We start from the raw sequence: 144179 nt of genomic DNA, 5'->3' as shown, positions 1-144179 counted from the left end.
CCTAGTATGTAAGGACAGACATGGAGAATTGTTGGGGTTTGCTGATAAGCAGCAGCTCTGGGTGAAGGAAGAGAGCCTGTCTTTTTTTCTTTTTCAAGTGGAGAACGTTTATTTAATAGCCATGCATGACATGGAAGCACACAAACTCATTTCCTTCATGTGATAATGGGGATATAACAAAAACCCTACAGCACATAACTAATGATAAAACCCAGGAGCATCAAGGACCGTTGTGGAAGGAGACCTTATAGTGCTGTCTTCCAAACACAAAGTGGCCTTGATATACATGAATTCACAGAGGATCACAAGACCTCCACAACAATGACGTCAATATAGAAGACAGTTTAATTGGAAAGAAGGGGTTCAGTGGAAGGGGGATGTGGATGTCATGGGAGGGAATTACAATACAGTCATGGAATGCTGTCAACACTTATAGACATTTTCCATAAAAAAGTAAAAATACAAAACCCAGGAGCATTCCCTTCAAAGGTCACACTGCTGGCCTAAGATGTGTGTGCAGGGCTGGTTCACTGTCAACTGTCCCAGCTCACAAGTCAGCTCACACAAGCACACAAAGGGCAGGCGCCTGATCTGTCTAGTTAACCTTTCTGAACAATGCCTAATGGCAGAGCGGGCACCTGATAAATATTGCATTTTGCTGGGTTTTTGTTTGTTTTTAGGTTTAGTTTTCACTCTTTTCTTTTTTTATTATTAATTAGTTTTGTACTCAGTGAATACAGTGAAGTTGGTACCATTGTTAGCTTCCTCGCTGTCCTCCTCCCTCCCCTTGATCCCTCCTTGTTGAGGTATATGGGTCATGCATTGTGGATTTAGCCCTCAGTTATGGGTAGGAAGAAATGTCTCTGTGTATCATGACCCAATGTGTGGTTCTGACATTCTTTCCACCCCCTCTTCTGCAAAATTTCCCCGAGCCATGTTGGGTTCATTTTAGGTCTGCTTCAGTGATGAGGTCTTGGGAGCCTCTGTATCTCTGGATATCTGATTTGGTAAGAGTTGATTGTTCTCTGTGTCTATCTCCTTCACTCTTGTGCTGGTACCAGGTTCAACAAGAAAATAGCGCCCTTGCTTGTTTCACCAAGTATTCTTAGTTTCAGCTGGGGCCCTTTTGAGGTATGATGGAGTGGTTCTCTCCTTAGGATCTATATATATTTGAAAAAGACAAGCAGATTCTCCAACAGAGAGTAAAGTTAGCACCAGATAAATGGGATAACCCTTATTTATTTTATAGAGAATTTAATAGGTGTAGGCCCATTTGTAGCCCACAATTTGTGGGAGCTTGATAATGGAGAGTGGACTCATGTTTGGATATGGTTCTGACTTGTTTCCCAGTTCCAGCTATGGGTCCCATTCCACTGAGGGGATCAGTTAGACAAATCAAGAGCAGTTGGTTCCCCACCATGGCTGTGTGCCACTATTGCACTTGTGTGAGCATCATGACAGGTTACTTGCTGCTAAGTAGGTTAGACCATGAGTTGCTTGACAGATAATTGGTCATTTTCCCCCAGTTGCCCATGTAGTACCTTCTGGCACTAGACACACTGACTGTCTGGGGACTGACTCTCTTCCAGCTTCCAGACATGTCATTCCATGTTACGAGTCAACTACATATGGTGTCTTCAGCAGTAGGGTCTTACCACTAACTTTTGGTGGGTCATCAAGTACTCTGACAGAAATCTGTTGTTCTTTTAGTAAACCTGTAGGTCTCTCTGATCAAAAGCTCATTGTAGATGATAGCCACCTGCTGGTACTGGGAGTTACTGGTTAATGCCCATGAAGAGAAGGAAGAAAAAGATAAGTAATATAAAAGAGTTAGTGAGGAGTGATGGGCGGGGGGGGGGGGTGGGATTGAAGCTGTAGAAGATTAAGGTCAGTTTTCATCATACCCTCTCCAGTGCTTTGTGACTCAGGTGTTCCCTCTAAGGGCCTGGTGAAGGTTTAACCATTTGGTCTGCCTTTTATGATGTAGAATTTTATGGTAACATTGCCATTTGGGTCCAGATTTGTGTTCTCCATCCCCTCCCGTGCCCCCCTCCCTCCCCTCCCACCTATTGTCTAGTCCTTGAGATGCTTGCTGGGTATGTGGGCATCTTAGGTAGATTCAGGTTGAGTGAGACTATGTGGCAATTATCTTTCTGTGATTGGGTAAGTTCACTGAGAATGATCTGTTCCAGGTTCAACCTGCTGTTTTGTTTTTAAGACAGAGACTCACTACTAACCAAGGCAGGCCTGGAGCTTATGATCCTCCTGTCTCTGCTTCCTGCATGCTGGGATTACAAGTATGCATCTTGCCCCATCTAGTAAATAGTTTTGGAATGAATCCAAGTGCCTCACTTCTTTTAACACATGACAATTCCTTAAATCACTGACTGACTCATGAAGAGAGCTGGGATCTCCTGGGCAAAATTAAGATACTTTCAGGGGCATCACAAGCTCAAACTATATGCTTTATTATGTGAGGACATTTGTCATCATGTATTGGATGTGTTATTGAATATAGACACAGATATAAGAATCCATGGGAGGCTGGATAGTTGGCTTAGTGAATAAGGCACTTGCCAGCGAAGCCTAAGGACCCAGGTTCAATTCTCCAGACTCCACATAAGCCAGATGCACATGGTGGCACATGGACCTGGAGTGCATTTGCAGTGGCTGGAGGCCCTGGCGTGCCCATTCCCTCTCTTTCCTTCTCTCTCTAATATATAAACAAAAATATTTTTTAAAAGAAAGAAAAGAATCCATGGGGTCTGGAGAAATGGACCAATGAATAAAGACATTTGCATGCAAAGTGTGCCAGGCCCATTTCCATTCCCAAGCCACCCATGTAAAGCTAGACACAAAAATTGCGGCACCAAGCTGAGCATGGTGGTGCATGCCTTTAATCCCAGCACTCGGGAGGCAGAGGTAGGAGGATCGCCATGAATTTGAGGCCACCCTGAGACTGCATAGTGAATTCCAGGTCAGCCTGGATTAGGGTGAGACTCTACCTGGAAAAAACAAAAATAATAAAAATAATAAATGTTGCACAAGAGAGCCTGTCTTAAGGAAAGAACTATGTGGATGAGTGGTAAGAGAAGGGCACCTGATGTTCTCTACTGCAGGAACCCATGTGCATGGTGTGTGTGCATCTGCTTATGTCTGCATATACCACATACCGCATACATACTCTCCATACACATACACATGCAAAAGAACAAAGAAGATATCTCTGAAAATCATCATGCATTGTTCAGCCTACAACATAAGAGGATTTCGTGGATGTGACACTGACTAAAACTTCCATTTCCATAGACTTGCTTGTGCAATCATCTGTTAGTATCATAGTTACTGTTTGCATCACTGTGGCCAAAATACCTGAAAGTTGCAACATAAAGTAAAGGCTTCCTCTTGTTCATGATCTGAGATTTTAGTCCATTCTGGTGGAGAAAGAATGTCTGAGTTCATGGAGACAGGAAAATGTGGTGGACGTTCTCAGATCATGGCAGAGCAGAAAACAGCTGAAACTGTGAGCCATGCTATTAGCCTTCAAAGGCCTACCTACCCCTGAAGACCTTCTTTTATCAACGAGGCCTCAAATTTTAAAGGCTCTATAGTCTCCAAAATAGTATCACAAACAGGGCACCATGTATCTGAAACATGAACCTCTGTGGTATTCATGCTCTCACAGTGGCTGATACTACAAGACCTACATAATAGGAAGGGGGAAATTATGACATGAAAATAGAAGAAAGACTATTTGGAAAGAAAGGATTCAATAGAGGGAGGATTTGGGAGGTGGAAGATGAGGGTTGTGGGAGGGTATTATGATCATGGTATATTCTCTATAGGTACAGAGGTTGTCAGTAAGAAGTTATTAGGAAAAGAAGAAAAAATTACTTGAGAGTGATATTCCATATTCAAACCATAACAGCCAAAATAAAATTGATGCTGAATCATATCTCATTTTAAATCAGTACATCTCCACCTGCCTCATTTTCATTTCAGTCATAATTTTGCTGGCTAAATTATTATTTATCAACACATACAATATAATCATGCTGTTTTAGATATTAAAAATAATGTCATAAATTCAGATAAGATTACTTGAAATATTTTTAAGTATATTTGTATATACATTTTTTGTGGAAAAGTATGAGAAAGTCATAAAAAACTTTGAAAGTGCATATTTTCTGATGAAAATTGAATGTTTATGTAAGTTAAGAAGAAAGTAGATGTTAAATATGGTGTTATGTGGTTTTAATCCCAGCATTTGGAAGAGGATTTGGAGCAGGAATATTGTGAGTTCCAAGCCAGGATGGGCTACACAGAGAGACCTTGGTCATGACCAGAAGAACATGTTCATAGGCCCAACTTACTTGGGGGTGGACATAGATTACTTGAGTCCAATATTTCATTAGTAGACAAGGTAACAGAGTATGATCTTATCTCAATAAATGGATGAATGAATAGTTGTTTGAATAAATACACAGGTAAGGTTGCCAGGCATAATGACACATGCCTTTAATGCCAGCATTTGGGAAGCAGAGGTGGGAGGATTACCATGAGTTTGAGACCACCCTGAGACTACAGAGTGAATTCCAGGTCAGCCTAGGCTACAGTGAGACCATACCTTGAAAATAAATAAATAGAGGGAGGGAATTACCATGGGATATATTTTATAATCATGGAAAATGTTAATAAAAATTAAAAAAAAGGCCAGAATAAACAAAAAAAAAGAAAGAAAATAAATAAATAATAAGTACACAGGTAAGACCAGGCAGAAATGAATGAATAAATAGACAAATGAATGAATAAACAAATGATTGTCTAAATAAATACTCATGTGATACCAAATCTAGCATCAGGAAGGGGCATCATACACAGAAGTACATATGCCCTGGTTTCCTCCTTTTATTTCTAACTGCCAGTATTTAAAATATATCAGCTGTAGGGCATGGTGGTACACGCCTTTAATTCCAGCACTCAGGAGGCAGAGGAAGAAGGATCATTGTGAGTTCAAGGCCAGCCTGAGACTACATAGTGAATTACAGGTTAGCCTGGGCTAGAGCAAGACCCTACCTTGAAAAATAAAAAAGCATATATATACTATTAAGGATGTGTTTTATGGGCTGGAGAGATGGCTTAGCGGTTAAGCGCTTGCCTATGAAGCCTAAGGACCCCAGTTTGAGGTTCAATTCCCCAGGACCCACGTTAGCCAGATGCACAAGGGGGTGCACACGTCTGGAGTTCACTTGCAGTGGCTGGAGGCCCTGGCAAGCCCATTCTCTCTTTCTCCATCTGTCTGCCTCTTTCTCTCTCTATCTGTTGCTCTCAAATAAATAAATAAACAACAAAATTTTTTTTAAATTTTTTTAAAAATATGTGTTTTATTATAGCATAAAATAAATGTTCACATATTGAACAATTTTAGATAGGAGTATGAATTATTGGAGGACATTCATGTTTTGAGATTATTGTAAAATGTCTGAAATTAAATATGTAACACCTATCAAAAGTTGACTTTTCTGTGGTTCAGTTTTCTAGGTGCACTCATACTCCCCTCTAGTGGCTAAAATGCTTAGCAACACCTAAAATACGAAGTTGAACATGCTGTGTTTGGAAAAGATATTTTCTTTCCTTTTGTTCTTTGAAATAAATGGAAATTTTTTTATAAACTGTGGCCTTACTGAAGATATTTGGGTGATTAGTATTTGAAGACTGGGTTTACCATGAAGACAGCTTCTCTGCCCTCCCTGCTGTAAATCATCAATATTACTCTCTACTGGGTCATTTCATCAGAAAAACATATCCTTAAGTTATTTCCTTCCTTGGCTAATCTTCTCTATGCCTCCCATCCAAAAAAAAAAAAAAAATCCTCCTTGAAATATATAGGGTCTGGATAAGTTGTTTGAGCTTGCTTTGAACTGACAATTCTTCCATCCCAGCCTCCCAAGCAGCTGGGATTATGGGTACATGCCAGATACCAGCCTCCATATACTCTAAATGACTAATTTCTCTGATCTCCTTCAAGATTAAACTACCTTAAAAAGGCACATTAATCACACTTTTATATCCCCACTGCACACATAGCTTTCAATCAGAGCCATTTGAATTCCCTCTAGTGTGTTGAGAGTTTTCTTGTTGTGGTTAACCTTTAGTGCTTCAGTCTAAATCCATGGAGTCCCTCTGTTCTGATCCTTACTTCCTCTCAGGACCTTTCTACAGGTGGCCATAAAGTGAGAAACAACACAGTATGTAAAAATAGTCTCTTACAAATGACTGGGTGGCAAAAACCACCAAGGAGAAAAGGATTTGTTAAAAAAAAAAAAATCTAATATCCTCTCACAAAACCCAAGGTTTCAGAAAGGAACAGGAGGTTGAATAGAGTAAATTATTGTTTTATATTTCATAATGAGGAGCTACTAGATATTATATAAATTTTCAAAGTTAACAAATTTAAGATTAAGTGTAACAAACAAATTTATAAGAGCACCTAACAGAATTAAAGACAGACCTTTAAACTTATCAAAAATAGAAATTTATTTTAGAGGACTAAATATACTTGTTACACTAATAAACATCTGATCAGGTATCATTTCTTTACTTGGAAGGATTATAAAACACAATTCTTTGTTGTACAGAAAAGTTACATACTACGTAAACCTAGGAGGAAGATACACTCTAAATTATGTATCTTTAATATCACATGTTATTTCTTTAAAAAGATGGTATTGTAATAATAGTGACAAAAATAGGTTTGCATGAGAATGGTGTACTAGGTATAATAAAAATATACTTTTTCTGAATTTGGACTGTATGAGTACATACCACAATGCAACTATTGATGATAGTATAATTCGGTTTTCAAATACAAATTTTTAGGGAAAAAATAGAAATATTTATTTTAATAAATTTCTCCTTTTGTTTTGAGCCAGAACCTGGTACTTTTTCTTCTCCACCAAGATATCAGTGTTAAAGTTTGTGCTTTGCCTTATAATGTACAATATATGGGCTTGGGAAATGACTCAATATGTAAAGTCCTTGCATATAATCATGAGGACCTGAGTTCATGTAAAATACTGTGCTTGGGACTATGAGCCTGCCTAGCCCCAGCACACAGTGGCAGGAGCAGAAACAAGATGAGGGACTCACATCAGCCTCCTCACAAAGGCAAGAAGCCTGAAAGGGAAGGTAGCAGCAACCAGCTAAGCTGCTGCTGGAGGAGAATACAAACAGGACCAAATGAGCAGCTCCGGTAGAACTCCAGGCACCCTGAAAAGTCCCCCATTCCTCAACCATCATGGCTGTGAATATATGGAGAACTCATTCATCCCTGGCTGTCGGCCCTGAGAGGGGTTGAGGTGGACACTCAGCATTCGTGAGATTGGAAGCCATCCCAAAAGGTAACAGGGCCTACTTTTACAAAGCAGAAATATAGGCTTGCACTGGAGGTGCTAACCTCTTTCCATGTCAGGAAAGGTTATGTATTGCATTTGAATGATATATTCTTGGTTGGCTTTACCTTTCTCAAATAAGCTGCATTTTGGTGTTGACTATTTTTGTCTTTGATGTTTCCTTATTTTCAGGGCCTTTATCTTTTTCTCATGTCACTATGGAGGTAGAAACTGACTGGCTCCTACACTGAAGATATATAAAGTCGTATTTACATGGCTAAGAACACTGCAGATAATTAGAAAACCGAAGCATAAAATTAACTCAAAAGATACAAAAAACTTTACATTATAATACAAGAAACACAAAAAGTCAAGACAATACAATCCCACCAAAAGTTATAAATCTATCAGAAATGATCTCCTGTGAGATTGTTTTAGGTGAAATGCCAGACAAAGATTTTAAAAAAATATGTATGTGTTCAAAGAAGTCAAACGAATTAAAGAAGAAAACCCAAGAAGGAATCCCAAGAAAACACAAGGAATCAACTTAATGAAATAAGTAGATCAATACAAAACATGAGTAAGGAAATAGAAATAATGAAAAAATACCAATCAGAAATACTACAAATAGTGATAAGACCCTGCTGCTGAAGATACCTTATGAGGTTGACACATAAAATGGTATGGCATGGCTGGAAGCTGGAAGAGAGTCAGTCCCCAGACAGTCAGCGTGTCTAGTGCCAGAAGGTGCTACATGGGCTACTGGGGGAAAATGACCAAGATCTGTCCAAGCAACGCATGGTCTAACCTACTTAGCAGCAAATAACCTGTCATGATGCCCACACAAGTGCAATAGTGGCACACAGCCATGGTGGGGAACCAACTGCTCTTGATTTGTCTAACTGATCCCCTCAGTGGAATGGGACCCATAGCTGGAACTGGGAAACAAGTCAGAACCATATCCAAACATAAGCACTCTTTCCATTATCAAACTCCCACCAATTGTGGGCTACAAGAGGGCCTACACCTATTAAATTCTCTATAAAAAAGTAAGGGTTATCTCATTTGTCTGGTGCTAACTTACTCTCTGTTGAAGAATCTGGTTCACTTTTTCAGGTACATGTAGATCCTAAGGAGAGAGCCACCCCATCATACCTCAAAAAGTCCCTGCCTGAAACTAAGAAAAATTGGTGAAACAAGCAAGGGTGCTGTTTTCTTAGTGAACCTGGTACCAGCACAAGGGTGAAGGAGATCAATACAGAGAAAAATCAACTCCTACCAAATCAGATATCCAGAGACCCATAGGTCCCCAACACCTCATCACGGAAGCAGATCAAAATTGAACCCAACATGGCTCAGGAAAATTTTCCAGAAGAGGGGGTGGAAAGAATGTCAGAGCCACATGTTGGGTCATGATATGCAGAGACATTTATCCTACCCATAACTGTGGGCTAACTCCACAATGCATGACCCATATACCTCAACAAGGAAGGGCCAAGGGGAGGGGGTAAGACACGGATGAGCCTAACAATGGTACCAAATTGACTGTATTCGCTGAGTACAAAACTAGCTAATAAAAAAAAGAGAAAAGAAAGAAAAAAAGAAATACTAGAAATGAGAAACAGAGTAAGTCAAATAGAAAACTCTATATAATAAAGTCCCACAAGTAGAATGGATCAAGGAGAGAACAGAATATCTAAACTAGAAGACCAGGTGGCAGATCTAGTACACGCCACAAAAGAAAAAGACAAATGAACAAGAAGGCATGAATGGGAATTTCAAGACATTTGAGACACTATAAAGAGATCAAACATAAGAGTTTAGGGCATAAGAGTTTAGAAGGAGAAAAAATTCACTCCAAGGGTATAACAGGTATTTTCAACAAAATCACAGAAGAAAACTTCCCCCAAGTAGGGAAAGTGATATGGGAAGCCTATAGAATGCCAAACAGACAAAATCAGGAAAGATCTCTCACAGTTATATTATAATTAAACTACAAAACATACACCAAAGAAAATATATTAAAAGCAGTTAGAGAAAAAAATCAAGTCACATACAAAGGCAAGCTCATCAGGATAACAGTAGATTACTCAACATATATTTTAAAAGCCAGAAGGGCTTGGAATGATGTATTCTAAGTTCTGAAAGATAACTGTCAAGCAAGATTCTAACTTCAAATCGCACTCACAATCCAACCACTTTTCAGCAGTTTCTAGGCTGTCACCATAGTTTGAACCACTCTTACATTTTGCATAAACTACTGAGAAATATAATTCACTTGATTGTTAGCATCAACCCTTGACTGGCTATGGTCTATCCTCAACAAAACCACATGTGTGAACTCCTAAAATTCAGATTATGGTCAAAATTCTCCAGTTTACCAGTTTAGATCAGAGTTCCTAAAATGGCCTAGATGTTTACAGTCTGGCTCTCCCATGACCCCAGCAAGTTTATCAGTTACAAATTCACCCTGCTTGCGAAAACCTAACAGAGCCCCTTTCTTTTGATTATGCCAGGAGTGCCCCCACCTCAGAGTCTGTGCATCAGCTTTTTCTCAGTCTTGAATTCCTCAGAGAGCAGCATGAGTCTATTACCTCCCCACAAGTGTCTGCTCTGATATCACTTTCCCAGTGAAGCCCACCTGTGCTTCCCTGGTGAAAATTATGTATAAGCATTCCACATCACATTGTCATGCTCAATTTTTCCCAGAGCCCATTACACTTTTAAATATATTACAAGCCATCCTTAGATTTATGGTTATTATCTATGCTCTAGGAGGGAGAAAGAATGTTTTATTCACTGATATATTTCTTGGTTTTGCTTTCACTGATATAGACCTAGTGCTGAGAAAAGTGACGGGCACATGGTAGGTAATTTAATAAATATTTATTGAAAGACTTATTGGCCAAATAATTGGCTGACTAATTAAATGAATGAATGAACATGAAAAAGTAGTCATCAGTTTAAAGTAATAACAAGTGCTAAAGCTGTATACTGATGACCAGGATCATTTTTCACTGTGGATTCTATCAAACATTTCCACCCCATTACCCTCAGTTGTCTTTTCATTGTCTGTATGTGGTAGGAACCCACTAGTATTATATAGCACCATGGATACCACATATGCATTGCCATGATCCCACAGCCCTATAGTCAGATGTGAAAGATTCAAGAGTATGCTAATAAGACCATTCTAATTGTAAATTCATTAAAAATAGAAGGTCTGTAACTGAACCTGCACTCTCAAGATTAATTATTAGGCATTTATTCAGGACAAGAGAGTTGATTCAAGTCTTAATAAATGGTGGTTAGAGTAGCAGAATATTAAGGATGTGACACTCTAGTGTTTGGCACAATTTTAATTTTCAAAAAATAGTTTTATGTACCAAATGAAATATTTTATTAAATGTCTTCTTGATAATCACCAAAAATCCTAGTCTAAAAATAATTTCTGTTTCTTACAAATAATTATTTTTAATTACCTTGAAAATTACACTTATGTTATCTGACATTGACTCTAAACCTTTATAGTGAGTCTGTGAATTCTAATATCAGATTCACCCAATACATAAAGCCATGAAGCCTGATGTATACACTGGTCTTTAAAAGTTTATTTTGGGGTTGGGGATTTAGCTCAGTGGATGAGCGCTTGCCTAGCAAGCGCAAGGCCCTGGGTTCGGTCCTCAGCACCGAAAAAAAAAAAAAAAAAAGTTTATTTTATTGTATTTCATTTATTTAAGAGAAAGAGAGAGGGGTAGGGGAGAGAATGGGCATGCTAGGGCCTTTAGGTCACTGTAAACACATTCCAGATGGGCATGTGATTCCTCATGCATCTGGCTTATATGGGTACTGGGGAATCAAACCAGGGTCCTTAGGCTTCATAGGCAAGCACCTTAATTGCTAAGCCAGCTCTTGAGCCCCACAGTGGTCTTTAGAGTCAGAAGGACTGAGCTTATTATACTCAATAAAATAATAAGCCAAGTTCTGAAAGATAAATAGCATAAATTTCTCTTCATACATTTAAAATTCTATATGTACATGTATGCTTGTATACATATGTATGTGTGTTTATACATAATCAAACTAGAAAGGGTATCATGAGAGAGGAGGAAGAGATATTAAAGAATATTAGAAAAAGAAGTAATGAATTACATGCAATGGACAAGCAGAAAGAGGGTCACTAACTGGGGGAAGAAGGGGTTAAGATAGGGAAGGTGAGAATAACTGGGAAGAAAGTTTCATGGCCTATATGTAATAATGATTTAGGAACTTCCAGTTAAGATGGCAGAATAGGAATCACACCAAAGCAGCCTAGGAGAGAGAAAAAGAAAACAGAAAAATACGCTCTTCTACTAACAGGTGAAGGTGTGTAAGAAATTAGCAGAGAAGTAGGAGAGAACCAGGGTGTCTAGAGACCACAGCAGCAGGCAGAAGCAACTCCAGCAGCTATAGCACCAGTTCTCTGTGCCCACAGCCACCAGGCTAAGCCTGAGCCACAGGAAAAACCAGGTGAGAGGATTTTCCACTCACACCATCCTCCTCACAAACGCAAGACACATGAAATGGAGGACCACAGGGACCAGGGAAGTGGTTCATGAGGAAGATGATCATGAAGACCAGCAGGAAAGCTTCAGCCACCATACACAGCCTCTCCTCCCGCCACCTCCAGCACAAGTGCCAGCATCCACCAGACTGGGGAAGGGAACTCACATCGACAGCACCCAGCACAGGCTATCAGAGCAGCAACATACCAACCCAGCCAGCCTACCTGAGCCCACAGCATAGAAAAGAGGGACCCAAACAGACACACAGCATACGTGAGACCAAAGCCATCCCAAAGGTAATTAGGTTTACACCAGGTCAGTACCCACCAAATAAGCCTGGTATATAGAGGCTTGCATTGAAAGTGCTATTTGCACCTTTCATGTCAAGATAAATTATGTGTTAAATCTGTGAGATGGTCATATTTGCCATTCTTAAATAAGATATATTTTGGTCTTGCCATTTGTTGCTTCCTGATTTATAGGACCTTTGTCTCCTCTTCTGTCATTCTTTGGGGCAGGGTCTTGGTCACAATCCCTCTATAGACCAGAAATCTCAGCCTCCCAGTTGATAGGATTAAGGGTGCAATATATATCCTTAGGGACTTTGAGTCTGTTAGAGGATCTGTTTATCATAACTACTTTTGTCTAAATAATCAGTGCTGGTTTTCATTGAATGTGTTAAACTTTAGAACTTGCCTGGATTTTGTTCCAGCCAGCCTACTAGAATACTATCATAGCAGGAAAACCCAACACCTAGGGTCACTTTTGTGGTTACTCTGAGAGTCTTAAGTGCCACAACTAGCACCTTAAGCTCCTACCCTGAAGATACGTAATATAAGATAGTCTAATACATCTAATGATACTGCAGATAATTAGAAAACCCAAGCATTAAATTAACCCAAGATGCAAAAATCTCTACATTTTAATACAAGAAACACAAAAAAGTCAAGACAATATAAATCCACCAAAAAGTATTAATCCATCAGAAATGACCTCCAGTGAGACTGATTTAGAGAAAATGCCTGAGAAACATTTCAAAGGAGTGGTTATAAATATGCTCAAAGAAATCAAACAGGACATCAAAGGAATCAAACAAGACACAGGGAACCAATTTAATGAAATAAGGAGGTCAATACAAGACATGAATAAAGAAATATAAATAATAAAGAAAAACCATCAGAAATACTGGCAATAAAAAATGCAGCACCTCAAATTAAAAAAAAAAAAAAAAACAACAACTGTAAATCTCACCAGTAGAATGGATGAATGAGAGAACAGAACTTCTAAACTAGAAGGCCAGGTGGCAGATATAATACAATCCAACAAAGAGAAAGGCAAACTGATAAGAAGGTAAGAATAGGAATTTCAAGATACTCAGGCCACCAAGAAAAGATGAAACATAAGACTTCAGGGCATAGTAGAAGGAAAATTTCACTCCAAAGGCAAAGTAGGCATTTTCAACAAAATCATATAAGAAGCCAGGCACGGTGGCACATGGCTTAAATCCCAGCACTTAGGAGGCAGAGGTTGGAGATCACTGTGACTTCAAGGCCATCCTGAGACTACAGAGTGAATGCCATGTCAGTCTGGGATAGACTGAGAACATACCTTGAAAAAACAAAATCCAAACAAAAATCATAGAAGAAAACTTCCCCTAAATTGTAAAAATAGATGCCAATGCAGATACAGGAAGTCTTTAGAACGCCAAATGACAAAATCTGGATAAAACCTCTCCTCACCATATTATAATTAAACTATCAAACACACAAATGAAAGGAAATATATTGAAAGAAGTTAGAGAGAAAAATCAATCACATGCAAAGGTAAGCCTATCAGGATAACAGTAGATTACTCAAGACAAACTTTAAAAGCCAGAAGGTCATGGAATGATGTATTTCAAGTTCTAAAAAATACCAATTGTCAACCAAGGTTACTTTTTCCTCCAAAGCTATCCATCCAAATAGACAGAGAAATAAGAACATTCCACAACAAAAGCAGGTTAAAGGAATATTTGAAGATGAAATCACCTCTACATAAAATATTTGAAAGGATTCTCCATGCTGAAGAGAGGGATAAGCACACATATAAGGAGCCTGGAAAAACAAAACATCCATATTCAAATAGTAGTTAATACAAGAGAGCAAAGTTAAAACCAGAAGAGCTAGAAAATAAGAAAAATGGCAAAAATAAATACACACCTTTTAACTGTTACTGTTAAAAATCCCAAGAGGGGGCTGGAGAGATGGCTTAGCAGTTAAGTGCTTGCCTATGAAGCCTAAGGACCCCAGTTCGAGGCTCGGTTCCCCAGGTCCCACATTAGCCAGATGCACAAGGGGGCACACGCGTCTGGAGTTCGTTTGCAGTGGCTGGAAGCCCTGGCGCGCCCATCCTCTCTCTCTCCCTCTATCTGTCTTTCTCCCTGTGTCTGTCACTCTCAAATAAATAAATAAATAATGAACCAAAAAAAAAAGAAAAAGAAATAAAAAATTAAAAAAAAATCCCAAGAGGGAAAGTTATAGCTTTAAGGGCCTATATTAAGAAATTAGGCTGAGCATGGTGGCGCACGCCTTTAATCCCAGCACTTGGGAGGCAGAGGTAGGAGGATTACTGTGAGTTCGAGGCCACCCTGAGACTCCATAGTGAATTTAAGGTCAGCCTGGGCTAGAGTAAGACCCTACCTTGAAAAACCAAAAAAAAAAAAAAAAAAGAAAAGAAAGAAAGAAAAAAGAAATTAGAAAGGTCCAAATGTTTACAAAGTGAAGAATATTTCAAACCATTAAAAAAAAAAAGAAATTAGAAAGGTCACAAGTGAACAAGTTAATGCTTCACCTTAAGGTCTTGGAAAAAGAAGAACAAGGCAAACCAAAAATCAGTATATGGGAAGAAATAATAAAGATAAGGGCAGAAATCAATGAAATAGAAACTCTTTTTGTTTTTTATCCCAATCCAAAGAATCAATGAAACAAATAGTTGGTTCTTTGACAGAATAAAAAGATAGATAAACTCTTAGCAAAACTGACCAAAAGAAAGAGAGAAAAGACACAAACTAATAAAATTTCAGATGAAAAAGGCACCATCACAACAGATAGATACCAGAGAAATTCAAAAAATCATAGGGATATACAATAAGAACATGTACTCCACTAATTTGAAAATCTGAAAGAAATGGATGATTTCTTTGATTTATAAGACCTTCCAAAATTAAATCAAGAGATTAACCACTTAAATAGACCTATAACATGTATGGAGATCCAAGCAGTTATTAAAAATCTCCCACTTAAAAATAGTGCACACCCAAACAGTGGACACTGCAAGCCTTAAGTGTGGCCAGCCAGGGCAAATGAGCCAACAGGTGTAATAGTGGCATGTCTGTTTGGTGAGAAACCAACTTCTCTCTAATTGGACTGGAGATCTGCTCTATGGGAGGTGTGGTGATTTGAATAGATGGCCCCCAATATATTCAGTTGTTTATTTGTTGGTAGTTTGCATCTTTAGCCACCTGGCTGGAGGCAATGTCACTGGGTGGATCTTTAGGTATAGTGGTGGGTTTCAGATTTCAATCTAAAGATGTGCAAAGTGTGCCTAGCTGGAGTTCCTGAAATGTGCTGTGACTTTTGACCTTTACGCTTGTGCTTTTCTCTCTGTTTGGGCCTGTGAAGGCAGGCCAGCTTCTTCTGCCATTATGGAACTTCCGCTGGATCTCTAAGCTGCAACAAATCCCTTCCTCCATAACTGTGCCTGGTCTGAAAGTTCATCTCAGTGGACCTGAATCTGTCTGCTACAGAAGGGAATACATGCTCACCAAACTGCCCTGCAAGCACTTTACTTAATGTTCATACCCATGTATTAATGCTACTTTCAATTCTGGTTACAGAAGCTTCTCTTTTCAGATGGTGGTTACCATTAGGATGACCCAAAAGGCACCACAGTGCTGAGAAGACATGACTGAGGAATGTTCAGTACTGAAACATCCCTATCACACCTTCCAAGGCTCAGGGTCCATTGTGGAAGAAGTAGTGGAAAGAATATAAACTGAAGGGTAGGACAGCTTACAATGCAATCAACTAGGCAGAAATTTGCTTTGATATTCATGCTCTCACAGTGCCTGAAACGATCTTCACAAGCCCCTCCTAATAGAAGAAAAGGGTGATGACATCAAAATAAAAGAGAGACTAATGGAAAAAGGGAGGGGATAAAATGGAGTTTAAATTTGTGAAGGATAAAGTGGGGGAGGGGAGGGAATTATCATGGCTTATTGTCTGTAATATGGAAACTGTTAATCAAAATGCAAAAAAAAAAAAAAAAAGTGCAGGACCAGATGGATTCACTGATGAATTTTACCAGATCTTTATGGAAGAACTAACTAATGCTAATGCTTCTCAAACTTTTCCATAAAATAGAAAAGGAAGGAATCCTACCAAATTCCTTCTATGAAGCCAGCATCACTCAGATACCAAAACAAAGATAGGACAAAAAAAAAAGAAAATCACAGACCCATCTCCCTCATGAACTTAGATGCAAAAATTGTCACCAAAATGTTGGCAAACAGAATACAAGAATACATCAGAAAGAGCACTCAACCAAGTTGGCTTTATCCCAGAGTTACAGAGATGGTTCAACATACACAAATCGATAAATGTAATACATTCCATAAATGGACTAAAGGACAAAAATCACATGATCATCTCATTAGATGCCAAAAACCAATTTGACAAAATCCAACATCCCTGCATGATAAAAGTCCTACAGAAACTGGGAATAGAAGGAACTATCTCAAAATAAAGGCAATTTATGTCAAACCTACAACCAGCATAATACTAAATAAAGAAAAACTTGAAGCTCTTCCCACTAAAATCAGGATCAAGACAAGGGTGTCCACTGTCCCCACTTTTATTTAATATAGTACTGGAAGCCTTAGCCATAGCAATAAGGCAAGAGACACACATAAAAGCGATACAAATTGGAAAGGAACAGATTAAGTTATTATTATTTGCAGATGATATGATTCTACACAGATGGAATGCTAACGACTCTACTAGCAAACTGTTAGAGCTGATAAACACTTATAGCAATGTTACAGGATACAAAATAAGCACAAAGAAATCCTATATGCTAACAACAAACAGGCTGAAGATGAAATCACAGAATCACTCCCATCACAATTGCATCAACATAAATAAATTAAAGTACCTTGGAATAAGCCTAACCAAGGAAGTGAAGGATCTCTACAATGAAAACTATAAAACACTCAAGCAAGGAATTTTAAGACCACTAGGCAATGGAAAGACATCTGTTGTTCTTGAATTGGAAGAATCATTATAAAAATGTCAATCTTACCAAAAACAATCTACACATTTAATGCAATCTCCACCAAAATTCCAATGTCACTCTTTTATTCATATTTATTTTTTCTTCATTAGTTATGTACTTACTTGCTGTGTAAATAGCCATGTTGGTACCATCCTCCCTGCCCTTGCCTTCTCTGATGGAATCCTCATCATTGCAGTTTGTGGGTCATGCATTGTGGAGGTAGTCATCAATTATGGGGAAGAGGCAATGTCTCCATGCATGTTCCAACTTGTGGCTCTAATAATCTTTCTGCTCCCTCTTCCACAAATTTCCCTGAGCCATGTTGGGTTTTGTTTAGGTCTACTTCAGTGATGAGGTCCTGTGAGCCTCTATGTCTCTTGATATCTGGTTTGGTAGGAGTTGAGTGTTATTTGTGTCTATCTCCTTCACCCTTATTCTGGTGGCAGGTTCACCAAGAAAGCAGCACTCTTGCTCATTTCCCCACTTACTCTATGGTTTCAGATGGGACCTGGTGAAGTGCGATAGGGTGATTCTCTCTCCAGGTTTTGCACCCATCTGAAAAAGAGAAGCAGATTCTTCAACGGAGAGTGAAATCAGCTCTGGATAAATGGGATAACCATTATTATTTTAGAGGGAACTTAATAGGTGAGGGCCCTCTTGTAGCCCAAGTTTTGTGGAAGCTTGATATTGGAGAGGACACTCATTTTTTGGATATGATTCTGACTTGTTTCCCAGTTCCAGCTATGGGTTCTGTTCCACTAAGCAGATGCATTAGCTAATTCAAGAACAGTTGGTTACCCACCATGGTTGTTTCCCACTTCAGTGAGCATCACATCACGTTGTTGGCTGCTGAGTAGCTTAGACCACTAGTAGCTTGCACAGATGTTGGTCATTTTTCCCCAGTTGCTTCTGGCCACAGACAAGCTAACTGTGTGGGGACTAACTCTCTTCCAGATTCCAGCCATGTCTCTCCATGTTCCATGTTCCATGTTCCATACCAACAGCATATGGTGTCTTTGGCAGTAGGGTCTTGCCATTAACCTTTGGTGGGCAATCAAGTGCTCTGAGAGAAACCTCTCTTCTTTTGGGAAACCATGTAGGCCTCTCTGATCAACAGATCATTGTGGATGTTAATTACATCCTGGTACAGGGATTTAGAGGCCAGCAAAGGGAAAAGAAGGAAGAAAAAAGATAGGTAATATAAAGAAGAAAGAGAGATAGAGAGGGGAGGCGGAGGAAAAAAAAAAACAGGAGATGATTAAGGTTAGTCTACATTACACCCTCTCCACGGCACTTTGATTAAGGTGTTCTAAAGATCTGATGAAGGCTCAAGCTTTTAGTCTGTCTTTCAGGATATAAGATTTTATGGTACCATTTCCATTTGGGTCCACTTTTGTGCCCCCCCCCTTTGCCCTCCCCTCCCAAGTCACCCTCTCTATTCTGGTCCTTGAGATGCCTATTAGGTATGTCAGCATCTCAGGCAGATTCAGGTTAGGAGCCACAGATGAGTGAGGTAATGTGACAATCGTCTTTCTGTGATTGGGTGAGTTTGTTGAGAACAACCTGTTCCAAGTTCAACCATTTTTCTTCAAATTTCATTTGTCATTTTTCCTTACTGCTGTATAGAATTCTGTCCTGTAGATAGACCACATCATGATTATCCATTTGTCTAATGATGGACATCTGGGTTGATTCCAGCATTTAGCTATTATGAATTGAGCAGCTATAAACATGGTTGAGCAAATCTCTCTGAACTGAGGCATGGAGGTTTTAAGGTAAATGCCCAGTAACAGAATAACTGGGTCTGTGGGTAACTCTATACTCAACCTTTTTACTTTATTTTAAAAGATTTATTATTTTATATTGGTTTTGCACTCAGTGAATACAGTCAAGTTGGTACCAGTGATAGCCTTCTCCCTGACCACCCTCATCTGTAGGGACCCTCCTTGTTGTGGAATATGGGTCATGCATGTGGGGTTAGCCATCAGTTATGAGTAGGAGGCAATGCGTCTGTCTATCATGACCCAGTGTGTGGCTTTGACATTCTTTCTGCCACATCTTCTGCAAATTTCCCTGAGCCATGCTGGGTTCATTTAGGATTCCTTCAGTGATGAGGTCTTGGGAGCCTCTGTGACTCTGGATATCTGGTTTGGTAGGAATTGATTGTTCTCTGTTTCTATCTCTTTAACTGTTGTGCTGGTATCAGGTTCACCAAGTTCTTGCTTGATTCCCCAATTATTCTTAGTTTCAGCTGGGGCCCTATTGAGGTATGTGGAGTGGTTCTCTCCTTAGGAGCATCTATGTGAAAAAGAGAAGCAAATTCTCCAATGGAGAGTAAAGTTAGCACCAGATAAATGGTATAGCCACCCCCTCTCCTTTTAAGAGAGAATATAATAGGCGTAGGCCCTCTTGTAGCCCACAGTTGGAGGGAGCTTGATAATGGAGAGCAGGCTCATTTTTGGATATGATTCTGACTTGTTTCTCAGCTCCAGCTATCACTTGGCAGATCAGTTAGCCAAATCAAGACAGTTGGTTTCCCACCACCATGGCTGTGCGCAACTATTGCGCGTGTGTGGGCATCATGTCAGGTTGTTTGCTGCAGAGTAGCTTAGACCATGTGTTCCCTGTACAGATACTGGTCATGCTCATGTAGCACCTTCTGGCACTCGCCATGCTAACTGTCTGGGGACTGACTCTCTTCCATCTTCAAGCCATGTCACTCTGTGTTATGTGCCAGTAGCATATGTTGTCTTCAGCAGTACGGTCTTACCACTAACCTTTGGTGGGTCATCAAGTGCTCTTAAAGAATTCTGTCTTCTTTTGGAAAACCTTGTAGGTCCCTCTGATCAGAGCTTATTGTTGATGATAGCCACATGCTAGTACTGGGAGTTACAGGTCAGCACCCAAGGAGTGAAAGAAGAAAAAGACAAATAACATAAAAGAGACAGTGAGAAGACAGAGGGAGAGGGAGACAAAGAAACTGAAACAGGAGATTAAGGTCAGTCTTATCATACCTCTCCACGGACTTGTGATTCAGGTGTTTCCCTCTAAGGGCCTGGTGAAGGTTCAACCATTTAGTCTGTCATCTAGGATGCAGAATTTTATGGTAACATTGCCATTTGGATCAAGTTTTGTGTACCCTTTTCCCTCCATTACACTCCCCCACCACCACCCACCCGACTGTCTGGTTCTCAAGATGCTTGCTAGGTATGTCAACATCTCGAGTAGATTCAGGTTAGGAGCTGTAGATGAGTGAGACTATGTGGTGATTATCTATCAGTGATTGGGTGAGTTCACTGAGAATGATCTGTTCCAGGTTTGACCGCTTTTCTTCAAATTTTATTGTATTTTTCCTTCCTTACTACTGTGTAGAATTCCACCATGTAGAGATATACCACATCTTAGTTATCCATTTGTCTAATGATGGACATCTGGGTTGATTCCAGCTCCTAGCTACTATGAATTGAGCAGCTATAAACATGGTTGAGCAAATATCTCTGAACTGAGGTGTGGATCTTTTAGGGTACATGCTCAGTAAGGGAATAACTGGGTCTGTTGCTAACTCTATAGTCAACTTTTTTAGGAGTTATCCATGCTTTCCACAGTGGTTGTACCATCTTACATTCCCACAGTGGATGAGGGTTCCTATTTCTTCACATCCTTACCAGCATTTATTTTCATCTAACTTTTTAATGTTTGCTATCCTTACTGGGGTAAGGTGGAATTTCATAGTTGTTTTAATTTGCATTTCCCTGATTAGGGATGATGAACATTTTCTTAAGTGTGTGTTTGCCACTTGTATTTCTTCCTTTGAGAACTCCCTGCTCAGGTCTCTGCTCCAATTTGTGAGTTGTTTGACTTTCTATTGTTTAGGTTTTTGAATTCTTTGAGATTCTAGAAATTAGGCCTCTTGTCAGTTGTATAGCCAGTAAAAATTTTCTCCCATTATATGGGTAATATATTGACTCTGCTTATTGTATGTTTGTCTGTGATAAAACTTTTCAATTGCATGAGAACCCAATGATTAAGTGATTATTTAATTTACTGAGCTACTAGGGTTTTGTTCAGGAAATTTTTTCCCATTCCTATATTGTGGAAAGTTCCTCCTATTTTTATTTCCAGTAGTAGCAGAGTTTCCAGTCTAATATTGAGGTCTTTGATCCATTTGGACTTGATTTTTGTGCATGGTGAGATGTATGGAACTTGTTTCATTTTCCTGCATATGGTTATCCAGTTTGTCCAGCACCATGTTGAATATACTGTCTTTTTCCCCAGTCTACATCACTAGGGACTTTGTCGAATATCAAGTAGCTGTAGTTACTTGACCCAAAGTCCAGGTCCTCGATTCTGTTTCATTGGTCTTTAATCCTCTTTTTATGCCTTTACCTTGTTATTTTTATCACTATGTTTTTGTAATATAACTTTACATCAGGTATGGTGATGTTTCCAGTGTTGTTTCTTTTGCTGAGAATGTTACATATTCAAGACTTTCTGCCATTCCATATGAATTTTGAGATCATTTTTTTCTATCTCTGTGAAGAACAATGTTGGGATTTTTTTTAGGGGGTGGAGGGGATTGCATTAAATCTGTATATTGCTTTTGGTAAGACTGCCATTTTCACAATGTTAATTCTGCTTATCCAGGGGCATGGGAGGTCTTTCCATTTTCTCAAGTTCTCCTCAATTTCTTTCTTATTTTTGTTTTCATTGTATAGGTCTTGCACATCCTTAGTTAATGTTATTCCAAGGTTTTTTTTTTTGTGATGCAATGTCACTAATTTCTTTCTCTGTATCTTTGTCTTTTGCATATAGAAATACTACTTATTTTTTGTGCATTGATATTGTATCCTGCTACTTTGCTGAAGGAGTTATCACCTTTAAGAGTTTTGAGATGGAGGTTCTCAGATCACTTATGTATAGAATCATGTCATCTGCAAATAGGGCTAACTAAACTTCTTCCTTTCCAATTTGTATCCTTTTTATTTCTTTCTCCTGTCTCATTGCTTGAGCTAGGAGTTCCAGTATTATATTGAAGAGCAGAGGTGAGAGTGGACACCCCTGTCCTGTTCCTGATTTCAATGGGAATTCCTTCAGTCTCTCCCCATTAATTATTTGGGCTTTAAGAGCTTTGTATGTAGCCTTTACTATGTTGAGATATAAACCATCCAAGCCTATTCTCTGCAATGTTTTGGTCATGAAGTGATGTATTTTGTCAAAGGATTTTCTGCATCTACTGAAATGATCATGTGCTTTTAGTGTTTAAGCTTATTTATATGGTATACTACATTGACATATTTCTGTATGTTGAACCAACCCTGTGTTCCTGAGATGAAGCCTACTTGACCAAGGTGGATAATGCTTTTGTTGTGTTGTTAAATTCTGTTTGTGAGGATTTTGTTCAGGATCTTTGCATTTAAGTTCATCAGGGAAATAGGCCTGTAGTTTTCTTTTCTTGTGGCATGTCTGCCTGGTTTTGGTATTAGGGTGATACTAGCTTCATAAAAAGAGAGGTGAGGGGAGAGGGGAAGGAAGGGAGGGAGAGAGAATGAGAATGAATATGGACATGCCAGGACCTCCGGCCACTGCTAATGAACTCCAGATACATGCTCCCCTTTGTGCATCTGGTTAATGTGGGTCCTGGGGAATTGAACCAGGCTTTGCAGGCAAATGCCTTAACCACTAAGCCATCTCTCCAGCCCAAAAAGGCCACCTTTACTCATCAAGGGAATAATCCAACAAGAGGACATCACAATCAAAAATCTATATGCACTTAACAGAGGTGTGCCACATTTTATAAGGCAAAACCTACAACAAAAAAGAAAGAAATCTGAAAACCATCATAGTAGGGTACTTCAATACCCCACTATCATCATTAGATCCATCCAGGCAGAATATCAACAGAGATATCTTAACAGCACCATAGATCAATTCGATCTAACAGACATCTATAGGATATTCAACCCCAATTCTACAGAATACACATTCTTCTCATTAGCCCATGGAACCTTGTCCAAAACAGATCATATGTTAGGACAGAAAGCATACCTCCACAAATGCAGGAAAACTGACCTAACTTCCTGCATCATATCAAGCCATAGTGCTTTAAAACTAGAAACTAACAAAAGAAACAACAGAAATTTCACCAGTTCCTGGAAACTGAACAACACACTATTAAGTAATATATGGGTTCTGGAAGTAATTAAGAAGGAAACTGCAAAATTTCTTGAAATGAATAACAAAAACACAACATACCAAAACTTATGGGACACAATGAAGGCAGACTTAAGGGAAAAATTTATAGCATGAAATACCTGCATAAAAAAGACATAAAACCTAACAATAATCAACCTAAAGGTATTGACAACAAGAACAATCTAACTGTAAGATTTCTATATGAAAATAAATAATTAAGGTTAGAGTAGGAATCAATGAATTGGAAACTAAGAAAACTACTGAAATGAAGGGCTGGTTCTTTGAAAAAATAAGCAAGATTGATAAACCCCTGGCTAATTTGATCAAACAAACAAAAAAAGAGAAGTTTCAAATATCCAAAATTAGAAATGAAAAGGAAGAGGTCACAATAGACATCAAAGAAATTGGAATGGCAGAAGCCAGGCCCACCTGGAGTGAGGTCCTTGAAGGAAGTGCTGAGTAGGTGGGGGAAGAATGAGATGCCAGGTTGCTGTTTCAGGTAATTCAGGCATCTCTGCCTTCCTCAAAACATTGTGTTTTATTTATACTACTGCAGAACAAAAGCAAACTTATTTTCCAGGAAATATCAAAACACTCAATTCTCAGCATACTAAAAGGCCATTCTTTTTTCTTATACATTCCTTATAGCCAACCTTAGCAAAGTACTTATTAACCTGTTTGATTAGCAAATTCTATTGTTTTCTAGATAACAAACACCAAGCAGGGCCTGATCAAGCCAGCCTTTCCAAGAAGAGCAATATACTATTAACTATTTTCCATTCTTATTTACTACATGACTTAAGTTTTCATCCCAAATTCCTGTACAGGGTAAAGGTGGGTCAGTAGAATAAGGAAACCTAAATGCATTTTGCCTTAGCTCCTTGAAGTAGACTTCAGAATTTCTGGTGGTGTAATGGGAGGATCAAGTAATTCTTTATTCAGTAACTTTGCAAAGAACTCCTTATTAATCATATTCTTATAGTAATCTAGTGTGCATAAGTCTGTACAAATGGTTTTAGTTTCATTTATTTTCAGCCCTCTTATTTCTCTACAGCAAGGAACATTTTGAGTTTCCTTTCCTTTTCTTTTTTCCTTTTTTTTTTTTTTTTTTTTTTTTTGGTTTTTCGAGGTAGAGTTTCACTCTAGTCTAGGCTGACCTGGAATTCACTATGTAGTCTCAGGGTGGCCTCGAACTCTAGTTGATCTTCCTACCTCTGCCTCCTGAGTGCTGGAATTAAAGGCATGTACCGCCACAACCAAGTTTCCTTTTCTTGAAAGCCTAAAAAAGACAGGAGTGCTGTTGGTAATAAGAAAACCAAATACAGGGAACCAAATGGTTTCAGCTCCATCATGAAATTCCAGTATGCAGAAACCACCTTCTAGCTGGAACCATGTCAAATGGCAGGAGTGATTTTGCCTCCACCATTGGAAGAATCATCAGAACATATTTCCAAAACCTCTATTCCACAAAATTGGATAATATGGAAGAAATGGATGAATTCATAGACACATACCACTGACCAAAACTAAATTCAGAGCAGGTATATCTCATAAGCAAACCTGTTATATCCATCGAGATTAAGAATGTAATCAAAACCTCCCCAAAGGAAGTCCAGGACCTAATGACTTCTCAGCTGAATTCTATGAAACCTTCATCAGAGAACTGAAACCACATTCTTAAGCCTTTTTATGTAATTGGATAACAGGGAATGGTTCTCACTCCAATTTGAAGCTAGCATTGCCCTGATACCAAAACAAGACAGAGAGATAACAAGAAAACAATAGACCTATATCTATATTTCTGACGAACTTAGGTGCAAAAGTCCTGAACAAAATTCTCACAAATCGAATTTAACAACATATCAAAAGTATCACCCACCTTGATCAATCAAGCTTCATCCCAGAGATGCAGGGATAGTTCAACATATGGAAACTGATTAATGTAATTTACCACATAAATAAACTTAACTCAAGAACCACATGATCATACCAATTGATGCAGAGAAGGCATTTGACAAAATACAACATCACTTCATGATCAAAACACTGAAGAAACTAGGGATGGAAGGTTTATATATCAACACAATAAAGGCTATTTACAAAGCACCTAAAGCCCCAAACATAATAAACATAATGAGGAAAGACTCAAAGAGTTCCCACTAAAATTGGGAACAAGGCAGAGGTGCCCACTCTCACCACTGCTCTTCAATATAGTACTAAAAATCCTAGCACAAACACTATGGCAGGAGAAAGATATAAAAGGGGCACCAATTGGAAAGGAAGAAGTCAAACTAGCCCTATTTGCAGATGACATGATCTTATATATAAAGTAATCCAAAAGCGAATACTGTAAAACTTCTGAAGGTGATAAATTCCTTTAGCAAGTGGGCAGCATACAAAATCAAAAAACAAAAATCAGTAGCCTTCCTATATTCAAAAGACCAATATACAGAGAAAGAAATCAGTGAGACTGTCCTATTTGCAATAGCAACAAGAAAAAAAAAATCAAATACCTTGAATAACACTAACCAAGGAGGTGAAAGATCTATAAACAACAACCTAACACTCAAGAAAGAAATTGATGAGGATATGAGAAGATGGAAAGACCTTCCATGTTACTGGGTACGTAGAATTAATTCTGTGAAAATGGCAATCCTACCAAAAGCAATATGCAGACTTAATGCAATACCAATGTAAGTCCCAGCATCATTCTTCACAGAGATAGAAAAAAATAATCTCAGAATTTATATGGAATGGCAGAAGGCTGTGGATATCCAAAAAATTCCCTCAGCAAAAGAAACACCTCTGGTGTTATCACCATACTCAATCTAAGGCTGTATTACGAAGTCATAGTAACAAAAACAGCATCATAAAAACAGACACATAAACAGAGGAGAGACCAGCCCTTAATTCAAGCAACCACAGCTACTTGATCTATGGAAAAAGAGCCAACAACATTCATTAAGAGAAAGAATAACATCTTCAGCAAATGGTGCAGGTCAAATTGGATAACCACATATAGAAAATTGAAACTAGACCCACTCCTCTAACCATGCACAAAAATCAACTCCAGGGGTAGTGGGTGTGTGGCTGACAGAGATCTAGCATCTCAAATCTAAAAAAAAAAAAAAAAAAAAAAAAACCTGGACAACAAAGCAAACCCACTTTAAAAAATGAGCAGAGAACTGAATAGGGAATTCTCAATTGAAGAAATCTATATTGCTAACCCCCACTTAATAAAATGTTCAACATCTTTATCCATCAGGGAAATGCAAATTAAAACAGCTATATGAGATTCCATCCATCTTACTCCAGTCAGGATGGCAATGATTAAAAAATTAACCAACAATAAATGCTATAGAGGATATGGGGAAAGAAGAACCCTCATTCACTGCTGATGGGAGGGTAAAGTTGTACAACCACTACGAAAATACAGAGCCTCCTAAAAAATGATGAAAACAGATCTCCCAACTGACCCAGCTCTTCTATCACACATCTGCTCTGAAGGCTCCACTTTCCACTGGAGAGCTATTTGCTCAACCATGCTTACAGCTGCTTAGTTCACAATGGCTAAGAACTGGAGTCAATTCAGATACTCATTTGTTGATAAATGGATAATGAAGATGTGATACATATACACAATGGAATTCTACTCAGCAGTAAGAAAACATGATACAATGAAATTTGTAGAAAAAAATGGATGGACTTGGAACACATCATCTACACAAATGCAAACACAGAAATATAAATGCTACATGTTCTCCCTTATCTGTGGTTCCTGGGATACCTTGAATTGCAGGCATACGTGACACACAATGCAGTTTACCAGGAAGGGGAATGGGAGGGTGGGGTGAGCTATACACAAAATAAATCCAAGATGAATTTGTCCCATAGATACCTTTCTACTGAATAGCAGACTAAATGATACAACCTTCAACAGGAGTACACAAGGATTGTCTGGTTAAGAAAGGCCCTGAAGAGGGAAGAATGAAGCCTAACCCTAAAACATTTGGCTCTGGCTTCTAACTCCCAGTACCAGAAACTGGTTATCTACATTAAACTATTGGTCAGTATGACCTATGAGGTCCCCAAAACAAGACAGGCAGAATTCTGTCATAGCACTTGATTACCCACCTGAGTTAAAAGGTAAGACCCTATTCCCAAAGACACCACATGATGGCAATACAGAACAGAGAGATTCATCTGGTATCTGGAAGAAAGTCAGTTCACAGATGGTCTCCCTGTATAGTGCTGGAAAGCACTAATGAACTGCTGGGAGAAAATGGCCAACAACCTTGTGTGCGTTTACAGGGAATAATGTTATACAAAAACCAACCAGCCTGACAAGATGTACACACCTGTGTAATTGTGGCACCCAGCCTAGTTGGGTAACCAATGGCTTCTATTAGGCTGAGTGGCTCAGTGGAAAGGAAACCTTAGCTGGAACTGGGAACTGAGTCAGAATCCTATGGAGACCAAAATCATGGACTCCAGTGAAAAGCTTCCAATAGTCTTTAGTCAAATAGGCAATACCCATCAAAATATCTCTTAATTATGAGATTACCCTATTGAACCTATGCTAACCTCATTTCTGTTTTTTTCCTTTTCAGAAAGCAGCTAGAACTGATGAGATAAATCATCCCTTGCACATCAGCCAGCACACAGGTGAAAACAACAGAACTGGTGAGATGAGCAAAAATGCTTCTTCAATAATGTGCCTGTCAACCAGCACTAAGGTCATGGAGACAGACAGTGAGGATACTCAAACTGCACCAAAGCAGAAACCCATAAACTGCTGAGAGCATAACACTAAAGTAAACTTAAAAACACACCCACCACAGCTCAGGGAATTTTGCAGAATACGGGGCACAAAAAATTTAATATGATGGAGAATGGAATTTCAAAGGGGAAAGTGCGGGGGGTTGGGAGGATATGACCATGGGATATTTTTTTATAATCATGGAAAATGTTAATAAAAAGTGTGAAAAGATAAAAAATAAAATAAAAATTTTTTAAAAAGAAATTTAAGAGCCAGAGTGGAAGGGAATATTCAGAGGCACTGCCTCCTCTCCTTACAATGACTGACTACTAGTCTCACATCTTATAACCTACAAGCCCAGGGGGAATACTAGCAAAGCAATCCCACTGAGGAGGGCCCTCAGGTGTATGCAGGCAGGGAGGAGGGAGTTGATGGTACTAACACAAGATGTGTACATACAAGTTTCTAGTTAATAAAAAACATCAAAGCCTGAAGAGATGCCTTAGCAGTTCAGCTACCTGCCTGCAAAGCCTAAGGACTGATCTGAGGTAAAAGGTAAGACCCTACTGCTAAAGACACCACATGTTGCCCACACAGAACATCCAGGTATCTGGCTGAATCTGGAAGGAAGCCAGCTCCCAGATGGCTAGCCTATATAGAGCTCAAAAGTGCTACATGAACTGCTGAGGGAAAATGGCCAACAATGTTGTGAGCAAGCAGGGGACAATGCTATATGAAAACAACCAGCCAGATAAGATGTGCAATGGTAGCACCCAGCCTAGGTGGGTGGTAAACAATGGCTTTTCATTGGCTAAAATCTGCTCAGTGGAAAGGAACCCACAGCTGGAACTGGGAGCCTAGTCAGACTGCTATGGACTCCATTGAGAAACCAGCATTAGTTTTTGCCCAAAAGTGAGGCTACACCCATCTCTAAATTAACAATGCTGATCCCCTCTAACCTATTCGGATTTCACACTCCATTGGATAATCTGTTTTTCTTCTTCAGAAAGCAGCAAGAACCAAGGACCACCAAAACCTATCAGGAAGACAAGACTAGAGAGAGCTGACTTCCTGCCAGGAGATAAACCAGCCTTTGCACAGCAGCTTGAGCCCAGGAATTGGTAAGATGAGCAAGAGTGCTGCTTCCAGGATGACCCTGACAACCTGCTCTAGGTTGATGGAGACAAACTGAGGACACTCAAAACGCATCGAAGCAGAAGTCTCAAATCTGCTGAGAGCTCAACACTAATGTAGACTTAACACACACCCACCAAGGCTCAGGGAATTTTGCAGGAGAGTGGAAAGAATGTAAGAGCCACAGAGTGGGAGGAATATTCAGAGGCATTGCTCCCTTCTCCCACCAACAATGACTGGCTGCTGCTCTCAAAACTCATAACCCAAATTCTATGGTGAATATCAACAATCCTACTAAGAAGGGCCCTGAGTACAGTGGGGATAGGGAGAAGGGAAATTATGGTACCAATATATGATGCATTCAGACAAAGTTTCTTCTTAATAAAAATAAAAAAAGTCAGTATCAAGCTGGGTGGGTAGATAGCTCAGTGGATAAAGTTCAATCTGCAGGATGCTTGTTTAATCCCAAGACCCCAGGTAAAATGCCATAAGCTCTGACAAGGGAAACAGAAGAATTCCCCAGAAGCTCATAAGAAGCCTAGCAAAAAGCAAGAGCAGAATGAGAATCCAGAGCAAGAAACTCCAGCTTAAATGAGATGGAAAGACAAGTCCCATGACCACCAGATATGTTCAATATCACATGTGCCTGAAGTCTCTCTCTCACACACACACACATAAATAAAAAAAGTAAGTAGTCTTCTATATACCAATAATGAATAAATTGAGAAATATTCACAATAGTCTCAATAACATTAAGTAGCTAAAATAAATCTAATCAAAAAGGCAAAAGTTTATTCAATGGACATATTAAAGCTGAAGATGTCAGGTGTGGTGGCGCATGCCTTTAATCCCAGCACTCCAGAGGCAGATGGAAGAGGATCACCATGATTTTAAGGTCAAATTGAGACTACACAGTGAATTGCAGGTCAGCCTAGGCTAGAGTGAAACACTACTTCAAAAAACAAAACAACAAAAACCCTGAAGAACAAAACTGATGAAGATATCAGAAGATGGAAAGATATTCTTTGTTCATAGATCAGCAGAATTAATGATGTGGAAAGTTACATTACCAAAAATTATCTACAATTTTTACTTGGGGAAGAATCTTATTCTAGCATTGCAAATACTCCAACCAGTGCCTCCAGAGTTCCAGGATTAAAGTCATTAACCATTATTAACCATAATACTCAGTTATCTACAAATTTAATGCAATCTCCATTAAAATCCAATGTCAGATTTCACAAAAATGGAAAAAATTCCTAAATTTCATATTTAATTCATACTAATGAAAGTACAAAAGATTCTGTATAGACAAAGCAATTCTGAATAATAACTAGTATTCATATTCAAATACCCAATTTCAAATAATACCAGAGACATGGTATCAAAAACCACCTCATGCATGAACATACACACACTTGTAGAGGAACAGAATAGGGGATACAGCAACAAGCTCATATATTTATAGCCATTTTATTTTTACCAAAGGTGTCAAAAATAGACATTAGAATAAAGACAGCCTCGTTAACAAATGGTGCTGATAAAACTGTACATTCCCATGTAGAAGAAAAAAACTAGACCCTTATCTATTGCCTACTATGAAAACAAATCCTAAACAAATTAAAGATTTAAATGTAAAACCTAGAACTTTGAAATGATTGGAAGAAAATAGTAAAACAATTCAAGATACATGTGCAGACAAGGACTTTCTAAATAGGACATCAATGGCTCAGGAAATAGTGACAAAAGTTGACAAATGAGATTGTACCAAATTAAAAAGTTTCCAATCACCCAAGGAAATAATAACCAGTATGAAGAGAGAGCCTACAGATGGGAAAAAACAAATCTTTGCCAGCTATTCATCTAACAAGGAACTATATAGAAAATATACAAAAGAACTCAAACAACTAAATGCCATCAAATAATGATCCAGTAAGCAAATGAACACATGAATTAAGCATACAATTCTCCAAAGATGTTCACATATATAATAAATACATGGAAAAATATTCAATATCCTTAGCTATAAAAATAAATAAAGGAGGTTTGAGCAGCACTTGGCGGCTGAAGGAGTGTCTGACTGCAAGCCGTGACCCACACAACTGAGACAGTGCCTACTTGTTTCAAGGTGTAGCAGGTGGATGAGGAAATGCCTGGCTGTGGGCACATGCCCAGAGCCACACTAGGAGGGTGAGGGAATACCTGACTGCAGCCATGTTTTGGGGAGAGCTCAAGGAGGACCCAAGTACTCTTCCAAGCTTGGACCCAAACCACCAAACCTGTGACTGCATGACTAGTGTTCACAGTCTTAGTGCCCACATGAGTCTTGGGGCTAATTACACAGCAAGGACCAGCTGTGTGACAAGGCAGAGAAGTCATCCTCAGGTCTTGTGGCAGCTGTTAACAGACAGTATCCATAGACAGACTAGGGCCCTCAGGATCCCAGTGAGGATCACACTCCCCATAATCCTTAGGCAGTAAATAAAATAGGGAGAGCAGGACATGGTGGCACACACCTTTTTTTTTTTTTTTTTTTTTTGGTTTTTCAAGGTAGGGTCTCACTCTGGTCCAGGCTGACCTGGAATTAACTCTGTAGTCTCAGGGTGGCCTTGAACTCACGGCGATCCTCCTACCTCTGCCTCCCGAGTGCAGGGATTAAAGGCGTGCGCCACCACGCCCGGCTCGGCACACACCTTTAATCCCAGCACTCGGGAGGCAGAGGTAGAAGGACTCTACTTAGACCCCAGGTCACCCAGCCCAAGCAAGGGGGCAGACAACCTCCCTAGACCCTGCAATAACCAAAGCTGACCTGCTGATACAACTTAGGGGCCACAAAAGGGACAAGTACTACACTTTCAACACAAGAGGTCATACTAGAGATGGGCAAATCCCAACACAAAACAAGCAATGCAAAACATCAAGTCAACAAATCTCTGCTAAGAATGGGTAGCCCTTTCTTTAATGGAAGCCTTCAGTGGAAACACTGAGGACATCCCAAGAATACCATGAGGTCGTATTAAACATAATAAAACAAAATTAATAAAACCATGAACAAACAGATGGTAAAATTGGAAGAAAATAATCAAAAAATCCCCGACAACTACATTAATGAACTGCAAGAGACTCATCACTAACAGCACATAGCTCTCGTTTCTCATTTCAACAGAAGAAAACCAAAAAACAGATACACATTTTGAAGGTAAGTTGCAAACAAATAACCTTAACAACCAGTGGATTAAGATAATGAATGAGGAAATGACTAAATGCAGTCATGAATCCCAAGAAACAACAAAAAAGTCAAACCAGGACCTAAAAATGGAACTCAATAAAGGGATGGAAATGATGCAGAATAATACAGCAGAGAACAAAAACCAAGTAGCCCTTTTAAAAGCCTCCCTAGAAAAAGCCTCAGAGTAAATCATGTTGAGTTCAGAACTCCAGAACTTGAAGACAAATACAGAGGAAATGGATCAGGAGTCCAAAAACTATGGTAAATTTAAAAAATCATGCAAACAGTATGAGGGAATTGTGAGATACACTAAGAAGACCAAATATCTTGGTCACGGGCATACAAGGAGAACTGGTACAGGCCAAAGGCACAGAGAACAACTTCAACAAATTATTGAGGAAGGGTTGCGTAGATAGCTTAGTGGTTTAGGCCACTTGCCTACACCACCAAAGGGCCCAGGTTTGATTCCCTAAGGACCCACGTAAAAGTCACATGCACAAGGGGGCACACGCATCTGCAGTTGGTTTGCAGTAGCTGGAGGCTCTGATGTGCCCATTCTCTCTATTTCTCTCTCCAATAAATAAATAAAAATTACAAAACAAATTACTGAAGAATAATTTCCCACCATTACAAAAGACAGACCCACTGAAATACAAGCCCACAAAACACCAAGTAGCCAGAATGAAAGAAGGAACTTTCCATGTCACATTATAGTTAAAACATTGAATAAAAAGAGAGTGCTGCCGGGCGTGGTGGCGCACGCCTTTAATCCCAGCACTCGGGAGGCAGAGGTAGAAGGATCGCCGTGAGTTCGAGGCCACCCTGAGACTACATAGTGAATTCCAGGTCAGCCTGGACCAGAGTGAGACCCTACCTCGAAAAACCAAAAAAAAAAAAAAAAAAAAAAAAAAAAAAAAAGAGTGCTGAAAGCACCAAAGGAAAAACAGTTAATTACATACAAAGGTAACCCCAGCAGAATTAATTTGCCTTTTCAATGGAAACTCTAAAAGCCAGGTGGGCTTGGGATGGAGTACTCTAAACATTAAAATTATGGCTGCCAACCCAAACTACTTTACCCAGCAAAGGTATCCCTAATAATAGAAGGTGAAAGGAAAACTTGTCATGATAAGAGCCAGCTTTATGAATGTATGAACACAAAGCCAACCCTACAGAGAATGCTTCAGGGAATACTCCACATAAAAGAGTCAACCAACCAATCTCAAGATCCTACTAGAGGAAAAAACAGTAACCAAAACTGAAACAGACAAGAAAATGCCTGCAAAGGCTTCAGTATGACAGGGATTAAAGTAAACTTCACAGAAATGACTCTGAACATCAATGGTCTCAATTCCCCAATCAAAAGACAAAGGTTAACTGGCTAGTTCAGATAAATGGATGCATTTATTGGCTGTCAACAGGAAACCCACCTCATTGTTAAGGATAGACAGACAGTTCCTTGGGGTAAAACAATGGAAAACAAGCTTCCAAGCAAATGGAAATGAGAAACATGCAGGTGTGGCTATACTAGTACCTGACAAAATAGACTTGAAACCAAAAGTAATCAAAAGAGACTAAGAAGGCCAGTTTTTTGTTGTTTTTGTTTTGTTTTTGAAGGTTGGGTCTTGCTCTTGTTCAGGCTGACCTGGAATTCACTATGTAGTCTCAGACTGGCCACAAACTCACAGCCATCCTATTACCTATGCCTCCTAAGTGCTGTGATTGATTAAAGGTGTGCACCACCACACCTGGCCCAGAAGGCCAGTTTTCAACTAATCAGTTGAATAATACAACAAGAAACTATCACAATCATAAACTTACATGCACCTAACACAGATGAACCACATTTTGTAAAGCAAAATCTACTTAATAACAAATCAAAACTAAGCTCCAATACCAACATAGTAGGAGACTTGAATACCCCACTGTCATCAACAGAAAATCTTAAGCAGAAAATTAAGAGGGAAGTAACAGAGCTTAACAATACCACAGACCAATTAATAAATCTACTGGTTGTAAAAATCAGTAAAATTCGTAAACATCAGTTTATATGTTAAGACATTTAAAAGTTAAGAAAGGGATGGAGAGTGACTTAGCAGTTACGGTACTTGCTGGCAAAGGATCCAGGCTCAACTTACCAGTACCCATCTAAAGCCAGATGCAAAAGGTAGTGCAGGCATCTGGAATTTGTTTGCAGTGGCTAGAAGCCCTGGTGTGTCCATTCTCTATCTGCCCCCCACCCAGTAAATAAAACATTTTTTAAAAACTTAAGGAAATACGGGCCTGGTACATTTCCAAGTAATCTCATCACTTAAAGAGACAGAGACAGAGGACTGCATATCTGAAGTTACCCTGGGCTGACTAAATACATAAAATTTACCTAATATATTCAAATATTATACAACTTAGAAGCAACCGAAACATTCCTTAGAAAATAAATTATAAAAATTGAGTGAAAAAAACCTAGAAAAGTTTAAAACCAAGTCCCAATGTCATCACTAATAACTGTTGTCAGTCACTAACAACTGATATAGGAATTCAAAATAAATAGGAAAAAAAGCATTCTCTATACATTTTTATAAGGTAATTATTATCGTGATACTTAGATGAGAAACAAACAGAATATTAACAACTAATGTCATGAGCACATATACAACTGATGAATGGATACAGAACAAAGAGCAGAGGGAAGGCAAGGTAGTTCTTATGAACAACGGAATGATAATATTCCCCTCACAGTATTGTTACCATAAAAAAGAAGTATGTTTGAATAGATGATTATTCTTAAATGTGACACAGTATTTACATGTATGAAAACATCACATGGCACCACATAAATATGTACAATTTTGTAAAAAGACAAAAGAAAAAAACCAGGAAAATGTTTGGAACTTTAAGGCAGATTTTTTAGATGACATTACAGATATATTTAGAATAGAAAATAAAATAATTAGGGGCTGGAGAGATGGCTTGGCAGTTGATTGCCCATAAAGTACAACAACCCCAGTACCCACATAAAGCCAGATGAACTAAGTGGTGCATGCATCTGCAGTTTGTTTGCAGCCACCAGGGACCCTGGTCACCAGTATATTCTCTCTCTCTCTCTCTCTCCCTCCCTCCTTCCCTGGTAGGCATGGTGGAACATACCTTTAATCCCAGCACTTGGGAGGCAGAGGTAGGAGGACTGCTGGAAGTTGGAGGCCAGCCTGAGATTAAATTGTGAATTCCAGGTCAGCCTGGACTGAAGCAAAACCCTACTTTGAATAATGAAAGGAAAGGGGGAAGTGATGGGGAAAGGAAGGGAAGGAAAAGGGGAAAAAAAAAGGAAATATAACTTAAAGCATTAATTTATAAAAAATATTTTTGTATATTTACTTGACAGAGGGATAGGATGTAACATAGCCACATGCTGCTGCAACCAAGCTCAAGATCATGTACCACTTTATATATTTGTTTTTAGTGCATACTGGGAAATCAAACCTGGATAGGCTGGCTTTGCAAGCAAGTACCCTTAACTGAGCCATCTCCCCAGCTGTAAAACATTTATTATTTGATCCAAGACATGGAAATAGTTTAGATGTCCACCAACAGAGGAATGGACAAAGTTGGTAGGTACATACAATGAAATCTCATTCAGCCGTAAATAATAAAAATATGACATTGACAAAAAATGCATGGGCCAGGCACAGTGGTGCATTATCAATAATCACTGCATTTAGGAGGTTGAGGCAGAAGGGATCAGGTGTTCAAGGCTATGATCTGCTGTTTGGCCAATTTAAAGGCAAACTGGGATGAGAAAGTTTAAAGCACCTTTAATCCCAACACTGGAGGCAGAGGTAGGATTGCCGCGAGTTCAAAGCCAGACTGAGACTATATTATATACTGAATCCCAGACCAGCCTGGGCTAACGTGAGCCCTCAAAACAAAACAAAATGAAACAAAAAACAAAAATACCTGGACCTGTAGACCACTGTGGTAAGTGAAATAAACCATAATTAGACAAATATTACATGCTATCTCACATGCATAATTTCTCTCTCTCTCTATATATATATATATTAATAATAATTAGACATGAAGTAGAACAGGGACTGTGAAAAGAGGAGGAGAAAAACGGGGCAGCGGAATGTATGTATGTATGTATATGTATATAATGAAAGGTAATGGGGAAGGGCAGTGGGAGATGATAACAAGAGTTGTGATATATATGCATGGAAAGGTCATAATGAAACCCACATTTTTTTGCTAACAAAAAAGAAAATTAGTATAAAAGGTATTGGGAAGTATTATGTATAACACATATATCAGATAAAGGACCTGAACTAAGCAAATGATAAAAAACGCTTATAATTGAATAATAAGTCAGATACAAAAAGGGCAAATGATTTGAAAGCTATTTCATAAGATATACTTTTAGCAAAAAACAAGTAAATTGATAAATATTACTAATCATTAATAAAATGGATACAAAACCATGTGATTCCGTCACACAAATAATAGTTAAATATAGCAATACTGCTGTCAAAACTGAAAATTTAATGTAGCTTTCACACATAGTAGAATGGTAAAGCCAATCTGAAAAAGTTGGGCTGTTTCTTAAACAAACAAAAAAAATCAGTATGTACTTGTCTTTTTTTTTAGGCAGCTTCAGTTAATAACTGAGGCCCAAGAGATTCTACCCCATGCCACCTTGCCCTGGCACAAGTACAGAAATGAAACTCTAGGGCTGGAAAAATGGCTTAGCGGTTAAGCACTTGCCTGTGAAGCCTAAGGACTCTGGTTCGAGGCTCGATTCCCCAGGACCCACGTTAGCCAGATGCACAAGGGGATGCACATGTCTAGAGCTTGTTTGCAGTGGCTGGAGGCCCTGGCATGTCCATTCTCTCTCTGTCTGCCTCTTTCTCTATGTCACTTTCAAATAAATAAGTAAAAATAAACAAAAAAACCCTCTAAATTATTATGATTTTACATATATCAACTCTGAAATTTAAAATAATTTATTTTCTATGTAATTGGACTATTTAAAATTCTAGGAACCTCAATCTACCAAAATTTATTCATATCCAGATGAAGTTGGTAGTCTTTAAAAACAATCTCAACCATAAGTTTTTCCCAACCCCTATCGTCTCTTTAAAGCCATTAGATTTTACTACTTGATATTTATGATCCAAAGACAATTTTCTAGTCAATGTTAATATGATGCAGGTAAAATTCATTCCATTTTCTTAAGAATTTCCATACAGCCTGAGCTACATAGAAGAACTTATCAAAAATAAAACCATTTATAGTATATATTTCTGACAAATCTCATGAAAAGTAACAAAATGTAAATTAGCTGGCATTATAATCTACTCAGCTCCTTTCTCATATAACTTCAAAAACAGATCATAAGAAATGAACATATGCATAACTGACTACAATATACAAAACTGTAATAGTTCTCACCTGAAGTTACTCTGGAAGGAAATTTTTCAAATTCAGTTTCCATAGATTTCCAGTCAAGACTAACCCTTAACATGACCTACATGAAGAAGTTTGTTTGTAAGCAGACAAGCCATTGCTTTAATAAGAATCATTTATTGTTCATTATTAAAATGGAGTGTTATCTGGTACAATGCTATGGATAATCTCTCATCCTTAAAAATTAAACAAGTGGATAAAAAGAGAATGAGCATATAAAGACAAAAATAAGCATATTTTACAATGTTTCCTATAACCTCTATGTATTGATAATCTGCATTGTCTTAGTAACTTTATGGCTTTTTCCTTTACTATTTAATGCCTTTGACATATAATTAACATTTTCTGTCAATAAATGCTAGGTTTAGATTTTTATTCAATTTAGTGTGTTACTGGAATATTTATTATTCATTTAAATGTTAAACTATTAAAATACAAAACCCATCCTTTAGTCTTGAGAAATGTAATGTTGTTGTATAAAATCTATGTATTGGATATTATGGAAACTTCCAGCTACAAAGTGAATAAAAGGCCAACTCTGATCTTTTTACTGTGTTAATATTGTCATCACCATTTGTAGGATCATTTGTACTAAATGTGGAAGGTGAAAAAAATTTAAAGTTGAGTTATTACCTCACACATTATCTCGTAAGCTAAGAATAGCTTTCAGTGTAAACAATGTTTGCTTTAAAAAACAAAAAGTTCATTTTGGATATATAGTATAAATTTTAGACCTATGTAGATAAAAGGACAATATTAAATAACAGATTCATGGACAAAATCTAGCCTGCTCCACAGCTAATACATGAGTGTATATGTGTGTGTGTATATATATATATATATATATCCGGGAATAAGCATAAGAAAATAACCATTTACTATCATGTCAAAGTACATACTCAAATTTGTTATATTACATCATACATGCAAACTTGAAGCCATATAATTGAAAAAAATCCCACTGACTATAACAAAATAAAAAATATGTGAATAAATATAAGGCATTCTAATATAACACCTGCAGGAAGATTTCTATGATCCACGTTTTACTCCATAGATTCACATAGTCCTCAGAACAGATATAGAGTGCTACACATTACCAATATGCAACTGCTTACCACATTTTTTTTTCTGGTGGTTAATATTACTTAAAAGGAAAAAAAAAAAAAGATTAAGTGCTTGAGGGAATAAGAATGCAGCAGAAAACTACAGGACTCCACATATCCTTTTTCTTATATTTAATTTGTCATATATAAGGTTTTTATATACAATCAGTGTGCATTTTAACAGTTCATAATAAAAGTCAATCAAGTTTATCTAAATTGTTAACCTGGCTGCATAGCACATTTGACATTATTGCCCACATAAAAAAGGGAAAACAAATGGATTTACAATAACTTTTGGCCATTTTGGGTTCTGAAGTGTTCGTACACCTATCCTTTTAAACCAAATGCATCTGAAAAACATCTTTCCAGAGCATACAGTTTAGATTTTACACATTTTCTCACCAGTATTTTTTCTCTTTTACTACAAACAATATTGACTAAAAAAGGCAGAAGGGAGGCAGCGTCTCATAAAAATATTCAATATAAAAAGTGGACTAATGGAAATAAGTGGCCCCTTTCCCCATTTTTACATTCTAAACAATGATTCCATCAAAACAAATCATTAAAAAGTGTTATTACACTGATATTTTAATAAGAAGGCCTGAGTTGGTAGGGAAAGGAACAGTCAAAAAAAGCCTGAGAAGGGGAAGGAAGTAAGGAAAGCTCATTTAATACATTTACAATAATTTACAGCCATCTTTTTCTTTCTTTCTTTCTTTCTTTTTTTAAAAAAGCATAATAATAGATCACAAAAAGGAAATTCCCGGCTATATTACAGATATAAGTACAGAATTTAAATATTCAAGCTTGTGATGAAAAGCGGCAAGGTGGTCGCAGTGTACAATGTAAACAAGTAGCTTTGGAAAGTGAACAAAGTCCTTGAGTGTTTTTTCTTGATTAAGAAAAGAACTCTCTTTCATTCCTTCCTGAAACATGATCACAGGTCAGATTAAAGTTCATATACAAACATAACTTAAATGGAGGTCAGCCTAAAATCACCGACGTAAAAAACAGTTTTATTCAACCTATATGGTAGGGCAGTGTTGAGGTCCCTGTTATAGTAAACATTTTCCATTTCTTTAAAAAAAAAGAAAAAAAAAGTACTACAATATTTGTAGCACAGTGCAGCATAATCCTTAAATATAAAAATATTTTCTCTTCTGTTGGGATAATAGACCTTGCATCCTGGAAAGAAGTAACAATACTGCTACTGAGAAGACTGTATCTTTCAAGTCATGTAAGGCAATTACTGTGGTGGTTTATGATCTATGGCTAAAATCAAAGTCCAGAAGACCAAGCATCACTTTCTGTTATGTTTTCCTACTACTCCATGTGTGCTCAGGTGTACTTTTATGTTCATTTGAATGTTCAAATGGAGACCTGGAGCCATAAGGAGATCTCTGATCCAATGGTGACCTGGGGCCACTACTGGAAACTCTGTGGTCCATCTGCCAATCTGAGTGATACCTGTAATCCCTGGAAGATTTATGATGTGTATACTCAGAACTTGACCGGTGATCTGAATGTAACCGATGATCTGAATGAGATCGATGATCAGAATGAGATCTATCCTTTAGACTTCCTTCCAAATTTGACCTGTGATCTCTACTCCTGTGATCATCCAATTTTCTGTGTTTCTCTCTGTCACCATAGTACCTAATGAAAGACAAATTTGGCCTTTTAGTCAAATTAAATAATGCAATTTAAAATGCTTACAAATAAAATCCTACTTAAAAAAAAAAAAAAAAAAGAAATACCTGAAAACACATTTCAAGTCGTATAAAAACATCATAAAGTAGCTTGAATCATTAGATGATTCATAAAACGGAAGACAACTGCACAGAGCACCTCTAAATATTATAGAACATGCTCCTTTTCATTCTATGAATCATCCGTATGAATGCATCACAACAGTATGCAAGCTGGGACTGCAGTGACAAGTTAGCCAGAACACTGTGGCAGCAGAGCCTTTTGTGACCCTCTAATGGGGTAGATGACAAAGGAGACGTGTGACTAGTTACACAAGTCTTAACACACAAATCACTGACAACTTAACTTCCCCATCTAAATGTGGCCATTACTAAAAAGCAAATGTGGCAGTTGAATGAGAAGAAATTTCAAGTAATAGTTAACTTTTCAAATAAAATACCCTGAAAATAATTAGGTAATGTATACTTCTGTTGTTGCTACTGACTAAATGACTTGTATTACCAAGTATTAAGAACTTTTTTTTTAACACAATGCAGTTATATACGCAACTATAAATGTAGCTTTTCCTTTGTATTATATGCTCCTACTAAGCCACTCTAGAACTACTGTGCTCTCGGTGTGACAAAGATTCTCAAAGAAAAAGTTATTGCTGTGAGTACAACTAAAATTACGAAGAATGTCTTCGGATTTTTTGGGGGGAGCAGTGGGGTAGGGAGGGCAGTGATTTAAACCTAGGGCTTCATATAGGCTGGGCAAGATTCTACCACCAAGTTACCCCCAAGTCCTATTTTTGTTCTGATTTTTGCTTTTATTGTTCTCAGTTTGAGTCTACTTATAACAATGATTCATAAAATTATTAAACACTTCCTTTACAAAATAAAAAAATAGTACATTTTGGTATTACTTTCTCCCTCCTGAATTTCTCAATATGAAATGTACAACTCTCAACAGTATTTGTACCATTATACCATAAAAAGCTTGCATTTAAGCCCTTGCTGTCCAAAGCCAACTATAATGAATCCCACAACTTATGTCTGTTAATCAAACTTCATCTTAAGCTGCATATTTTTATTTCAATTATATACTAAAAACCATTTTAGAGAAATGAATTTTTCTTAATTTTAAGTAGACAGGACTTGTACTGCTTTCCTTGTCCAAAAACACTACATATAAAGGTAAAAGAGGTATATAAACAAATTGTCAAAAGTAACTGTGGCATTTACCTATTATCTTGCTTGTAGTGATCCCATTCACGGTGGTCTTTGCCATTACTAAATGAAGAGTATGGTCTTTTCCTGGAATCACTCTTTTTATAAGAATCTCCCTGATGTCGGTCTTTATGATGATCATGGTACTGAGATAAGTGTCTATCAGAAGAATAACTGTCCCTGCTGCTATCATCATGATTTGTATTCTCTTTTAATCTTTCCATATCTAATGGATAAATAAGTTAAAACTTTTATTAATGGGTTAAGAATGTGGTAAAAGTACTCACAGTTAAATACCATCACACCCCTCCAAAAAAAATCACAGACAGTTAAAGCATTTAGAAATATCTTACAAACCCAGCTACCTGGTTGTGAAATGTGAAATTCCACAAATGAACTCATACTCTGTGACAATATGGAAATAAAATGGTAAAATGAGCTATTCCAAATAATGTATGAATAAGCATTTAACAATTGTAATACAATATCAAGAAACTCGCAAAATGGTTATTTATGAAAGGAGTAAGTTACAACTTTAACTAAAATATTCAAAAATGAGCTGGGCATGGTGGCACAAATCTTTAATCCCAGCACAGAAGGAAGCGGTGGGAGCATCACCTGAAACAACACTGAGACTACACAGTGAATTCCAGATTAGCCTGGGTTAGAGTGAGAACCTATCTTGAAAAACCAAAATTTAATAATGTAGCCTTGTATTAGAATTGCAGCATAGTCTTAGTATAAAGGTAATTTAAACAACTTTTATAATTTGTTTTAAAATTAAAAAAAAAAGGGGGGGGGCTGAGGAAATGGATCAGCGAATAAAGGCACTTGTTTACAAAACCTGCTTCTCAATTCCCCAGCTGGAATTTGGAAAAAGCCAAACTGGACAGGCACTCATTTAAAGTGATAAGAGTCTCTCTCAGCCAGGCGTGGTGGCACACGCCTTTAATCCCAGCACTCGGGAGGCAGAGGTAGGAGGATCACCATGAGTTCCAGGTAACCCTGAGACTACAGAGTTAATTCCAGGTCAGCCTGGAATAGAGTGAGACCCTACCTCGAAAAACCAAAAAAAAAAAAAAAAAAGAGAGAGAGAGAGAGTCTCTCTCTCATGTGTGTGCTCATGCATGTGCACACAAAGGAAAGAACAGAGAACACCAAAAGAACAAAGTTTTTAATTTATTTTCCAAAACAACTCATAAGGCTTACTTACCTGGATTTCTAGTCATGTGAGCATTCATATTGCTGTTCTGGTCACTGTTTTGCTAAAAAAAAAAAAAAAAAAAGTATACATATACATACATACTAAATATATATGAAAATTTTGAGTGGCTTATAATACTTACAGAACAAGGGTGTATGTGTGTGGGGTGGGGGGGTGGTACTTAAAAGAAAATCATGATATTGAATGAGGCTCTCTCTTATGTACAGTATTACAACACAGAGATGTAACATTCACAGATCTCTTTCCTTTTTAAGTATAGCTGTTTTCCCATTTTTTTTTAATTTTATTTATTTACTTGTAAACAGAGAGGGGAGAGGGGAGAGACAAAGTGCATGGGTGTACCAGGGTCTCCAGCCGCTGCAAACAAACTCTAGATGCATGCACCATTTTATGCATTTGGCTTTATGTGGGTACTGGGAAAGTGAACTCAGGTCATAAGGCTTTGCACACAAGCACCTTAACCACTAGCCATCTCTTCAGCCCCCTAGTTGTTTTTATAATTGACCTTAAAATAACTTCAAGTTGCAAAAGTAGAATATAAACATTCCCATATGCTCACCATGCATCTTCTAATGTTAAAGCTGTACATGATACAGTACAACAATCAAAGTCAATGGATTAAGATGCTACACAACAAAGTGTACCTCTAAGTCTGATCAGATCTCACTTGTCTCATGTCCCTTTTCTGGTCCAGCATTCCATGCAGAACCCCACACTGCATTAATCTGTCCTATCTTCTATTTCATTGACATTTTTTATGACAAACGTTATTTTATAGAACATCTTTCAAATGGGGTTTGTCTGACATTTTTTTTTTCATTATTAAGATTGAAGTTATACGTTTCTGGTGGGAATTCCACAAATGGAATGTGCTTTTGTACTGCATCAGAGATTGTCACATTGTTATTGTTATTACTGTATTCATGTAAGATGTCAGGTAAGTTTCTCTCCTGTAAGGATATTGTTATCTGTGATAGTTAAGGTGTTGTCAACTTGATCTGTTTAGTAATCCACAGGCTGCTTCTAGGAAGGATCAACTAAAGGAGGAGGTCTTTCTCCCAGGGTGAGCCCTTCCCCCAGAGTGGGCGGCCCCACTCAGAGAGGGACTTGATATAAGGAAGCTCTGGGTAGAAGAGTTCCCCTTTTCCTTCCTTCCTTCCTTCCTTCCACTTGGCTGCTGGAGCTGCTCGCTACCTTCTAGCGTGGATTGAAGACCAGTGCGGACTAAAGACCAACATCAACCGAAGACCCAGGTGGATCGAAACCCAGCGGCTCCTCAGGAAGCCTCCAGGCTTTCCGGCACCATCTGCAGTGCCAGGTCGGGACTGCTGAGGCATCTGGCCACGTGGACTGAGCAACTACCAGGTTCGGTGATTCTCAGGACTGCAACTGCTATTGGACTACTGTAAGCTAATCCAATAAATTCCCTTTATAAAATAATTCATTCTAGTAATTCTGTTCCTCTAGAGAACCCTGACTAATACATTATCCTTTCATAATTAATAAATATTTCGCAAGGACCTGGAGATGTAGCTCAGTAGTTAAAGGTATTTTCTTACAAAGCCTGACGGCCCAGCTCTGACTTCCAAGTACCCATGTAAAGTCAAATGCACAAAGTGGCACATGCATCTAGAGTTCATTAGCAATGGCAAGAGGACCTGGCACACCCATTTCTCCACCTCCTACCCATTTCTCCCTGTCATCTGCTTGCTAATAAGTAAATAAAATATTTAAGGGGAAAAAAAGCTCACAAATGATCTTTTAGACTGTGTCAATATCCTGTTTTCTGGTCCATTAATTTTAGCTTTATTCTGTGGATCTTGCCTAAAACAGTGTTGTAATGTTTCATTGGTATTTCATCCATTTCTTTTACTTTTGTTAATTGAATTATCCACAAATAAAGAATGCATCTTATGGTCATAATGACATAAATGAACAAATAAAATGATGCACTAATTACCTGAGATTCTTGCCGTTTTTTAATAGCATGCTTATACAGTTTATGCAATTTTCTTGCATCAAACTCAGTAAACTTGGACACAAAAATCCATAGGTTTCTAGAGGGGGAAAAAGAAGGCACATTACCCTGATGGAAAACCATTAGCTTCTTTATAGTACTTATGCATACCAGGCAGAAGCATACTACATAGTCTTCTATGGAACAAAACCTAAACTAAATTATCTTCCTATTTACTTTTCAAAAGTTCAGGTACAAGAAAGATTTCAAAGGCCAAATCTCTTCACTTGACCTTTATGGAATGAAAACTTAGTAATCAATCCTAACTTGAAATGCACCTGAGATATGTAAACTAAATAGGTATACAGATCTTCATAATGCAATCCAGGCAATGTGTGTGACATGGGGTATGTTAACCGTCTGAGGAGATATCAGATGGCAAATTAAGCTTGTAAAGAGAAGTCTTAAATAATGCATCAAAACAATTTTCATTTTGTTAATAGTGATGTCATCATGTAAAAGAGTAATGTGAAAAGACACTATAAATTGGGCACATCACTGTGTCTCCATAGGGAGTGGGTGTGTGTGTGCATGCGCGTGCACATATATTTGTGGAGGACAAAGGTCAATATTAGGAATCTTTCCTTACTGCTCTCCAATTTATTTTGAGGCAGATTCTCTCACCAACGCTAGGTAGTGTCTTTTACTAATCAGACTAGATTAACAAGCCAGCTCGCCCGCCCGCCCGCCTGCCCGCCCCAGGGATATTACTATTTCTGCCTCTCTATCACTAGGATTACAGGCATACGCTACATTTGCCTTTTTTATGTTGAGTGCCAAGGATCCAAACTCAGATCTTCATGCTTGCAGGACAAGCAATTTACCCACTGAGACACCTCCCTAGCCCCTATGTTCCTAGTTTTTGTCAAATGTAAGCAGTAACACAAGAATACATTTGGGAAACAGTGATAGGAAATTAAGCCTTAGCTCATGAATGTAAAAGATGGAAGAATCTGGTTAACTTTCCATTGAAGCCTAACGGACTTGATTCAACTTTACTGTCTGACTATCCCATGGTTCAAGAATTTGAGAAACATCATGAGTCGAAAACACAAGATAATTCTATTTTTTTAAAATATTAAACTCTAGCACAATAGTGATTCTCCCACTGGTGGCTTCTCTTTGCAGAGTTTCAGTTACCCATAGTCTGAAACTATTTATTGGAAAATAAAGAAATAAATACACAGCGTCTAAGTTCTGAAGACCATAGTATACCTTTGTGAATAGCATGATGAAAATCTCACACCACCAAAGTGATCTCAAGGCCCACATTGGCATCCTACTAACATGTGAATCAACCCTTTGTCCAGCACATCCATGCCATACACAGTAATTTTAGCTACTGCAAAGCTATCTTAATTATCAGTGCAACTGTAGAGGTAACACTATGCTTATGTTTAATTATTCTAATTGTAATGATCCCCCATCCCACACACAATGATGTGCAGTGCTATAAAGACACTGCATGTGAAAGATGAAGTTTTCCATTAACAGGGAAAAGGAAAAAAAAGTCCTATGACAATGATTGTACATATCTGTAAAGCCATAAAGGTATGAGTTGTACTGTTAGCACCTACAAATGTAGTCACAGCATATGGTAAGTGTCTTGTTAACACTGAGAAAGGAGTCAGGTGTGGTGGCATACCCAGTCAAGGAAGATAAAGTAGAAGGACTAGAAGTGTGAAGCCAAATTGGGCTTCAATATAGTGAAACCAGTGACAAAAGGAGATGATCCTGTCAAGTGAGAGAGGGAGACTGGAGGGAGGGAAGAGGTAAAAGGCATTCATTGTTTACTGTACTTAACTAATACATTGTTGTTGAGGGATGTGTAAATGTACATACTTACCAATACATATGAACATGTATGTGTATATGTATATGAATATATATTATAGGAAAACAATATGGGATTATGAGTTCAGTACAACTCATGGTTTCAAGCATCTTTTGGGAGGGTGCCTTGAAGTCTATTCCCCAACCGGTGAAAGGGGACTACTATGTATTTATTTCATCTGTAACTCAAAAATGAAGGCAGAATTTCTGGTATGCTTATTAGTCCTCAGAATATAATTAAATGCATGCAGTAACTGAAAACCAGAATGGGGGGATGAGGGGAGACCCATGAATAGGGTCTAACAGCTTATAAGGGGTTTGAATAAAGATATTATGATATTATCACTTTGAGGCAGTAACAATGGAGATACTGGTAAATGTTTAAAGTTACAGAAAGGGTGATGAGAATAGTGTATTTTAAAACTTAAATCACTATCCACTCCAGAAGTATCATTAGTTATGTTTTGGTACAGCTGCACCACATTCAGCAAAGAAGCCAGGAGATTAACCACTGGTGTCATGGAACAGGAAGTACCCAAGTTCCTCTTTTCCTAACTTGACTGGTAGGCTGACTTAATACTAACTCAAATCTAGCTAGCCATGGTTTAAGTTACCTGATCTGTAAAATAATACAGTTGCTCAGGTTTACAATTTTATGATCATTCATGTTACTACCTACTCCTAAAGAGGAAAAGAGGGGTTTGCTGTTTATACTGTTTGTTTGTAACTTGTTAATTTGTATGAATTTATACACATATGCAGAAGATATAGTACTAAATTTATATAACAGTAAATTTTCTGGGCTTACCAGTTTCTAAGGCTACTGCTAAGAATAATTCCATTAATTGTAAACTATAAAATGCAATCTGAATTTTACTGACATGACTCACTAGTTCTTAATGACAGAGATGCTACCTATGCTTATGAAACATAATTACTCATGAATGAAAGCTTTCAAATAAGACTATTAAGTCATTCTCAGTTTACTCCTTTCAACAATGTTTTGTTCAGGAATAGAAAAACAAATTAAAATGTTATATACATAAATATGAACTTACGAACTCCTCAAAAGTACATCACTTACTTTCTCCACTGTTTAATTTGCTCAGGGTTTGTGTACTCTTTCAGGCATTCTGTGATATGGTCTCCAATTTTTATTAAGCACTGTCTGGTGTGCTCCAGTTGTTCTCTTTCAGAAAGGCCTTTCTCAGGCCGATCAAGTTGTTTCAAAGCTGCTTTGACAGGCCTCATTCTTTCTTTACACTTGAAAACAGAAAAAAAATCAGAGCAAAAGTACATGTATTAAAATGTAAAAAGGTGAAAAATATGAATTCAGCCAAGCATGATGGTATATGCTATAATGTCAGCACTCAAGAGGCTGAAGTAGGAGGTTTGCGGTGGGTTTGAGACAAGCCTCAGCTAGAGTAATTTCCAGGTCAACCTGGTCAAGAATGAGACCCTACTTCAAGCTCCCCCTCCCCCAAACGAAAAATCTAAATTTAAAGATCTGTTGGTGACATTTACATGAGTCCACACAGCATTGTATGGTTGTAAATTACAAAATCTCACCTTACAAAAATGCAGAGGCTTTCAGTTATCACTTTAAATCAGCCTTTATGGAAGTAGAAGCTTTTAAAATAATTTTAAAATAATTTTACTTAGCTTCTCCAAAAAGGGTTACTTTTTAATATTATAGTGTACAATTCTAAGTAGTCTTCAATTGGTAAATTTTAATCATATATGAACTGTATCAATTCAAGTAAATTTCTATGAAGATCAAGTTGCAGTTCCAATAAAGTATGTGACTAATGCTCATTACTGCTTACAATGCTGAATGTCTTCTGGTCCAGCTCCTCTGACTCTTCTGATATGGGAACAGGCTCACCACTGGCAGTGATGTGAACAGGAGCATCTGACACTGAAGACTTTTTGGATCTTTCCTTATTTTCAGACTTGGATTCACTCAACTGGAAAAAGAAAGAACAAAACAGATGCCCAACAGCAAAAACAAGCTCACTGGCTCTTTCAGAACCACTAATTTTTACTTTCATCAAATAGTTTTATATTTTTCCCCCTAACTTCTTTGCACAAATCAAATGTAAATCTCTTTTGTAATGTTACCCTGCATTAAAAAAAGTATTCTACTTTTCTCCTCTATTCTATTCCCACAAAACTTCTGAAAGACTCTCAATATTGAGACTAGTTTGACCTGATAAGAAATGTGGTCTCACCAAAGGTTAGTGGTAAGACCCTACTGCTGAAGACACCTTATGTGGTTGACACGTAAAATGGAATGGCATGGCTGGAAGCTGGAAGAGAGTCAGTCCCCAGACAGTCAGCATGTCTAGTGCCAGAAGGTGCTACATGGGTGACTGGGGGAAAATGACCAATATCTGTCCAAGCAACTCATGGTCTAACCTACTTAGCAGCAAATAACCTGTCATGATGCCCACACAAGTGCAATAGTGGCACACAGCCATGGTGGGGAACCAATTGCTCTTGACTTGGCTAACTGATCCACACAGTGGTACGGGACTCATAGCTGGAGGTGGGAAACAATTCAAAACCATATCCAAACATAAGTCCACCCTCCATTATCAAGCTACTATCAATCGTGGGCTACAAGAGGGCCTACACCTATTAAATTCTCTATTAAAAAAAAAAGTAAGGGTTATCTCATTAGTCCTGGTGCTAACTTACTCTCCATTGGAGAATCTGCTTCTCTCAGAAAGATGCAGATCCTAAGGAGAGAGCCACCCCATCATTCCTCAAAAGAGCCCTGGCTGAAACTAAGAAAAATTGGCGAAACAAGGAAGGGTGCTGTTTTCTTGGTGAACCTGGTACCAGCACAAGGGGGGGGGGGGGATCAACACAGAGAAAAATCAACTCCTACCAAATCAGAGTCTGACTCAGAGGCCCCCAACACCTCATCACTGAAGCAGACCAAAAATTAATCCAACATTGCTCAAGGGAAATTTTTGCAGAAGTGGGGCAGAAGTCAGAGCCACATGTTGGGTCATGACACGCAGACATTCATCTTACCCATAACTGTGGGCTAACTCCAGAATGCATGACCCATATACCTCAACAAGGAGGGGCCAAGGGGAGGGAGTAGGTCACAGATGAGCCTAATAATGGTACCAAATTGACTGTATTTGCTGAATACAAAACTAATTAATTACAAAAAAATGTGGTCTCCTCAAATGTAAAGATTCTATTTGTTGAATTAACTTCCTAGTTGTACACATTATGATCTGCACATAATTTTTCCTTTGTGTATGTCTTTTTCTTTCTGCATAGCATCTTTTGTTTTCTTTTTTCTTTAAAATCTTTCTCTTTTAAAAAATATTTTTATTTGTTTATTTTATTTTTATTTATTTGTTTAGAGAAAGAGGAACAGAGAATAGGTGCAACAGGGTTTCCAGCCAATGCAAACGAACTCCAGACATGTGAGCCACCTTGTGCATCTGGCTAATGTGGGTCCTGGGGAATCAAACCTGGACCCTTTGGCTTTGCAGGCAATTGCCTTAACCACTAAGCCATCCCTTCAGCCTTCCTTTATGTCTTTCTAAAGATGCTTTTTTATAGCTGGGTGTGGTGGCGCACACCTTTAATCCCAGAACTCAGGAGGCAGAAGTAGGAGGATGGCTGTGAGTTTGAGGCCACCCTGAAACTACAGTTAATTCCAGGTCAGCCTGGACCAGAGTGAGACCCTACCTGGGGAGGGGGGGGGGGGGAGGGCATCTTTTCAGCTTTTATTTATTTACTAGCAAGCAGAGAAAGAGAGCAAAGAGAATGGGTGCACCAGAGCCTCTAGCCGCTGTAAATGAATTCCAGATGAATGTACTATTTTGTGCATCTGGCTTTACATGGGCACTGGAGAACTGAACTCTGGTCTTTATGCTTTGCAGACTAGTGTCTTAACCACTAAGTCATCTCTCCAGCCCTCCTCTGTATCTTTTTTAATCTTCATTTTCTTTTGTCTCCTTTTTAACTTTCTCTTTTATTCTCCTTTTCTTTTGCTTCTGTCTTTTGTTCTAGTTCCTTCTTTTAAAATATGTATTTGAGAGAAAGAGGCAAAGAGAGAAAGAGAATAGGTGTGTCAGGTCCTCTAGCCATTGCAAATGGAATTCCAGATGTATCCATCACCTTGTGCATCTGGTGTTTTTATGTGTATTTTGGGGAATCAAACCTGGGTCCTTAGTCTTCACATGTAAGCACCGTAACTGCTAAGCTATCTCGCTCGTTCTAGTTCCTTCTTTATACAAACATCTGACTCAGGTTTATCTTCACTGCCTCTTTCTACTTTTTTATTTGGATGTTTCACAGAAGCGATTTCATCCTGGAAAGTTTAAATATGGCGTGAGTTTTTTGGGCATGCCAATGTATTGCATGTATATATGGGTTCCAAAACAAATTACGTAGAATATCCTTCACAATGATGCATTTAAACATTTACCTTTCTATAAGCTCAAATCCTTAAGATTAAAGGAGACAGCTCAATTGGCAATGTTATAGAATAGAAAAATGGGCTTCTGTTCTATGCTTAATATGTCTATTAGGTGATTCAAGTCAGTTAAGAACCACCCCCCAAAAAAGGAAAAATTCAGTTTTCTAAGGTTCAAATCCTAAATGTAAATGTAGTATGCATGAAATAGATCACATTCACAGCCCATACAAAAGTTTGACATTCTAAAATACATCCTTACTTTATCATCATCTTCATCAGACTTCTCTGAAGGCACAGGGGAAGAGTCACTCCTTATTTCCTCTTTTACTTTCACGGACTTCAGTGCTTTACTCTTCTTAGTTCTTGCTTTTCTTCTCTTTGAACCTCCCTAAAAGTAATTATTTGTGTGTAACCCACTCCACACATTTCCAATATAGTCAGAACACATATTCCCACCCATACTTGAAAAGTCGATAAGCTGTGCCAAGCTTAGTCAAAAAAGGTTGTAAGTACATTAATGTCAAGAAAAAATACTAATCAATTGCAATTATTCCTTCAAAAAGAAAAATGAGAAGTAAAAAACCGGATTTTTTTTTCTCTGAGATTATCACAGCTAAGTTAAATGGTATCAGAGATACCAATAGAATTGTATTAACAGATATTGACACTGATGGGTGCCTTAACTTTCCAATCCCCCTCTTGGTGGTGCCTTTCTCTACCTGTTTTCAAGCCCTTCTTAAAACTCAGCTGATCTCAAACTGTTCCTCAAACTTTGTAATAATGTTTCCAAGAAATACAAGCTTGGCACCTCAAAAAATACTCAACTAAAAAATACTCTTCAGAGATAACTACAGTTACACAGCAGAGACAATTAGTGAGCAGCAAACTGCTCTTAACCATTCATATTTTAACTTACCGCACCAGAAAGTCTCTGAGCTTCTCTTTTTGCAAGGTCTTTGCTAAGTAATTTGATGAGGTAGTCTGCACGTGTCTGCAACTGCTTGGCTTGTGGTTTTTTATCAGGATCATCTGGAAGAATCTGAAATAGAAATTCTTTTTAGCTGTTCTTAATAATCACTTGGAAAACTTACTGGTGAAAAATGTTAACAAATATACAAAGAACTCACAAGCTAAAAATCTTAGTATCTGTAGAAATAAATGTATGTCTCAAAGAAAAATTCATGTAAGGAAAAGCTTTATACTACATGAGGGCAGTGGGTTAGGCAGTAAGAGTATCACCTAACTTAAAAATACATTGTTTAGGGGCTGGAGAAATGGCTTAACGGTTAAGCACTTGCCTGTGAAGAAGCCTAAGGACCCCGGTTCGAGGCTTGATTCCCCAGACCCACGTTAGCCAGATGCACAAGGGGGCGCACGCATCTGGAGTTCGTTTGCAGTGGCTGGAGGCCCTGGCACGCCCATTCTGTCTCTCTATCTCTTTCTCTCTGTGTCTGTCGCTCTCAAATAAACAAGCAAAAAAACTTAAAAAAAAAAAAAAAAGGCTGTGTCACCACACTGGACTTTAAAAAAAAATACATTGTTTACATCTATACCACAGATTTTAAAAAAAAATTATTCTCTTAGGCAAATATATTTCCCTTCCTTTTTTTTTTTTTTTTTTTTTTTTTTTTTGAGGTAGGGTCTCACTGTAGCCCAGGCTGACCTGGAATTCACTAAGGAGTCTCAGGGTGGCCTTGACCTCACGGCGAACCACCTACTTCTGCCTCCTGAGTGCTGGGATTAATGGTGTGCGCCACCACACACGGCTTACTTCCCTTCCTTTTTGAAATTAATTTAAGGGTAGGTTTTGCTATGTATCTTTGGCTGGCCTGAAACTCACTAACAGGCTGGCTACAAACTGATAGCAATCCTCTTGCATCTCCCTGTTGAATGCTGGCATTTTCTGTATGTACTATCTCTATCTCTCAAAAACAAATAGACATAGTTTAAAAAAAAAAAAAACGTTTTCAAGGAAATATCAAATGTTATTTTGTATAAGTACCACATGCTATCTAACTGTGCTACCAGAGTCACTGTGAAAAAACTATTTCAAGTAGCCCAGTAAACTATCTTCATCTGTTTGGTGTTCTATACCAAAGCTGCATAAACTAAGTAACTTATACATCAAGATCTCTTTATAGTGGCAGAAGGCCATGGTATACTCATTCACATTCTCCCCTCAACCACACGTGCGTGCATACGTGCGTGCGTGTGAAGGTATGATGGGCTGGGGAGATGGTTCAGTGGTTAAGATGCTTGCCTAAAAGCCAAAGGACCCAGGTTCAATTATCCAGGACCCACATAAGCCAGAGGCACAAGGTAGCACATGCATCTAGAGTTCATCAGCAGCTGAAGGCCCTAGTGTGCCCTTTCTGTTTCTAACTGTGCGGCTCTCCCTCCCTCTAATAAGTAAAATACAGTTACAAAAAAAAAAAAAAAAAAAAAAAAAGGTATGAGGTAGCCAGGCAGGCTGGTGCATGCCCTTTAATCCCAAAACTTGGGAGGCAAAAGTAGGAGGAACCCCATGAGTTCCAGGACAGTCTGACATGACATAGTGAATTCCAGGTAGGCCTGGGCTATAGTGAGACCCTATCTCAAAAAGAAAAAAAAAGTATTAGGTTACAAATCTCACATATGCAAAAATATATTTAATATGTACTTATTTAATCATACAAAATCCCTAGATTCACTTCCTCTCTCAATAATCAAATTATTTAACTAGAATGTCTAAAAATTCTTTTTTTAAAAAAAATATTTTTTGTCCATTTTTTATTTATTTGAGAGCAACAGACACAGACAGAAAGAAAGATAGAGGGAGAGAGAGAGAATGGGCGTGCCAGGGCTTCCAGCCACTGCAAACAAACTCCATACCCGTGCACCTCCTTGTGCATCTGGCTAACGTGGGACCTGGGGAACCGAGCCTCGAATCGAGGTCCTTAGGCTTCACAGGCAAGCGCTTAACCGCTAAGCCATCTCTCCAGCCCTAAAAATTCTTAAGATACTGAGTATTACAGATCTATAATACAATCCAAAATATACACTGTGAAGAAATTTTTATAATGAAAATCTATACTACTTGGAATACGTGATGAATATTTCATCTCTCCTCTATGAAGAAAAAAAGAAAAGAAAAATATTTTTAAAAACTGAAGAAATGCCTCCACTATTTCCCATCTTATGTAAAATAATTTCTGGTTTAAGCTAGCACAACAAAGTCAAACCACCCCAAATCCTAATGATGTTTGATTTTGTTGAAACAGGATTTCTAAAAGTAGGGTGATATACAACATTAACCCTTGCACTCAAGAGGCTGAGAAAGGAACGTTAGAAATTTCAGGATTTAAAATTTATTATGATTTGATTTAAAAAATAAAATACTATGGCAGGCATGGTGGCACATGCCTTTAATCCAAGCACTTGGGAGGCACTAGTTGGATCATCATGAGTTCCAGGTCACCCTGAGACTACACAGTGAATTCCAAGACAGCCTGGGCTAGAGCAAAATCCTACCTCAAAAAACAAAAATAAAGGCTGGAGAGATGGCTCAGTGGTTAAGCGCTTGCCTGTGGAGCCTAAGGACCCCAGTTTGAGGCTTGATTTTTCAGGACCCATGTTAGCCAGATGCACAAGGGGCGCATGCGTCTAGAGTTCATTTGCAGTTGCTGGAGGCCCTGGTGCGCCCATTCTTTCTCTGTTGCTCTCAAATAAATAAATAAACAAAAATATTTATAAAAAATAAATAATAATAAATACTTTTCCAGATAGATGCAGATCCTAAGAAGAGAGCTGCCCCAACATACCTCAGAAGGGGCCCAACTGAAACTAAGGACAACTGGCGAAATAAGCAAGGGTGATGTTTTCCTGTGAACTGGATACCAGCACAAAGGGGAAGGAGATCAATGCAGAGAAAAATCAACTCCTACCAAATCAGAGAGCCAGAGCCTCAGATGCCCCAACACCTCAGCACTGAAGCAGACCAAAAATGAACCCAACATGGCTCAGGGAAATCTTGCGGAAGAGGGGGCGGAAAGAATGTCAGAGTTACATGTTGGGTCATGATTTTCAGAGACATTTATCATACTAATAACTGGGGGCTAACTCCACAATGCACGACGCATTTTCAATAACAAGGAGGGTCTAATGGGAGGGGGTAGATCACAGATGAGCCTAAATAATGGTACCAAACTGCCTGTATTTACTGAAAAGAAAACTAATAAATTAAATTTAAAAAAAAAATAAAATAAATGAGTGAAATATAATACTATCAAATTTTAAGGATTGTTTCTTGTTCTTAAATGATAAAAATTTTATATTTTTTGATATGTTGTTTGTGTTGTATGTGTTGTATGTGTGTGCACATAGCATAGGCCGTAGGCAAGTATCCTGCATGCTATTCCTCTTCTGCTTGATCTCTTGCAGACAGTCTGTCTCTATTTTGGTTAAGCTGGCTGGCAAGCCTCATAAATCTTATCTCTACTGTCGCTGTCCCCACTGGGTTACACCCAAGTATGGCCATGCCTGGCTTTTTATGTGGATTTTAGGATGCAAATTCAGGTATTTATACATGCACAGCAAGCATTCGTACCCTCTCATCCATTTCCCCAGCACCCCCCAATTTAATTTTTTACAAAATAACATAAATATTAAAAATACATCTAGGGCTATGGAAGTAACTCAGTGGTTATAGACACTTGCTTGCAAAACCTGTTGACCCAGGTTCAATTTCCCCTGTACCCACATAAAACCAAATGCTCCAAGCAGCACATGTGTATGGAGTTTGTTTGCAGTGGCCAGAGGCCTCAGCATACTTGTTATTTTATTCCTTTTTCTTTCTCTGTCATGTGTTCATAAATATATAAAAGAAAAATCTGACTTAACAAATACAATAATTTCAGAAATAAAGTAAAATCTGAGATCACCTATTTAAATTTAATCCTTTCATGAAAAGAAGTCAAAATTACAAAGCTAGATCAATTGCTTTCCTTATTCTCACAAACAAAAGTCAGAATGCATTAGGGTATAGAGAGGCCTCAGTTGATAAGTGTTCAACATTTAAGCATGAGTACCTGAGTTCAATCCTCCCACAAATCCCAGGTACAAAGCTTGAAGCCTTGGTGGGTCTATCACCACAACATGCTAAAGGTAAAATGGGAGGGAGAGACAGAATTTTCCAAAGCACATGATTAACACAGAAAAGATCTATCTATACCAGCACAGAGAAATCCAGAGAAAAACCTTGCCTCCAATGAGGTAGAAAGGTGAGATCTGAAAGTTGTTCTCTAACCTTCACAATCAAATACTGTGAGCATATTGTGTACTGCCTTTCTCCTTCTGTCACATACAAAATAAAAAAACTGAATTTAATCCAGACTGGAGAGATGTCTTAGTGGTTAAAGTGCTTGCCTGCAAAGCCAAAATACCCAGGTTCAATTTCCCAGGACCCACATAAGCCAGATGCACAAGGTGGAACATATATCTGGAGTTCATTTACAGTGGCTTGAGGCACTGACATGCCCATTCTCTCTCTCTCAAATAAATGAAAAAAAAAAAAAAAAAAAAAAAAAAAACTTTAAAGAAATTAAATTTAACATTAATGTCAAGAAGTTTACAAGTACCTTGTGTGTCAAACTGAGGTCGGGATCCATTTTAATCATTTCCCAGCTTCCATATCCATACTCATAGATACCAATTAACAAATTGGAATCATCTTCTTTGCCCCAGTCTATATCAAAATGAGCTGCCTTCGTGTGACATGGGATTGTATACCTAGTGTAAAAGTAAGCAAATAATTCAAATTTCTGTTTTATTAGTTTAATTTTGTAATATTTAAGTAATTGAAATTTTTGATTCAAGCATAGTAAAAAAAAAAAGTCTTTGAAATTTAGCCTATGTTCCTAATAAAATTATCAAATAACAAAAACTAGTAAAGTAGGTAACTCACTGCTTTCTCTCTTCTGGGTCAGAAGGAATGGACTTGTGCAAAGGCATTAACTCCTCCTCATGGGAGATAACGAGCTTGGCATTGACTTGTACGCCAGATATACGAAACGTCGGCCCTTTGACTTTTCCAAGCCTACCACTACCACCTTAATATTTTACACAAGAGAATGAAAGAAGGAAAAAAGCATGTTAGACAATTCTACAAAACACAACATGTGCTGTTACTAATGTTTACAAATAAATTACTCATTTTCCTGTGAAGTTTAAATTTCATTGTATATACACTAGGTATTAAGTTTATTAGATGACAATCACTACCTAAAGTATCAGGTAATTAATAAGGCCAGCCTCTAATGAATTCTAGTATGATTTTCTTGAGTGGATCCAACCACTAAGACTTACAAATGTACTTTTCTTTAGGTGGATGAATCATAAAATAAGGCTAAATGAGATAACTATGCAACCTTCAAATCAACACCCCCTGCTCTTCCTTGGGTAGTGTGTGCTAAAGAGACAATAACTTCCTCACATTATGTCTCAAGCAGAATGCATCAGGTATAGATCCAGATACTTCAAACTGTAGTTTTTTGCTCAACTCTCCACTTCCTATTACTCAGAATGGTCCATACTGCTTTGTCTGGTAAGATCTATGTTTAAGTCTGATGACCTGGTAATCTGTGATATAATACCCAACCCAAGAAAAGTATATTTTGAAACTTTCATTTACTTCTCTTTTAAATCATTCAAATTTCAGTACCTTACCTGTTCGTTCGGTTCCTGAAGAACTGTCCTTTAATGCTTTAATGCAACCATTATGTACCAATTCCCCCAGTCGTCTTAGGTCTGTTTCTGACTTATCAACTAATTCAGCATCTCGAGCAATTGCATCTAACCTGTAATAAAATCATACAATTTTCAGTCTTCTTCTCTCTTAGCCTTTTAACCTCTTCGTTCTTTCCCCATGTGAGGGGCATCCTCTCAGTTTCCCTTCCCCCTCCCCAGCAGGCCTAGGAAAGGGGAAGATTTTCTTTTGACTTGGACTTTCCTGCTGGCCTCTTGATCCTAACTCTCCAGAAAACAAATTTCATAACTTATCCTTAAATATAAAATAAAACAACATAATTTTCAGGCAAATGTATTAATTATGCTACTTTAAAAAAACCCTAAGCTTTATATTTTATGTCAAGATCCAGGTATCATTCTACTGCATACCCTGTGAATTATATATAGTTGACATAACTGGCACAAGAGACTGAGAACTAAGACAACTGCCTAGGAAACAATCTAGTCAAGCATTCGTGAGTAGTAATGAGATACAGATTATAGAGCCAATAGGGGGTTTCAGGAGATTACATACCAGTTATATAAAATCTCTTCACCAGTGAACAAAATTTCAGAATAAGAGATACTTAAGTTTTATGACAACTTTAAGTCCTGTAATTTTTATTGTCATGAATATAACAGATACAAAGATGAACATGACTATTTTTCCATCATCTAAAAGAATCTTGTATGTATTTCAATACATTTAAAGCAAGTCAGCTCAAATAAAATAGAATGTAGCTCTATTTTGAGTTTTTATAAGAAATAAACTAAACTGAATTTTGGTTGCTCAATATTCAGAGTAGATTAGGTACAATAAATTTCAGAGAGTATCCAAATAATCAACAATTATGGGATTACCCCACAATGTTAAAAAACTATAAAAAAGGGCTGGAGAGATGGCTTAGTGGTTAAGGCATTTGCCTCCAAAGCCTAACGACCCAACTTTGTTTCCCCAGATCCACATAAAGCCACATACACAAAATGGCACATGCATCAGGAGTTCGTTTGCAGTGGTTGGAGGCCCTGGTGTGTACATTTCTCTGTCTTTCCTCTCTCTACCTCTCTCTGTTTGAAAATAAATGAAAATATTATAAAAGCTGTATTGATGATTTAAGTTCTATTAGCTTGTAAAGTAAGAGTAAGTCATAAGGTAAAATTAAGAGTATGTCCCTAGTTAAGGAAAACTGGTCAGGGATTATTTTAGGCTAGCAATTGAGTCCCTATATAGATAACTCTGTTCTTCCATAATGGCAAAGGAGAAAATTGTGAAAGTGTATTACAGTTAGAAAAGTGCACTTTAAGATGTTTTACAGATAATTTAAAGGTAAGACAATTTTAGAGAGTATAAATAGTAGAAAGTTCTCAAAATATCAATCTGTAATTTGCCTCCTATAAACTTTTCAAAAGTTTATTCAGGTCAAATTCAACAAAGTAGCTAAAATGAATAGAAATGAGGTGATTACATATGAAAGTATGTGAGAATGACACATATATTTACCTTTCCAGAGGGCCACCAAATTTCTTATAGCTCTTGATAAACCTAACAGAAAATAAATGTTTGGTTCAAACATATTTCATTAAAAAATATGTACATGTAATTAAGTGTGCTAGGGATGCTATCTCAGTGACAGAGAGCTAAGTATACACATAGGCCATGGGTTCAATCACCAGGAATGTAAAAAAACACAAAAGTAACACCCACACACAAACACATCCTCCCCCACATCCATACAATGCATTTGGAAGTAAGAAAATGCTTGTTGGAACCACACATGGTGCCGCACAGCTGCAATCCCAATACTTGAAAGGTTGACACAGGATGATCAGAAACTGGAGGTCAGCCTGGGCTACGTAAGACTTAGTCTCATATACACAAGACTTGTTGGTGCAAAACTTAACTCAAGGCACCATACTACAAAAATTGGAACAAACTATGTCATAGGCAAAAATCTTAAGACATCAAGTTATACCAAATATGACACAATCTCACACACCAAGTACAGCTAAGGTATCAATATAAATAAAACAATAGAAGCTAAATTTTATTTTAGAAATTACTTTATTATATACACAAGACCAAAAAAGTTCAATACTACCACAGGAAGTGGGAAGTATTTCCAGAATGATTATCAACCATATTATACCTCCTCACATTGCCAGTGCTGATGAAATTTACCACAAGGGCTTAATTCATGACTATTACACCAACAATGGAAAATAAAAATTTTACTTCAGAACAAAGTAACTTAAGTGGTTGATGGATGAGGGAAAATATCCAGGAAAAGTAGATGATTGAAATGCTTCTTCAACTAAAGACGGAAAGTCCAGCAAATCAGATGGTTATAAAGGTACCCTTAACAAAAACTAACAGCATACTTAGTTTCCTGGTAGAAACAATGAAGAAAAACTGTTGGGTCTATGATTTAAAGAAAAAGAGTTTAAATGGCTTAAAAGATGTAACAAAGTCTCAAAACAAAAATGAACAATCTTTTTTCAAGTTTTACATGCAGACGTTACATAAACAAAATAAGGTGCCATCTCATTCCCCTCAAGGGTGTGCACATATAGAGGTACTCTGAACAGAAGTTACAATTTATCATGTACAGCCAAGCTTACCTCTACTCTCACTTGGCCATATCAGAAACAACACACATTTTGTGTGATGTGTGGTTCTGAGTGAGAATACCATCTAGGGCCTTGCACATGCTAAGCATGAGATTTACTGCTCACTTACATCTCAGTCCCAGAAATGCTTTTAACATGACTACTTTCAAAAGGCAATCAACCTCAGTGTTAAAACTAAAGAACACAATCATTACCACAAGAAGATCAGTAATGTTAGGACTCATAAATGTAGTGCATTTCAAAAAAAAAAAATCAAATATGTTAAAGTATATTATTATTATTCAAAAGGATCACTCTGAACCACATTAGTAAAAAGAATTTTAGTATTTAAATACTCTAACAATAAGTAAGTAACATGCAAACATTCGATGCTCCACGTCTTGGTTTTCTTGTCCTTCTGTGCTCACCAGGGTTAAATCAATGCCTAAAAGCAAAATCACTATTACTCAGAGCCAAACCTACTTGAATGTTGTAATTCTGGAAAACTGCTGGATTTTAAATACCTTAGTTTCATCTTCTAATAAAACCAAATTAAAACAAAAATAGTCTTATGTCACCTTACCGCCTAATTTCTGCATCACTAAATCCTTTAATATTCTCCCGAGGGATAGTGCGTGGTCTTCCACGTTTCTTTGGCCTTTTCCTTTCGGAGACTGAGTCACTATCGGATCCAGAATATCTCCTGCTTCTACTGCGCCTCCCTTCATTTCCATTGAAGCTAATCTGGAATTGAAAGACAAAAATTTAACCACGATTAGAGTAAAAATTAATTTTTTTTATCTTAAAGGCAAATAAAAACTACAGAAAAAAACTATAAACCTTAAAAATATGAATCTGCATGTAAAAAATAGAAAATAATATAACACATTAATTACGAAGGGTTATATCAATAGCCTTAATACTGAAGGCACTCTTACATAGAAAGTAACCAGTCTTTTTTATAAAAAATACTGAAAATGTTATTTAATTCGTTTATTTTGAGGCAGGGTCTCAATCTAGCCCAGGCTGACATAGAAGTCACTCTGTATCTCCATGCTGGCCTCACACTCACAGCTGTCCTCCAACTCGTGCCTCCTGAGTGCTGAAATTAAAGGTGTGCACCACCACACCCAGTCATGAAAAAGGTTATTCATTGGCAAATAGTCAGATGACATAATATAAAATTATATGATGTCAGTGATATGTAAAAAGACGTTAAGTAATGAAATGCAGCTTCTTTGTAAACCTAACACCTGACAAACAATAAACGAGCAAGACTTGTCAGCTCTGACAATACCACAGAGAAAGGGGTGTTCATCCATCTCTGGTGCTGATTTCAAATAGCACAGAGGTTAATCTAGACATGTCTCTTGAAATAAAAAAACAATGTGATGGTACGTTGTCTAGTGAGACCATGTATAGGACAGAGGAAGAGTATAGCCAAATAATTCCCACAATGAACGCTACAGGTAGTAGAAGTAAGCTGCCTATGATCTGCTGAAAGCCAAGGGTAAAAAGACATGTGAACACAGGACACCTATGAGCCACAGATACCAAGAAACACCTTCACCCACACTGAGGTGTTTAAAGACTGGCAAGAGGATGACTCCAGGGGACAGGCCTAGGAAAAGGGAGAAGTCAACTTTTTCAAAATGGGCAAGAAACCTAGTAAAGCCTTATAAGACCCTTTTCTCTTACAGACCCAAGAGAATAAAAGAAGTAATGTAAAAAGTTTAGTCCCTAACCCCCACCCTGAGAGTGACAGTGGAGAAAGGAATAGAATGAGGCAAGTCTCAAAAACAAAAGGCAAATTTCATACTTATTCAGAATCTAGTGAGGAGAAACCAAAATTTTCAGTAATCAAGACAAATGACTGTTACGCATTATTCTAAAAAAGAAGGCAAATGCATTGTATGAGGTCTTCCTTTCGTTGGAGGAGGCAATCTAGCTGGGGAGAGTACTGATAACATTTTTTAAAAATTTGATAATTTCACCACTGAGTGTGGTGGCACCATGCCTTTAATACCAATGTTACGGAGAGGTTGAGGAAGGAGGGTCACTGTGAGTTTCAGGTCAGCCTAGGCTAAATGAAACTCTGCTTCAAAAAAAGAAAGAAGGAAATTGATAATTTTGTCATTTTGGCAACAAACAAATATTTTAAGCAAATTACACAAAAGATGCTCTTTTGGACATTATAGAACTAAAAGAGAACCCATTAACAAACAAAATTGGAAGACCATCAGCAACAAATGGGAAATGATGATATGATGTTAAAGAAAAATAAAAACAATATATACTAAAATCTGGAGGATTTGAAAAAGTAACTTAATAGAAAATCTGGACCATTAAATTGTAATAATGGACAAGAACAATCTAACTATCTTAGCTTATACTTTTAGAAACTTAAGAGAGCAAATTAAATCAAAGACAAGCTATGATAAGAAACAAAAACATGTGAAATTAAAAATAGAAAAATATTAACAAAACAAAATCTGGTTTGTGGAAAAATAAAGCTGATCTCAATCTAGAATGATCAAGAAAAAAATGTCAATATTGGTAATAAAAGGAGATCATCACCAAATAGCTCAGTGACACTTAAACATGAAGAAGATATTATAAATATAATTATGCCTATATATTCAACTACTTAGAGAAAATGAACAAATTCCTCAATGGAAAGAAACTAACAGGGACTGGACAGATGGCTTAGTGGTTAAGTAGCTTGCCTGCAAAGTCTAAAGACCCAGGTTTGATTCCCCAGATCCCACATAAGCCAAATGCACATGGTGGTACATGCATCTGGAGTTTGTTTGCAGTGGCTAGAGACCCTGGCATGCCCCTTCTATCTCTCTCTCTACTTCTCTCTTCCTCTCTCTAATATATAAATAAAAATAATTTAAAGGCTTTTTTTTTTAAAAAGAAAGAAACTATAAAACTCACTCAGAAGAAATAGATATCCTGAATAGTTCTGTATCTATAAAAGAAATTGAAGTTAGTTCAAAATCTTCCAATAAGAACTACAGGCCTAGATTAGTTTTCCTGACAAAGTATTCTAATACTTAATGACTATTCCCAGCTTTTCATAAATGCTTCCCAATAATACAAAAGGAGAACACTTTCCAACTGATTTTATAAGACAAATATTAAGAGACATAAAAAGAAAAAAAGCAAACTGTGGGTCAATATTACAAGGAAAGAAAAGGGAAAGAAAAAGGACAGGACAGGAAAGATCAGTCCAGGATACATACTTCTTCACTCCTCATAGCATAGGTATATATATATATATATATATTTTAATTAAAAGTTACCTGTTTTGCACAGTTTCTCATTCTTGGGAGCATATAAATTTCTTCAAGCTCCTTTTGCCTTTCTTCCTCTTCTAATCGTCTTCTTTGATCTTCTGGAATGATTTCTTCCCAGTTCTTTGAATTTCTTTCAGGTTCCAATTCAATGTCATCTTCATCCATGTTTGAAAAGTTGGCAACCTGCCAAATTCCAGAATTTTAACAATGTTCTCCTTAATGTATGTGTTTATATTTTTTTAAAGGAGAAGTAGCATACTAGAATAATGCAGGAAAACCTCAATCAGTCAGGCACCGTGGCTATAGTCCCAACTACTGGCAATAGCATCCGATGTCAAACTAACTGTCCAAATGTTAGAAGCCAGCCTGGGCAGCAGGCAAAACTATTTATAAAGATAATGAAAATGGCTATAACAGTGGGTTCAACTATTTATAAAGATAATGAAAATGGCTATAACAGTGGGTTCAACTATGTATCACTACTAATTATCTCTGTGGGTTTTTGCCTTTATTAGGACAAAGTAGATCAAACCAAATGACTTCTAAGAGTAATACTGTCAATACAATTACTACTATTACAAAACTCAAACAACAGAACATGACTTTATATCATTCAAACGCTATATATATTATCTGCAGCACTTCCAAAAAATGCGTAAACTCCCAAGTGGTGAAGAAGAGTCCTGTCTTTCATAAACAGCTACTGGTAGAGATGGCATCCTAAGACCTTACTTAAATGATTAGGCCCTCTAAATTTGGGTTTATCCTCAGTTCTAAAGGCATAAATAAAAATTAACTTTTATGAGGGTAATACAGCATTTAAAGTGCTAAGTATAGTATTAAGTAGTCACTAAAATTGTCAAATAGTAGTATGTTCATACATATTAGCACAATGAAATCAAGAAAAATTATGCTTATTGTAAATAAGTAGGTCCTTCTATTACTAAAATGTAAGGCTAGATATGTTGGTTCATCCCTGTAATCTCTATCTCAAGGGAAAAAAAACAGAGAGAGAGAGAAAGGTTGAAGAGATGGCCTGGTGCTTAAAAGGTGAGGGCCTGAGAGGACTTGAATTCAATCCATAGCACCCATGTAAAAAGCTAGTCATGGCCATGCATGCTTGTAATACCAGTTGTATGGAGTAGGGGAAGCTGGCAGAGACTGAAGAATCACTGGGGCTCACTGGTCAGCCAAACTGATTTTAAACAGCATTTCTAGATTCAGTTAGAGACTTCGTCTCAAGGAAAACAAAATGGAAGAGTGACAGAGAAGGACACCAACATTGTTCTCTGGACTAATTGTGCTCATGAGGCACACACCACTGTATACATATACTTACACACTAAAAATACATATGCACCACCACCAAAAAATAAAACACGTAAAATTAGCTATGTGTAAGTATCAATGCACTGGTATAAAAATGACATGTTTATTGAAGTCACTGAGTTTAGTTTATTGAGGTATGGTCTCACTTTAGCTCAGGCTGACCTACCACTATGTGGTCTCAGGGTGGCCTCGAACTCACAGCAATCCTCCTACCTCTGCCTCACGAGTGCTAGGATTAAAGGCGTGCACCATTATACCCAGCTGTACTTTTAAAAAAATATTTATTTAGTTACATATTTCAGAGGGAGAGACAGAGAGACGGGGGGGGGGGCATGCTAGGGCCTCCAACCACTGCAAATGAACTCTGAACTCCCAACGCATGGGCCACCTTGTGTACCTGGCTTACATGGGTCTGGGGGGATCAAACCAAAGTCCTTTAGCTTTGCAAGAAAGTGCCTTAACTGCTAAGCCTGAGTTTTCTGTAATAAGTTGTTATTTTTTAAATTTTAACTTTACTTGAAAAAGGGGAGGGGGGAGAGAGAGAGGGAGAGAGAGACAGAGAGAGAATGGGCATGCAAAGGACCTCCAGCCACTGCAAATGAATTCCAGATGCATGTGCCACCTTGAGCTTCTGGCTTACATGGATCCTGGGGAATTGAACCTGGGTCCTTTGGCTTTGCAGGCAAGCGCCTTAACTGCTAAGTCATCTCTCCAGACCATCAGTGAGTTTTTTCCCCCATCAGTGAGTTTTTAAATGACTACCCTAATAGTCAAATTAAAAGAAGACAGAATAGAATTATTTGAATACAGTTTTGTTAGAACAAGCTCCAGAAGACCTTATTCTCACAAGCTTTGTTAAGATGTCTTCTGACTTGTCTTCCCTGCTTTGGTGCTTGCCCTACTAGTCTGTCCACCTCAGTAAACACCTAGTGGTCATCACAATTACCAACTTCTTACTTACTTCTATGACACTGTACATGACAGATATCTCTAGTGTTTTGTGAATTATTTGCTGAAGGAACAAAGGTTCACTGATCCCCTAAGAACTTCTGACCACAGAAGATGGCTAAGATACTGAAATTGTTTCCTTTCCTTTCTTTTTTACTTTGTAAATTTTTTTTTTTGAGAGACAGAGGCAGAGAGAGGGAGAGAACAGGTGTACTAAGGCTTCTCGCCACTGCAGGTGAACACCAGATTCAAGTACAACTTTATATGTATCTGGCTTTACATGGGTACTAGGGAATTGAACTTGGGTCTTTAGGCTTTGCAGGCAAGAGCCTTAACCACTGAACCATTTCTCCAGTCATTTTTTTGTTTGTTTTTTGAGGTAGGGTCTCACTCTAGCCCAGGCTGACCTGGAATTCACTATGGAGTCTCAGGGTGGCCTTGAACTCATGGCGATTCTCCCTCTGCCTCCTGAGGACTGGGATAAAAGGCGTGTACCACCACGCCCGGCTCTCCAGTCATTTTTAAATAAAAAAGTGCTCTACCACTAAGCTGCATCACCAGCAATGTTTCTTTAAAGTAAATAAACCCAATCAACATCTTCCATGAAGTTATGTGACTTATTCTATTGTAGGACTTTAACCAAACCAGTGATATCTGTAGGCACTAATTACCAGTAACTTACTACTGATTATGTCTCATTGATTTACTAGAATTGTCTTATTTGTGGTAATTCTTAAATTAATCTACTATCAAAAAGCTGCTCCAGGCCAGGCTTGATGGCATATACCTTGAATCCCAGCTCTAAGGATGCAGATGGAGAAGACCGCAAGTTCCACCTATGTAGTCTCGGCCACCCTGAGACTACATAGTGAATTCCAGGTCAGCTTGAGCTACAGTGAAGCCCTACCTCAACAACAAAAAGCTGCTCCAATAAAGAATAACTAACAGCATTCAGTAATGGAAATCTTTTTAAAAAATTTACATTCATGTATTACCCAAAATGAGAGAACATGCTACTCGCTGTACACAATTCTAGAGGTGAGTTAGGAACAACTTCCACATAACTTATTTATGCATGACTTGTTTCACCAGCTGTTACTGATAGGAAGCTGAAGGAAGAAAAATTTCATAACCATTTAGCAAACTAAATAAGATAAAAATTATCTTACTAACAAAAAAGACAACAAAAAATTATCTTGCTAATTATGTTTACAGAAAGAATATCAAAACAAATAATGTAATCCCTCACCATTTTATAATTATAAAGGAAAAACACCTACTTTGAACTGGGAAAGCAATTCATCTCCCACGGTGAGGGGACCTGGCTCATTTTCATGAGTTTCAGCTCTTTTCAAGATTTCATCTATATCCATTTCCTATATTAAAAGACAGTCTTTAATTTAAATATATTTGAACCCTTCCCTATCAAATAGATAACACATATGCTGAGACCCTTTCATTCTCTTTACCTGGGGTTCTTGTTCTTCTCCTTCAGGCTCCTTAAAAAGTTCCTCAGCACCAAACTTTAAAATGGCTGACAATTCTTCTTTATTAAAAGGGGTAGAACTGAAAATAGAAAAACATGGAACACTTAATGGAAATATACACACCATACTATTACTATAATGACATAATCACCTTTATAGCAGTGGTCTCTTTGCAAGAAGCAAAGGCACAGACGTGAGAGAAAATGCCCAAGATGACAGGTTCTGTGTATATATCTCTGACATGAAATATGTTTGTCTGTGTTTTCAAAAATGTAAGAATTAAGAGCACTAAACAACAGTTGAGTGATCTATGCATAGTGATACATTTCAGAAAAAAAAGCTTAGCCTAACTGTAATGTGATGTTTTCTATAGTGAAGTAACCACCTTGAAGGAGCAGAACCTGTGTGCAGTACTGTCTTCCCCGTTGTGTCCATTCTCTGAATCACAAGGTGATCTAAAACCATCTTCTTTTTGGCCCTCTCAAGAATATCTTCTTCAACTGATCCCTTTGTAACTAGACGATATATATTCACCTGTGAAAATAGACATAAGTAAGCTAGGTATAGTAATAAGGATTTGTTCTCCTAACCAGTACGTCAAAATCATAGTACAGAGTGTCAATATCATAGTATATAGATCAACTCACCCTACATGGTCAAAAGCAAAACAATTTTTTGTTTTGTTTTTTGTTTTTCAAGGAAGAGTCTCATTCTAGCTCAGGGTGGCCTTGAACTCACAGTAATCCTCTTACCTCTGCCTGCCAAGTGCTGGGGTTAACGGTGTGTACCACCATGCCCAGCAAAACAAAATTTTTTAAATGTTATAAACATGGCCATAGCTAATGTATACTGATTTAAGAGACTATTTTGAGATAATTTTCCTTCATACATTCTTCTATTTCATTTGTTGATTTTAGTTTGTGATCTTTTAAAAATCATGATTTAGCCAGGAAAAAAAAGAAAAAAATGGCAAACTTCTGAAAACCTTATACCAGTTTCTTTAGACTATTTTTAGACAGATTTTCTTTATACACTCATGGATATTTTATTTGTTGATTTTTGTTTTGGCTCTTTTAAAAATCATGATTTTAAAAAATCAGCTAGGAAAAGAAAAAAACATGGCAAACTTCTGACAACTTTATAGCAGTTTCTTTGATTCCTATACTGTTTAGTACATTACATAAGTATATATACATAAATATATAAGATATATAATATATACAAATATATACATAATGTATATAAATATATACATTAGGTTATGTTAGAAAGTCCTATGAACTGCTCACCAAGTTAATAAAGAAGCTACCCCATAAAAAAAAAACTTCCCAAGATTGACAAGAATTGATACATAATGTATTTTCTCTACTTCTCTCAGTCATATAAAAACAGTCCCATCATATATGCCTGCTGTATTATAGCAGTGCCTAATGATTGTACAGCATCTGGAATCAGGTTGACTCTATGTGGAGAACTTGTAAGAACATGGGAAATTTAATATAACAGTAACATTATGTTACTCAAATTCTTAAAAGCTAAAATAAAGTTTTGTACTGAATATCAATAAAAATCACATTTCATAGTAACAATATAAATAAGAACATGTGGCCTCATTTAGAGACAGTTCTCTCAGTTCTGTCAGATTCTTCAGGTGATTTTGTAACTTGGGTTCCTCAGCATCCTGTCAAAAACCCTGACTCGGTTCTTTGGATCCTCCCTTGATATAAGTCAATTCTATACACAAAATATTAATGGGGGTGGGGGAGATGGGGGACAGGAGGAGTAAAGGGAAGGGAGAAGGAATGAAAGAAGAAACATCAAAACAAATGAAAATACCTGTTTCTTTTGCCCAATTCGGTGAGCTCTTGCCTGTGCTTGAAGGTCATTTTGTGGATTCCAATCAGAATCAAATATGACAACAGTGTCAGCAGAAGCTAAATTAATTCCTAAACCCCCAGCTCTCGTAGAAAGCAAGAAGCAGAAATCCTGTAAGGAGTAGTGAATATTCAAGACTTTAAATTATTTTAAGTTGTGACAAAAAAAATTAAAACCTAGCCAGGCGTGGCACACGCCTTTACTCCCAGCAGAGGTAGAAAGATTGCCATGAGTTAGTTCAAGGCCACCATGATACTACATAGTGAATTCCAAGTTAGCCTGGGTTACTGCAAGACCACACTTCGAAAAACCGTATGGATGGATGGAAGAAAACAAACCTTGGGGTAATACCATATACCAAATTCAGTACAGTGCTTACTCCTGGTGAAAAGTAGAGGAAATGAAATGGGAGGAATGGGATTATGGCCTTAAGTTTTTTGTTTCCCTTTATAAAAATGGCACATAAAGAACTCTAAATAAAAGGAAGCTAATTGTGTAACATGCTGAAATACTACTGACAAGGAGGAAAAATTTTCGGATTTAACAGAGAATACTGACATAAAAACATCACTTTGATAATGAAAAATGGCCAGCATCAAAACCCAATTAAGAAAAAAAACTACAAATGACCAAACAAAATATGACTAAAGAATACAATTATGATTAAAACAAAATTTATAATATTAAAAAGTGCTCATACCTCTGACCCATCAGCATTAAAATGATCTAGGGCTTGTTTCCTCAGCTCCCCTTTTATTGATCCATCTAATCTCTAGAATAGAACAAAATAAAATACTACATATACAAAAATGCTTAAGAATATAAATCAAGTATGAGAAGTCCAGTGTGCTTACTGGAGTGCAGCATCAGTGTCACCGGACAACAGGAAATGTAAATTACAGAGCCATCCAGACCCATGCATGAGAACTTTTAGAAGGGCCCAGCAAAAATCCTCTACACCAATTCCCATGAATGTTCAAGTTTAAAAGTATTGTGGTCTCTAGTCAAATAGTCTACACAAGAAACTTGGGCAAGTGCTTCAACTTTTCTTCTTATCAGTTTCTTTTTAAGTTAACACTATGTGATAAACCAACCTGGTGCCTTGGTATTCAATATAAGGGACTGCAAAACATTAGCTATTATTGGACTGGGGTATGATTTTATGGTAGGCAATTTGCCTACTGTATGTAAGGCCCTGGGTTCAACAGCTTCAACCTTGACACAGAAAAAAAAAGGCTAGCTTTAAGTACCACTTGGTTATACACTAAGAATAACTTGCTATTATGATCCATACTGTTTTCCTTTTTAATTTCTCTTATTTTTACAGTGCTGGGGATTGAACCCAGAGCTTCACATACGCTAAGCAAGCATTTTACCACTGAACTACATCCCCAGCCTACGATCCAAGCTTGCAACTGAAAGATTAAGGTATCATTTTACAAAGATATGTCAACTTTGGCCTTGTTATATAAATTTTTTAACAGTTGACTACAAATAGTAATCACTTTTGGTATTAACTATCCATGAATAAATTTTAAAAAAGGAAATTTCTTTAACCTGAAAAAACATCTGCATACAGTTTACAGCAAACATTACCATTAGTAATCAATGGTGAATCATATATTCTCAGCACAACTGCTGCTATTCAAAAAGGCTAATTATCATAGTGCAATTAAAAAAAGCATAAAATGGAAGAAAAGCTATAACCAAAATAAATAGAAAGACCTGCTCAAGTTATTATAATTAATCTCAGTTATTTAGAGAAATGATACAATAAAATACACAAAGTTACTGCAGCTACCAATTATACAATTAACCAATAATCAGTGACAATTCTGTAAATAGGCAACAAAAAAAGAACATTCTAAAAGACATCATCTGCAACAGGAAAGGTAAAAATTCAAGAAGACATTTTATCAGAAGGGATGTACAAATGTTTTGCAGAGCTGGGAATGTAATTCAGTGTGGTAGAATGCTTGGCTAGCACATATGCAAGCTTCTGTGTTTCGAGTCCCAGGATCACAAGAAGAAAACAACGACGACGAAAAAAAAAAGAAATACAGTGGAGGTTAAAAAAAAAAATCCGGGCTGGAGAGATGGCTTAGCAGTTAAGGCATTTGCCTGCAAAGACTAGGTATTCCCCAGTACCCACGTAAGCCAGATGCATAAGGTGACGCATGTGGCTGCAGTCCATTTACATTTACAGTGGCTAGAGGCCCTGATGAGCCCACTGTCTCTCTCAAATAAGTAAATAAACTAAATATTTCTTAAAAATGATCCCTTTTAAACAGATTTTCAACTACACCCTTTTTTCGAATTCACTATGTAGTCTCGAGGTGGCCTCCAACTCATGGCAATCCACCCACCTCTGCCTGTCGAATGCTGGGACTAAAGGCGTGTGCCACCGCACATGGCTCAACTACACCTTTAAAAAAAAAATTATTAGAACAATTCTAATTACCTATTCCCAGAATTACCAGTGTCAGGAATCCCTGAGCTTTTTGCAGATTCTGCAGTATACATTAGCATGCTTCAAACCTTTCACACTGATAAATATGGGGGCTGGAGACATGACTTATCAGTTAAGGAGCATGCCTATGAAACCTGAAGATCCAGATTCAATTCTTCAGGTCCCACGTAAGCTTGATACACATGGTGGCACATGCATTTGGAGTTCGTGTGCAGTGGCTAGAGGCCCTGGTGTGCTTATTTTTTCCCTCTCCCTCTCTAATAAATAAATATAAAAATAAAATCTTAAGTTTTGAACCAACCTGGAATATGAACAGTAAGGTATATAAGAACTTTACTGTTTCAATATGTATTTTTAAACTCTAAAATGAAAAAGAAATAAGGAACTTATTTTTGGTGGCTTGAATGAAATGGTCTAAAGCTACACTGTTAACTATACAAAGTATAGAAACAGAGGTATATAAGGGGGGGGGGGGAGAGATGGTGGTGGTGGTGGTTTCTTTCCATTACTAAAAAACAAGAAAATGTGGGTGTAGTGGCTCACTCCTTTAATCCCAGTACTCAGAAAACAGAAGTAGCAGAGTTTGAGGCTACCCTGAGACTATATAATGAATTCCAGGTCAGCCTGGGCTAGAGATTGACCCTATCTTTAAAAACAAAAAGTGAAGTCTTTAAGAATAGTAGTTTGAAGTGGGGGGGGAGGGGGAGGGAGGTAGAGAAAGCCAAATTTGGTGGCATACACCTTTAATCCCAGCATTCAGGAGGCAGAAATAGAAAGATCAGTTTTAGGCCAGCCTGAGACTAGTGATTTCCAGGTCAACTTGGGCTACAGAGAGAACCTACCAAGGGGGAAAAAATAAAGAAGAAAGAAAAAGAGAGTAAGAGTGGTTTAGCCAGGTATAATGGTACACACCTTACCAGCACTCAGGAGGCAGAAATAAGAGGATTGCCTGAGTTTGGAGCCAGCATGAGACTACATAGTGAATTCCAGGTCAGCCTGTGCTAGAGTGAGAGCCTACCTCAGGGGGAATAACATAAAAAAAATAAAGAATAGTGGTTTACTATTTATTTGGTACGGCCTGAAACAAAATAAAATTTCAGTATTTCCCTTTGGGAAGTAATCTAGAAATGAGAAGGGATTAGGGCCAGAAAACAGTGCCATTTAAGTACTTCTGTGCTGTTTTTCTATCTGACAATGTAAAAAACAATTACATCACAAGCATATGCACTGGTCATAAGAGGAAGTATAGAGATGAGAGGCAGCTGCAGCTAAGAGAGCTGCGTGCCACCATGATAGAATGGGGTAAACTGATTGCAGGGAGAGTTGCAAACCCCTGTGAGCACACCAAAGACTGCCCACATGGTATAGTTTATTGAGTGAATAGTATGATATGGAGTTCATATCTGAAAGCTGATTTAAAAACCTTAAAATAGTATAGTGGTATTGTTCTGTTTCCTTGTAAATCTTGTCATTTCAACAAGTTCCTGTCTTTCATAGCATAGGTGCAATGTACACACTTCCTTGTAACTACCTACTTAATATCTCTTACTTGACTGCAAACTTTAGCATAATAAGCAGTATATGCCTTGATTCTTATTCTAACTTGGTTGTTTTATTGTCTGCACTAAATAAATATATACTTACTCACTGTGTATAGTTAATATCTGCTGTTATTGGCACTATTAAGGGAAAAAGGACTTCTAGAAGAAATAAATCAGTAGCTGCAAAGTACTAAGAACAGTTCCTGAATCTAATATTAAATTCACCACAATTAGCTTTAATTATATTGAATGAACTTCAATCTAAATTTTGAATAGCTTGGCTGCACATTTATATTTTGTTTTCAAATGAAAACTTGCTGCTTTCGGGATTTTCACAAAGGAAATGACTTCTTTTGTCTGAATATGGTAGTTTTAAGATGTATCATGGGGATTGGTGCTGTTTAACACAATGAATTGTAACCAGCATGTGGTTCAGAATACACAATGTTAGGTTTTTAAAATATCTTACAGGTTCTTTTTTATTTATAATTTCAAATTTTCATAAAGTATACAAGAATTTCATAAATTTGTTTTCAGTGAATTGCTCTTTTTTGCTATTTAATACAGCATTTACTATTATAAATGGAAATTTCTGATCATTTAGGATGTTGACAATATTTTAATTTGCAGTGTCTTCTTTTTTTGTGACTGGACATATTAATGTTCCTCTGAATGGTATTGGTAAACAGTTCAGAAGAGAAACTCAGTGAAATAAAAGAGTAATATTTATTTATGGTGATCAGTTAAATTATTTGTCTAACATAAGAAAATGAACTACTGGGCATAACTCAATTTGTATGCAACTCTCAGTTTGATGTTAGGTAAGAGGAGAGCCCACCTGTGGAATAGGTTGGTTTATTTTCAGTGCTTAAGCATACATTCAGATGTAAGAGTTTGGGAAGACACTATGTGATTTTTAAGTTAATCTGCATGCTGTAAATGTGTTTTGTGTTTAAATAAAGGAAAAACTTTTTGAAATGTTAAAAAAAAAAAATTAGAATAGAAGGATAGACTGTAAGTCTATGTGGGCCTCTGGCACCTTCCCTAAACCTAGTTTCATTCAGTAAATTACATATCAGAATAGCTGTTAGTACACAACCAACAGAATCTGTACTATTCTGTCATCAGTCACAAAAATTACCTTTCTTTCCTCACAATTAATCCTAATTCATAAAATTCATATAAGTCAGCTTTAGATCTTTTTAACTCTAGAAACTCTGGATGAGTTTTTAAAAGAAAATATATACCAAAATGAAATTAAAAGGAAAAAACAGAGCAAAAAGGTTTTTTTGCTAAATGTAAAGAAAAAAGGAATAGACAAACATAATAGAGAAGTATTTCAGGGAAATATAATTTATATTAAAAAATTTCCCTTAAAAATCATTTCAAAGGTTAATTCTCTAAAATAAGCTCAAGAATTTGATAAAAACAACAAAATGCTTACTTGAAAGGGGAATTGACGATATTTCAAATATTCTGCAAGGACATCTAACATCCGCACCATTTGAGAAAAAATGAGCACTCGATTGCCTCTTTCTCTTAGGCGAATTAACAGCTTGTCTAGAAGAATTAATTTTCCACTACTACGGATTAAGTGCTAAGGAAACAATAAATTACAATTGTTATGACATATACAAAGCAAACAATACTAGTATTCTATAAAATACTACAGCTGTTTACTTTCAATTGAGATTTTAAGTTCTCATAATGCTAAAAACAATTTCAAGTTTGAACCATTTCTAGGACTTTTGCCATTTTTGCTCTATTAGAGAAATTAAAATTCCCCTTGTCATTTATCATTAGATTCTTTCATTTTTAGGGGGAAAATAATACAGATCCACTCTGTTGGCTGCCTGTTTTACAGTTTCCCCAAAACCTTAGCCAATACAAACACACAGGAGGAAAAAAAAAGAGCAATTAAGCAAACGTATTACATTACTTATCCTAATCTCTCAAAACTCTATTGTGCCTAGAGTATAGATGTGTTGACACACTTGAGGGCTGCCTTCTAAAAGCAACGGGAAGGGGAATAAAGGTCAATCTCTCCCTTAGACTACCATCTATAAATCAAATTTAGCACCCTCACCATTAGTCCATCAATTATCAGTATCCAAATAGATTTATTGAATTACTATAGCATTGACTTGAAAAAAATGTTTAAGAATTGATCAAAATAATTAAATTAAAATTTTGAGGTTTTTAAATAAATAGTAAAAAGTAACTAAGATAATTACTTAAAATGACAAAAAGCACCCAAAGAGCTTCTAGCACTCGTCACTTTCACTTAAAACTGAAATAAACATTCCTACAATTCTGTTTCAGCACAAAGTAATAATTAAAGCTGCTTACTTGTAAGGCCTCCTGTTTGTTATAGAATTCATTATTATCTGGTGGTTTAATGAGGTAGCAATGGTTACAGCATTTCTTTAGCTCCATCATAATGTTCAAAAAGCCTGAGGTACTGCCCTTGGAACCTTTACTGAGGGCTTTGTAATTCCTAGTTAAAATCCACCTTTGAAAAACCAAAATCACAAAACAATATTTAGCAAAATAAAGACAATTTCTGAAAGCTTAAACAAGAAAACTAATAAGTATACAAAATTTCACCATGTATAACCCACAGTTGGGTAGAAAATGGCTTGAACTTGGTGAGAAAGTTTATAAGAACACAGAACTTATCTGATCAATTAACTAAGCATAGAAAAGCCTGTAACGCAGTAACTGCACTAATACTTGTGATGGCTCATCTCTGGTGGCCAGGATTTGGAATCATCATTGAAACAAATCTCTGGTCCTGTCTGGGGTATTTTCTAAAATGGATAATTGAGGTGGGAATTCCAACCATAACAGGGGTAGCACTCTCCAATAGGCTGGGTTCCTGGACTATATGAAAAGAATGTTGGTTGTACATGTTACAAAGATCGACAAACCTAAATGAAACCCTCATAAGACTACTGGTTTTAGCCACACTCACCCTGCCTTCTCTAAATTACAATTAGGTAATAAAGTATGCAACTTAGAAAATGATTTTTATTACTTTTAGCTATATACAATTCTTCTCACCAATACCTACTTTGTATCTTCAACTACCTTTTATTTTTTCCTTTCTTAAAATCCTAGTTCTCGAAAAGACTTAATTCTGAACTGGAGGCTAAAGAGATGGCTAAGTGTTTAAGACACTTGTTACAATGGCCTAGGTTCAATTACCCAGTAAACATACAAAGGCAAATGCACAAAGTAGCACATGCATTTGGAGTTTCTTTCCAGCGGCAAGAGATTTCAATGTACCCATTCATTCATTCATTCATTCATTCATTCATTCATTTTTCTCTGCTGAAAACTGTTGCACTTTCCTGAAATATCAGCTCTTAGGAGGGTGGACAGGAAGATCCTAAGTTCAAGGCTTTGTGGGCCTTGTGGTAAAATTGCCTCAAGGAGGTGCAGCAACAATAACACACACATGCACACAATTTATGACAATATTTTGTTGTCACAGTTAGCTCAACAAAATCCTAGAAAGATTAAATAAGCTGGGCGTGGTGGTGCACACCTTTAGTCCCAGCCCTTGGGAGACAGAGGTAGGAGGATCACCATGAGTTCAAAGCCACCCTGAGACTCCATAGTGAATTCCAGCTCAGCCTGGGCTAGAGTGAGACCCTACCTCAAAAAAAAAAAGGAAAAAGATTAAATACTCCAAAGTCTGATATACTACTACCACTGACAGGACAGAGGATTATAACTTCTTATCTATATTTTCCATAAATTCGAAATTTCCCAAATCTTCACACAAATTTTTTTTAAAAAGTAACCTGTCTGAAAATTTGAATATTTTTTTCACATTGCAAAGTATTATTTCTGTATAAATGAAAACCTGAGTATGAATAAGCACCAGGATCTATCTACTGAACTGTAAGAAATGGAAGAAATTAACCTATTCCAAAGAACACAATATGCAAAGCATGCACTGTAGAAACAATATTGTTTTCCTTAGCAAATAAGTTAAAAACCTACAAATTAAGACACTTAAGGTTCACAATGACTAACTATATTTCAACCTTGATTTAAGTAAGATTAACAAAATGGGAATACAGAACACCTGGCTTAATAATGATAAAAAGAATGATAACAAGGCCACCCTGAGATGACAGAGTTAATTCCAGGTCAGCCTGGACCAGAGTGAGACCCTACCTCAAAATACCAAAAAAAAAAAAAAAAAAAAAAAAAAAAAGAGTTCATTTGCAGCAGCTAGAGGCCTGGGTACATCCATATTTTCATGTTCTCTCTCTTAAAAAAAGAGAAATGTCAAAATTTTATAGTAGGATGCTAGTTTTTGAATTATTAATAAATGGAAAATTATAAGTGAAAAAAATCTCTGACATGCCTCAAATGGGAGAAATGTGGTTATCTAGAGATTAAACCAGTGTTCAGAAGCTGAAAATTAAACTGGGTATAGGTACATGGCAGTTGTTTTATATATACATATATGTTAAAAGAAAATAAGGGCTGGAGAGATTCCTTAGCAGTTAAGGCACTTGCCTGAGAAGCCTAAGGGCCCATGTCTGACTCTCCAGGTCCCACATAAGCCAGACATACAAAGTAACACAAGCACACAAGGTCACTCATGCCCATGTGTATGGAGTTCAACTACAGTGGCTGGAGGCCCTGGCGTGCCAATTCTCTCTCACACATTTTATAAAAAACAAGGTCAGTCTGTTGGGCTCACCTCAAAAAAGGAAAAGAAATAACTGTGATTATAACTACTTTGATTTGTTCTATTGGGGAAATATTTTTCCCTGTAGCCTAGGTTAACCTGAAATTCACTAGATATATTTATCACTGGTAGACCTCAAATTCCTGATCCTCCTCCGAAAGTGCTGGGACTGCAGGGATACACTACCATCAAGTATGTTTCAGGGGGGAGGGAGGGAATTACCATGGGATATTTTTTTATAATTATGGAAAATGTTAATAAAAATTTTTTAAAAAGTATGTGTCAGTTACAGATTTTCACCATAAAATTTAAGTGCTTCTGAGACTACAAATTATTTAGCAAAGTATTTTACTTTCTATAATTAAATATTAGAATAAATATTAGGACATTATTTTCCTTTTTGATTCTTTGAAAGGCTTTACTATATCAATAATCATAAAATTCACAAAAAAAAATGACTTGTGTTCTTTTAAAAATGTACCAATTAGGGGCTGGAGAGATGGCTTAGCAGTTAAGCGCTTGCCTGTGAAGCCTAAGGACCCCGGTTCGAGACTCGGTTCCCCAGGTCCTACGTTAGCCAGATGCACAAGGGGGCGCACGCGTCTGGAGTTCATTTGCAGAGGCTGGAAGCCCTGGCGCACCCATTCTGTCTCTCCCCCTCTATCTGTCTTTCTCTCTGTGTGTCACTCTCAAATAAATAAATAAATGATATCATAATAATAAATTTTTTTTAAAAGTGTACCAATTAGCACAAACACATGAGTTGGGGTCATGAGAATTCAACCATTTAACCCTATATGATACCAGTAAAAAACCTTGGGACAAAAATATGACGTGTTGCCAGGCGTGGTGGCACACGCCTTTAATCCCAGCACTTGGGAAGCAGAGGTAGGAGGATTGCTGTGAGTGCAAGGCCACCCTGAGACTACAGTTAATTCCAGGTCTGCCTGGGCTAGAGTGAGACCCTACCTGAAAAAAATAAAACAAACAAACAAACACGATGTGTTAAGACAATGAATGGTCTTTACCTGCCAATCAAATATCCCTGCCCCATTATGTAACAGGATGACCAAAAAAAAAAAAAAAAAAAAAAAAACAATACTCAATTCTAAAATTCAAAGGTTGTTACTGCTCTGAAACTCTATTTGTGGGGAGATGAGTCACCACAACCAGGACAAGACATTTCATTGCAATGTTAAGTGTCCAGAACATGTGTTCTATTTATAGCTTACTTGTAATATTGTTTCTGTAAAGCACTCATTTCCATCCTTAAAATCTGTTCAACCTTGGCAGGGAGAGACTTTTCCACATCTTTCTTAACTCGTCGTAACAGAAATGGCTCCAGTTCCTTGTGGAGGCTTGCATAACCATACTCTCTCCCTTTGCCATGTTCTTCCTCAAAATCTTCCCAGGAGGAAAACCTTTGGGAAAAATTAGCATGCTGAATAACCCAAAACAAATCAAGTTATATTTAAGAGGTAAAATTTTTAATCACCTCAAAAAAAAATTCCCTCTCATTTTATTTATATATGAACAGGTAGCATCCAGTCTGAACTATGGAGTACACAATATCTAAGGCCTACCTGGACCAAATAGTGAAAATGTACCTAAAGAAAAAATGCAAAAGGTAATGTAAGGACTGAGGATGTAGTTCAGTGCTTGCCTTGCACATGTGATATCAATCCCCAGAATGCCACAACCAGCAACCAAAAAAGTGAGACATTAGTTTATTATGATGACCCTTATACTACAATATCTTCAAATACATTAAGTAACTATCACTAAAATATATCTCAAAATACACATTTATAAATTTAAAGATCAAGGATCTGGAAAAAATATGTATGTAACCTGTGACAAATTAGTTAACCTTTTCTAGTCAGTTTTCTTCATTTATATAGAACTGGATTACCAGCACAATGTGTATTGTGATTACTACTAATTAATTACTACTAATTAATGCAAAGAACCATTTTTGTTTTTCAAACAAAGTATCTTTTTGAATATGTGAAAAGTCAAGTATGACAATTTATTATACACAGTAACTCCATGTACAAAATTTTAAAAATTCAAAACTGGCTAACTGAAAGATTATTAAAAAGAAAAATGGGGTAGATCCATATGTTCCCATATTTTACAGCATTACATTTACTGACCTTACTTTACTGTCTATACTACTTTGTTTCCCACTGAACCAAAGCATATAAAACCACAATTAAATTGTATAACCCAAATCTGTCTTACTTTTCTGGCATAATGAAATGTAGCAATGACCAGAGCTCTTTCAGCGAGTTCTGCAGAGGAGTTCCAGTGATAAGGAGACGGTGATTAGACTTAAAATCAATCAAAGTTTTATACAGAAGGGAATCATCATTCTTTAATCGATGTGCTTCATCCACACCTATAAAGGCCCAATTCAAACCACCAAGGAATGCCTTAAAATGAACAAAAAAAAAAGGCAAAGGTAATATCTTTAGACAAAAATGAAATTCAAATTTAGCCTTCCTATTGGATCTGAACTCAGAGCATTATCACTTATTTTTTAAGTAAAACATATTTCAGCCAAGTGAGGAGGCACATGTGATCCCAACCTCAGGAGGCTATTATTGTAGGAGCATCACTGAAGGTTCAAGGCCAATATGGGGCTACACAGTGAGTTACAAGAGTGTGACACTACCTCAAAAATCAAAAAATTTCATGAAATTTTATGAACTCCAGATTTCTAATATATAAATTTAGGTTTCTTGGCTTAAAACTAACAGACCTAATTCTGATACTATAATAGTTGTGTGACACAAAACAAGTTTATTTAACCCTGGATTCTGCTTTTTAAGCAAATATAAATAATAAATATGGCATAAAGTAGATGGGAATGAACAGAGCAGGTAAAATGTATAATAGTGTTTCACTAGTGTTGTTAAGTACCTTCCCCCCCTTTCAAATCCTTATACTACAACAGGCACTAACAAGTTACTCTCATTTAGGTAAAAGTAGCAGGTTTTTTTTCTTCTGTAAGCACAAAGATGACAAATATTTTAGAATTTTCAGGCCGATACATGCTCTGCAATGTATCACTTATACAACCCTTTAAATGTAACCTTTTTAGAACCTCTTTAAAATGAAAACATAAAAAATAGTGGCAGAAAGGGGGACAGGGAGGAGGCTAACAATGATACCAACATGACTGCATATACTGTGTACATAACTTAAAAAAAATAATGAAAAAAGAAGACCACAGTCTAGTTTGCTGGCCCATTCCACAATTTAAGTGTCCTTTCATGCCACTCACAATACAAGGTAAATGAAAATTGATATTAACAGAGGAGAAAACAACAATACCACAAGTAATACATACCTTATCCTTTAATAAAATTTCGTACGTTGTTAAAAGTATATTAAATTTTAACCGTTTAGTCTGGGGATGCATCCACTCATGAGTTCTTATCTAGCAAGAAATTTTAAGAACAATTTAGAGAAACACTAAAACAATGATGACTTCTGCCTGAATATCTAAAATGAATTAAAAGCCATTTAAAGAACACAAAAAAAATCATGTATATATAATATATATGTATGTAAATGTAATAAAGATTATTCCTTATAGAGGCCAACAAACTGTTAATCTTATAGAATATAAGTGACATATATCCAAACCTTTTATTAAGCCAGGAATGGTCACACTTACCTTTAATCTGAAAACTCTCAGGTGGCAGAGGTAGGAGGATCACTGGGAGCTCAAGGATAGCCTCAGACTACCCAGTGAGTTCCAGATCAGCATGGGCTACAGTGAAACTCTACCTCGGAAAACCATGGTAGTACGTGACTTTAACACCAGCATAGGGAGGCAGAGGTAGATGATCACCTCACCATGAGTTCAAAGCCACCCTGAAAAACTGCATAGTAAATTCCAGGTTAGCCTGGACTAGAGCAAAACCCTACCACAAAAAAAGGAAGAAAGGAGGGAAGGAAGGAAGGAAGGGAGGAAAGAAGGGAGGGAGGGAGGGAGGGAGGGAGGGAGGGAGGGAGGGAGGGAGGGAGGGAGGGCAGAAAAGAAGCAAGGGCTGCAGAGATAGATGATTTAGTGGTTAAGGTGTTTGCCCAAGAAACCTAAGGACCCAGGTTCAACTCTCCAGGTCCCACGTGATCCAGATGCACATATGGCTCATGTGTCTGGAATTCATTTGCAGTGGCTAGAGGTCCTGGGATACTCATTCTCCCCCCCACTTTGTCTCAAATAAAAAAATAAATTAAAATCTATAATTATGGAAGTTGTCAATAATAAATGAATAAGTAAGTAAAGTGAGCTGGGGCATGGTGGCACATGCCTTAATACTCAGGAGGTCAAGGTATAAGGATTACCATGAGTTCAAGGTCACCCTGAGACAGAGTAAATTCCAGGGCAGCCTGGGCTAAAGTGAGACCCTACCTCCACCACCACCCCCAAAACGAGAAGTAAAATAAGCTGGGCATGGTGGTGCACACCTTTAATCCCAGCACTCGGGAGGCAGAGGTAGGAGGACAGCCATGAGTTTGAGGCCACCCTGAGACTTCATAGTGAATTCCATGTCAGCTTGAGCTAGAGTGAGACCCTACCTTGGAAGAAAAAAAAAAAAAAAAAACAACAACAAAAAAAAAGTGAAATAAGTGAGATAATTTTACTATACATCTTTCAGAAAAGTTCTCCCCTGGATAAATGTTAACCTTAAGGCACTTCATAACACAGATGACGTAGTATCTAAGCCTTGCTTCACATAACTGCACAGGTTAAACAAAATTGGTATTGAGTAAAATGGTGGATCTTTGAGACAACTCTGACTGATGATCATTACTGATATTTTCTTAGGATAATGAAGAACTGCTTTAATCCATACTGATACCAAAAGTGCATAATAAATTGTAAAAAGAAGGAAAATAGTAGAACATAAGATGAAAATTTGGATGCTTATTATATTCTGATGACTACTTCTACATGTATTTGACATGTTTCATATCTATTTTACATAAAAAACACATGCATACATATGTGTGTATGTATACTTGTGTGTGCATACATATATACACACACACAAACTTAATTTTTAAGATAGCTGATTAAACATGTTATGCACTTATTATTTTGGTCAAGTTCTATGTTGGAATTATGACTACAGTGACAAAACAAAAAAGATGCAACACTCATCCTCTAAGATATATGTATGTGTAGACTTCTAAATTTGCAAAAAATCAACTTACCATATTTCTGCTGTTAATGTCACCCAAATAAACCACAGCATTCATTTGAGAAGCCCAAGTCTGAATCTCCCTTTGCCAGGAAGTGAGAGTAGAAAGTGGTACAACTAACAGAAAAGGTCCGTATAACTGATGTTCATGAAACAAATAGTTCAAAAATGAGATCGTCTGTATTGTTTTTCCAAGGCCCATTTCATCAGCAAGTATACAACTATTTCCTCTACAAATTAAAAAAAAAAAAAATCCATGTATGCAGAAAAGATTCAAATTCACAAAGAAACATTGTCATACCATGTCATACCATATATATTTATATAGAGTTGCAGAAAATTAACAGGTATTTTATATGCTATCCCATTTAGTACATAAAATTAATACATAAATCTTAAAAGACTTATTAACATTATCCTTCATACTATTAATGTAGCCAATAATACAATTCATCTACTAGCAGTAAATTCTAGATGTTAATTAAAAAGTATCTAGGCAGAACAGAGATAAAAGCTCACAGCTACACTGCATCTTAAGAGTTTCAGATATTTTCAAGAACAGGGGCCATAGGAGAGAAAAAAGCTAGAAACTAAACTGTTGCTAGACAAAACTAAGAGAAAAAAAAATATTGTAGGGCCAATGCAGGTGGCAATACACAGATGTTTCCAGTTGAAGAATTAACACTTATGAAATAAGTCAGACAAGCTGAACTCGAGCACCACTGGGTCTTCTTCCCAGTACATAGGTACTCCTTATACAAAGAAAACAATACAAAGACCGGCACAAAATAATGCCTAAAGTTCTTATTTTCTGTGCTAACAAACATCTTTCCTACACTCCATACTTGTGCAAATCTTACTCTCCTCCTTGGGAGTCAGTGTGACCTTCACATGTTCTCTCCCTCACTCCCTGCACTGTAGAAACATGGTGGTGGAGGCAAAAGAAAGTGGCTGCCCATGTCTCCATGACCCTATCACTTGGAAGGTGGAAACAACAGGGTCAGTAATTCATGGTCACTGCTAACTACAGAATGAGCTCAAGATCAGCCTGCACTACATGAGACTGTCTCAAAAAAAAAAATTCTTGAGATGACAAAAGGTGGAGGCAAGGTATAGTACAGGGAAAAATACAAAATCTCTTAACTCCCTGAACTGTCTTTAGTCTATTGATGATGTACAGCCAGTCGAAGAGACTGGAATAATGGTCTCCCAGAGTCTGAATCTCATTATCAACAACCAAGTAACACCAGAAGCTAGAGCTGTGAAGATCCCATGAGGTAGAAGATGTGAAAACATCTTAAAATCTCTCCAACTGTTTCCACTGAGGAGCATTATTTTCATTTGGCTCGGTGTCTGAGTCAAATCTGACAGTTATTGAAGAGATTCACTGTGAATGTGATCTGAAGAAATGAAGTAAAGCAATGCAGTACTTAGTGCTCTCTTCCCAATACAGGAAGCTTCAGGCAAAGCTGGTTTGCTAGTGTTTCAGCTTATAAGGGATCACCAATAGGTGGTTTACTAGAGGAAGATTGAAAAGTGGTTCAATTCTTAAAGAATTTGGTGTTCCATGGATGGAAAAAATCTTATTCTCTCAAATTAAGCAGACAATTCAAAGCATACTTACTTGCACCAAGAGTGAGCAAGCCAATTTAAACCATTCAGTTGATAATCTCTTAATTCTAAACCTTCCAGTCCTCCAATATAGCAAGGTTGCTTCTTCAGTGCTACAAATCTTGGTCTTTGTTTCAATACCTTTGGTAGAAATCAGTATTAGCATGTAGATTTACCGAACAAAAGAAACTGCCATACTAAAAGATAGAAATTTCAGTGTCTATGAACATTAAAACTTCATTTTTAGATTATTAATTCCACAGATTCTCTAGCTCAAAAAGTATCTGAGAAGCTTCTGGTGGTGCATACCTGTAACCTCCACACTAAGGAGGCTGAGACAAGAAAACAGTAAGTTTGAGGTTAGCCTGTGCTATACTTTCCAAACAACAATTATGTGAATATATATGTATATGATTATATTTGAGGTTACAGTTAAACATAATTTTTCTGTGACTCTGGCGAGAATATATGATGAAATGTTTGCCATCTTTTGACAAAAAAAAAAAAGAGAAAATACAGTTCTGTCAAGATACATGAGTCAAGCAAGGATTATAGTAATTTCATTTATAACCACTGCTCCAGCCCTAAGCTAAATAAAACATAAGACTGGTCTAGTTTTCCATTTAACTAACGTTCAAATACCACTACAAATGTGATCCAATTTTGTAATGATCTTAAAACCATGACCATTATCTTTATGTAAACTATAAAGATTTCCTAAGTTTTAGGGGAGGCAGTCTTAGGACATTTACTTATGAGTATAACCCTCTTCTGCTTTCCTACCTTGAGAATCACAGCTACCACCTGTTAACCAAGCATGCACATCCAGTTTCCAAAGTTTCTCTACTTGGTCTCTCGACTACTACCACCAATCTCATTTTTCTGACACAGCACCACTAACCAAGGACAAAAGACTAACATCTCAGATGTTAATATATACATGACATTTTCTATAAAAGAACTAGTAACAAAAGTGTTCTCTTTTGGGGCTGGAGAGATGGCTTAGCAGTTAAGCGCTTGCCTGTGAAGCCTAAGGACCCCGGTTCGAGGCTCGGTTCCCCAGGTCCCACGTTAGCCAGATGCACAAGGGGGCGCACGCGTCTGGAGTTCGTTTGCAGAGGCTGGAAGCCCTGGCGCGCCCATTCTCTCTCTCTTCCTCTATCTGTCTTTCTCTCTGTGTCTGTTGCTCTCAAATAAATAAATAAATAAATAAATAAAATATTTTTTAAAAAAAAAGTGTTCTCTTTCAGTCTGGACCAAGATTCAACTGTCTACCTAAGCTTGAAATACTTATGATGAATAAATACATTCTCAGTAGTGAAACATGTCAATACTCACTTTGCAATCCTTAAAAGGAGTAGTTTTTGACTGGTTCCTGCTAAAATACTCATCAATACATGCTTGAAACTTTTTGGAAATGAGAGCTCCATCTTCCCAGCTGCACTCTGAATAAGGAAGCCCCTGCCACTTGCAATAATAATCAGGATAGCCAGCTGCTGACTTCTGATTGGAATGAGCTGTGAGATGAATTAGTTATTTATTTTAATGTTTATATTTAATATCATCAGAGACTAAATAGTAAAGGCTAAACAAGTGAAAATTAGTTATATACTTCATAATTCTATATTTCAGTAAGACCAAGCTACCGTATTTTATGTGTAAGCAGTCAACTTGGAGTGTTTACTTACATAATTTCAAGAACATAAAGATAAAAGTATGAAGGCAAGCTTGGAGGTGCACACCTGAAATCTCAGTGATTTGGAAGGCCAACACAGAAGGATAACGAGATCAAGTCCAGCATGGACCCATCTCAAAAAAATCTCCTAACAGATATTATCAGAACCATTTATTACTAACCAATTATACGCTCCACTATCTGATACTGTTTATGCAGATCATCTGTGAGTTCTTGCTGGCAATTATAATATTCCACGTCTTCCGGTGAAGCATTTTTCAACCTGAAACATTTTAAACCAAGAACGACTTCAAGTTCTTCTCTAAGTACCTTATCCTACCAAACATTACGTGTTGCACAGGAGTTCCCATTTTGCGATTTAATTATGTAAACCAAGTCTGAACAATGAAAAATGGTCATAGAAACAAATCACTCATATTTTTGTCAGTACTTGGAATACTAAGCCAAGTATGTCAATTCTGATCTACCAGAACCATTAATTTTTAGCTTTACAAACATGTAATTTGTAAGGATGACACATTCTGTGATTCTTATCAAGGACAAGTCTAGGTATGACTACTCCTAAGTGTTTCACCCTAAGTAATAATATATACTAGAAATATTTTAGTCTGTCATTTAATTCTTAGTTACATACATCTTATTTAAAAAAATTAGTAAAAAAAATTAGTAAAAAAAATTAGTTGTACTACAGGATAAAAATCAAAGAAAAAAGCATATAGCATTTTACCATCTTTTTGTCTCTTGATCTTTTTTCTTATAATTATCCAATTTTTTCATTCCTCTAACATTCTGCTGTTTGAGGGTTTCTTCTGTTTCCCAGGTGTTGTGGATATGTGACCATCCTTTCCATTTAATTAAATATTGAATCTCTCCTAGTTCCTTGTTTTTTTCAAATCCTGCATTTGGGTCACCATCTGCTTCAACTGCATAGATAGTTGTAGTAGCACCAGTAGCTGGAAGCCAAAATAGAAAACTTTGCATATAACTCTGTTATAGGATTATTTCCTTTCAACTCCAAGTTGCACAAAGAGGAACATGATAATATTCAGTAAGTGAGCAAACGGGGGGCTGGAGAGATGGCTCAGAAGTTAAAGGCATTTGCTTACAAAGCCTATTAGCCCAGATTCAATTTGACAGCCACTCACGTAAAGCTACATGAGCATCCACTTGCAATGGCAAGAAATGCTGGCATGCACACATACATACATGCAAATAAAAAATAACACACTATTATTAGGGTACAGAACTTTAGGAGAAATTGTTTTCCACAAATAAAAGAAGCTAGGCATGGTGGTTCATGCTTATAATCCCAGCACAGGAGATTGAAGTAGGAGGATCTCCATGAGTTCAAGAGCAGCCTGTACAAGACTAAGACCCTGTTTCAACATACTCCCCCAATAAAAACAAATAAATGAAACTCAGACTTTTAGAAATAGCAAATTATCTAATTTAATAAGAGCTTTAAAATTAGGAAAACAATTTTAAAACAATGGAATATTCAACATTACATATCAACTTGATCTGTAATTACTTTAATTTCCACTGATACATAAATACTGTATCAAAGTTACTAGAAACCTACATATTTAAGAAAAAAAGTTTTCATTAACTAGAAACTCTTAGGTTAAAAGTCTTTAATTAGGGCTGGAGAGATGGGTTAGTGATTAGGGTGCTTGCCTTCGAGTCCTAAGGACCCAGGTTAAAGTCTCTAGGTCCCACATAAACCAGATGTACATGGTGGCACGTGTGTCTGGACTTTTCAGCAGCTAGAGACCCTAGCACACCCATTCTCTCTCTGTCTCAAATAAATAAATAAATAATTTCTTTAGGACTTCCGGTTAAGATGGCGGCGTAGGTACCACGCCAAAGCAGACTAGGGGGGAAAAAGACCCAAAAAACTCAGCAAAATACACACTTTCACTAAAAACTGAGGTGTATAGGAAATTGAAGTGACAGTGGAGAAGTAGAAGTTATAGAGCATCCAGAGCCCTCACAGGCAGGAAAAGCGGCTCCGGCAGCTCGGCCAACCGCCGCAGCCGCGGCGCAGCAGAAAACCGCCAGACTCGGCTGGAGACCCAGGAAAAGCCAGGTGCAGGATTTTCCCCTCACACCGCGCTCTCCGCAACTCGGGAAACGTGAGGGGAGAGCGGCAGCGAGCAGCGGAGGAGCAGACCGCGAGGTAGAAGCACACGTGGAGCAGCGAGACAACCAGAGCAGCCGCGGCTCCCTCCCCTCCTCCACCGCCTGAACCCAGCTCCAGCTGGGATACAAATTGGAAAGGAAGAAATCAAGTTATCATTATTTGCAGATGACATGATTCTATACATAAAGGACCCTAAAGACTCTACTAGCAAGCTGTTAGAGCTGATCAAAACCTACAGCAATGTAGCAGGATACAAAATAAATACATAGAAATCAGTAGCCTTCATATATGCTAACAACAAACACACAGAGGATGAAATCAGAGAATCACTCCCATTCACAATTGCATCAAAAAAAATAAAATACCTTGGAATAAACCTAACCAAAGAAGTAAAGAATCTATACAATGAGAACTTTAAAACACTCAAGCGAGAAATTGCAGAAGACACTAGAAAGTGGAGAAACATCCCTTGTTCCTGGATTGGAAGAATCAATATCGTGAAAATGGCAATCTTACCCAAAGCAATCTACACATTTAATGCAATCCCTATCAAAATTCCAAAGGCTTTCTTCATGGAAATAGAAAAAACAATCCAAAAATTCATTTGGAATCACAAAAAACCTCGAATATCTAAAATAATACTGAGCAACAAAAAAGAGGCTGGTGGTATCACCATACCTGATTTTAACCTATACTACAGAGCCATAGTAACAAAAACAGCATGGTACTGGCACAAAAACAGACATGTAGATCAGTGGAACAGAATAGAGGACCCAGATGTAAGCCCAAGTAGCTATAGCCACCTGATATTCGATAAAAATGCCAAAAATACTCATTGGAGAAGAGACAGCCTCTTCAGCAAATGGTGTTTTGAAAACTGGATAAATATCTGCAGAAGGATGAAAATAGATTCTTCTCTCTCGCCATGCACAAGAATTAAGTGCAAATGGATTAAAGACCTTAACATCAGACCGGAAACTTTGAAAGTGCTAGAGGAAAAAGTAGGGGAAACCCTTCAACATATTGGTCTTGGCAAAGACTTTCTGAATACAACCCCAATTGCTCAGGCAATAAAACCACAGATTAACCACTGGGACCTAATGAAATTACAAAGATTTTGCACCGCAAAGGACACAGTGAAAAAAGCAAAGAGGCAACCTACAGAATGGGAACAAATCTTCGCCAGCTATATATCTGATAGAGGATTAATATCTAGGATATACAAAGAACTCAAAAAGTTAAATAATAAGGAATCAAACAAGCCAATCAAAAAATGGGCTATGGAGCTAAATAGAGAGTTCTCAAAGGAAGAAATACGAATGGCATATAAGCATCTAAAAAAATGTTCTACGTCACTAGTCATCAGGGAAATGCAGATTAAAACTACATTGAGATTCCATCTCACTCCTGTCAGATTGGCCACCATCATGAAAACAAATGATCATAAATGTTGGCAGGGATGTGGAAAAAAAGGAACCCTTCTGCACTGCTGGTGGGAATGTAATCTGGTCCAGCCATTGTGGAAAACAGTGTGGAGGTTCCTAAAACAGCTAGAGATTGATCTACCATATGACCCAGCTATAGCGCTCCTAGGCATATATCCAAAGTACTCATCTCATTTCCTTAGAAGCACATGCTCAACCATGTTTATTGCTGCTCAATTTATAATAGCTGGGAAATGGAACCAGCCTAGATGTCCCTCAACAGATGAGTGGATCATGAAGATGTGGTACATTATTACAATGGAGTTCTACTCAGCGGTAAAGAAAAATGAAGTTATGAAATTTGCAGAAAAATGGATGGACCTGGAAAGTATTATACTAAGTCAGGTAACCCAGGCCCAGAAAGCCAAGCGCCACATGTTCTCTCTCATATGTGGATCCTAGCTACAGATGACTGGGCTTCTGCATGAGAATGAAAATACTTAGTAGCAGAGGCCAGTAAGTTGAAAAGGAGACATAAAGGGTGGAGAAAGGAAGGGAGGAGGATACTTAATAGGTTGATATTGTATATATGTAATTACAATGATTGTAATGGGGAGGTAATATGATGGAGAATGGAATTTCAAACAGGAAAGTGTGGGGGTGGGGAGGGAGGGAATTACCATGGGATATATTTTATAATCATGGAAAATGTTAATAAAAATTTAATAAATAAATAAATAAATAAAATAATTTCTTTAAAAGCCTTTAATAAGCACCTGAGAAATCTTCCAAATATCCATAATGTATGAATGTGACCATGTGGACATTTCCTAAGATATACAGGCTAAGTAATGTACTTTTTGTAGCAAATATGTCAAACAAAAACAGAAGAAAATCCATCTTCTTAGCTTTCAGAATTGGTAAAGTTTTAAAAGAAATACTCTATTTTGCTCTAATAAATATGTAAATAATGAAACAATACCTCCTTTTCTCCCAAGTCGGCAATCCATAAACCTTTCAATTGTTTCAAATTCATCCTCCTCAGGTTGAGGAACATCCTCTCCACAGACCTCTAGCAGGTCATCAGAATCTGTTTTCATTTCCTCATCTTCCTTATAGCTAACATTGACTGTGGCTTGGCGGCGAGAACTTCGTTTATCATTATCATAATCGTCATCATCATCTTCTTCAGACGAATCAATTTGCCTCTTTTTTTGTCCAAGAATCTTTTTTCCATTTTTTGACTTAGATCTGAGAGGAGATGGAGAAAAGCTTTTTGTAGAAACACTAGCATAAGCCAGGCGTGGTGGCACACACCTTTAATCCCAGCACCCGGGAGGCAGAGGTAGAAGGATCACTATGAGCTTGAGGCCACCATCATACTACATAGTGAATGGCAGGTCAGCCTGAGCTAGAGAGAGACCCTACCTTGAAAAACCAAAAAGGAAGCACTAGCATAAAGTTTTTGACAAACTATTTAAAAAAATTCATTTCCTAACAATTTTATGTATCAAACCATGAAGTATTCTATTTACCTATTTTGAGGCTTTCTGCTTTTGACTTTGTTTTTCGGCTCATAATCAGATTCAGTTTCATCACCACTACTTTTCTCTCTTTCTTCTTCAGACTCAGAATCAGACCCAGACTGAGACGGAGATCCTGACCCGGACATCTGCCAATCCTCACTGTATATAAAGTTTATAAAGTATTTTTATTTAAGCATATATCATTAAGTAAATTCTGTTGATAACGAAATGCAAAGATGACCAAATCAACTAATTCCATATATATAAAAGAAATTTTGCCCCACACTAAAAAATAACACATGTCTTTAGAGTAACACTAGAAAATATCCTTTCATAAATTTCTTTCACATCTTCAGATTTTAGAGACCAGTTAATGACGGGGAGGTGGTTCAAAAGCCAGGTGCACAAAGTGGTGCATGCATCTGGAGTTTGTGTATCCATATTCATATTCTCTCTCTCTGTCTCCCTCCCTCCCTCCTTTTGCTGTCAATGAATAAAAATATTTTAGCCAGGAAAATTAAAAAAATATATTTTAGCCAGGGAAGTGGTGCCCACCTTTAATCCCAGCACTCAGGAGACAGAGGTAGGAGAGATCACCATGAGTTCAAGGCCACTCTGAGACTACACAGTGAATTCCAGGTCAGCCTAGACTAACTAGTATGAGACCCTACCTCGAAAAACCAACACCAAGAAAAAAAAAAGACCATTTATTAAACCTCAAATGAACTGTAAATGATATTTTGAATCTCATTATGGATAAAAGAATATTTTGTTAACAATTACAGGTTTAGTTTGGGATACTTTATAATAATATACTTTCATATAAAAAATGGTTCAAATACCATATGTTTTAAATTTTCTAGAGGCCGTGATCTTAAAATATTCTTTCAAACTACTTTTACTTTATTTTCTAGTTTTTTGTTTTTGTTTTTAGGCAGGGTCTCACTGTATCATAGTCTGATCTGGAACTCTTTAAACCAGGTTGGCCTTGAACTCATGATTTTCCTACCTCAGCAATAGGATTAAAGGTATGTGCCACCACAGCTGGCTTCAACCTGATTTTAAGACTATGTGTTCACTAAAAAGAAAAGCTTAATTATAGAATAGTATTTTTAAACAAGAAGCCTCACAACAAACGGCATCTTTAGGATTCAGTGACTACCTTATCTTTATTACTATTTAGTCTACTGGTTTCTTGTCCAACAATAATTAGAGAAAAATATTGGATACAAGTTAGTATCTTGCTATTATGTAAAGTGAAATGAAAGGTAAATTCTTAGAAGCTGAGGATAGGGCTCAGAAATTAAAAGACACCTGCTTGCAAAACGTTCCAAATCAGAGTTCAATTCCCTTGTACCCACATATAACCAGACTCAAAGTAGTACAGGCATCTGTGATCCCAACGTGCCTATGACAATGGGAGACAGAGCCAGGAGAATCTGAAGCTCACAAGCCAGCTAGTCTGATGCTTTCATTTGCAGTCTAGCAGTTCATTTGTAGTGGCAAGAGAACCTATGTCATATACAGTGGAGCACTGACATCAAAGTTGCCCTATGACCTCCATGTGTGTGATATGTGTGCCCATATAGACATATTACATATACTCACAAGTAAATGAAATTTATAAATTCAGAAACCAACTAAAAAGATGAAACGATAGATACATGATTCCTGGACGAAAAATAATAAATACAAATACAGACAAAACATGAACCAAAGAAAATGTGAAGATCCCTATCTAAATTGAAAAATAAAGGACAAATCAATACAAAGAAAAATCAAGCCACCATAAACGCATAAAATCTGAGAAGTAAGTATTCTAACACATTCTGGGACAAGATTTTGTACAACTGAAGTACACTTCCTGTGTAGATGAATCACAAGGATAATCATTAACATAAAATTATCAATTATACTGTGATACTATACTCTTACATTTTCCAAATTACTCAAGTTGTCTGAAACTGATATTTTAAAAATGAGAGGTTTTAAAATCTACAAACATAAAAAGTTTAGATAGAAAAGAAAAATGTTTAGTATTTTTTGTTTATTTGTATTTTATCTATTTATTTGAGGGGGAAAGTGAGGAACGGAGAAAGGGTAGAAATAGGTTCTTCTGCTAAAAACGAACTCCAAAAAATGGACCATTTTCTGGCCCTGGCTTTATGTGGACACTGCTGAGCTGCAGGCCTGCAGGCTGGGCAAGCAAGTACCTTTAGTCACTGAACAAGCTCCCAAGCCAATGTTTAAAATTAATCTTTAAAATACCATGAGCAAATAATTTAAAAACTCTTCAAATGAATTTTTAAGAGTCAGGCATCGGGCTGGAGAGATGGCTTAGCGGTTAATCGCTTGCCTGTGAAGCCTAAGGACCCCGGTTCAAGGCTCGATTCCCCAGGTCCCACGTTAGCCAGATGCACAAGGGGGCGCACGCGTCTGGAGTTCGTTTGCAGAGGCTGGAAGCCCTGGCGCGCCCATTCTCTCTCTCCCTCTTATCTGTCATTCTCTCTGTGTCTGTCACTCTCAAATAAATAAAAAAATAAAATTAAAAAAAATATATTTAAAAAAAAAAAAGAGTCAGGCATGGTGGCACACAGCCCTGGGGAGGAAGAGGTAGTAAGATTACTGTGAGTTCAAGGCCACCCTGTAACTACACAGTCAATTCCAAGTCAGCCTGGGCTAGAGTAAAACTCTACCTTGGGAGGGCGGGAGGTAGGGGAACACCTGGGCTGGAGAGATGGTTTTAAGGCACTTGCCTGTGAAGCCTAAAGACCCAGGTCCAATTCTCCAGGACCCACTAAAGCCAGATGCACAAGATGGCGCATGCCTCTGGAATTCATTTGCAGTGGCTGGAGGCCCTGGCACACCCATTCTATCTGCTTCTCTCTCTGCTCCCTGCCCCAATAAATAACTCAATAAATCAAATATTTTAAAAAGAAGAAAAAGAAAAAGAAGAGGAAGAAAATGAAACAGCTGGCCGGGTGTGGTGGTATACACCTTTAATCCTAGCACTTGAGAAGCTAAGGCAGGATGACTGTGTGTTGCGGCCAGCCTGAAATTAATACTAGGTTAGCTAGGGAAAAAAAAAATACAACCAGGACTATTTTCCTGACATGAAAGTAGTCCCATGTACAAAATGACATACTCTTTATGCTTCTTCCTCTTGAGCTCACTCGATGAGCCATCAGAATCGTCACTGCTAGAGGAATCCTATAAAGAAAAACAAGGCCAATGTCATTCATCAATGATTAGAACTTAATAATGTTATCAGTTTAACTTGCTATACTACTTAACACACTTTGCTAACAATACTAGTAAAGCTTTTCCTCCTCCTTCTGCTATATTTATATTACTAATTAGCTTTAAGTAATTAAAATTTTCATTGCAAATTAACATGATGAAATTTGATAATTATTAAATGTCAGAATTTTATAAAAAGAAAAACTATTCAGATCGACCATCTCTGGTGATGTTAATTATTGTAGGATGGCCACAAAGAACCCTACATGCTCAAACTACCTATTTCTGAACTAAAACTTAAATGTGTTTTTCAAAACACACATGTATGTATTTGTGAGTGCACAACTACATGGTTTCCACAACACAAAGTGGAAAAGAAAAGGTGGTTTCAAGAACCTGGGAAGGTGTGGGGATGGAGGGTGATGAAGAAAAGATGATTAATGCGAACAAAGGTGTAATTGGATAGGAAGAATAACTTCCAATATTCTATAACACAGGATAACTATAGTTGACAATGAAATATTTTTTCAAGTATTTTATTTATTTGAGAGAGGAAGGGAGGGAGATAAAACCAGCAGGTCAACGCCTCCAGCCATTGCAAGTGAACTCCAGACACATATGGTACTGACTGGTGAATCAAACCTGGGTCCTTAGGATTTGTAGGCAAGCATCTTAACTATTAAGCAATCTCACCAGCCTCACAACTGAATATTTTTAAGTAGCTACTAGAGAGGATGTTGAACATTCCCAGCAAAAATAAATAATGTGTGAGTAAGCAGATCAAACTCCTTGATCTGACTGTTATAATGTACTGAAAATATTATGAGCTGGCAATGTAGGCAGAATGCTTCCCTGGCATGTACAAGACTATGTTCAATACCCAGCAAAGCATACACATACACACACACACACACACACACACACACACACACACACACTCAACACTACGTTTTACAAAAAATAAAATTCTAGACAGACCTCAAAGTTGCCATCCTCTAGCCTCAGCCTCTCCCAGGTACTAGGATTACAGGCAAGAGCAGCATGCTGGTTTATCCTACTTAATGACTTCCTCAGATCTCTAGTTTTTCTTGTTTTTATTTTGTTTTGAAACAGGTTACTATGTAGTAGTCCATATTGTATTCAAACTCACTTTTTAGTCCAAGCTGACCTCTAATTCACAAGTCTTCTGAGTGCTGAGGTTATAGGCATGTACCAGCATTTTTTCCTTAGTTTTACCATGATAAGAAAATACATACAAATATCCCACCAACTATTCAGGATTAACTTCTCAAAGGGGAAATACTAGGTAAAAGATCATATGCATATTTCAAGGTTCTTGCTACATTATTTTAAATAAATGTAGGTATATTTCCTTTTATTCTTCAAGGTTGGCTTGGGGCTGGAGCTACAATGAGACCCTGCTTCAAAACACAACAGCTGTACTCAGGAAATGCTTCAGCATGACTATGTGTAAGGCAGCAAGCAGCCCACAAGGAGCACTCACCTCTTCAGATCCACTGTTGGAGGAAGGGGGCTTCTGAGGCTGTGGCTGCTTCTTCAGCACTGCAGATCTCTGAACAGCCAGGGCACTAGGGTTGCATTTCCAAAACTGTACCACAAATATGAACCAGGGAAGATGACATGTAGCAAAAACTAAATAGAACTGAACAATCCCAACACGTGCATTCCCCAAATAAATTAAGACTACTTTCCTCACTCATTTTATATATAATATCACTGCAATATGATGAAATTAAAATGCTGAACTTTAATTATATGTAGCTGATTTTATAGATTATCATCACCCTGTTCTTGGTGGCTAGAGTAATATATGCTATAATGCTCTTACAGCGTGGGTACCTATTTTTATCAGTGTTAAAGAGGAACAGCCACAGAATTATATATATAAATCAGTTATCACCACCAAGCACAGTGTGTTTGCATCTTATCTTTTCACGAACTGGTATTCTAAATAATCTAGAATACACTGTCGTGTAGTATGGACAGGTTCATCTTGTAATAGCTTCTTTCAACAAAGTAATTCCTAGTTTACCAGTTAACTTCAAGCAAACAGAACTCTTTCTGCTATTCGTAACACAGCATCTCTTCTGCAGCTCTTGAAGAGAAATCATTCACTGTAAACTTAACCACAGGAAACCACAGGAATCCTCATGACATTGAATTTGTTTGTGGGGGTGGGGTCTCAGTGCAGGGTTCCTGCATGCCAGCAGGTGCTCCCCACTGTGCTGTACTCCTATGCCATGGCTCTGGATATTTATGAAACTCAACTTCCGCCTTAAAAAGAGGCAGAAGAGGTTGTATTTTTACAAGTGTGTACTGCTGGCTTCTTCTTCAAGCCAACTAGTCCAGATAATAGTCACATATTTGAGATTCATGAGAAGTAAGTTTTTTTACTTATTTATTATGAGATAGAGAATGGTCATGCCAAGGCCTCTACCCAATGCAACCAAAATTCAGGTAATTACATCACCATGTGCATCTGGCTTTATGTGGGTACCAGGGAAATCAAACCTGGGTCCTTTGGCTTTGCAGGCAAGCTCTTTAACTGCTGAGCCATCTCTCCTGCCAGAAAGTGAATTGTTTTGTTTTTGGAGATAGGGTCTCACTCTAGCCCAAGCTGACCTGTAATTCATTCTGTAGTCTCAGGGTAGCCTTGAACTCATGGCGATTATCCTACCTCTGCCTTCCAAGTGCTGGGTTTAATGGCATGCACCACCACGCCCAGCTTCCAAAAAGTAATTTTAATTTTTAATATTTTTGGCTTTTTAAAAGAATCTTACACAAGAGTATTCCAACTACACAGGCACTTTCCCAAAATAATAAAGACATCTACTTTGCACTAATTATATTATTACCTCTGTGCCATCAACTTTCAGTGGTTTTGCTTGAACCTTCTCTCGGGATGTGTCTGACTCAGACTCTGACTGACTGCCTGAGTCCGACCCAGAGTCAGAGTCACTGCTCCCTGACTGGCTACTGCTTCCATCGCTGCTGCTTCCAGAACTCGAGCCAGATCCAGAGCCTGAAGCTGACCCAGAATCATCATCCGACTGGCTAAGATCAGAAAATAAGCGATTTTAAACAACATTCAGTAGGAATATAATTTTCAGCAGAAATTCCAAATCATTAAACTTGATTTCATATTTCAACTATGTAAGGCCAGATAGAAAAGGGAATGTTCATTTACATTAATGGGCATACATATTTGACATGTTTGTTAGTACATAATCTCTCTCAAAGACAATGAGCACCACCTACCAATGGGACCCCGGAATAGAACCTTAAAGGCAAAAAGTTCAAGAGACTAGTTCTAACAGTTCTAAGTTAGGAACTGTGTGATGAGTTGAAAATTCTTACTGTGGTGGGTAGAAAAAAAATACTTCTGGTTTCTACTTTATACAAGATCTCATCACGGGCACAGCATGGCGGGACAAGCTTGTAAGTCTAAATCGTGGAAGGCTGAGATAGGAAAACCATAAATTTCAAACCTATCTTGGGCTATACAGTAAGACCCTGCCTCAAAACACAAAGAAATGGGCAGGGGGTGGGGGGATTGTACTCTTTCATTACTATAGAAGGATACAACATTTTATAATTAAGCTATAAACAACCACTTATAAAAAATCAGTTATGCCTAAGAAAATCATTTAAATTTTTATGGTTCCACTGAAGTAATATGAAACTGATTTTATAATGCCTGTAGCATCCCTTAAGAAAGTATTAACAGCTAATAAATTATCCTTTTTCCATTTCTAATTCTTCATACAAGGTAGTCAAGATATGCAATAATGAGATGGCTGTATACATTGATTTTATGTCCAACATCATTATTTGTACAGGTGTTTACATTACAATTTCATTATTTGTGTGCACACATGTATGCATGTGCATGGGTGTGTATGGTGTATTCGCAGGCACATGGATGCCATAGCAGGAGGAATATGGAGATCAGAGGACAACTTCAAGGTGTTTCCAATCTTCCACCTCTTCTTTTGAGACAGGGTCTCACTGTTTTGCCACTGCCGCTTGTGAGCTTCAGGGTTCTCCTGGCTCCAACTGCCACTGCTGGAGGTGCACTGGGATTACATGTGTGTACCACTATGCATCAGGCTCTACATGGATGTTGAGGAAAACTGGACTCAGGTGAGTAGATTTGTAAGCAAGCACCTTTAACTGCTAAAACTATCTCCCTAGTCCATTTTGTCATTTTGTTTTTTGTTTTTCAAGATAAGAGTCTCACTCTAGCACAGGCTGACCTGAACTCACTCTGTAGTTCAAGGCTGGCCTTAAACTCATAGCAATCCTATCTCAGTCTCCCAAGTGCTGGGGTTAAAGGCAAGCACCACCATGCCTGGATCCATGGTAACACTGTAATTGCTGAAAACATAGGCATAAAATTTCTAACATGTATGGTAGGCCAAGCTTTTAAGATAATTTCATCTTGCTTCTTGAGAAACTACAGGTAACATAGCTTATGTATGTGTTTATGGTAAAATATGCATCCCTGTTTTCTGTAATTTTCAAAAATATCACCAGATGGCGCAATTTATCAAAGAAAATTGGCCACAAATTTAAAAATTGTTCTTTTTCCAGAAAAAAAGATTTGTAAAATAGAATAAAAGCTTGCAGAAAATATCTTAACTCTACAAATTAGGCATAAATTAAACTGCTTAAGATATGAACAAGCATATTTATACTTTTAAATCTAGAAAAAATTCAGTGAAACAGTAAAGAACATTTTGCCTTATGTGTGGGTATCATTTCTATCACTCTTTTATCTCCTCTAGTCCCATCTCCCATCCTAGCCCTCAGCCACCAGCAAATGTATGGTCCTGAGGCAACATGAACAATGCAAATACTTTTTAACTTTAGAAAAGGGAGATAGGGGCTGATAAGGTTTTACTTCCTTCCCTTGAGACAAATTGGTAGTAATATTATATATTTTTCCTGACACTGAACTTTATTTCTCCTTTGACTCACTAGGGAAGAAAAGCATTTTCCAATAAGCTTTTACAAGGAATCATTCATATGCTAGGAACTAGAAAGGTTGAATGGATACAGCTGTCCCCATGAAGAGATTGTAACCATGAGACAGTCATGTCAACTGATAGGCAGCATGGCATCCTGACCTAGACACAGCCAAGTTATATTCAGCAATCACAGAACATATTTAATAATAAGGACTATTTAAGCTACTCCTCAGGTTAAAAAAATAATAAAAGAAACTTTTTGATTGCTTGTACTTATTAACTTTTTTCACAGTCCCTCACAGAGAACCTTACACTTAAGTGTGGGGGTTAGGATCAAGCTTCCTTAGCTGGCAAAATGTCTACTTAGCACGCATAAAGCTCTGCTTTGATCCTCAGCACTGCTTAGACCAGGTATGGTGATACATGCCTGTAACAGGATCAGAAGTTCAGGGTCATCTTCAGGTACACAGTGACTCTGAGACAAGCCTGAAGTACATGAATCACTGTCTCAAAAAGGTAGGGAGGGAGGGAGGAAAGGGCTGGGAGAGATGAGAGAGTGGTTAAAAGTGCATGCAAAGCCTACAGGCCCAGGTTCAATTCCCCAGTAACCAAGTAAACCCAGATGCACAAGAGGCACATGTGACCAGAGTTTGTTTGGAGAGGCCAGAAGCCCTGGCATGCCGATCAGCTAACCTCCCCCCGAGTAAATAAGTAATTTTTTTTGTTTGTTTGTTTGTTTTTTTGGTTTTACGAGATAGGGTCTCACTCTAGCTCAGGCTGACCTGGAATTCTCTATGTAGTCTCAGGATGGCCTCGAACTCACGGTGATCCTCCTACCTCTGCCTCCTGAGTGCTGAGTAATTTTTTTAATAAAGAAAGTCGATGGATAAATGTGGGGGAAGAGGCGGTATGAGACTTATGCTCCTGCTACTCTAATAGTACACGTTTATTAGTAGGGTGTGCTTAACTTTGGTATCTGAAATACAGAGACACTCAATGTAGTGCTCTTGCCTAGTATGAAATATAAAATAGTCTGAGCAGTTCTTTAGTAGTAAGAATATGCATAGATAGGGAGGGGGAAGAAGAAAATTTGTTCAATGAGTAGTGACTTTTAGTTAGCAGAAATGAGTATTGGTGTCCCATTACACAGAAGGGTGACAACTGACTTGATATATTTTTTTCAAAAATGAGAAATGAAAAAGTCTTGAGTATTTTGCCACAAATGATAAATATCAGAGTATATATGCCTTTACCTTGACTTAAACATTGTAAAAAATACAAATTTACTGAAACATACATAGTAGCTTATATGCAATATTTAGTTGACAATGTCAAAAATAAATGAATATGCAGAAAGTAAGGAATATTATATTTATTGCTAGAGAATGACCTCCAAAATAAAGTGAGAAAAAAAATCAATCCATATGTTATGATTCTTTTGTGTAAGAAAGGGAGGCATATTTATATATACCTGATTAAATGTTTAAAACTAGAAAAGATAGGCTACAAAGATGCCTCAGATGCAGGCTCCACCTGGCTTACTTGGATCCAGAGAAATCAAACTGGGGTCCTTTGGCTTTGCTGGCAAGCACCTTTACTGCTAAGCCATCTCTACAGCCCAAATGTCATGAGTTGTAATCCACTGCCATCTTTCACTTCCAAACTGTCATTTTAGTCAACCCTCATTTGATTCTTAAGTTCTTCAAAAAAGGCCTCAAGTATTTTGAAAGCTTACTTATTTTCTGACAGGACAATATACACCAGTATCATCTTGCTTCAGACTCTATTACTATTACAGCTCTTTTGCCAACATGCTTTTCTGCTTTAATTGGAAATTGAGCAGAACATACATATTTGGTGATGTTTACTAATGGTCTTCTTGTTTAAAACTTTTAATAAAATGGTTTTGGTGTATGTAATTTAGAGGGAAACACATTAATTTATAGTCTTCTTTTAAAAGTCTGCTTTTATATTTATATTATCATCATTTAAGTTGAATTTCTTGGTTTCAAAAGACATTATTTATTTGCTTGCCTTAGACTATGTAACAGTATTAAAAACATTACTGTGATGGTTTGAACAGAATAGATGGCCCCCAATATATTCAGTTGTTTATTTTTAGTTTGCAAGCTGCAGCCAACTGGCTGGAGGCAGTGTTACTGGGTGGACCTTACGGTATGGTAGTGGGTTTCAGATTTCCATCTAAAGATATGCAAAGTGTACCTAGCTGAAGTTCCTGATGCGTGCTGTGGTATGTGGCTTTTTGCTTGTACTTCTTTCTCTCTGCTTGGTCCTGTGAAGGCAGGCCAGCTTCTTCAGCCATTGTGGAACTTCCCCTGGACCTGTAAGCTTCAATAAATCCCTTCCTCCATAACTGTGCCTGGTCTGGAAGTTCATCTCAACAAACCTGAAGCTGTCTGCTACAATTACTAACAATTTCTTTTTTAACATTTATTTTTATTTTTATTCATTTATTTGGGAGTGACAGAGAAAGAGGCAGAGAGAGAGAAACAATGAGCGCACTAGGGCCTCCAGCCAGTGCAAACGAACTCCTGATATGTGCGCCCCTTGTACACATGGCTAACGTGGGTCCTGCCTCGAACTGGAGTCCTTAGGCTTCACAGGCAAGCGCTTAACCACTAAGCCATCTTTCCAGTCCCTAACAATAACTTCTTAAAGAATTTTTGTGAAATCCTTTTTCCCCCCCCCACGTAGGGTCTTACTCTAGCCCAGGCTGACCTAGAATTCACTTTGTGGTCCCAGGGCACATTCAAACTCACAGTGATCCTCCTAGTAGCATGCACCACCACGCCCAGCTGAAATTCTTTTCAATCCTCAGAAATAAATCACAACCACTCAAAATAAGTCAGCTGAAATAATTTATTTTCAGTGTGCCCACCAATTAGATATAATCAGAATCATGTCTTTTTGTTGATGGACTACTTTTTATTCTTTTTGACTTAATGTTGCTTTATTATTAACTTTGGATCCACTTTTAGAGATAAAGAAGTTACAGTCAGAATCCCAGTTTCACAGGTCCTAATGGGAAACTTACTGTTGGTGTTTTGTTAAATGGACATGATGTGCATGGCAGACTGCCTTCTTGCAATCACATTTATGGCCATCAATTACTGCTGCTGTCAGCTTTTTGTCAGACAGGCTTCTTTATGCAACGGTCAGTGATAACTGCAGGGACTCATAACTGGTCAAAGTGATGAAAATATGTGATGCTTAAACGCTCAGTCATAAAAAAGGCCCTCTATGTCACCCCCTCCCCATGGCAAGACCCCAAGGAAGGAGGGAAGTGGTGTAGTACAGCAACTTTTAGAAATCATGTAGCCTTTGCATTCTTAAACTCACAGCAACTATGATGACCTGCACAGGACTGGGCCCATGTAGGGAGGAGGAGCTCATAAGGATCTAGACAAAGTTAATGATTGATGGGTGGGAGAAACATTTTCTTCAGTGGTGTAACCACCGGTAGAGTGCTATTTGCCTGAAGACAACCCTTCATCCATGCTCCTGTAAGCAATTTGGGATCATTGGATCATTAAATAAATAAATACAGAAGACATGAAACTAAGTGGGGAGAAGAAAGAGATACACACGGATGGGAATGGGACAAAAGACTGAGGGTGAACATGGTTAGAATACAGTACATACATGTCAGGAAGTATCATAATAAAATTTATTATATAATGAATATATTCTAATTTAAGACACTAAAACCCCTAGCTTCTACTTTTGTCTCTATATTCTATCCTCTTCTCTCCTATAGTAACATTTTTCTAATGTTTTCCCTTCTAATAGTATAAGCAAATTATGAATAAGAATGTTTATATTTAGTAAGGAATCATGGTATACTTGGGAGGCTGAGGTAAAAGGATTATCATGAGTTCTATTGGGGCTACAGAGTGTGTTCCAGATCATCCTGGACTAGAATTAGGCCCTACCTTAGAGGGAAAAAAAGAATATTTATATCCTTCTTTCATAATTAAGATATTTTACACTCTTTACTGTTGAGCGCATGTATTATTAGTCTTTAAAAAAGTGAATATGCTCAATGGTTTCTTCTTCAGGAATGTTTTCAATTTGAGTTCTTTGAACATATTAAAATAATCCTTTTTGAATTCTCTATCATTTCCTCTAAATCAGTCTCACTGGAGGCCATTTCTGTTGGATTTGTTTGCAGGAATTATAATCGTCTTGATTGTATGTGTATTTCTTGTACTAAAATGTAGAGGTTTGAGAGGACATGGTGGCACACGCCTTGGAGGCATAGGTAGGAGGATTGCCATGAGTTTGAGGCCACCCTGAGACTACATAGTGAATTCCAGATCAGCCTGAGCCATAGTGAAGCCCTACCTCGAAAAACCAAAAAAGACAGGTTTGTGCATCTGAGTTATTTCAATGCTTGGGTTTTCTAGTTATCTGCCATATTCTTAGACGTGTAAATCAGAAGTTATGTCATTAGAGTAGGAGGTCAAAGTTGCAGGTGTGGCTCCTATATTGCTCCTGGAATGAGAGGAGGAGTGACCCAAGCTGTTGGATATGCCTGCTATGCAAATATACTAGTATCAAATTAACAACGTTTCTTTTGACTTCAATAATTGCTGGTGGGTAAATGAATAAAGCTGTTAGAAATATGCTAGGGTTTTGGTTGCTTAGAAATGAAATAGTTTAAGGTGAATTAGCGTGAGGGCTACTATTAGCTTTGAATGAAGATGGAGGTGGCTCAGAGGTAAGTTGTTTTCCACAGAAATTTGAAGTTGTTGAGTATATGGAAGGTTGTAGTTATAGATTATAAAGAGGGGGAAAGCAGGAGAGGATGAGGAAAAGATGCTGAAAAGAGAGGGAAAGTAAGCAAGTTGTGGATAGGAAAGACACAGAAAGATTCCAACAATAGGTTGGGTGGAGAAAAATACAGCACATTTTTAAAATCCAACTGATCCCTATGCACTAGTGGGGATTAAAACAGGTAAACTAACAAAGCCAAATTCCCTAAACTGGCTGGACATGTGGCTCCTACCCTTAATCCTATCACCTGGGAAGCTGAGATTCATGGATTGCAATGAGTTCCAACTCAACCTGTGACAGAAAGAGAACTTGCCCCCAAGAAAGACAAGGGGAGGCAATATAAACAAGAAATAATCAAAAGTTAACCCCAAAACAACTTAATTAAAAATGGCAGTCAACCAAAAGTATATCAATTGAATCTTAATACATCAGTATTTTTGTCTTAGTGGTTTTGAATTCTTTCCCTCCCTGACATTCTCATAGTGGTTTTGAATTCTTTCCCTCCCTGACATTCTCATTTAGCAACTTGTCCTTAAATGGAAGGTGCCATTAGCACTTACAGTGCATGCTGCCCCAGTGTAAGATTTTAGGGAGGCTTTCCATTTCACCTACCTGGAATGCCAGGCTGTTTCTCTCTTTGCTGCACTGTGGGCTCAGCTCAGCTGGTTAGGTAGGTAGATCTGCTCTACAGTTCTGTGGGTGAGGAGTGGCTCAGATACCTCCTTTCTATTATTTTTATTATTTTAAGTAATTTTTGGATTAATTTCAAATTACAGAGAATTTAAAAGAATGTCATCAAGATCTTTGTTGTTGTTGTTGTTTGTTTGACACAGGATCTTGTGTAACTCAGGTTGGTCTTGAACTCCTGCTTCCATCTCCCAAGTGCTGGGAGTATAGACGTCTACTGCCACTCTGACCTCAAGATCTTTTTATGCCCTGGCTCAAATTCACTAATCTCCCCCCATCCCACCATGAAGAGTCTCATGCTATCCCAGGCTGACCTAGAACTTTCTCTGTAGCATCAGGTTGTCCTGAAATTCATAGTGAATCTCCTACTTCAGCCTCTGAAGTTTGGTGATTAAAGGTATGTGCCACCATATTGGGCAGATCAAATAATTTTTAATTCATTACATTGCCATGTTATTGCCTTTATACTTACATATTGTTTATATACATGTATAATATGTATTCTTTGATCATTTGAAAGTAGATTGCAAATGTTTAAATGTTGATATAAGTATGATTCTCCCTCTTGAATAAAAATTAAAATGTTCTAAGAACATAGAATTCAGGGTATAGTAGAAAGAGAAGAATTGCACTCTAAAGGCATAGTAAATATTTTCAACAAAATCATACAAGAAAATTTACCCACCAAACAGAAAGAGATGCCAATATAGATATAGGAGGCATTTAGAACACCAAACAGACAAGACCATAAAAGAACCTCTCCTCATTACATTATTACTAAACACACAAAACAAAGAAAAAATACTGAAAGCAGTAAGAAGGAAGCATCAAGTCTCCTATAAAGGCAAGCCTATCAGGATAACAGCAGATTACTCAACACAAACTTTAAAAATCAAAAGGGCTTATTATGTATTCCAAGTTTTCAAAGACAGTAACTTTCAACCAAGATTACTATATTCAGCAAAACTATCTGTCATAATAGAAGGAGAAATAAGAACTTTCCATTAAAAAAAAAAAAAAAACAGGTTAAAAGAATATATGACACTTGGCATGGTGGCACGCGCCTTTAATCCCAGCACTCGGAAGGCAGAGATAGGAGGATCACCGTGAGTTTGAGGCCACCCTGAGACCCTACCTCGGAAAACCAAAAAAAAAAAAAAAAAAAATTACATGAAGGAATCCTTCAGACCAAAGAGAAAGAAAAACACATACATGAGAAAACAGGAAAAAATAAACCATGTTCAAATACTAGTTAATACAACAGAATAGAAAAACAAGAAGTACTACAAAAGGAAGAAGAATGGCAAGAATGAAAACACACCTTTCAATAATAACTCTTAGTATCAATAACCTCAATACCCAAACCAAAAGATGCAGACTTGCAAACTAGATTAAAAGGCTGGATCCTTTGTTTGTTGCCTCCATGAAAATCACTTCTCCATAAAAACAAACACTACCTTAGGGTCAAAGGATGGATAATGGTATTTCAAGCAAATGGGCCTAGGAAACAAGCAGGTGTTGCTATTCTAATATCTGACAGGACAGACTTCAAACCAACATTAGTTAGGAAGGCTAAAATATGTCATTTTATAGTGATTAAAGGAAAATGCAACAGGAGGACATTGCCATTCTAAATATATGCACATCAAACATGAGTGTTCCCAATTTCTTTAACAAACCCTATTTGACTTAAGATCACAGGTAACACCAAGCACAACTGTAGTGGGTGACGTCAATGCCCTACTCTCAACAACTGACAGGCCATCCTGGCAAAAAATAATCAGAGAAACATCCGGATTAAATGACATCATAGAGCATATACACCTAACAGATATTTACACAACATTCTATCCAAATGCTGCAAGATACACATTGAAAAAAAAATCTTTAATTTATTTGAGAGAAAAACGGAGAGGGGAAGAGAGAGAATGGGTACGCCAGGGCCTAAAGTCATTGCACATGAACTACAGATACATGTGCCACCTGTACATCTGGATTACGTGGGTCCAGGGAATTGACCCGAGTTCCTTTGGCTTTGCAAGCAAACTTCTTAACTGCTAAGCCATCTCTGCAGCCCAGAATACACATTCTTTTAAGTAGCACATTTTCTAAAATAGACCATGTATTAAGATGTGGTGGTTTGGTTTGGGCTGGAGAGATGGCTTAGCGGTTAAGCACTTGCCTGTGAAGCCTAAGGACCCCGGTTCGAGGCTCGGTTCCCCAGGACCCACGTTAGCCAGAGGCACAAGGGGGCGCACGCGTCTGAAGTTCGTTTGCAGCGGCTGGAAGCCCTGGCGCGCCCATTCTCTCTCTCCCTCTATCTGTCTTTCTCTCTCTGTCACTGTCAAATAAATAAATAAAAATCTTTAAAAAAAAAAAAAAAGATGTGGTGGTTTGAATAGATGGCCCCCAAAATATTCAGTTGTTCATTTGTTTATAGTTTGCATCTGTAGCCACCTGACTGCAGGCAATGTCAAGTGATCTTTAGGTGTGATGGTGGGTTTCAGATTTCAATCTAAAGATATGCAAAGTGTGCCTAGCTGGAGATCCTGAAGCTGTGCTGTGTGGCTTTAGGCTTGTGCTTCTTTCTCTCTCTCTCTGCTTGGGCCTGTGAAGGCAGGCCAGTTTCTTCTGCCATTATGGAACTTCTTCTCCTGGATCTGTAAGCTTCAAAAAATATCCCTTCCTCCATAACTGTGCTTGGTCTGGAAGTTCATATCAGCGAACCTGAAGCTGTTTGCTACAACCATATATTAGGGCACAAAGCAAATCTAAACCAATACCAGAAAACAAACAATTCTTTGTATTCTATCTGACCAAATGGGATGATGAATGGGTCATTGAAGAAATCAGAAGGAAATCGAAAAATTCATAGAATCAAGTGATAATGATAACACAACATACCAAAACCTTGAGACATACGAAGGCATCCCTTAGAAGGAAATATACAGCTTTAAATGCCTATGTTAAGAAATTAGAAAGGTCACAATTAAAACTTAGAGCTTTACCTTAAGGCCTTGGAAAAGAACAAAGCAAGAGAGGAGGGTACTTAATAGGTTGATATTGTATATATGTAAGTACAATGATTGAGGTGGAGAGGTAATATGATGGAGAATGGAATTTCAAAGGGGAATGTGTGGGGGAAGGGAGTGAGGAAATTACCATGGGAATTTTTTATAATCATGGAAAATGCTAATAAAAATTTTAAAAAACTAAACTAAAATAAATAAATAAATAAACGAAAAGATGGGAGAGCTGGCTTAGCGGTTAAGTGCTTGCCTGTGAAGCCTAAGGACCCTGATTAGAGGCTCAATTCCCCAGGACCCATGTTGGCCAGATGCAAAAAAAAAAAAAAAAAAAAAAAAAAGAGAACAAAGGAAACCATAAAATAGTAAAAAGAAAGAAGTAACAGAGTAGTGGAAAAAATAATGAAACAGAAACCAAAGAAACAATACAAAGAATCAATGAAATGAAGAATTGGTTCTTTGAAAGGACTTGATAAACCCTTGGCTAAGCTGACCAAAAGAGAGAAGAGAAACACATTAATAAAATTAGAGCTTGAAAAGGAACCATTACAAAAGATACCAAAAAAATTCAGAAAATCAACCACACACCTTTAATCCCTGGACCAGAAAGGCAGAGGTAGGAGGATAATCATGAGACTACACAGTGAATTCCAGTTCAGCCTGGACTGGAATGAAACCCTAACTCAGGGGGAAAAAAAGACAGAAAATATTAATGACATATCTTAAGAATATACACAGCACTATGCTTGAAAATTTGAAAAAAAATGAATTTCTATATATATATATATGACCTACCATAAGTAAAGCAAGATGAGTTAAACTAAACAAACCTATAAAAAGCATTGAGAGCAAAGCAGTTATAAAAAAAAAAAATCTCCAAACTATAGAAGTCCAGGCTCAGGGGCTGGAGAAATGGCTTAGCGGTTAAGTGCTTGCCTGTGAAGCCTGTGGACCCCAGTTCGAGGCTTGTTTCCCCAGGACCCATGATAGCCAGATGCACAAGGGGGCACACGCATCTGGAGTTCGTTTGCAGTGGCTGGAGGCCCTGGCACGCCCATTCTCACTCTATCGCTCTCAAATAAATAAATAAAAATTAAAAAAACAATTTTAAAAGTCCAGGCTCAGGTGGTTTCACTTGGGAATTCTATCAGACGTTTCACAAAAGAACAGTGCTTCCCAAACTTTTCCATAAAGAGGTCTCTCTGTCTGTCTCTCCCTCTCTCTGCCTCTTTCTTTTTCTCTCTCAAATAAATTAAATAAAATAAAATGTTTTTTAAAAAAGAAAGAAAGGACTGCTATCAAATTCATTTACAATGCCAACACTGGGCTGGAAAAATGATTTATTAGTTAAGGCACTTGCCTAAAAAGCTGACGATTCAGTATCTATTCCCCAGTACCTATATAAGCCAGATGCACAAGGTGGTGTATGCATTTGGAGTTTGTTTGCAGTGACTAGAGGCCCTGGCATGTCTATTCTCTCCAACCCCCTCTCTATATTTCTCTGTCTCTCTATCTCTCTCTCAAATAAATAAATAAATATGTTTTTTTAAAGTCAGCATTACCCTGATACCAAACCAGACAAAGATAGAATCAAAAGGAAGGAAATTACATGTCAATCTCCCTCATCAACATAAATGCAACAATTCTCAACAAAATACTAGCAACAGAATACAACAATACATCAGAAATACCATTCACCCTGACCAGGTAGGTGTTAACCCAGAGATGCAGGGACAGTAAAACATATGCAAGTCAATAAATGCAATACATATATAAATAGACTAAAGGACAAAAATCACTTGATCATCTCAATAGATGCGGAAAAGGCATTTGACAAAAGCCAACATTCCTTCATGGCATAAGTCCTAAAGAAACTGGGAATAGAAGGAACCTATCTCAACATAATAAAGGTTATTTATGACAACCTATACTCAAATGGGGGAAATTTTGAATCATTTCTACTAAAATCAGGAACAAGACAAGGATGTCTATTTTCCCCCACTTTTATTTAATATAGTACTGGAAGTCTTAGCTTGCAATAAGACAAAAGACACATAAAAGGGATACAAATTTGAAAGGAAGAGGTCAAGTTATCATTATTTGCAGACAGTATTAATTCCATATAAAAGGAAGTCTAAAGACTACCAGCTAACTTAAGAGCTGATAAGCACTTGAAGCAAAGTAGCAGGATAAACAGCATTAACATACAGAAACCAGTAGCCTTCCGATATGCCAACAACAAATGTGCTGAAGTTGAAATCAGGAAAACATTTCCATTCACAATTGCCTCAAAAAAAAGTACCTTAATTCATTTGGAAGCACAATAAAAACCTCAACAGTCCAAGCAATTCTGAACAGCAAAAATAAGGCTGTTGGTTTATCACCATATCTGATGTTAAGATGTATTACAGACCCACAGTAACAAAAAACAGCATGGTACTGGCACAAAAACAGGCACGTAGATCAATGGAATGGAAGACCCAGATGTAAACCTAGGCAAACCTATAGCCACCATTTCTGACCAAAATAACAAAAATATTCAGTGGAAAAAAGACAGCCTCTTTAACAAAGGGTGCTGGGAAACTGGTTATCTATATGTAGAAGGATGAAAATAAATCTTTCTCTCTCCCCATTCACAAAAAATTCAGTCCAAGTGCAACAAAGACCTTAATAGCAGAACTGAAACTCAGAAACTGCTAAAGGAAAAAGTAGGGCAAACATTCCAACATATTGGCATTGGCAATGACTTTCTAACTATAACCCCACTCACTCAGGAAGTAACACCACTGATCAACCATTTAGATCTCATGAAATTAAAAAGCTTTTTATAGTAAGGGATACTGAACAAAGCAAAAAGGTAACCTGACACAATGGGAGAAAATCTTTGCCAGCTATATTAAGACAAAGCCTTAATATCTAGGGTATACAAAGAAAAAAACAAATAAGCAATCAAACAACCCAAGTAAAAAATGGGCTATGTAACTTCAATAGACAATTCTCAAAAAAAATAAATAAATACAGAGAGCAAATAAACATCTAAAACCATGTTCTACATCCTTAGCCATGAAGGAAATGCAAATTAAAACTATGTTGAAGCCAGATGATGCACACCTTTAATCCCAGCAGAGGCAGGGGAGGTGGGTTGCTGTGAGTTTAGGACCACACCGAGACTATCGTGAACTCAAGGTTAGCCTGGGTTAGACCCTACTTTGAAAACCCAAAAAAGAAAAAAAAAAAAAAAACCACAAAGAACGACTTTGAGATGCCATCTCACTCCTGTCAGAATGGCTATCATCAAGAAAACAAATTGACAATAAATGCTGGTGAGGATGTGGAAAGAGAGGAAACTTTCTGCATTGTTGATGGGAATGTAAATTGATACAGCCATTGTGGATTTCAGCGTAGAGGCTCCTGAGACCGCTAAAACTAGATAGGACCCAGCTATACTATACCACTCTATGGTATATGTACTAAGTACTCCAATAACTACCTTAAGAGATACTTGTTCATCACATTGATTGCTGCTCTAATCACAATAGCTAGGAAATGGTACGAGCCTAGTTGCCCTTCAACTGATGAATGGATAAGGAAGATGTAGTACAGTTAAACAATGCAGTTCTATTCAGCAGAAAATAAAAATGAAATTTGCAGGGAAATGAAAGGATCTGGAAAAATTAATGCCACATGTTCTCTCTCATGTGGATCCTAGGTACGAAAGTTTGGATTTGTATGAAAATTGAAGAAAAAAATCATTAGTAGAGTACAATAAGGTAGAAAAGGGCCATAAGGGAGAGAGGAGAGGGGAAGACTTAAGGGGAGAGTTTTGTGTATATATATGTGAGTAGAGGAACAGATTACTGGGGATAGAATGGCTAATGGATTCAGAGCAACATATTCAGTAAAGGAAGGATGGGAAGGGTTAATCAAAATTTAAGTTGTTATGAATAAACCATATGGACATCTACTTCCTTGCTAGCCAATAATATTTAAAAGAGAAAGGGCAGAAGTATTATATGGACATGGAAAATGGTACAGAAGCCAGAGGTTATTAGGAAAAATTTCAGTGCCAAGAGGTGAGATATCTTCTAGTGAGTTGTTGTCCAGGGAGGGGTCATGATGGCCCTAAAACAAGACAGGCCATTGCAGAGGCTCCTGGTTGCTCAACAGAACTAGATGGTAAGAACCTACTGCTGAAGACACCACATGCTTGGTTGGGCTGCAGGTCACTGCAAAATCAAGCTGGAGCTGAGGTATAAACTTCCTCTCTGTCAAATGTAAGAAAGCTGGAAAGATTATGCTTTATGCGGTCCTTTAGAAGAGAGAAGTCATCAATGGAGCTAAAATAGTGGACCCTGACAGCCTTACTGCATGCAACCAGGCCAAATGTGCCAAATGGTACAAGGGCATGTCTATTGTAGGGGAAACCAACTGCTCTCTAATTGGACTGGAGGCCAGCTCCATGGGAAGAAATTCATGCCTAGTAATGAAAACCTAGTCAAAAGCCTATGCCGCCAGGCATGGTGACGCACACCTTTATCCCAGCACTCGGGAGGCAGAGGTACGAGGATCGCCATGAGTTCGAGGCCACCCTGAGACTACATAGTGAATTCCAGGTCAGCCTGGACCAGAGTGAGACCCTACCTCGAAAAACAAACAAACAAAAAAAAGGCTGTGACTGGGGAGGTCATGAGCCCTAGGGGAGTAATGCCTATTGTTGTCTGGCTAAATGCATATATTATGCCCACAAAACTGTCCTCTAAGCACCTTTTTATGTTTATACCCAACTACTAATGCTACTTTCACTTTTGGATAGAGAAACTTCTCTTTTTAAATGGTTGTGACCACAGTGACTCAAAAGTCACCACAGTGCTGGGAAGAAGTGACAGCAGAGTGTTCAGCACTAAGACATCTCTATCATACCTTCCAAGGCTCAGGGTCCACTGCAGAAGAGGTGGCAGAAAGAAAGAGCCCACCCTGAGGCTACATAGTGAATTCCAGGTCAACCTGGGCTAGAGCGAGACCCTACCACAAAAAAACCAAAAACTAAATAAATAAAACAAAAAAAAAAGAACATAAAACCCAAAAGGAAGAGTAGGTAGGACTGCTTACAATGCTGTCTTCCAGACCCAAAATGGTCTTGATAGTCATGACCTCATAGTTCCTGACACCTACCTTTGTAAGAGGAGGAAAAGATAATGACATCAAAATAAAAGAGAATAACTGGAAAGAAGGGATTCAATGGATGGTGGATTAGAGGGGGGGAGCAAGCAATGGGGGTGGGGAGGGAATTACCATGGCTCATTGTCTATACTTATGGAAGCTGTCAATAGAGTTAAAAAATCATAAAAGAAAATCTTCTAAGATCACATTCAATAATATACACACAAAGATAAAACATAAAAGCTGCAAAAGTTTAATGAATAGAGAATACAAAATTTAAATGGCATAATAATAAATGTATTTACATAATCAATAAACTGGATAGGCTTGTACTTTTTTAAAGGAAATAAAGTGTGACTAGACTGGGCTTGGTGGTTCATTCCTTTAGCCCCAGCACTCAGAAGGCTGAGATAGGAGGCTCACTGTGAGGATGAGGGCTACAAAAAGAGTTGCAGGTCAGCCTGGGGTTGACTGTACCTCAAAAGAAAGACCCTTCCTTGAAAAACCAAAAAGATAAAGTTCTCAATTTTTTCAAAAGAAATTAATTGCAAACTGTATGCCCAGCTACCTACCTGTCAGCATGCCTCCTTTGTAACAAGAGATCCTGATGTCATGTTCAATCAGTATCAGTCTACAGCACAATCTCTGCACTTATGTAAGGCCATGAGCTTGTGACAAGTGAGACATATTAAGTGTTGGCCTGTATGTCCCAGAAAATTACCCAGTGTGAGTTGACTCAAGTATGTGTGCTACATGTTTTGGACATTCTAGTTTTCCTTCAACACTTGTAGCTGAAGCCATTGTGGAAATCAGTATGGAACTTTCTCAGAAAACTAAAAATAAGGCTGGAAAGATGGCTTGCAATTAGGGTGCTTGCCTGTACAGCCTAATGACCAATTCTTCAATACCCACAAAGTGGTACAAGAATGTAACTGGTGTCCATTTGCAGTGGCTGGAGGCCGTGGCACACCCATTTTCTCTATCTCCTATCTCTCTTGGCTTGCAAAAAAAAAAAAAAAAAAAAGATAAATCTACTATATATCACTCCTGGCCATATAACCAAAGGACTTTAAGTCAGCATACAACAAAGAAACTTGTACATCCATTATCTTGCTGCAATATTCAGAAGAGCGAGGAAAAGGCACCAGCCTGGATGCCCATCAACACATCCATTGGTAAAAAAAAAAATGTGCTGTACAATGGAATTTTACTCATCCATAAAGAAAAATGGAAAGCAAAGCAACCCAGACTCAGAAAGACAAATACATGCTTTTTCTCATATAAGACATTATATTGTAATTGTGTGTGTGTGTGTGAAAGAGTATGTGTGAGTGAGTGCATAGGTCATGAAACAAGAAAGGGAACCACAGAGGAGGAAAAGAAGCCTTAAACAAAGGGAAGGGTAATATATACACATGATATGAAAGTGCAATGGGGCTACTGGGATGAAGGGGAACAAGTGAGACAGGAGACTTGACAAAATCAAAGTATAATGAAAATGCAATAATAAAACTCATTACTTTGTATTCTTTTTTTTGTATTCTATTTTTACAACAATAATTTGGTTATTTATTTTATTTTCCAGGCATGTTCTCATTCTAGCTCAGAATGACCTAATACTCACTATGTAGGCCAGGATGGTCTCAAACTCATGGCAATAACCCTAACTCAACCTCCTTAGTGCTGAGGAGCCCAAACACCCAGCTTCCTCTATAGTTCTGCTTGTTTCCTGAAGATGGAAGTTCTCTCACTCAATCTGTAGCTGTTGTTTCAGTCAGATTGGCTGACCAGCCAGCCCCTTGATTCCCCAGCCTCTGTCCCCAACAGGACTAGGGTTACAGGCATGCAAGACCATACTCAGTTTTTTGCAAGGGTGCTGGGAATGATCTCAGATGGACTCAGGTCCTCTGAGATCCTCATACTTGCATGACAAGTACCCTTATCCACTGAGTCATTATCTGAACCATTAAAATTTTGAGGCTTGTAGCCAAGGTTCAATCAGTTAAGTTCATTTACAGTGGCTAAAGGCCCTGGTATGCCCATTCTCTATCTGCCTCTGCCTCTTCCCTTCTCTCTCTCTCAAATAAATAAAGAGCTGGGTGTCCTGGCCCATGCCTTTAAAAAAAGACAAGGAAAAAAAAATCATTTTAAGTTGTTTGAACTTATGGCTAGTTTATTAAGAATTTTAGTATGGCAGCTTTGCAAGCAAGCACCTTTAGCTACTGAGAATTCAGTAGTCCCTATTCTTTCTTTCTTCGTCTGCCATGATTTCTTTTTTCTCTTTCCCCCACCTGGAGCTAAAACCACACAAAGACTTCACATAAAACTGAACAAAGGGGGCTGGAGAGATGGCTTAGCGGTTAAGCGCTTGCCTGTGAAGCCTAAGGACCCCAGTTCGAGGCTTGATTCCCCAGGACCCACGTTAGCCAGATACACAAGGGGGCGCATGCGTCTGGAGTTCGTTTGCAGTGGCTGGAAGCCCTGGTGTGCCCATTCTCTCTCTCTCTCTCTCTCTCTCTCTGTCACTCTCAAATAAATAAATTAAAAAATATTAAAAAAATGAATAAAGGGCTGGAGGGTTGGCTTAGAGGCTAAGGCGTTTGCCAGCAAAGCCAAAGGACCCAGGTTAGCCAGATGCACAAGGAAGAGCATGCGTCTGGAGTTCATCTGCAGTAGCTGCAGGCCCTGGTGCAGCCATTCTCTCTCTCTCTCTTAAAAAAAAAAAACTGAAAAAAATGAATAAATGGGCTGGAGAAATGGCTCAGCAGTTAATGGTACTGTGTGTAAGGCCTGACAGCCCTGGTTCAATTCCTCAGTACCCACATAGAGCCATTGTTCAAAGCGATGTACATATATGGAGTTTATCTGCAGCAGCAGTACACCCTGGTGCATCCATTATCATTATCGATCTATTCCTCTCAAAAAAAAAAAATTTTTTTTTTTGACAGAGAAAGAGGGAGAGAGAGAATGGGTGAACCAGGACCTCCAGCCACTGCAAATGACCTCCAGACACATGCGCCCCCTTGTACATCTGGCTAACATGGGTCCTGGGGAATCAAACCTGGGACCTTTGGCTTTGCAGGCAAATGCCTTAACCGCCAAGCCACTCTCCAGCCCTTTGTTGTTTCATTCCTGACCTGGCACTCACTCTGTACTCCCAGGCTGGTCTCAAACTCAAAGCCATCCTCCCACCTTTGCCTTCTGAGTGTTACGATTAAGTCATGTGTCACACCCCAAGCAAACTTAAAAAAAAAAAGAAGCCGGGTGTGGTGGCAAACACCTTTAATGCCAGCACTCGGCAGGCAGAGGTAGGAGGATCACCGTGAGTTCCAGGCCACCCTGAGACTCCTTAGTGAATTCCAGGTCAGCCTGGGCTACAGTGAGAACCTACCTCAAAAAACCAATCCCCCCCCCCACAAAAAAGAATAAAGCTAGGCATGATGGTGCACACCTTTAATCCCAGCACTCGAGAGGCAGAGATAGGAGGATTGCCATGAGTTTGAGGCCACCCTGAGACTACATAATGAATTCCAGGTCAGCCTGGGCTGGAGTGAGACCGGACCTCAAAAAAACCAAACAAGGCCAGGAGTGATGGCTCACGCCTTTAATCCCAGCACTTGGGTGGCAGAGGTAGGAGGATCACCGTGAGTTCAAGGCCACCCTGAAATGACAGAGTTAATTCCAGGTCAGCCTGGATCACAGTGAGACCCTACCTCGAAAAAAAAAAAAAAAAAAAAAAAAAAAAAAATTTAAAAAAAAAAAAACCAAACAATATAAAAAAAAAAAGAATGAATAAATAAAACTCAGGGAAAGAACTGTAAACGTAGGATGTCCTGTGTATTTTATTAGGGAACTTGTACTTCTTCACTGGAGGAAATGATCTTTTAAAAATCTCCCTTTTCTTAAGCCGGGCGTGGTGGCACACGCCTTTAATCCCAGCACTCGGGAGGCAGAGGTAGGAGGATCGCCATGAGTTCAAGGGCACCCTGAGACTACAGAGTTAATTCCAGGTCAGCCTGGACCAGAGTGAGAAAAAACAAAAATAAATAAATAAATAAATAAATAATTTAAATCTCCCTCTTCTCACTCATCTGAATGAATATATACACACATTTTTACCATTAAAATCAGAAAAGAGTGCCATGAGATTTTCCACAAACTTTAGTCATTAACAATTAAGTGAATTCCGTTTTATTTCACCTCACTTGCAGGATGTTTTCATGAACCTACCAATTGATTGTATCTATGACTAGCCCTTTCATTATTACTTAAGTTATAATAAGCTTTTGAAAGTTAATTCATGATTTTAAAACATAATGAATGATGCCATGTTCATAACTTCATGTATACATATAATATGAATACAGCCATTCTGGGAGACGTATTAAAATGAAAATTATGATTTGGTACATCTAACATGCACAGGCAAACTTTCAGCATGAAGGAATTTTTGCACAGTACTGGGAAAATGGATAAATGATTTTATGCGTTTGTCAAAACCCATGGAACTGTGCAACACGGAAGGATTATAGTATGCAAATATTAAAAGTTAGTAAGTATTGTCTGGAGAGATGGTTTAGCTGTTAAGGTGCTTACATGCAAAGCCAAAGAACCTAGGTTCAATTCCCCAGGACCCACATAAGCCAAAGGAACAAGGTGACACATGTGTCTGGAGTTCATCTGCAGAGGCCAAAGGCCCTGGCATGCCCATTCTATCTGCCTCCCTTTCTCCTTCCCTCCCACCTTCTCTCTCCCCTCCCCGCTTCACCCCAGCAAATAAATAAATTATGAAAAGTTAACAAGTATGAGGGATCCCAGGATGAAACACACTGACTAATTAAACTAACTTTACTAAAAATACATGACATCATCACGCTGAAGCAGTGGAGGTAAGTTAGGTAACAAGTAATTTTGTTAAGTGTCTGATTGGACACCCTTAAGGCTACAAACACTAGATTCCAGTTCGTAAGTTAGCTTCTCTTAGGACTATACCCAAAACACTCTGAAACTACTTTGTGTACACACACAAACACAGACACACACATGTACAGATAGCAGAAGCCAGGTTTCTTACTATTGCATAGTTAGAGGGGGTTAAAATGAACTCTGTAGATTAAAAAATTAGGGTGAGGATAATAGTATAGACTCATCTTTGCTCTATGAATATAGATATAGAGATAGATACAAAGTAAGTATAAACATGGAGACAAGCATGGCTTATGTATATATTTATTACCTACCTCGGTCTACCTATATTCCAATAGAGCCAAGAAGCAATGACACTTGAGCAGCCAAGCAAACTCTGCACCCAAACCTTGGTTTCTAATACCATTTTACAATGAAAGGAAACAGAGAACCTAAAACATGATTTACTCAAGGGCACAAGAATAGGAATTGTGTAAATGAAATTTAGAAGCCTACTTAAAAAGGCTCCTTGCCAGAAAGTGGGGGTAGGGAGGCATTACCATGGGATATTGTTTACAATCATGGAAGTTGTTGATTAAAAATTAAATTTTTTTAAAGTCTCCTGGCTGATTAATTTGGAGAAGAAAATAAAACACCTTATTGGATTATATACCAAAATACATATATACAGAAATCCAGTGAACATTAGTAAATGAAAACATTTTATTTAAAATACGGAGATAGGGCTGGAGGTATGGCTTAGTGGTTAAGGCTTTTGCCTGCAAAGCCAAAAGACCCAGGTTCGATTCCCAAGGACCCACGCTAGCCACATGCTCAAGGGGTGCACACGTCTGCAGTTTATCTGCAGTGACTGGAGGCCCTGGCGCGCCCATTTTCTCTCTCCCCCTCCCTCTTTCTCTGTCAAATAAATAAACAAAAATATTTTAAAAAGAAAAAAACACATGTGTGTATAGACACACACACACACACACACACACAAACTACATATATATATGGAGATACTGGGCTGGAGAGGTGACTCAGTGGTTAAGGCACTTGCTTGCAAAGCCTGATGGCCTGGATTCAATTCCCCAGTACCCACATAAATCCACATGTACAAAGTGACATATTTATCTGGAATTTATTTGCAATGACATGAAACTCTGCTGCGCCCATTCATTCTCTTTCTCCCCCCCCCCCCCCACTGGGTTCCCTCTCTCCCCTTGCAAATAAAACAAAAAGGGCCGGAGATACGGTTCAGCAGTTAAGTGTGCTTGCTTGCAAAGCCGGATGGCCCAGGTTTGATTCCCAAGTATCCACGTAAAGCCACATATATTTTCAAGGAGAAAGAAAGAGACAAAGAGAAAGAGAATGAACATGCCAGGGCCTCCAGTCACTGTAATGAACTCCAGATACATGTGCAACTTTGTGCATCTAATTTTACATGGCTACTGGGGAACTGAACCTGGGCCCTCATTCAAGCTTTTTTATTCTTTTTTTTAAGTAACTTTTTAATTTTACTTTATTTATTTGAAGGATAGAGGCAAATGGACGTGCCAGAACCTTCAGATGCTGCATATGAACTCCAGACACATGTGCCACCTTGTGCATCTGGCTTACGTGGGTCCTGGGGAATCAAACCTGGGTCCTTTGGCTTTGTAGGCAAGCACCTTAACCACTAAGCCATCTCTTTAGTCCCTAAAAGCTTCTCCTTTAAGAAGGTAATGGCGGGCTGGAGAGATGGCTTAGCGGTTAAGCGCTTGCCTGTGAAGCCTAAGGACCCCGGTTCGAGGCTCGGTTCCCCAGGTCCCATGTTAGCCAGATGCACAAGGGGGCGCACGCGTCTGGAGTTCGTTTGCAGTGGCTGGCGCGCCCATTCTCTCTCTCTCCGTCCATCTATCTCTCTTTCCATGTCTGTCGCTCTCAAATAAATAAATAAAAAATGAACAAAAAAAAAATTAAAAAAAAAAAAAAAGAAGGTAATGGCTAATGATGAAACTCAAAACTCATCGTGCTGTGAAGTGGCAACTAATCGTATTCAGCACTACATGAGACATCTCTAGTACACCCTACAAAGCTCAGGGACCAAGAAAAGGATGGTGGAAAAAATAAAAGGAGTTCTTTGGAATGCTGATTTTCAGATACAAAGTAGCCACTGCCATTCATGACCTCACAGAGGCTGCACAAAACCTGTGTAATATTGAGCACACCAATATGTTGTCATGGATGGAGGAAGGTTAAAAAAAAAGAGAGAGGGCTGGAGAGATGGCTTAGCGGTTAAGCGCTTGCCTGTGAAGCCTAAGGACCCCGGTTCCAGGCTCGGTTCCCCAGGTCCCACGTTAGCCAGATGCACAAGGGGGCGCACGCATCTGGAGTTCATTTGCAGTGGCTGGAAGCCCTGGTGCGCCCACTCTCTCTCTCTCCCTCTATCTGTCTTTCTCTCTGTGTCTGACGCTCTCAAATAAATAAATAAATAAATAAATAAATAAATAAATAAATAAACAAACAAAGAGAGACAGAAAAGCCATCAAAATAGAAGAGGAACTGGTTGGAAAGAAGGAATTCAGTGGAAAAGGGATGAGTGAGAGGGAACAGGAGAAAGTAATGGGAAAGGATGACAATCAAATTGTATTATGTATATAAACTGTAAGAAAATACAAATTAATCTGGACAAAAAAAATCTAGTTTCCTCATCTAGAAAGACTCTATGTGCATCAACATATACATAAGCAGACCTTTATGAGACTGAGTTATGGTATATCATGTAATATAGTACCCTATGTATCTTGCTTGATCAGAATAAAAGATATTGCTTAGACCCTCATAATAGGAGGAAAAGATGATGACATCAAAATAAAAGACTAAGAGAAAGAGGGGATATGATGGAGAGTGGGTTTTGTGAAGGGGAAAGTAGGGGAGGAGTTGCCATGGTTTATTGTTTATTGTCTATAATTAGGGAAGTTGTCAACAAAACAGCTTCTAAAAAAGAAAAGACCTTATAGCTGGGGCGTGGTGGCGCACGCCTTTAATCCCAGCACTTGGTAGGAGGATCACTGTGAGTTCAAGGCCACCCTGAGACTCCATAGTGAATTCCAGGTCAGCCTGGGCTAGAGTGAGACCCTACTTCGAAAAACCAAAAAAAAAAAAAAAAAAAAAAAAAAGACCTTGCTGGAGTAATGTCTTCACAGTGTTACAGGGAGTCACAGAAAATAAAATTCTTATATAAGTAACAGCATCAGTACAAAATTGCAGTAATAAATGACATGTTACTAAATAACTTCAGGTAATCAAGTTCATATGTGAATATGTATTTATTTATATTTTATGTCTATACGAGTTACTTGCAATATGGCTACAGTGAAGATTCTCATCTAGTGGTCTGGAAAGAATCCCAACATCATACATTTCTAATAGGCTTCAGATATCACCAATGCTGCTGGCCCAAGGACAACAAACCAAGCTGTGACATTTCTATTTTTGTATGTTTTAAATGTTTTTCATAACAAAAAGGTGATTGTGGCTGGGGACAAGGCTCAGTTAGTGAAGTGCCTGCCATACAAACATGAAGAATAGAGTGCAATCCCTGGGGCTTACTAGCCAGCTAGTCTACCCAAATCAGTGAACACCAGCTTCAGTGAGAGATCCCATCTCAACTAAAAAAAAAAAGACAGACAGACAGGCGTGGTGATACCTTAAATCCCAGCACTTCGGAGGCAGAGGTAGGAGTTCAAGGCCACAGTGAATAACAGGTCAGCCTGGGCTCAAGCCAGACCTTGAAAAACTAAAAAACAAAACACCCAATGTTCACTTCTGGGTTCCACACACACCTACACAAACACACACACACACACACACACACACACGTATGACAAGCAAACAAAGAAAAAAAATTAAGGAAAAAGACAATGATGGTGCATGCCTATAATCTAAAAGCTGGTAAGGCAGAAACAGGAGCTCACTGGCTAGTCAGTCTAGCTTAATTCGTAAACTCCAAGGCAATAAGAGATCATGTCTCAGCAGGGGTGTGGTGGTGCATGTCCCAGCACTCAGGCTGGGCAGAGATAAGAGGATCAGCTATGAGTTCAAGGCCACCCCAAGACTACATAGTGAATTCCAGGTCAGCCTGGGTGAGAAAAACCAAAAAAAAAAAAAAAAAGAGAGAGAGAGAGAGAGAGAGAGAGAGAGAGAGAGACAGATCCTGTCTCAAAAGAGAAAGGGGTAAACCAGGTGTGGTGGCGCACACCTTTAATCCCAACACTTGGGAGGCAGAGGTAGGTGGATCACCGTGAGTTTGAGGCCACCCTCAGACTACATAGTAAACTCCAGGTCAGCCTGGACTGGGGGTAAAAAGGGGCAGATGGCATTCCTGAGGACAACACCCAAGATTATCAGCACTGTCATGCATGCACATGTATTTGCACAAGCCCATCATATATACGTACCAAAAAAATTAAATATTTGAAAGTAAAATAAAAGAGGTTTTGAAAAAGTGGCTGCCGAGCATGAGGACGGCACACACCTGTAATCCTAGCTCTTGGGAGAGGGAGGCAGGTATATGAGATTGAAGCTCATCCTAAAGTACATAGTTAAGTTTGAGCTCTGCAACATACCCTGTCCCCCCCCCCCAAAGAAAAGCACAACAGTAAAAACAGAAGTTGAAAACCTGTTTTCTCCATCACATTCCTTCTTTCCATAAAGCACCATTTATTTTTAAATACAGAGCAGTAACAGAGATAATCCACCTGTCATCAAGAATTTAAGCAACTAGTTAACCAGAGAAACACACAGGCAGCTCATATTAATCCCTACCTAATGCATTATCTCATACTTACAAACAGAGCAGTTGTATCTTTGGAAAGTAGATACTTAAAATTCTCTTATCCTTACCAATTAAAAATAACTCTAATTACAGTAATCTAGATTAAGTATAATTGTAGGAAACTCTATGTACTTTATAGTTAAATTCTATTTGAAGAGTAACCTATCACTAAAGCTGCTATTGAGTATGTTGAGTTTTCAAAACAAAAATAATTTGTGTAATCTTAGATTTAGTTGTACCTACAAGATATTTGAGAGAGAAAAATCGTGGAATAAACAAAAACAGGGTAAGGTAAACGGTAAAGGAACAAGGAATAATAAAGTGTAAAAGTCATTCTTTCTTGTAATCAATACATCACAGCAAATTTTTTGCCAGCTTTCTTAATTGGTGACTTCTAGCCATTCTAGCTTTTTGAATTCTTATTGTCCTATCTTCCTAAAAGTGCTTCTTAAACATAACTTCTGAAAACTAACAATGAACTGACTTTAACACAATCAAAAATATTAAGGTGATTGCAAAACAAGATCAGGAAATACTATTTAATGGATACTGCTTTGAAAATATAAACTTCACAAGTCCTTTAAACTACAGGTCTTCTCAAAGCATTTTTTATTTACCTATCTATTTTGGTAGCACTCAGGACTGAACCTATGACTGAACATCTAAGCAAGCTCTTTACTACTGAGCTACATGCCAGACCTATTATTTTTTTGGGGGGGGGAGGAGGGGTGTTCATGTTATGAGTGTAGGTACATGTGTCGAAATCAGAGGACAACTTTTAGTTGTCAGTCCTCCCGTTCCACCTCCTTAGAGACAGGATTTCTGGCTGTTCACTGCTCTGTTTAGAGGCTAGTTGGCCTGTACTCCTGTTGGGTTCTTCTGTCTCAGCCTTCCTTCTCACAGTAGCTGCACTGGAGTTACAGGCACCATGCAGTTTTACTCAGGTCCTGAGGATACCAACTCAATTACTCAAATTTGCACCGCAAGCTTTAAATATTGGGCAGTCTCCTCAACCCCCAAATTGTAAGTCTGTATTCTAGAAATGTGGCTAACAGAATTCCATTAGCAACTAAACATTGGGTGAGACTATGAAAGTACATCACCAATATCTCATACTCTGTAAGAACCATTCAAGGGACTAAGTGCTTACATATGTAACACTAGCTTACTGATAATTACAACTTAGAAGCAAGCATCTATTAACTATTCAAAAATAAGCAAAATGTGAGCTGGAGAGATGGCTTAGAGGTTAAGGTGTTTGCCTGCAAAACCAAAGAATCCTGGCTCGATTCTCCAGGACCCATGTAAGCCAGATGCACAAGGTGGTATATGTATCTGGAGTTCGTTTGCAGTGGCTGGAGGCCCTGACGTGCCCATTCTCTCTCTCTCAAATAAATAAAGATATATTTTTAAAACAATAAGCAAAATGTGACCACGTTTCAAATATTTGCTCATAAATACATTACTGGGCTACAGATGTACTTCAGGGGACAAACTGCCTAGCAGGTACAAGGCCTTCAGCTTGATCTCCAGAATACACACATACACACAAATATGACTACAGAAAATAAAATTTTAAAAATGTCTAACCAGCTGGGTGTGGTGGCATACACCTGTAATCCCATCACTCAGAAGGCAGAAGTAGGAGGATCGCTGTGAATTTGCGGCCAGCTTAGGACTACAGAAGGAGTTCTAAGTCAGCCTGGGCTAAAAACGTCTAAATAGACACTGAAGGCTTTGATTACAACATGTCCACAAAGGTGGAAAAGTGAAGGCGTAAAACCTTCCAGCATTTTCTTAAGCAAGCTGAGCTGGAGAAATGGCTTAATGGTTAAGGTGTATGCCTGCAAAGCTAAAGGACCTAGGTCTGATTCCCAGGACCACATAATTCAGATGCACAAGGGACAGATGAGTCTGGAGTTCATCTATAGTGGCTAGAGCCCCTGGCATGCCCATTCTCTATCTCTCTCCTTGCCATTATAAAACAAAAAACTTTGTGTTGAGTTCAGACTGTTGTACAGGTTCATCCTGGCCCACATTCCTTACCTTAGTCTCAAAACTATCAGTTATTGCAGCCAAAAGCTCTACTGGATACTACTGGATAGTCTTTCTTTCAGTCAATAATTATGGACACCTTTTCACACAGAAGGAACCAACTCTACTCTCCAAATTTTTAGTAGAAAACTAGCTTACCAACCAAAATTAGCAAATAATAGCTTGGTTTATTCTATTTTATTTCATAAACTTTCAGGGAAGGAATCTCTGAAACAAAATATATTCTGAATTTCTTTTTTTTTTTAATTTTTTTTTTTTTTTTGTTTTTTTGTTTTTTTGAGGTAGGGTTTCACTCTAGCCCAGGCTGACCTGGAATTCACTATGGAGTCTCAGGGTAGCCTCGAACTCATGGCGATCCTCCTACCTCTGCCTCCCGAGTGCTGGGATTAAAGGCGTGCACCACCACGCCTGGCTTCTGAATTTCTTAGCTAACAAACAGTACTTCAATTATTTACATTGTATGTCAACCTCAAGAGTGATACATGTTTCTCATTTCTCTGTATGAATACAGTAAGGAGGCTGAAGAGCTGGCTCAGTGGTTAAAGTCACCTGCTAGCCAAGCCTGAAGTCCTGGGTTTGATTCACCGAAACCCACAAAGAGCCAGATGCATAGTGGTGCGTGCATATGGAGTTTGATTGCAGTAACAGAAGGCTCTGGTGTGCCCATAATCATTCATATTCTTTTTCTTTCCCTCAAATAAATAATATTTATAGTTAGGATACCTTTTGGCTTTTTGAAAGAAAAATCTCTGTCAAGTTCACTTCTTTTAACTAGGCACTAATGTCTCTTTGTAATGCATTATGATGAACACTTAGGGGGGAAAAGAGCATCTCCAGAGTGTTAGTAACAAGGGTGCCAAGCAAAGGGAAGACAGTAAAGCCACAGTAAGGGAAAGAGAAGGTAGAGAAAAAGCTAGTACCTTCTATACCAGATCAACTAAAGCAGTTGCAAAAGCTAGGTAATTCGGTAACACTTCTCAGAAGCACACAGAACCTGTATGGTATAATTAATGACTACAAATAATTAGAGAAATGTGACTTGCAATCACATAAAAAGAGTGCATTGCACAAAAATTTTTTTCCAGGTTTATCTTGGCATCTGTGTAGAGTGATATATGCATGCAGGCCCTGTTTGCACATGTACATTCCTTGACAGAAAAGTCACTGAAGACTGGCTGATCAATCAACGAGCCAGAGATTCTCCAGTCCTAAAGAACACACAGGACTAAGGATACAAGCAAAGGTGACCCCACCATGCCCGGCTCATGCCGAGCTTTTTATATGATAGGTACCATGAATCAAACTCGGTTAGTCTCAGACCTTTATAGTTACATGGAAGGCATTCGCTCCAGTTTTCAGCTTTTTGGAACAGGGTCTCATGAAGTCCAGACTGACCTTCTCAAAGTTGCTGGGTAGCCAAGAAACCTTGGATCTTGATCCTCCTCCCTCCACCTCTTAACTCCCCTGCAGTAAAGAATTCTGTAAGTAGCAGGGTGTGGTGGCACACCTTTAATCCCAGCACTTGGGAGGCAAAGGTAGGAGGATTGCCCTCAGGTAGAGGGCGCCCTGAGGTGGAGGCTGCCCTGAGACTACAAAGTGAATTCCAGGTCAGCCTGAGCTAGATTGAGACCCTATTGGGGGGGTGGGGGGGTAAGTGAACCTGATTTCAAAGGGCTTGCTTAGTTTCTTTCACCTGTACTATAAAGTTGGTTTTATTTCTCCCCCAGCTTTAGAGATGGTAGCAAAGGCAGAAATAATTTAGGCAGAATGCATCAACAGATGATCTCTAGAAATAAAGAATATATAACAAGTCAGAATTCCTGCTTTGTGGGAAGTCTGGTTCTTGTGTTTGTTCTGCATATTTCTACTCGTTAACAATTTCAGTGGCTGGAGAGATGGCTCAGTGCTTAAGGGCACTTGCATGCAAAGCTTGACAGCCTAAGTTCAACTCCCCAGTTCCCAGATATGCACAAAGTGATATATATGCAGCATTCTTTTGCAGTGGCCCTGGCCCTGTCATGCTCATTTTCTCTCCCTCTTCCCTCTGCTTGCAAATAAGTATACTTAAAAAAAAAAAAAAATTAAGGCCAGGCATGGTGGTGTACACCTTTAATCCCAGCAGAGGAGACAGAGGTAGGAGGATCACTGTGACCTGGAAGGCGGCTTTGGGACTACAGAATGAGTTACATGTCAGCCTGAGATAGAATGAGACCCTACCTTGAAAAAAACAAAAAACAATTTCATTGCTCACTAAAGAGATATAAACAGTTTAACTCTCCTAGTCATTGACTATCATCAATACATGTACACAAATTTCACTCAAAGCTGAAATTCTAAAGTCTTCTAACCTCAACTGTAGTGGTTCTAGTCAAACTGCTGCATGCACCTTTACTGTTTATTTTTTTTAAAAGATGAACTGGAGAGATGGCTCAGCAGTTAAGTCACTTGCCTGTACAACGTAACAACCTGGGCTTAATTCCTCAATACCCACATAAAGCCAGATGCACAAGGTAGTCTATGCAATCTCAAGTGTGTTTGCAGTAGTTATAACTAAGTAACTAAGCCATGCTGTGCCCATTCTGTCTCTCTTTTTTTTTTTTTTTTTGGTTTTTCGAGGTAGGGTCTCACTCTGGTCCAGGCTGACCTGGAATTAACTCTGTCATCTCAGGGTGGCCTTGAACTCATGGCAATCCTCCTACCTCTGCCTCCCGAGTGCTGGGATTAAAGGCGTGCGCCACCACGCCCGGCTATTCTGTCTCTTTTCTGTCTGCTTGCAAATAAAAAAAATTTTGAAGATGCATAATGCCTACACCAACAACTGATTCACCTCGAGTTGCTTTTGTTTTTTGAGGTTGGGTCTCATTCTAGCCCAGGTGGCCTGAATTCACTATGCAGTTTCGGAGTGGCCTCAAACTCACAGCAATCCTCCTACCTCTGCCTCCTGAGTGTTGGGAATAAAGGCATGAGATACCATGTCAGCTTCAAAAGTGGTTTTGTTGTTGAATTGACTATATAAGAAAAAAAATTACAGGAATTATATAGTCAATTTTTCTATTGCTTGCTTGCCCACATTTCTCTACCATTTTAACTTTCATTTAGGCAGTGTCCCACAGTACATACATGTGGTATAATTATAAGCAGATACTAAATGTCCACTATAATCAAAATCATTTTAAGCCCCTTATATGTAGCATCTAATGTAATTTACAACTTTAAGATAAACAGTGTAACCCCCATTTTAGAGACTCAAGAAATCAAAACATCAGATAGTAATTTACCCTAATTCAGTCAGTAACTGATAAAACTGGAACTATGTAGTCTGACTCCAATGCCCATCTTCTTGATTCCTACAAATAAGTACATATAACTGTATGGACTAAAATAAGAATACAAAGATAACTCAAAACTTAGGGCCAAGTGCTGGAGAGATGTCTTAGTAGTTGAAGTCATTGCCTGTGAAGCCTATGGACCTAGGTTTGATTCCCACATAAGCCAGATGCACAAGATGGCACATTCATCTGGAGTTCCTTTGCAGTGGGTAGAGGCCCTGGCACACCCATATTCTCTCATAAAAAAAGAAAGAAAGAATAATAAATGTTCAAAAAGCTAGGGCCAGGGCCAGGGCTGGAGATGGCTTAGCTGTTAAGGCACTTCCCTGCAAAGCCAAAAGACCCTGGTTCAAATCCCCAAGCCCCATGTAAGTCAGATGCATAAGGTGGCGCATAAGTTTGTAGTTCATTTGCAGCACTTGGAGGCCCTGGCATGCCCTTCTCTTTCTATCTGCCTCTTTGTCTCTTTCAAATAAATAAATAAAAATACTTTAAAAATTAATATTCATCTCTTTAAAAAAATAAAGCTAGGGCCTAACTAACTAAATAAGCACTTATAGGGTGCTTGGGCCAGGTGTGGTGGTACATGCATGGAATCCCAGCACTCTACTTAGAAGTAAAGGGAAGGATCATGAGTTCCAGGCCAGCCTGGGCCTAGAACATATTTCTCTATCTCTACCCTCTCTCGCGCGCACAGGCACACATATCTTTGGAGCAAGAAAGTTTTCTTACACACAAATAGCACGATAGTTTATTCTCATATCTTCTAAAAGATATGGCCCAAGTAACGTCTGAAGTGAATTAAAACTCCAACATGAAAACAGAAGAGACAGTAATACTTCAACAAATGTCCAGACCAATATTATCAAAAGCTTCCTGCATGAGAGACAAATGTTTCCTATTTGTGATAGCCAATATAGTGGATAGGTAGTATATGTAATTTATTCAGCACTTGAAGTGGGTCTCGTGTGACTAAATTTTTAATATTTTGTAATTGAAACATCCACACATGACTAGTGGCCACCATAATGTGCAGCAAAGGTACATTAGACAAAACACCAGAAAAAGAGTTATGTGAAAAAACTCTTAATGAATTTTTGTGGGCACTTCACTAACAATCAAATCAACTTAAATTTCTTTATTTGCTTCTGCTTCAATTATTAACAATACAAATCTCCAAATAGATTTAAATAGATCAATGCTTTCTACATACATACTTTATGTCTTTAAAAATAATACTGCAATGTCAACAAAAACAACTGCTAAGTTTTTTTAATACTTGGCTAGGGAAATAAATTTATGGGGACAACAGAGCACAGATAAGAATGAGCTTACCTTGAGTCTCCACTGCTGTTTCTAGCACTTTCTTCATCACTGTGTCCATTCATTGTAAATATCAAACAGTTTTAAAATGAAACACAAATCTCCCCAGTTTAAAAGATGAATATGATTATTAATTCTTGAATATCAAAATTTCACAGATGAGTTTTCTTCAACATTCATGGGTGTTCTCGGACCTTCTGGTTCACCTAGAGGAAATACATCACTGTTAAGAATGTCTGATATAAGAAAAAGATCAATAAGCCCTATTTAAAACTTGTAGAAATCTGTTCGGGCCAATTAGGCAGGCAGTGGTAAGGAAGCAATGGAAGCCTTTTACAAAAAATAGCTCAGCTTGTACTAACATTCCTAGTTACTGACTAGAATTTAGCATTTCGCTAACAAGTTTTGACAGGAGAAAGATTAAGTATTTGTGGGGGAACAAAACTTTTAAAGACTAGTTGGTACTATGTGATAATATTTACAGAGTACTACTAAAGCAGTGGTACCATGTGACACACACATACATCCCCAGCAGAATATGGAGTCTTCATTTGGTAAGTTCATAAAATAAATGAGGTGAGGATAATGGTTACCTTTCATGAAGCCCTAACTCCTAGCACCAAGAATTTCACACATACTAGTGAAGGAAAATTTAAATGACCCATGGAAAAAAAGAAAAATAATAGAAAGTATCATGTAATCTTGACAAACATGCATAGGTCAAACCAGAACTGTTTTTTATCCAGGTAAACTGACAGGGTGGTGCAAAAAAACCACTTATCCAGTTTTCACTGGCAGATTCCAGGAAAAAAAAAATTAGAAGAAAAGGTGACAGAATATATACCGTGTGTTATTTTCAAGGTAAGCGTTTTGAAATTTAAAAAAAAAAAAAAATCACCGGACCAAGACACAGTATTTCTCAAGATTTCAGCACAACATTGGAGAGTCACCTACAAACCAACCACGAATAAACAAAGGAGATCTCTGGCAGGGGAGGGAGAGGAAGAAGCGGGGGAAGGAGACGTCAGATCCTTCCCCAGCCAGAAAGTAGCGAGACTCTAGAGGCTGAGAGAGCACAGTACTCCTCGGCAGAGACTTCACTCCCATGATTATTTCCACGCCACAAAAAAGGGGAGGGGAAGCAGGCTGTTGCCAACTCCGTCCTAGCTGAGTGCATGTGAATCGGGGTTCCAATCTCCGACACCTCAGACCTCTGCAAGAACAGGTTATCTCGAAATTAACCCTTCCTTCTCGACATTAAATATTAATCCTAACCCTGGTCAAAGAGCTTTACTATTAAACCACTTCTAAGCGCGCTTGCATGTTGCCCGAAAGTCTTGCAGAGGAAAGTTCACTGCTCTCTCTCGGTACCACCCCCCCACCCCGTCCTTTCCGTTCGCCCCTCAAGATGGCTTTCTCGGAACGCGGTGACTTCCTCTCCACCCTCCGCTCCCGGCTCCGAGAGAGCCTCTCTCCAAGAGCGCGGGGACGTCCCCTGAGCGCGGGCTCCCGGCGCGGCCCGTCCCGCGTCCCAACAATGAGTCCTCCCCGGGGCGCCGCCGTCCCCGCACGGCAGCCGCTTCCTCTGAACTTTGCGCAGCGGCACCCGGAGCGCAGCGCAGCGGGGGCGGGGGGGCGGCGGACCCCGGGGAGCGCGTCCCGCCGGCCTGCACCGCTCCCAGCCCGCGCTCCTTCCCGCCTCAAACTTCCCGCACGCCCTCCCCGGGACGCCGCCCCCTCCCCCTCCGCGCTCCCACGTGCTGGGCGCCCGGGCGGCCGCGGGGCCCTCCGACCGAGCCGCCCAGGCCGGCCTGCGCCCCGCGCCCCGGCTCCCACGCCCCCCGGCCCTCAGAACGCCGCGCCGCCCGGCCCTCCCGCCCGCCCGCCCGCGGCCTGCGCTCGGCCTCCGTCCGGGCCCCGCGCCCGCCCGCCCGCCCGTCGTCAGTCCTCCGCCCCGCGGGCTCCGTCCGCCCGCCGCCCCCGGGCTGGCTTACCGGCGGACGCGCGCGCTCCGCTCGGCCGGGCACAGGACGCCGGCTCGCGGGCGGGCGGGCGGCCGGCTTCGGGAAAGGGCGGCCTGGCCCCGCGCCGCGCCGCGCCGTCCCTCCCCCCGCCGCCGCCGCCGCCGCGATCCTGGGCCGCCGAGTCCTCGGGCTCCCGGGAGAGCGCCGCGGGGGAAGCCGAGTGCGCAGGGGGAGGGGAAGGGAACCCCGGCCCGCGCGGCAGCAACGCGCGATCCCCGGCCGAGCGGCTCCCACAATCAATTCATGATCGCGGCGACCCAGGGCGAGGGCGGCCGGCAAGAGCGACAAGTACCGAGGGGTGGTCTCCGCCGCCGCCGGCAAGCGCGCTCCCGCTCCCGCTGCTTATCGGCCCCCGGCAGCCGCCATGACGCCGAGACAGCGAGCGAGCGCAACCGTCTTCGTCGTAGCCGCCGCCGCCGCCGCCGCCGCCGCCGCCGCCACCGAGGTCGCCGTCGCCTCCGCCTCCCGCGCTACGTCAGCGCCTCAGCTCACTCCCCTTCCCCAGGGCGCGAGACGCCGGGTGCGAGCACGCCCAGCTTTCAGCCGGCTGGTGGGCGGAGCCGTGCCCGGGACGCAGGGCGGGGCGGGCGGCGCGCACGGCACGGCGCGCGCACGGCGGGCAGCGTGCGCGCCCCCGCCGCGGAAGCCGCGCGACTCTGGCTGACCTGGCTCCGTAGTGGGGCGGTGGATTCCGGGAAATGGGAGCTCCTAGCTGTCTGGCTGCGGGCGGGTGTGAGCGCGGCTGTCATTGGGATAACTGCGCGGAGACGGCGAGGCTCTGACACCGAGAAGGAAGAAGCCGGGGCGGGCAGTGAGACTGGGGACTGCCAGCGATGGGACTCGGGAACCGCGGGCGGGGGGGGCGCGGGGGGGGGGCGGGGGCGCGCCGCCGAGTGTCGCCCGGGCCGGCTCGGAGCTCCGGTCGTCCGACGCGGCACACCCGGCCAGCCTGAGCGCTCCCGACTGTTGGCGACCGCGCCGGCGTCCCGGCCCTCCCCCGCCGCGGCGGCGTGTCCCTGGGCGCTGCAGGGCCCGCTCGCGCGAGCCACCCGGGGGGAGAGAGAAGATAGAGACGCTGCTGGACTCGGGTGTGGGTGGCCATGCCTGGTTCACATCCTTTACAACGGTTCCTTCCTAGGGCTGAAGGGGACTGAGCAGAATTGCAACCAAAAAAAAACGAAAAGCCACTCCAAGGAAGTTAGTCACAGTTGAAGACGTTGCAAGTTGGTAGACAGTTTGATTACTGCCTGCGGGCCTCAGTTACAAGCTTGTCAATGTGTTAGAAACACTTCATCTTCTCCAACACGGCCATGAGCAGAATTCTCTCGCGTGTGGTTTATTTGTTGTTGCTTTTGTTAAGCTTTCTCATTTTGAGACAGTGTTTGGTTGTGTAGCCTAGGCCGGCATCGGGCCACTTCAGCCCTAGCCTTCCAGTGCTGGCATTTACAGGCATGTGCTACCATGTCTGGCTTGCTCTGGGTTTGCAAACATTTTGTTTTAATCAAAACTCTTTTACGCTTCATTTGTTTTTCTAATCCGAAGGGTGTTCTGGAAACTTCCCACCTTATTTGTTTGTTTTTTATTTATTTGGGAGAGAGAGAGAGAATGGGCACACCAGGGCCTCCAGACACTTGGGCCACCTTCCGCATCTGTCTTAATGTGGGTCCTGGGGACTTGAACCTGAGTTCTTTGGCTTTGTAGGCAAGTGCCTTAAGCATTATGCCATCACTCCAACCCTAAAAATGTATTTGTAAGAGTTTCGCTGTTAGCTAAGGATCGTCTCCATCTGCTTGCCTCAGCTTCCAGAGTAGCGTTGGTAGGATGACAGGCCTGTACACTTGGCCGGGTTAACTTTTAAAACTTTTGAATTAACTAGTTGTAAAGTAGAAAGGGTTCAGTATAGGGGGGATACCAGATGGTTGTGGGAGGGGTTTATGACTATACTTAAGCCACTTAATATGTGTGAACAAAGAATTTCAAGAGCTGGGGACTGGTGAGATGGCTCAGTGATTAAATGCGCTTCTTTACAAAGCCTGACAGCCTTCATTCGATTCTCCAGTGCCACTTAAAGCCAGATGCACAAAGTCACGCATGTGTCTGGAGTTCCTTTGCAATGGCAGAAGGCCCTGGCACCTGTACTTTGTGTCTGTCAAGTAACTAAATAATATTTTTTAAAAAATTACAGGTTTGGGCTGGAGAGATGGCTCAGCAGTTAAGACGGTTCCCCAGAACACACATAATCCAGATGCACGAGGTGGCACAGTGATCTAGAGTTTGCAGTGTTTAGAGACCCTGATATGCCCATTTCTCTCTCTCTCTCCCTCTCCTTCCCTCTCCCCTTCCCTCCCCCACCCAAATAAATAAAGCCTAATTTAAAAATTAAGGGCTGGGCCGGGTGGGGTGGCGCATGCTTTTAATCCCAGCACTCGGGAAGCAGAGGTAGGAGGAAGGAGGATCGGTGTGAGTTTAAGGCCACCCTGAGACTACATAGTGAATTCCAGGTCAGCCTGAGCCAGAGTGAGACCCTACCTCGTAAAACCAAAACATAAAAAAATTAAAGGCTGGGAAAATGGTTCAGTGGTTAAAGACAAACTTGCCTGCAAAGCCTGCCAACCTGGATTAGTTTCCCCATTATCCATGTAATAAAGCAAGATGCACAAAGGAGTAAATGCATCCAGTTCATTTGCGGCAGCAAGAGGGCCTGCTCTGCCCATACTCACTTTCTATCTGTTCACACGTAATAAAAATTGTATGGGGGAAAAAAAAAGTTTTAACCCATAATTTTGAAACTTGGTTAGATATACAGGCCTGCCTTCCAAGTCAAATGAGATTTCCATAATATACATGCACAAAATAAATTTTTCCCTATGTAGAGAATACCTAAATGATTTAGTTCAAAGCCTTCAAGGAAATCTCATAATACAATTGTAAATATATGTATACTATATTCAAGGGTACATTCACCCTAAGGGAAGTGGAGAAAGGCATGTCCTATGCTAAAATACTATTGAATACTAAAGCAAAATAGAACATACTATTCTTTCTATGGCCAATTTCTTTTTCTACACCCGCCTAAATATTAACATTAATGATGGGTTGTAAGAATAGCAAGATTATGCAAATCGTCATTTCTGAAGTCCCTGAGTATCATAAAGTCAGTGTAATTTGTAATGTTAAGCTTTAGGTCTTTCTGGGAGGAACTTGTCTGATTATATATATATTCCTCAAGAGTAGTAAATACAGGGGCTGGCTGAGGAGATGGTTCAGCAGTTAAAAGAGCTTACTTGCAAAGTCTGATGGCGGGGGTTCAAGTCCCCAGCACCCACATAAAGCTGGACACATAAAGTGGAGTAAGTGTCTGGTGTTCTGGTATTTGTCTATAGCAGCAAGAGATCCTAGTTCATTCTCTCCCCTCTCCCTCTTTCTCTCTCTCTCTCCCTCCCCCCTTCTCTCTCTCTCTCTCTCCCTCCCCCCCTTCTCTCTCTCTCTCTCTCCCCCTCTCTCTCTCTCTCTCTCTCTCTCACACACACACACTCATACACATGTGCAAATAAGTAAATAGAAGTAAATGCAAAATAAAAAATTTAAAAAGCTCAAAAAAATTAACTTGCAGATTATTTATAATAAGAAGTGTGATTCAGGCAATAGAATTTTCCATGATGAAGGTACAACAATTTATTCTTGTCTTATAGAAAGAACGTTCTGAAAGCACATGTCTATCTCAACTCTTAGTTGTGAGCCTCCTGCTGGTCTGCATGGAAAGTTCTAGCATCTTTTTTGTTTATTTGTTTTGTTGATGTAGGGTCTCTCTCTAGCCCAGGCTGACCTAAGTAGTAGTTACTAAGTAGTCTCAGGCTGGCCTCAAACTCACAACAATCCTACCTATGCCTCCCAAGTGCTGAGATTAAAGATGTGCACCGCCAGACTAGGCTCTCGCATCTTTCTTGTAGAAACGTTACCAAGTTTACAAATTTTTGTACCTTAGATTTATATTCTATGTTGTCATAATACACTTCATTGCTCTGCAGATCCTTAGAATACCCCAAGAAGGTAGATAAATCCAGCTTAAGTGTAAAACTAAAACAGTCTTGCTTGCTTAGTTTTGTAAAAATCAGCAGGTACTGTGAGAATATGTTGTGGGTGATTTGTTAGCTGCATAATTGATTTCCTAATTTCTGTTTGCTTAATTAACTATCTCCTCACATTGGTATAAAAATAATAGCCAGGGCTAGAGCCATGTCTCAGTGGCTAAGCTGCTTGCCTGCAAAGCCAAAGGACCTGACCTGAGTTATAGTCCCCAAAACCCACATAAAGCCAGATGCAAGTGGCACATGTGTTGTCTGGATTTCATTTGCAGTGATAGGAGGCCCTGATGTACCCATTTGCTCTATCTCTCTGTCTCTCTCTGTTTGAAAATAAATAAAAATATTTTTAAAATAAATAAAAATATTTTTAAAAAATAGCCAGACAATAATAATTTAAGCGTGTAAATATTAAAAATCTCAGAATACTTAACATTAAGCCAGTTTTATTTATATTATTGCTATTTAATTTCCCATTCGGAACATCTGATAGTAATTAAGAAATGTAATTTTGGGGCTGCAGAAATGGCTTGAGTGGTTAAGGTACTTGCCTGCAAAGCCAAAGGTCCTAGGTTCAAGTCCCCAGGAACCAAGTTAGCCAGACGCACAAGGTGGTGCATGTGCCTGGAGTTCATTTATAGCAGCTGAAGGCCCTGGCATGCCCATTCTCTCTTTCTCTCCCCCGCCCCTTCAAATAAAATAAAAATAATAATATAATAAAGAGGGCTGGAGAGATGGCTTAGTGTTTAAGGCACTTGCCTACAAAGCCAAAAAACCCAGGTCCAATTCCCCAGTATCCACCTAAGCCAAACACAAGGTGGCACATGCATCTGGAATTCATTTGCAGTGGCTGGAGGCCCTGGTGTGCCCATTCACACATTCTGTGTGTGTGTGTGTGTGTGTGTGTGTGTGTGTGTGTGTGTGTGTGTCTCTACTCTCAAATAAATAAATAAAACATTTTTAAAAAATAAACATTCTGGAGCAGTGGTGGTGCACGCCTTTAATCCCAGCATTTAGGAGGCAGAGGTAGGTGGATCACCATGAGTTTGAGGCCACCCTGAGACTACATAGCAAATTCCAGGTCAGCCTGGGCTAGAGTGAGACCATACCTTGAAAAAACAAAAACAAAAACAAAAGGAAAAGAAACATTCTGCTATATGACTAGTGCTGATTGCCAATGGGTATCTGTGATGATTAATCTTATGAGGATTAGATTGAGGTTTACCAGGAAGCGTGTAGAGCACTAGGTGTGTCTGTGAACTCATTCCCAGAGAAAAATTTTATCCTGCAGACTGACCCAATCCATGGTTTCACTTTAATTCTTCGCTGGATTCAAACTGACTAGACTGTAGTGTAGTGATAGAACTGTTGAAGACGGGGACCACATGGAGGAAGTGGAGTACTGGCAGTGTGCCTTTGCTTTGTCTTGACCCTTCCCTTCCTGTTTCTGTTTCCCCAGCTGCCAAACAGCAGTAGCTCTGCTGGGACTGCAAACTTAAACCACCATGTCTGGCCTCTCCATAGTCCCAGAAACCATGAAGCCTGGCTTAAGAGTGGCTGGAACCTCGGAAACCATGAGCCAAAACAATTCTTTCTCCCTTTAAGTTGGTCTGCTCAGAGATTTGGTCAAAGAGATGCAAAACCGACTCAGCCAGTATCTAAGTGGAGGTAGACTGAGAAACACTTTTCTGTAATCTTGAGATATATCACATTTAGCGAATGGTAACTCATAACTTTTTAGATGCCAATATAGGATTTAAATTCTGTAACTATCTTCTTGCACCTAGATTTGCATGCAAGTACCCCCTACTATTAATATTAAAATATAAACAGTCTCTGATAGTGCTTGTACCACTTGTTATTTCAACTTGATGGTCATGTGGAAGAGAAACATTCTGTGGACACTGATACAGGTTCCAAATTTTATTTACTGGGCTAAGCAATGGTGTCAGTGACCCCATAAGTCTTCATCAGACCCATGAGTGCAGTGTACAACCTGTACTCCAGCATTGCCTTGCTAAATTGTGATGTTCTGTAGTATAAGTGTGTTAAATGCACTCTTTTGTTGTTATTTTGAGGTAGGATCTCTCTCTTCTGCTCAGGCTGACCTGGCTTTCTGTAGGCTGGCTTTGAACTCATGGTGATCCTCCTACCTCTGCCTCCCGAGTGCTGGGATTAAAGGTATGTGCCACCACGCTTGGCCCTAAGTGGACCTTTTTATTTGTTTGTTTGTTTTTTGTTTTTCAAGGTAGTGTCTCACTTTAGCCCAGGCTGACCTGGAATTCACAATGTAGTCTCAGGGTGACCCTCATACTTCCAGCTATCCTCCTACCTCTGCCTCCCAGAGTGCTGGCATTAAAGTAATACGCCACCATGCTCAGAGTAAATGCACTTTTTTTCTCTTTTTTATAAGAGAAAATTGGTATGCCAGAGCCTGTAGTCATTGCAATCAAACTCCAGATGTATGCGCCATCTCGTATGGATGTGCAACCTTGTGCACTTGTGTCACCCTGTGTGTCTGGCTTACCTTGGGTCTGAAGAGTCAAACATGAGTCCTTATGCTTTGCATGCAAGTGCTTTAACCACAAACTATCTCTCCAGCCTGTTAATGTTTTGACTTAAGGGTATTTTTATTTAAAATATATATACATATGTGTGTGTGTGTGTGTGTGTGTGTGTGTGTGTGTGTTTCATTTATTTATTTGAGAGAGAGAAAGAAGCAGATAGAAAATTGACATGCCAGGGCCTCTAGCCACAGCAGACAACCTCCAGACATGTGTACCACCTTGTGCATCTGGCTTATGTGTGTCCTGGGGAATTGAACCTGAGTCCTTGGGCTTCACAGGCAAATGTCCTACCTGCTTAGCCATATCTCCAGTCCAGTATTTTTATTTTTAACTTATGTTATCATCTAATTCCTTACCAAACAAGCTTTGTTTTTTTCCCCCACATATGATATGTAAATTGACAAAGTTCTCTAACAGACTAGTGAAATTTTCAGTCATAGAGAAGATTTATGGCACATTTTCTAGGTTTTTATTTTGTTTTGTTTTTTTGTTAGTTTGTTTCTTTTGTTTTTTTCTTTCAAGGTATGGTCTCGCTCTAGCCTGAAATTCACTATGTAGTCTCAGAGTGGCCTAAAACTCACACTGGTCCTCCTACCTCTGCCTCCTGAGTGCTGGGATTTAAGGTGTGTGCCACCACGCCCAGCAACATTTTCTAGTTTTTTTGATTGTAAAAACTTCTAGGAGAGGAGCTATAGTTCCCAGTGCTTGGCAAGAGGCCATCATTGTGAACTTGTTCCCTAAAGGCAATGGCCTGTCACTCCCATTCCTCCCTCCCTCTTTGGCTAAATTTCTCAATCCTACATAACATTTGGAAAATGTTCCCAGTTTCTTCTGCCATCCACCTCCACTCAAACTCGTTGTTCACAGACATTATATTTGAAGATTTGACTAATTTTTAAGAGATGGGGAATCTCTGTGAGGCAGCATCTCCCCATGATGGGCAGTATGGCCTTATTCTTAGGCTCAAGCAATCTTCCTGCCTTAGCCCCTGAGTAGGGATTACAGGCTTACAGTGCACCTAGCTCTTAAATGATTACAGGTGCTTGCTTATAAAGCCTGACAGCCTGAGTTCGATTCCCCAGCACCCACATAATAGCCAGATGCACAAAGTGGTGCATGTGTCTGGAGTTTGTTTGCAAAGGTGGGAGGCCCTGGCACACCTATACACACTCTCAAATCAATATTTAAAAAAAGGACAGAAAACATGTAAATATCATTGTGTTCCATTGGTGCTATCATTACTCCTTTCACCTTTTATTTACTGCTGCCAAAATTCTATTCATGTTTGTTTTGTTTTTTGAGGTAGTTTCTTGCTCTAGCTAAGGCTCACCTGCAATTAACTATGTAGTCTCAAGGAAAATTCTACCCACATTTATATCAGATACTTTGTGTTTTTTCCTTTTTAATCCCTACCAGGAATTTTTTTCTTCATCATTCCAAACTTCAGCTCAGGAAAAAAAAATTTTTTTAAAGAAAACAAACTTTAGCTCACCCTTTAGGTTCCATTTCAACATAATGTTTGTGTGCGTGCATGTGTGTGTGTGTGTGTGTGTGTATGTATATAATTTGTGTATACACACATATATATAATTTGGTTATACATCTATATAATTTGTGTACACAAATATGCATATACATATATATATACATGTGAATATCATATAGAAAATATTTTAATTACTTTGCCTTTCCACATTCTTGCCCATTTCCTAGTAGACATTTGACACTATGCACACATTTCTTCAGGTCACTAAAAAGGTATCTCATATAAATGGGTATGACACATCTACCTCATGAATCAGTCTTGGGTTTAAGTAAATAGTCACAAGCTATTGAATAACCTGTCATAATTGTGCTGACACCTTGTAAGACCTGTCAGCTTTGACCTCACTTTAGGACATGAAACTGAACCTTCTATCAGTACAGTAGATCACTGTCTTGTCATACAGTGTTTGCTTCTGCGCTACTTTGTGACATCCTTGAGAACAGAAGTCACCTATCCCCAGCATATTATATTGAGACTCAGTTAATGTGAAAAAATTTATTGTGCACCAGACATTTTGCAAGGGGGTAGGATATAACCTTAGCGGGGACTTGGGAAACTTTCAGAGTTAAGTCTTATGCAGGAAACAATCACATTGAAATCACAATAGGGAAAGATGGATGAATAGACCTACAATGCAACACTAGTTGGAAAAGTCACCCATAAGAAAATGAAAGCCTGAAAAATGAATTTATATGAATTAGAGCTGGGCGTGGTGACAATTTCCTTTAATTTCAGCACTCATGAGGCTGAGGTAGGAGGATCACCATGAGTTCAAGGCCACCCTGAGAAGACAGAGTGAATTCACAGTCAGCCTGAGCTAGAGCAAGACCCTATCTTGAAAATCAAAAACAAACAAAAATAAATCTATATAAACTAGGAAAAGAAGCAGCTAAATAAGATTTGTTTTTCTACATAAAAGAAACAGGGCAAACCTTCTTAGGCCAGAAAGATCATGACATCATATTTCCTCACTTGTCAAGAGCAGGAAATCATTTCTAAAATACCCTTTAGGGCTTGAGAGATGGCTCAGTGATTAAAGGCACTTGCTTGCAATGTCTACCAACCCAGGTTCAATTCCTCAGTACCCATATAAATCCAGATGCACCAGAAGTGTGTGGGTCTGGTATTCATTTGCACTGACAAAAGGCCATGGTGTGCCTGTATTCATATCCATATTCTTTCTCATAAATAAATATATTTTATTTCATATATATATATATTATATGAGGTAGGAGGATTGCCATGAGTTTGAAGCCAGCCTGGAGCTACAGAGTGAATCCCTGGTCAGCCTGGGCTTTATGAGACCCTACCTCAAAAACATGAAAAATAAAAAGGTAATTGGGTGGTGAATTTTCATCAGTAAGGTATTCATTAATTTTCCCACTGCTGTGACAAAACTTCTGTCAAAGGCAATTCAGGAAGGAAGGGCTTATTTTGCCTCACAGTTCAAGGTTATAATCCACAGTGGCAGGTAAGTCATGGAGGCAGGAGTGTGAGGCAGATAGCTAGCTGTCCATGTCAAATCCACTGTCAGGAAGGAGACGAGAATGCTGCTGCTCATCTTGCTTTCTCCTTTGTAGTCCTGAATCCCAACCTAGGCAGTGGTACCACTCAGATACAGGATGGATGTTTCCTCCACAGTTGAGCCTTTTTGGAAATACCTTCATAGACACACCCAGGGGGCTTGTTTTCAAGGTGATTCTACATCCAGTTCAAGTTGTCAGTGAAGCTTAACCCTTGCTTGAAGTAAGGGACTGTGAGACCCATTGTACGGAAGGAGCAGAAAGCAGCTGAGTGAGAAGGATCTACAAGGAGGTTAGGCTAATCAGGGCCCAAAGGCTACTAACAGAAGGAGATTCTGGGCTGGAGAGATGGCTTAGCAGTTAAAGCACTTGCCTATCCAGGTTTGATTCCCCAGTACCCACATAAGCCAGATGCAAATGGTGGTGTATGCATCTGGAGTTTGTTTGCAGCAGCTGGAGGTGCTGGTGTGCCCCATTCATATTTCATCTCTCTCTTTCATTCTCTTTCTCTCATAAGTAAATAAATGAATATTTTTATTTTTAAAGAAGCAGAAAATGGGGGCTGGAGAGATGGCTTAGCGGTTAAGCACTTGCCTGTGAAGCCTAAGGACCCCGGTTCGAGACTCAATTTCCCCAGGACCCACATTAGCCAGATGCACAAGGGGCGCACACATCTGGAGTTTGTTTGCAGTGGCTGGAGGCCCTGGCGTGCCCATTCTCCCTTTCTCTCTCTATCTGCCCCTTTCTCTCTCTGTCTGTTGCTCTCAAATAAGTAAATTTAAAAAAATTAAAAAAAAAGAAGCAGAAAATGGGAAGGCATTACAGGATCCTGAATAGTAGTAACAGTATGAATGTATTTGGAGCTAGGTAGGTTGGGAGAACATTTAAGATTTTTGGAATTTCTTTTGCCTTTGAGTATCCAAGGGGCTTATTTTGTGTATCATTGTTCATGTATGTTGGTGCATGTGTGTGTGCATGCATGTGAAAGCCAGAAGACCACAAGTGTCATCCTCAAGAATGCCATCCACCCTGTTTAGACAGGGTCTGCTATTGGCCTGGAGCTCACCAATTAGGTTAGATTGGCTGGCTGGCTAGCCCAAGATCCTCATGTTTCCACCTTGCCAGTGCTGGGATAAGAAGCTACACTCCACCAGGCCCAGCATTTTGTATGTGGGTGCTGAAGATTAAACTCAAGTACTCTTGCTTGCAAGACAAGCACTCCCAACTGTGCTCTCTTCAGCCCTCAGTGAGAATTGAAATCCAAACAGTTGATGCATATGAATAGAAAAAAGTAAATAAAATCTTGAGTGTATGCAAAATTGGCTTTGAAATAGCTTAGGGGCTAGAAGGAGGGAGAAGAGCTATATAAGGAGGAATTGGGGTTGCCAGAAAGGCTTTGGGTGTTGAAGACAAATGAACAAGTGCTTTGAAGAGAAGCAGTAAACAGTGTCACATGCTGTTGAGAAGCAAGGCCTGAAAGAACCCACTGAATTTAGTGACATGATGGTCATCAGTTAATTTAGCAGAAATGTTTTGTGGCTAGACGAATGGAATGTGATAAACATGAAGAAATTGAATGAATCTAAATTTCTCAGAGATTTTGACTTTACTTTGAAGGAAATAAAAGTCTTTTTAAAAGATACTTTAAAATTATTTAGGGGCTGGAGAGATGGCTTAGTGGTTAAGCGCTTGCCTGTGAAGCCTAAGGACCCCAGTTCGAGGCTCGATTCCTCAAGACCAACGTCAGCCAGATGCACAAGGGGGTGCACGTGACTAGAGTTCATTTGCAGTGGCTGGAGCTCCTGGCGCACCCATTTTTTCTCTCTCTATCTGCCTCTTTCTCTCTCTGTCTATAGCTGTCGAATAAATAAATAAAAATAAACCAAAAA

The 144179-nt window shown here is 38.7% G+C and overlaps 1 protein-coding gene across 1 annotated transcript; it reads right to left on the bottom strand.

Moving 5' to 3' along the window:
• Window positions 1–39239: 39239 nt before the first annotated feature.
• Chd1 (chromodomain helicase DNA binding protein 1) lies at window positions 39240–132972 on the bottom strand. Its single transcript, XM_045132359.1, has 36 exons — window positions 132865–132972; window positions 130561–130754; window positions 98333–98531; window positions 96961–97065; window positions 95362–95426; window positions 92226–92375; window positions 91673–91941; window positions 87851–88076; window positions 87285–87385; window positions 86766–86944; window positions 85441–85568; window positions 83830–84046; window positions 81953–82042; window positions 80842–81032; window positions 79830–80018; window positions 76236–76398; window positions 75331–75483; window positions 70576–70647; window positions 69837–69986; window positions 68386–68534; window positions 67983–68079; window positions 67794–67889; window positions 64243–64419; window positions 61518–61678; window positions 59829–59870; window positions 58268–58398; window positions 57507–57651; window positions 57181–57331; window positions 52482–52604; window positions 51825–51953; window positions 48942–49082; window positions 48200–48378; window positions 45226–45322; window positions 43254–43305; window positions 42056–42266; window positions 39240–40778 (listed from the first exon to the last, which is right to left on the bottom strand). The coding sequence occupies exons 2-36, from the start codon at window positions 130611–130613 to the stop codon at window positions 40433–40435; spliced, it is 5127 nt and encodes a 1708-aa protein (XP_044988294.1). The 5' UTR covers window positions 130614–130754; window positions 132865–132972; the 3' UTR covers window positions 39240–40432.
• Between the last annotated feature and the right edge of the window lie 11207 nt (window positions 132973–144179).

Source organism: Jaculus jaculus, chromosome 13, assembly GCF_020740685.1.
Source record: "Jaculus jaculus isolate mJacJac1 chromosome 13, mJacJac1.mat.Y.cur, whole genome shotgun sequence".
NCBI classification, from domain to species: Eukaryota; Metazoa; Chordata; class Mammalia; order Rodentia; family Dipodidae; genus Jaculus; species Jaculus jaculus.
Note: the sequence above shows the minus strand (reverse complement) of the source record. Positions and strands in the feature narration are given on the sequence as shown.

What these genes read in the sequence shown, in the direction of transcription:
- Chd1 (XM_045132359.1), bottom strand. Translation starts at nt 130,613, where the DNA reads ATGAATGGACACAGTGATGAAGAAAGTGCTAGAAACAGCAGTGGAGAC. An exon ending in AGCAGAAAGCCTCAAAATAG is followed by an intron (nt 91,942 to 92,225) that starts GTAAATAGAATA and finishes ATCTCCTCTCAG; the next exon opens with ATCTAAGTCAAAAAATGGAA. An exon ending in TTAATGCTGATGGGTCAGAG is followed by an intron (nt 69,987 to 70,575) that starts GTATGAGCACTT and finishes TACTCCTTACAG; the next exon opens with GATTTCTGCTTCTTGCTTTC.